The sequence below is a fragment of the Castanea sativa genome, chromosome 9 (assembly GCF_040712315.1).
Source record: "Castanea sativa cultivar Marrone di Chiusa Pesio chromosome 9, ASM4071231v1".
In the NCBI taxonomy this organism is placed as follows: domain Eukaryota; kingdom Viridiplantae; phylum Streptophyta; class Magnoliopsida; order Fagales; family Fagaceae; genus Castanea; species Castanea sativa.
Window position 1 is genome coordinate 30883926 of NC_134021.1, and position 104365 is coordinate 30988290.

Below are 104365 nucleotides of genomic sequence, written 5' to 3' on the forward strand. Positions count from 1 at the left end.
GGGTCTAATACTATTACCCATAAGTGGGGGTTTAGTTGGGAGTGGGAGGAAAATAGGAATGGCATTGGAACTGGCTCCACCGCTAGATTTGATGCTCAGCAGGGGCGTTCCCTAGGCAATGGAAAGGAGGTCCAATACCGTTTCACCTAAGTGGATGTTTGGTGACAGGAAGGAGAAAATGATAGTGGCGTTGGGACCAGCCCCGCATGCAAGTTCTGTGCTCGGCAGGGGCACGTCACAGGCTACTTTGAGCACTCCGAGCTCAAACCCTTTGGACGACACGTGCGTTACCATGTGTGATCAGTGCGGGGCTCTTATAAGAGTTAGTCTTTATGGGTCTTAGGGTGATTGGGCTTGACGGGGGGTGAGGCCCGTACAGTCACCTTCTTTGAATGATAATTGATTTTTAATAAAGTATTGGTAAGCTATCCCTCTAAGCGAAAAATAAATTATAGATTACATAGCCTACTATCACATAATTTGTAGAAACTATAATTACAAGTTATAAATTATTGTTTGTTTAGCTAATCGTATTCCCTTTTAATCCCTTGCTAGAAAATAGTGTAACTAAATGCCATACTATTTTTTTTTTTGGAAAGTAACTACAATCATATTTACAAAGGTTACAATCTAGAGCATCTCAATAACCAATATTAGTGTGTGTGGGGGTGGGGGGGGGGGGGGGGCACCAATGTTGGGCCATAACCAAGGAATATTTGGGGCCATTAGGGAGATATCTAAGTACGGAGCACCAATGGGTCGTAACCGAGGAGAATATGGGACCAACAAGGATGTAGAATGTTGGGAAAAAGGAACCAAACCAAGGTCCTCCCTAGTCTAAGGAACATGAGAGGATTTTAGCCCTTACCAAGAGGTTCGGGCTGTAGTAAATTGCCTAGGTGAGGGATGAAGAAAGGGGAGAGGGAGGTGTGATGAAGAAGCTACCCATCACCTTTGTATTAAATACATTGCACCAACTAAGATAGTCACATTTATGAAGGAGGTGATGCCTGGACAAATTCTGGACAGCCCGTAGTACACCCTACACTTCCTCAATAGAGGGATGAAACAAGTTTTTGGGGGAAATCACTACCCTACAGCTGGAGGGTCAGGATCAAGGGCAGATAGCTATAAAAGGAAAGGAATACCCCATTAATAGGGATCTTGAAGAATGATAAAGGAGGCTAAGGAAAAAATTGCTAGGACTTGCGTTGTAAAGCTGTATAACATCTTCCTCGGTTTTCTCAAAAAAAAAAAAAAAAAAAATCTTCCTCGGTCAACCGAGGAAACATCAATACAAAACTAATTTTTCCCATCCAAATCCATTCATTGCTTTTTGTCCGATTCATGTTTCCTAGCGTTAGATTATAGGACGAGAAATCCATGCGTTGGTCTGCCTTTCCCATCTCTAAAAATAAATTAGTTGTAGTGGGCTCATATCCAAAGCCCAATTCTCGTTCATTGGGCTCTCGGGTGCCACATTTACGCCCCACACAATTAGAATATGACATTTTTCATACTTTCCGACTTTCATTTGTGTGGGTGTAACTGGAATAACCAATATTTAATGTTGTTTGGATAAGCTATGCCACCGGGCGAAAAAGATATGAGTATTATCCTATCATATAATTTGTAGAGACTATACTTACAGCTTATAAATCATTGTTTGTTTCGTTAATCGAATTCCCTTTTAATCCCCTACTAGAAAATATGGTAGCAAAACGCCATACCAGGTTTCTTTTTATTTTTATTGTTTGGTAAAAATAGCTACAATCATTTATACAAAGGTTACGATCTAGAACATCTCATCACTAATATTAGAATGTCATTTTCTTACTTTCCAACTTTCATTCATGTGGGTGTAATTGGAATAACCAAATTTTAATGTTTCATTATAATAATTGCTAATATTTGTGAAACATATGCAAATTTAAATTTGATAATTGATATCTTGCAAATCTATGTGCTCAAATCTAATTCTTTATGTAGCCCTTACTCTTTGGCTTTAATTTTATAATTATTGAATTTGTGCATATTATGTAAATTTATAAAATGTTGTGTATTATGATGATTTGAAAGTTTTATAGGGGTACTCTTTTTTATTTATTTATTTATATATATTAAATATTGACGTGGACAGTGGTTCTTTTTTTCTTTGATGCTGAGGTCTATGCATTCTTAAAACATTGAAAATGTATTTTTCTCCTTTCCCTCCCTTCTTACAATTCATGACAAAGCACTACATGACAGATGATACCAAGCTTTGGAATAAAAAAAAAGGCTGAAACTAGGGTTTAGTTGAATTTAGTTTTACTAGCAAACTTCGTAATGTAATCATGACTAACAAGAAGATTATTGATGAACTCTATACGATTATTTCTTAACAAAATTTTTGAAAATGCACCACGCAAGATATCAAGTTATCGACTAGTATATTAAAATGTTGCGAAGTGCATTAACTGTACATTGACATGGCCATGGCCACAACTTTGGAACTACAGGAACGAAGAATGTGTAGACATCCATCACAACCAATTATCCACTGGTTTTAACTCGTATGTGAAGCAAGGTATAGAAGCTTTCATTAATGCAGACTTTCTAATATTTGTATGGAGCTTGTCACATCCGTAGCTGCCAAACGCTTAAATGATGAAGAGGGTGTTAATCTTCAATCTTGAACAGCTAGAAACTAGAGTTTGAACAAGCAATGAGATATATCCAGTGACAATGCTGCCAAGAGGATTCAGGCTCAAAAGACATAATTCAGTCACTAATGAAGCCTATTCTGTGACTAGAACACTTGATTTGAGAAGAGCTAGCCGGTTTTTGGTGAGAATTATTTTCTCTTCTGCTTCTGCTGCTTTTTCTTGGACCCCATGGACAACATCCTCCGGTGCTTTCTCCACAAACTGTAGAGAGCAAGATAGAAATTGTAAGAGACACACCACAATAATTATGACGGGGAAAACACCATGACAACTGAGTCGACGTGATATAAATTGGTTCATTCCCCATATTCCACCTTGCTATAGCATAGCAACATTCTCCATAATACATATTGAAGATGGGTGATAGCGTCCTAGTGGAAAATGATCAATTCCTAGCTCATTAAAAGCAAAATAAAAAATATTAGCCGTTTAGAGTTCTGGGGAACGTAAGGAAAGGGTCCATCATTTGGAGAACAGGCAGAAAAGCATCAATAAATCAATTGGCTATTAGAGATATAACATTCAATCTAGAAAGAATTTGGCTAAGTGGACCCACCGGCTAATAGCTGATGCCAAGAAAATATGCAGAATGCATTAAGTAATTTAACTAGGTGGCAGCCACTTTGTTTCCTCCCTTTTTATAGTGAAAGAGATAAACCAGGTGGAAAACCAATTATAGAGCAGTGCATCCCACTATGCCAATTGTTTCAAACTAGGATTTTTTAGCTTGCTCACAAAAAATTAAAATAACCAACAATGTTTTAGGTGTATATGGATTAACCTTAAAATAGTTAAACCCAGCCAAAACTCAAAAGTAGCCCAAAGTGGAATTAGTCTCCTCCATTGTGTATACTTTCGTAGTACAGTATTATTAGTTTAGCACTGTGTTTAATTTTCTCAGTCATTGTAGATAACCTGAAGGCTTATCAAATCCTTCTAGATCCAAGGTAATACCCAAAAATTATCTACAGAACCAAATTCCTATTTCAAAATTCAGCAACATGTTTCAAGTTTTCAGAGTGTATAGCACATACCACCCCATATGGTGTGACCTACACCTTTAAAAGGTCACCAAAACAGAAGAGATTATACAGAATGGTCAGTTAGCCAAGGTAGTGCTCATAATCGTGAGGCGGTTGTCTTACACCCTTGAATGCCTTTGCAGTCAACAGAAGAAACAGACAAGTCCCTTGTGTCTGTCACTTCCCAGGAACAGCTGAGCAGTTAACAGTAGTGGGAGATGATGAAGCCATGAAAGATTAATTTTGTATTACTTTGCAAATTCGCCTATTCAAAAAATTATTTTATGGGGTCCATGTGTGAAGTCCAGTTAAAGTGAAGGTCATGGGATTTTGATGGTCTAGGTATGAGTCTTCTAGGGTTAAAACAGTTTTTAATTTGGGTTTTATTTTATGAGTTATGGTCAATTTTATAATCAGGGGAAAATCTGTAACTTCCGTAATACCTACAAATTAAGGGTATTTTGGTAAGTTGCTTTAGTCTAGAATTTTCTAGGGCATTCTAAGTTTCTTAGGTTTATTTTCTTTGGGTACAAGTTAAGTATTTATTAGGCTTTATTAGTAGTCCTATAATAATAGAAATCCTTTTAATGCTAGTATAAGAGTCTTTATATATATTGTGCTCAATGTATTCAAGGAGGTGGAATGAGTTGATTAATAAAACGGAGTGTTTTGAGCAATATGCACGTTGGCCTTTGTTGGTTCTTTCTCCTTGTCTTTCTTTCTTTCTAAAGTTAATGTTCATGGGAACCATTCACAGAGCCCCTAAACAGCCCTATTTTCTCTCTTGAATACACAGACAAATTCCTTAATTTGTCCTACATCAGGAGAAGGCAAGCCAAAGAATATCCTAAGAACCCAATGCCACTTGAGAGGTTAATCGAATTCCATACTATGTGTGGTTAGTTCAATTCTTATGGTTCTTCTCTTCATGGTAAACTGATGGGCAGATGCACAGCACTAGGTCTGATTATGATGTTAAACTATAAGACTTCTTGTTAAAGTTGGAAGCTTTTGACTTTTCTCATTTCTTCTCTTCAATAATGATAGGAATTTGAAATGATGATAAGAAAGAAAAAGCATGATGTGTGTCGTGCATGCAGTAGCATACTGCAATGGTAATTTAATTCTAGTGCATTTATTAGTTTAGCACTTTGAGCTGATGCATATAAAAGTGAAGGGCATTAACAATAAGTAAAAAAGTTCATACTTTAGGAGAACTTAGGCGTGCTTTAAGTCTATCATACTCAGTCTGCATCTTTGAAAGGCGCCTAGAAAGACGTTCAACTTCAGCAGAGATATCAATCATATCAGCAAGAGGGAGATACGCCTCTAGTCCTTCACCAGCTACTAAGTGGACTGATTGTTCTGCATCCCCTGAGGTATTACATTCCATCCATTGGGAAAAATGGTTTAGCACTTTGTCTTAGAAAAAGGACCAAAAAACTTAAAACTTATAAAGTACATATCCAGCTCTTGGCCAAGGGGAAAACAATATTTGGAAGATAACATGCCTGGAGGAGAATTTGTAAAATGGACATTTTGTGCATCTAGCCGGGAGAGAAGTGCTAAAACCTCCTTTTCTTCCTGCATAACACAAATACATACGTAAATGAACATCTGTGGAAGACTATCACGCTACCAACTGCCTTGTTATCCAAATAACCTCTAATGACTACCAGGTTATCAAACAGGGTCATCCGGCTCACATGGCTAACTGACAGAAGCATAATACCAGGATTTCTATTTCAACAAGAGACCAGCATACACCAGATCCAAGACAACAATACGGAGATGGATCAAATTCAAAAATTACATAAATCAGAAAGAACATGGTAAAAAGATTGTCAGGCTACAAAGAGAAAAGTAAATAGAACTTCTTTTGCAATAATCCAAATCCCCCAATGTCCAAAGATTGATTCCCAGGTTATCAACCTAACTCAATCATGGGTATCTCGAGAACTTTAGGATGACTGGAGGTTTATATATAACAAATCAAATAGCAACTTCTTCATGAAGTAAATTGTTTCCTTTCCTCATTCACAAAAAAGCACAAAAGGATCAGACAAGCATGTGTAACTAAAAACCACGTTGATTACCAAAAAAAAAAAAAAAAAAAACTAAAAACCACGTCCTGGTGATCCAAGTAACCTCTAATGACTACCAGTTTATCAAGCAGGGTCATTTGGATGGCCCACATGGCTAACTGACAGAAGCATAATACCAGGATTTCTATTTCAACAAGAGACCAGCACACACCAGATCCAAGACAACAATAATGAGATGGATCAAATTCAAAAAGTACGTAAATCAGAAAGAACATGGTAAAATGATTTGTCAGGCTACAAAGAGAAAGGTAAATAGAACTTCTTTTGCAATAATCCAAATCTCCCAGTGTCCAAAGATTGATTACCAGGTTATCAACCTAACTCAATCACGGATATCTCGAGAACATTAGGATGACTGGAGGTTTATATATGACAAATCAAATAGCAACTTCTTCGTGCAGTAAATTGTTTCCTTTCCTCATTCAAAAAAAGCACACAAGGATCAGACAAGCATTTGTAACTAAAAACCATTTCTAGATGTTCTGCTCTTTGACTCCAAGATCCCACAAAAATCATTTATAATCATCATACCCATGCACAAGGGTTCCATGGAATTTGGGAGAGATGGTTGGTGCCTCACCCCCCATTTTTGGAGAGGCTCATTCCAAAAACTTGAACCCACCACATTGCTTGAATGGACACTTTCCATTGCATCAAGGTCTGGCCTCTTTTATGATAAATAAAATAGTTGTAAGAATTACAATTTTACATTTAGAGTGTCTATGAATTTTAAAACTAAACAAGAATGAATTTTAACACTATCATCTAATTACAAAAATATCATAAAATAGATTGCTTGATCTTATAGATTGGCCATTCAATTCTAATAGAATTTCTACTATTTTGCTCATGCCCAATTGTCGACAAGATGCACAAAAGAACTGCATTCCAAGCTTTAGAATCTTTATGGCTCTAAGAATCTGGAAAGCACGGATATGGCTAAATGGTTGCCGTACCCGTGTTGGACGTGAACGCAACACGGCGTGCAGCTGGGACACGGCTGCATGCGTGTTCCAGGCGTTTTTTTTTTTTTTTGGCTTGCGACAAATTAAATAAAAAAAAGACTTAATTTAAAATACAAGCATGAAACGGTGCGTTTGCGGGGCAGAACTCAAAACAAAAGTCCAAAACCTAAAATGCTAAACCTAAATCTCAAATCTCTCTCCCGATCCCTCTCCTTCTCTCACTTCACTCTTGGTCTCTGTCCTATGGTGAAAGCAGCAAAGACCATCGACGAATGCAGTGAAGTACATCGGTGAAAGCAAAGGCCAACGGCCGAAGGTATGTTTTCTGTCGCTTTCTCTTTCTCTCTTTCTATTGTTCAATCAATCTCTCTCTTTGGCTCACTCTCACTTTCGCTCAATCTCCCTCTATTTTCCTTGCTTGAGTTCATGAGTTGCTTTCCTAGGTTATTTCCTTGCTTGAAGGTTGAATTGTTGAGTTGATTACTTGATTGAAAAAAATTATGTTGATCGCTTATTTAGTTATTATAAAATTTTCAAAATATTTGTAGGTTAAACTTAATTTTTAATGGAGGCTACTAGCTCATTATGTTCGAATGAAGCTCGTCTTTGGAAATATGTTACTAAATTGGAAAAAGCTAGCGATTCTGGAACAAGTGGAAACACATCTTTTAAGTGCAACTATTGTGGTATGGTGTTCACAGGATCCTATTCTATGGCCAAGGCTCATTTATTTAAATTATTGATCATGGTATTAGAGTGTGTTCAAAAGTGACACTAGAGCATAAATTTAATGCAAAAATTGCAAGATGAGGTTGAGAAAATTAGGATAGAGAATGATAAAAATGTCAAATTCCCTTACCGCTGCCTCCATGGGCCTCTTCCCTCATATGGGGAAAGGGAAGGGAGTGGTAGTAGTTTTCAGATGCAATGTAGGATGGTAAGAAGAAGAAGGTGAATGCAAAATCTCCTTTGGAGAAAGTATTCCAGAATGCTGCTAGAGCTGAATTGGACAATTGCTAGGACATTCTTAACCAGTGGGCTTCCATTTCACTTTCCAAGGAACCCAAATTATCGTAATCCCTACACATATGCAGCTACCCATAACATACCAGGTTATGTTCCTCCTGGGTACAATGCATTAAGAACAACACTTGCAATAAGAAAGAGCAAATGGTGAAAGACTTTTGAAACCAATTAGGGACACTTGGATTGCGAATGGTGTAAGTTTATTTTTTGATGGGTGGACAGACCCACAAAGGAGGCCTCTTATTAATTTTATGGCTACATCAAATGGGGGTCCAATTTTTATAAAGGCAATTGATGGGTCAAGTGAGTACAAAGACAAGCATTATATTATTAGGTTATTGAAGGATGTTATAAAAGAGATTGGACATGAAAAAGTTGTCCAAGTCATCACTGACTGATGAAAGCTGCTGGATCTCTTATTGACGGTGAGCTCACCTAAATATTTTGGACATCATGTGTTGTCTACATTCTTAATCTAGCTTTGAAAAATATTTGTGTAGCAAAAAACACTGAAATAAATGAAGTTACATATGAGGAATGAGTTGGATTACACGTATTGCTGATGATGTGTCCTTCATACGTTTTTTTATCATGAACCATTCAATGAGATTGGCAATGTTTAATGAGTTTTGTCCTTTAAAACTACTTTCTGTTGTTGAGACTAGATTTGCTTCAGATATTGTTGTGCTTGAAAGGTTGAAGTTGATAAAAAGATGCCTTCAAACCATGGTTATTAGTGACCAATGGTCTTTCTTATAAGGAGGATGATGTTGGAAAAGCTCAAAAAGTAAAAGAATTGATTTTAAGTGATCCTTGGTGTGATGCAAGGCATTTCAAGTTGTTGCATTCTAATCCTCTTGTAAATAGTTAGTTAGTTAGTTAGTTAGACGCTTGCTTAAGCATTAGCCATTAGGATTTAGACACTTGTCAAGTATCTAGAAGGCTCCAATGCCAAACAACTAGTATAAGTACCGCATTGTAGTTACTTTGTGATTAGTTTTGAATGCAATTACATAGATTAGCCTAGTGCTATTTTCAAGAGATGGATTTCTCTTAAGAAGGTTTTGTCACACCTTGTTCACTGTTCTAAGCAACTCTCATTTCCCTTAATCGATTCTAAGCCTAAATAGCAGCCCCCTTAGAATACCTGCATTAAATTGGTATCAGAGCCAATTGGTAGTGAATGATGGTGTTTGAGAAGGAAAGGAAGGACAAAGGGATGAAAGTAGTGGTTCAAGAGGCAGCCTTGGAGACTCATGCAGCCAATGATCCAGAAGTTTTGGAGCAGCACTTTGCCTTAGAATATGAAGTGGAAGCGTTGAGGAGGCAAATCCATGCCTTGACTGAGTAGGTTTGAAGAGACAAAATACAGCAGCCAAACAACCGTGATATCATGGAAGTGAGGCATCAAATGAAGAAAGTTATGAGGATCCTTTTGCTCACAGCCCAAGGATATGACATGGAAGGCAAATTCCTGTTCTGCAACCAGGGGATTATGAGCAAAAGTGGGAATCCAACTTCAAGATTGAGTTATCTGAGTTCTATGGTAGCTTTAATCACGAAGATTTTGTGGACTGGATTAACCAAGTGAAACAATCTTTGATTTCCATGAGGTACCATACTACAAGAAGGTGAAATTGGTAGCAAATAAACTCAAGGGCAGGGCATTTGTTTGGTGGAGGCAATTGCAGGTCCAAAGAGTGAGAATGAGAAAAGGAAAGGTGCAAGAATGGTTCAAAATGAAGAGACAATTACAAAAGAAATTCCTGCCTTTCAACTATATGCATACCATCTTCAAAAATTTGCATTGGAAGCCTTAAGAAACCAAGTACCAGCAAGTGCAAGTCCATGGCAGCAATCTTGGCCAACCAAGAATGATTATTGGCAGACCAAGAAGGACAAGGAAAATGCAGCATAGTGTTTTATTGTTAATGCAGTACCTGGTCTATCAAAGGCAGCTATTGCATGCAAGCATGGCACAAGCAATGGAATTTCGAGTGTTACAATTGAGGAGGACAAGTCTATGAAGCCCCTAACAAGTGGAAGTCAGCCATGCAGTTGGAAGGAAAATCCTTGATGGTGGAAGGAATTGCATATTGCCGATTGAAAGCAATAAAGTGAAGGAATGCATTCAAGAACTAGTGTATGATCCATTTTTGGAAGAAGAAGTAGATGCTAATATAGAGGAAGAAGGAGGTGAAGTTAGAGTTACAAGAGGGTTCTTATCAATCAATAGCTTTCAAGATTGTGTTCTTTATTATAAGAAGACCATGAATGCTTGTCATCTCTTACTTGCAAGTGGAAGGCCATGTCAACATGATAGGAAAACTACCCATGGTAGAAGGTGTAGCACACACATTATGAACAAGATGGTACACCCCTACTATTTGCAACCAAAGAAGAGGAAAGTAAACCCCAAGCCAATGGTCAAGATGAAGGTTGGTTCAGTTGTGAGGGACATTGCTGTGCAGAAGCAGCAGCCTTTGGTGTGCTGCAAACAGTAGAAAACTCATTACACAATGCAACTGCATCATCCTAGAAGGCTAAAAATTCATACAAATCTTGTGGCAACCAAGAGCACTTGAGGTCAAGTGCTTCTTAACTGGAAGAGTCCTGATGCAGGGCATTTCAAGTTGTTGCATCCTAATCCTCTTGTAAATAGTTAGTTAGTTAGTTAGATGATTGCTTAAGCATTAGCCGTTAGGATTTAGACACTTGTCAAGCATCTAGAAGGCTCCAATACCAAACAACTAGTATAAGTACCACATTGTAGTTACTTTGTGATTAGTTTTGAATGCAATTACATAGATTAGCCTAGTGCTATTTTCAAGATATGGATTTCTCTTAAGAAGGTTTCGTCACATCTTGTTTATTGTTCTAAGCAACTCTCATTCCTTTTAATCAATTCTAAGCCTAAACAGCAGCCCCCTTCGAATCCCTACATTATGGTGGGATGTTGTTCATTAAATCATTGAATTCACGACACCTATTTACTATTTATGATATGCTTTGATCAGCTGACACAAATAAACCCTGTCTTCATCTTGTGTATGAAATGTGAGATTCAATGATAGAAAAGGTGTCGGCGTGAAGGCTTGCAAGAAGATTAGTATTGCTCATTTCTTTAATGTGGCATATGATATACTCATTGATCGATATTGTACACCACTACATTGCCTGATTTGTTCCTTAATTCCTAAGTACATTCATTTTTTTAATTTCCTTAATTCCCTCTTCTAGTAAAAGGATTGCTTCATCTTCCATTTTTGTTTTTTGTTTTTTTTTTTAACTGGGTATTGCTTTGTTGAATGGCTTTCGGAGAATCCAAAGAATCTCCCTCCACATTAAGATCATGAATTTTTTTTTCGAAAGGAGCAAGTGTTTGAAGTGATACTTTGAAGATGAGTATGAATTAACAGTGGTGAAAGTTGAGTTTGGTACATTTTTAGTGGGGAGGTTTCCTTCACCAGATGCCTTGAAGAATAGGTGGCTCTTAGATCCCTTGGTTTGGTGGTAATACCATGGGTCTTCATTACCAAGGCTTCAAACCCTTGCCTTTAAACTTCTTGGACAACCTTGTTCATCCTCATGTGCTGAGAGGAAGTGGAGCACATACAAATTCATTCATTCTTTAACAAGAAAAAAAAAATGGCTCTTACACATGCTGAGGATTTGGTATTTGTGCAGTCTAATCTTTGAATTCTGTCAAGGCACCATGAGGAGTATGCCCTTGTAGCAACAAAGATGTGAAATATTGCAAGAGATACTCGGAATTAGAATGACATACATGGAGCGGTTGGAATTCTTGAGATTGCTACGCTTACACTTGATGAGCTAGAGTTGGAGGCCAATCTTATTGGTTATACTACTAGTAGTGTTGCTATTAGTGAAAGTGAAGTTTGTAGTGAAGCTATTCATGTTGAAGATAATGAAGTTTGATTGTCTTGAACACTTATCTTTTATTTATTTCTAGTTTCAAACTTTTAATCTTGTATTCTAATTTTAGAATATCATGTAATGGTTACATATTCACTTTATCTACTATAGCTCTTAAGTTGATATGTGTTTACCATTATATGAAAAAAAAAATGCTTAGTAATATATAGAAAATAAAAATAAAAATATATTTAATAATTAATTACTATAAATATCCCCACTGTACCCGTGTCCTATTTTTTCAAAAATTGCCGCATCACCATACCGTATCCACACCCATACCCATGCAAGTGATTACTAGCTAAGAACTTCCTCTCCAAGAGCTTAGCATTTGAACCATCATCCTCAACAAAACTCCAAATTGCATCCACAGGAAACACCAAATATATATAGCCACCAAGCAATGGAGTAAATTCCATTGATTCCCCACTTTTCTTGCACATACAACACTAATCAACAATAAACATATTACATTCCCAAAGACCACCCACTGTCAAAATTGAGTCTAAATCTGTCCATGCGAAGAAAGCAACATTTCTAGGCACCTTAGCACCCAAGACACTTCTCCAAGGAAAGCTGACCCCTATGGCACCCCTCAAAGCTTCATAATAAGAGTGAACTGTGAACTTCAAACTTTATGGCCTTTACAGGTTTCTACACTATATGATCTTCTCCTCATCTACGAGGGAAATTAGAATAAAACATTTATCCAGACTCCAACTCTCAATCCCATTCCCTTCCCCATAGGGCCAAAACTTATGTGCGCATGTGTGTCTATATATATATATATATATATATATATAAGGTCCAATCTCTTCCCAACAATCATCTATGATAACAATTATTATGCAGATCTAGGACTGCAACATTTTATTATGCAAGACCATGGCTAGACAAATGGACAGCACTTACAGATATATATTGGATGACTTCTTCACTTGCAACAATGGATGCAGATATACGCTTCCCTGGCTCAACAGAATATTCAGCACGAGCATTCCGGATTGCTCTAGTCTAAACACCATAATGAACAAAAATTGAATGAAAGCACTTAACATTTTAAAAAAGCAGGTTGCTTGTTAGGTTTTGAGGGAGAAACAAGAATGGATCTACTCACTAAAGCCTGAAAATTTTCGAACTTTTTAATTGAGTTTGCATGTCTTGGAAGTGATGTCTGTGGCCAATGAGACACCATAAGAGCTTCTTTCCTTTGAGGGAGTGCCTGTTTATAGAAGAGATAAAAAAATCCACAAAACTATCATCATATATTTGTTGCTACATAGTTTTAGTTCATTTCTTCTTCTTCGTACTTTTCATGTATGTTACCCATTTGTTTCTTTTTTCTTATTCATTTCTAGAATGCTTTAAAGACCATCTTGATAATACAATTGGTACTACATAGCACTATTTGCCTTGGTACACTTTCAAATAACTCTACCTTTTGTGCTTCTGCTTCTTCATGTCAACCCCCCCCCCCCCCCTCAGGTTTTTTTTTTTTTTCTCCCCTCCTGGGTCTCCATATGGACTTTAGTCACTAATCACAATATTTGGGCCTGTCATATGCACTAGAATTATTAATTTGGATATTTGGGTTTACAAAACAGCCCGAGAAAAAGAAGAAAAAAAAAAGGCACTAGAGTTGCAATTTGGATATTGGAAAAGTCAAAATAAATGGGCTGTAGTATTTTTTTTTTCCTTATTTTTCTCCAAACCCAAACGAAAATTTTCAATCCTGTTTTCAGCAGTCCCTGCATCCTAAATTGTAGGCACCACACGGGCCAGACACATCTACACACACCCATTCCAATGCTGAAATCATACCCAACACCATACCTGAATTCATACAAACCTCAACAGATATCTATCCAAACATAACATTTAAATGGAAGAAAACATTAAAGAGCCACTAAAACACTCATAGCCTGCTAAGTTAAATTCAACACAAGTGTTGAAATATTAGAGAAAACATTTACCTGCCATAATTCCTCAGTTACGAAAGGCATGAACGGATGCAGCAATTTTAGTATGTTCTCAAATACATACAACAGGACTGCCTGTGCTACTGATGAAACTGAATGACCCCTGGAATTATAAATGCGAGCTTTACTTGCCTCAATATACCTGACAAAATGCAGAAGTGAACTGTGGCTAAAAAGAAAGTTCAAAAAGCCAGTCATGCAATACAACACACAACAGGCTTTTATCAGATATATTATGATCACTTCACGATACTAGGCTTATACCAACCTACAAAAACATAATGGACCCTTAGCAACCATCATCCTGACCAGCAGAAATGCTTTTATATTTCTTGTCATAAAATCTAGTTCAAAAAACTGAGATGAAAATACAATTTTGGTCCTACATTTTGGGGTCAGTCAATTTGATCTCTACATTTTGGTAGCGATCAATTTGGCCCCTACCATTAACTCACTAATGGAAAATGTCCATGTGGCAAACAGATTACACAATTGGCACATCTTATATTAAAAGATTAAATATGATGTGTCTAAATTGGCCACATCAGTGCTTAGGTGGCAAAAAAATACACATCAGAAAAATAAAATAAAAGGCTGAATTTAATAAATTAAATTAAATAAATAAAATTTCAAGCTTTTAATGCACTTTCTTCGGAACCAAAGTGCAACCCAGATACACAGTACCAATTCAAAGAATCAAAAGACCTTACACAATTACACACAAAACAAAGCTTCACTTCTCACTCCCATGCTTCCCAACTCCACCACCTTTATATTGTTTTAATTGAAGTGAATGAGTTTCATTGCTGAAACTAGGCTTTCATTTCCGGATCGGTAATGTAAACAGAAGAAAAATGATATTTATTGATTGGGAACTTGTTTTTAATTTTGAATTTTACCAAAAATATATGAAAAAATTGTTAATTAAGTATTGTTTTTTGGGTGGATTTGTGTGAATCAGGGATTCAAGTCTGGTTCGTGTAAAATTGTAACTACAAGACCAGTATTAGCACTGAAGTCAGATCCTCTCAAGCCTCAATTGGATCAGATCTGAAAGCAGGAAGAGGATTGTCAATCTCTGGCTCTGACATATGCGAACTACACATGCGAAAGCTCAAGCTTGAAAACACGAAGCTCATTAGGAATAACACAGATCTGTAAAGGAACTATAGCGATCTTCTGGCAAAACAATTGTATCACACTTTGGATCTGATGCACCATCCACTGATGAATTAGATCTGCTTTGGATTTGTTCTTTTTTAGGAGGGTTTGGAATTTTTTTTTTGTGTGCAATGTCTTTTGATTCTTTGAATTGGATGGAAAATTGTGTATCTTCCCTCTCAAATAGTCTATCTAGGGTGGTGTTTGGATGCCAAGAAAGTGCAAGAAAAGCTTGGAATTTTATTTAATTAAAATTATTCCTTAAATTCAACCTTTTAATTTTTATTTTATTTTATTTGTCTGATGTGAAATTTTTTCCACCTAAGCACTGATAAGGCCAATAAAATTTACATACATCAGCATCGTAATTATTTTTTTAAATCAAATGTCCAATTGTGGAATTTTTTTGCCATGTAGGCATTTTGGACCAAATTGATTGCAAGTTGAAAAATAATAGGGACTAAATTGACTACTACCAAAATGTAGGGACCAAATTGATGCTACCAATGTGGGCTAGTCTCGGCAATTTGGTGGTCGTTGTCTTTTCAACCTTTGTCGCAATCTGTTAGACACTTCTCTGATATTTTTCTGGGTTTGTTGAGTACTGGGTCTGTGGCCTTGGGCGATAAGGGTGGGGATGAGACTGTGGCGTTTAGGGTGGAGTCTTTTTGCTCCGAGATGGCTTTGATTGGATGTGCGAGGGGGGCAAGACTGTGTGAGGTGGTGGATGTTGTACGGCTAGGGTCAAGTCCTATTTGTGAGTTGGATCGGCCTTGCATCATGGTGATACCTTCTTAGGATGACTGGTTTTGTTGGGAGAGTGTTTTGGTGGAGGGAGAGGTTGATTTTCTGGGCTCTCGTGTGGGTGACAACCCTTTTGATTGTAATCCTTTAATGACGATTATCCCTACTGTTTGGGCCACGGGCTTGGATTTGTCGATGGAACTGGATAACGTCAGTCAGGTATTGTGTTTTGATGATAGTGACATTTCAGGCTGGTGAAATATAGAATTCATCCATTCAGTAAATTGGTTGGTCTTCCTTTAAATTGATACGAGAAGAAGTGTATTGCTTTGTTACAAAGGTTGAACAAGAAATGGAGGCTGCCAATTTGTTGAATAGGGAAGCTACTCCAGGTAACAAAACAGCCAAATCTAAGTACAAGGGCATGAGCAAATTAAGGAATTTAATTTCCTTGGTTAATTACAATAGGAGATAAGGAGTTGGCTGTGTAGACCTTAGGCTAAGGGATTTTTGTGCTTAGATGAAGCTAAAAATGATCTCATTGAATGTTATAGGTTTGAATGACTCTTGGAAACGCATCATAGTAAGAAATTTGTTACGAGGGTGGAGGAGTGATGTTGTTTGTTTACAATAAACTAAAATTGCTGGCATGGATAGACAAATGGTTTGTAGTTTGTGAAGTTGCCCTTATTTGGATTGGGTTGCTTTGGATGCTGATCAAATAGTGGGTGGAGTCCTGATTATGTGGGATAGAAGGGTTTTGGAAAAATTGGAGGATATGGTGGGAACTTTTTCTGTGTTAGTTCGGTGGCAAGGAGTGGAGGATGGTTTTCTGTGGGCTTGCTTAGGGTATATGGCCCAAATGACGATAATGAGAAGGTCACATGTGGGATGAGTTTGTTGGTATTCAACAATATTAAAGTGTACCGTGGTGCTACATTGGGGACTTCAACATTGTATGTTTTCTAAGTGAGCGGATGGGAGGTTCAAGACTGACTCCAGCTATGGAAAAATTTTAAGAGTTTATTGAGGATCTTAATTTGATTGATTTGCCTTTGGAAGGAGGGAGGTGTACTTGGTCTAGTGGCACAGACCAGCCTTTGACGTTTAGTATAAATAGAGCTTTGGTTTCTCATGATTGGGAGGAGCACTTGCAAACCTTACCTCATCCTATTTCAGGCCATTATCCAATCCTTTTGGAGGCAGGATAATGGCGAGGGAAAAAAAGCCCTTTCCAGTTTGAAAACATGTGGTTAAAGTTGGATGGGTTCGTGGATAGTATTCAATCTTGGTGGAATCAACATTCCTTTTTTGGTACTCCTAGCTTTGTGCTTGCCAAAAAGTTGAAGGCTTTGAAAGAAGAAAAAATTATTGGATGATTTGAAGAAATTAGATGCTACGGAAGGGGAGCTTGGACTCACAAATGTGGAGAAGCGTGAAAGGGTTGAAGTACGGTCCTTGGTTGAACATTTTCTTACCTTGGAAGCAATATCATCGAGATAGAAATCGAGAATGTTATGTATCAAGGAAGGAGATAATAATACTAAGTTTTTTCACAAGATGGAAAACTCATAGAAGGTATAATCATTTGGGTATTTTAGAGTGGATGCGGTGATATATGAGGAGGAATCTGAGGTGGCTGCCTAGGTAGTATAGTTTTTGTTATGGGTATACGATAGGGGTAAAATAGTAATATCATTGTACTCATTATTTTATATATATAATATTTAATGTGTTAGGGTTAAGTTAACAAACCCAACACACGTTTCCCTCACAACAGTTTAAAAAAAGATTTATATCAAGAGACAGAGGAGTAGAGACCTTTTGAGGACAGTTTGGAGTTTGATCAAATTGGGTGGGGGTGGGGAGGAGGGTGGCTCGAAAGGAAGTTTGAGAAGGAGGAGATCCTTCATGTTGTTAGAGATATGGAAGTTTGGATGGCTTCTCTATGGCTCTTTTCCACCATTGTTGGATAGTTGTGGAGAAATAGGTATTAACTATTTTCAAAGAATTCTATCAATATAGTAAGTTTGAAAAATCTCTCAATGCTACTTTCATTGCCCTTATCCCTAAAAAGAATAATACCTCAAATATTAGAGATTTTTGGCCTATTAGTTTGGTGGGGAGTGTGTATAAAATCTTGGTTAAGGTTTTGGAAAATCATTTGGGAGGGGTACTAGTTCAACAAATTTCTTAGTCCCAAAATGGCTTTGTGGGTGGAAGACAAATACTTGACTCAGTTCTTATCGCGAATGAATATGTGAATAGCCAAGTGAAGAGAAATATTCCAAGGGTTTATCTGTAAGCTAGATATTGGGAAAGCTTATGATCATATGAATTGGGAGGCACTCCAAAATTTGTTGAAGAGAATGGGTTTTGGGGAGAAGCGGTGTAAATAGATTCGTACTTGTATTTTCACAGTTCAATTCTCTACTTTGGTAGATGGGTCTCCAACTGATTTTTTGGAAGCTCAAGGGGATTAAGAAGGAATCCACTATCTCCTATGTTTTTTAATAAAAAAAAAATCATGATGGAGGTTTTTAGTAGGATGTTGAAGAGAATGGAGGGGGCAAGTTTAATACGAGGTTTCAAGGCCGAGGATAGGCAGGGTGATGAGGTATATGTTTCACATCTCTTGTTTGCAGATGATACGATTATTTTTTGTGATGAAGATGTGGAACAGATTCTTCATATACAAATGTTGCAACTCTATTTTCAAATTGTGACGGGCTAGAAGGTAAATGTGCATATGAGTGAAATGGTTTCCAATAGGAAAGGTTGATAATGTGCATGCTTATCTTGGGTTCTAGGGTTGGGTCTTTGCCTATGTCTTACATTGGCATGCCTTTGGGGGCTCCTCATAAGTCCCCTTCAATTTGGAATCCTATTTTGGAGAAAAGTGAGAGGAAATTAACAAGGTGGAAGAAGCTTTATTTGTTAAAAGGTGGTAGATTGACATTGCTCAAAAGTATGTTATTGAGTCATCCTACCTATTATTTGTCACTCTTCACAATTCCTACTTATGTGGCTAATAAGATCGAGAAGATGCAAAGTGTGTGCGCCAAGGGCTATTGGGCCTTGGGGATAAGGAAACTCATAACCTTTATTAAAGCCTTATTAGGGACTCTGGCAAGATTGGGTAGGGGTGTTCATGGTTGTGGCTTATGGAGAGCCATCTGAATGGGTTGGGAGGCATTCAGCCAACATACTCGTTTTGAGATTGGAGTGGAAAATAGAGTAAAACTCTGGCAAGATTGTTGGTGTGGGGAGAAACCTCTTCAATTGACTTTCCTAATTTTGTATGAGATTGCAATTAATAGAGAGGTTTCTGAAGAGTTTTCCTTAGTAGAGGTAGGGGGTGGGGGAGGGGAGCTAGGATGTAAGTTTTACTTAGGATCTGAATGATTGGGAGTTGGACTTAGTGTTGGATTTCCTTAGTATTTTGGAATCCAACACCCATTCAACTAAAAATGAGGATCGCATGAAACGGAAGTTGAAGAAGAATGGGAATTTGACATTCGTTCGTTTTATAATGAATTCCAAGGTCTTATTCCCATCGTCTTTCCTAGGAGGGTATTTGGAAAGTTAAGAAACCTCGACGAGTTTCTTTTTTTGTTTAGGCTGCAACTTGGGATAAGATATTTACGGGTTATAATTTGAGACTTGGGAGTTTCGATTTTGTTTATTGGCGTGTAATGTGTCGTTGTTGTGGGGAGACAATAGAACATTTATTGCTTCTTTGTGAAAAGGCTTATTGGTTGTGGTGTTTTATTTTCTTATCCTTTGGCATTATATGGGTCTTACCAAAATCGGTACTAGGTCTTCTTTTTGTTTGGTAGAATTGGTTGGGAAAGCACTCTTCACATATTTGGAATTTAGTTCCGTTGTGTTTGATGTGGTGTATATGGAAGGAGAGTAATAGGCGGACATTTGAGGATATGGATAGTTCGGATGGTCAGTTGCTTGCTTCTTTCAATGGTTCTTTGTTTGATTGGTCAAGGGCTTGGGAAATTACATCTAGTGAATCCCTCCCTTTGTTTATTAGTTCTCTTCTCTCTTGTATTTAAGTTTTTGTTTTTGCTCTTTCCTTTCTTTCTTTGCACTCCTAGATTATTTTGTGCCCCTTTGCATAAAATAGCTTTATTTATACATATCTTTCTTACTTATCAAAAAAAAAAAAAAAATGTAGGGACCAAAATGGTATTTTCATAAAAAAAACTAAAAAAGAAACTGAAAGCATATAATTGATAATTTTTTTCATACTTCGTATATGGTTTTTTCAACTAATTGGACTTGGCCAGTATGTCAAGGAAATGTACATCATTCTTTTATGTTACTTAGGATAGCTACTCAGTTTCAACTAATTGGACTTGGCCAGCACATCAAGGAAATGTACATCATTCTTTTATGTAGCTACTCACTTTCCAACCGTACCAGACATCTATGGAGAAACCTTAGGTTTGTGTCTAACCAGTAACAGGGTGTTTGGATAAGCAAAAACTGAGTTATATAACTCAGTTTTCATCACCCAAAACTCAATAAATGTGGGGCCTACTGAGAAAATGCATGTTTGGACAGATTCTTGAGTTTTGTTCTCATCACTCAAAACTCAAAAATTTGAGTTTGAGTGATGAAAACTGGAAACAAGATTTTGCTGTTTTCATGTTATTGGATTTGAGTTTCAATGGCAAGATTGTTGCATTGGTGGGTCCCACAACAATGTGTTGTCATGTCATATTAATTGAGACCGTTGGGGCTGGGTTCATTTTTCCTTGTTTCATTTCTTTTTCTTTTCCGTGGCACACTCTCATCTGTTCTTCTCTCACTCTCACAGCACCACATACCCACACTCTTTCACCTTCTCTCTTCCGCCTCTCACATTTCTTCCCTTGAAGAATCTGGTGCATCTGAAGTTAAGAAGCTGTCCAGCCGAAGAGGACCTGTCCAGCTGAAGACACGAGCTGATCGAAGGACACGATCTGTCACTGGCGGTCTGTTCTGCCAATTTTGGGTCTGACCAAAGGACACGGCCCCTCTCTCTTTTACACACCATTGATGCTGTAATGGTGTGGCTAGCTATCTTCAGCTTATGTTGTGCTTTAATAGAAATAAATTTTGTAGCCATCAAGTCTAGAGTCAATGGGAATATGGAATACATTGTTAATTTGATCACCATGCATGTTGTTTGGTACAAATCTATCGCAAAAGCTTTTATCTTTTCAAATTTTTATCTCCAGTTCCAGGCCACAGAAGCAATGGTGGGTTGGTTGATTGCTGAATTATTATCTTAGGCTCTTAGCATAATGCAAGAAAAGTTATGCCATGCCACCCGTCTCTATCTGAAAGCCATAAACAATGGTGAGTGATAGCTCGAAGTGAAACATGTCAAAGTCGGGAAGAGAGGCGTGAAATGAAAAAAATGAAAGAGAAGGAAGATAGAGAAGGGACTGTTCTGACCCAGCACAGTAAATGGGTCCCACCACTTTGTCTAATATTTTAAGTTATAGGGACCAAGAATGAAACCAAAAAAGTTTTAATTTGAGTGAGTGCAAAAATAGAGATAGTGATATGAGTTATGGGAATTGAGTTTGAATTATGAGTTATAATAGATGATGCTCAATCCAAACAGGCCCTAAGTGACTATTCTCTAAAATATAACTGAATATGGATAAAATATAAAGATTTATATTCTGATAAAAACTTCATTATTATTATTATTATTATCAGACTTACCAATCAGCAAAATCACCCCAAAAGAAATCATATATTTCTCTTCCAACATCTCCAAAGAAAAATTTATCATAACTTGCGGTGGTCATGTCAATAAGCAAATGAAGTTTCGAGACCTGGAATTAGGAGAAAGAAAAATGGTAACTAAAGGAGATACATTGAATTGGCAATATAGAAAACAAATTTTCACAGTTGTCTTACCACCCAACGTTCTGGTAAAGGTATCCCAATTAGAGACTCCTCACTGTCAAACTGACAAAAAAAAAATCTTTTAAATATACAAAAAAATATTTTATATATATATATATATATATATATATATATATATCCTTGATGACATGATGGCTATGAGTAATTGCAAATATTTATCTTCACATTTATGGTTTTTTTGGTCAAAGAACTAATCTGGTCATCCAACAACAGAGTTAATGTTCAATTTGGTCCTTGAACTATTAATTATGTCAATTTAGTTCATCAACTATTAATTGTGCCAATTTAGTCCCTCAACTTTCAAAATTAAGTAAATTTCATCCTCAAATGCTTTTTTTTTTTTGGATAAGTATCCTCAAATGCATTACATGATGTTTCCTTAACAAGTTGGATTTTCTAAATAAGCCAAACAAAATAGGAAGGAGGGAGTAATAAGTACAATCAATTGTATTAAGACTCAAGAATACAAAAAGCATAATGGAAACAAAATGGAGTATACTGGCTGTATCACCCTTATTGTCCCGTCCATTTAAGGGTACAAAGAGCCTATAGAATTACATTTCCCAAGGTTGACTCCATCCAAAGACATACAATAGAAACGAGTGCCTGCATATTGGGACTTAAACCTCTCAATATTTAACTCTAGCCCTTCAAATATTAATTGTGCCAATTTAGTCCCTCAACTTTCAAAATTAAGTAAATTTCATCCTCAAATGCTTTTTTTTTTTTGGATGAGTATCCTCAAACGCATTACATGATGTTTCCTTAACAAGTTGGATTTTCTAAATAAGCCAAACAAAATAGGAAGGAGGGAGTAATAAGTACAATCAATTGTATTAAGACTCAAGAATACAAAAAGCATAATGGAAACAAAATGGAGTATAGTGGCTGTATCACCCTTATTGTCCCGTCCATTTAAGGGTACAAAGAGCCTATAGAATTACATTTCCCAAGGTTGACTCCATCCAAAGACATACAATAGAAACGAGTGCCTGCATATTGGGACTTAAACCTCTCAATATTTAACTCTAGCCCTTCAAAAGTTCTCTGATTTCTCTCCTTCCAAATCTGCCACATCTGAAACCCTCTTTATGAGTGAAATAGGTTTCAACCCCAGCTTTGTAGTTCTCCCATCAATGCTTCAAGCATTACGAACTTTACTCCAAAAACCACACATGAAATTCCATGACCCTCACTATTGGGGAATGCAAAAGCAAATGATCAACATGCTCCGCATGCCATTTCACATTGCACATCAATTAACAACCACCACACCTCATTTCTAGAGATTTTCCATGGTGAGTACTGAGTAGCCACACATAGAAAGCCACAGTCAAAGGAGCCTTACCCTCCATATTGCCTGCCAAGGGAATTTGGAAACAGAATTCCCTCTTAAAGCCTAATAATACAAGGCAAACACTGAAACACCCATTTTTCTTAATTTCCAAATCACCTTGTCTTTCATACACAAACTAATTTGGATGGAAAATAACATCTCAGAGAAATTATCTAATCACTGCAACTCCTAGTCCTCATGTCATCTTTCAAGATTCCCGTGAACCTAATAGATTTTAAACCTTCCCTTGTTTGGTTGTAGCTCAAGGGGATTCAGATGTCCACAAGCGTATGAATTGCCACCAAACCTCAATTCTATGGTAAAGTTGATTCCCTCAAAAAAAGGTGGGTGTCTACATTCTAAAGGCTATGAAAATTTATAATAAAAGTGACAATCATACCCTCAATTTAGTACCATTTGACTAACAAAAATATAGTTTTTCTTATCTTATACAATCCCCAATTTATTACCCTTTGTCTTAATTTAATTTTTTTCATTTGAGTTTATGTGAGCTATTGTTATCTATTTTTTATCCCAATTTTATTTAATTTTTGACATAACATTATTGAATGTCTAAAAGTAGAATATATGAGATAATTCAAGTTTATCATGTACAAGGGTTTTCTGGATAGAATAACCAGTCTTAAAGGATCCTCACATCAGAGGTATTCTTATCAAATTCCTAATCAAATTAAACATGGTATAATTACAGTCTTCGACATTAAGGCATCATGCCAATGACCTCTACCTCAAGAGGCACCTCCTTCCTTTGTAGATTTGAGGTGGATAAGGGCACTAGCTCTCAAATTTTGGCATGACTTATGGTGTGGAGATCAGGTTCTATTAGAGGCTTTTTTGGAACTGTATCATATTGAGCATTTCAAGTAGTGTTTAGCGGCTCACATGCAATGTTCTATTGCTAATCTTGATCAGACCTGTTGAGTTATTGTTGTTACTTTCTCTATCCACTTTTTTTTTTTTTTTTTTATATTGCTTGAAGTATAATTTTGTAATCTTGCTATATTGCTTTAACATAAATATATTAGTCTCATCACACGCGCTTTGTGCGTGCAATGAGGTTCTCTTTTTTTGTTGGGGTTTAGTATCATAATTTTTCCTTCATCACAATTTGAAAAAATAGATAGGTTTTTTTTTTTTTTTTTGAAGAGAATAGGATTTCTATTTTAATTAGAAGCTTTGCCGTGTTTATCCAAATCCAAATTGATAATGTAATACATCCAAAAAAAAAAAAAAATTAATAAGGTAATAGTTTAAAAAAGAAACATGGGATAGTTTTTCCTTTTTTTTTTTGGAAGGGGTAGTTATTTTCTTTTTTTTTTAAACGTCGGTAGTGGGAAGTTAATAACCAGTAGTTTTTTTTCTTTTAACTTTTGTCTATTTATGGTTTTAACCTCATTTCTTATTTTCAGGAATAAGGATAGATTAAATAAATTAGGGGTATTTTTGGAAGTGAAAAAGGCAATAACTAATTTTCTGAATTCTCTTAATATATAGAGATGCTAGGTGTGGGCTTGACTAACTATGCCCTAAACCTTACTTTTCTGTCTCTCCCTAATCTCCTCTTCCCTTTTTTCTTTGTTAACCCTAATTTTCATATTCTACAACTCAACTTGGCATCAGAGCGCCCCGATCCAGCCCTAGGACCCATCAAATTGATCCTGGGATAATAGAGGGTGCTGGCATCAGCATCTGTACACTGACCTCAGCATGACACCATGTTGACATTGGGACTGGTACAGATAGCTTGGACTGGCGATCATATGGTTTACTTGCCTCTCTCTCAAAGTAAATAAGGTAATTTTTGTGAAATTTTTAGGAGCCATTTAGAGTGAATGGTCTTTTTTTTATATAAGTACTAAATTATGTAAATAAGGAAACGAGTCACCCAAGAATACTGGAAGTATATTGGGGTAAACAATCTTCTAATACCCAAACCACCCGAAGAAAGAGGAGTACAAACATCTGCCCATATAACTAGATGAGGTTTAGTCTCTTTCAATACGATTAGCCACATCTGCGGGAATAGGAAAAAAAGAGAGAAGTTAGGTAGGCAAGCTCGAAAGAGCACTCTTAATATAAGTGACTCTTCCTCCCTAGATAAATATAAACATTTCCATCCTGCAAATATCCTTTCCTCCTCTAAAATTGGATTCCATATGTCCTGTCTTTGAAATTAGCACCCAATGGAAGACCCACCCTACTTGCATCCTAGCACATCCACCAAAAGCATAATGTTCTGAACCACCGCCATAGGAACCAACTCAGACTTGCCCTGATTAATTTTTAAACTTGAAACTGCCTTTAACCAGATGAGCACCATACGTAGTAGCAAAAGTTGATCAACATCAGAGTCACAGAAAATCAGAGTATCGTCAGCAAAGAGATGAGACTTTACTAAAGAACTTCCTTCTAGATTGCCCACCCTGAAGCCTGATACACGACCCTCATTGACAGCCTTATCCAACATTTTACCCATTGTATCCATGACAATGACGAAGAGCAAAGGAGACAAAGGATCACCTTGTCTATATTTTCCAATGGCTTTTGGGTTTATTGGCATTCTTTTTTATGTGTGATTTTGGAGCTTTTTTTCTTGTTTTATTGGTTGGGCCTAGCCCCATAAGGGCTAAATCAAACCAAGGAAGATTAGTTTGATGGTTATTTGCAGATTTGTGAAATTTTTTTTGCTTTGTGAATTTGAGAGGCTTGTCCTCCTTGGATTAGTGTTATGGAGTGTTGTTTCTTTGTTCAAGTTTCACTTGTTTTTCAGCCCTTTTACCCTGATGGCTTCATCATGGCTTTCTTTCAGAAATGTTGGAGTGTCGTGAAAAAGGACGTAATGGATTTTTTTGACAATTTTCATTGCCACTCTATGTTTGAACGGTCTTTGAATGCTTCGTTCCTCACTTTAATTCCTAAGAATTGTAATGCCGTTAACATTAAAGACTTTCGCCCCATCAGTTTGGTGGGTAGTGTGTATAAGCTACTGTCCAAGGTGTTGGTTAATAGGTTGAGGGTGGTTTTGGATAATCTCATATCTGAGACTCAAAATTCGTTTGTTGGTGGAAGGCAGATTCTGGATTCAGTGCTTATTGCAAATGAATGCCTGGATAGCAGGTTGAAGAGCAGAATTCAGGGTGTGGCTTGCAAGCTGGATATTGAAAAAGCTTATGACCATGTAAACTGGGAGACCTTGTTTTATTTGTTGGGCCGGATGGGTTTTGGGTCGAAATGGAGGGGGTGGATTAAGGCATGCATTTCGTCTGTCTGTTTTTCAGTCCTGGTAAATGGATCTCCTGAAGGTTTTTTTGGAAGTTCTCGTGGGTTGAGACAAGGGGACCCTCTATCCCCGCTGTTGTTTCTTTTGATAATGAAAGTTTTAAGTAGACTCTTGAAGAAGACAGAGGAGTGTAATTTTATTCGGGTTTTCATGTGGGAGCTGTGAATTCTACTAGGGTGAGTATTTCCCATCTGTTATTTGCTGATGACACTATCTTATTTTGTGATGCCTCTAGGGAACAGCTGCTATCCATAAGGTTGGTGTTGTCTTGTTTTCAGGCGTTTACGGGTTTGAAGGTCAATGTAGGGAAAAGTGAGATTGTCCCTGTTGGGGAGGTGAATAATCTAGATGCTTTGGCTAATGTTCTTCATTGTAGAGTGGACAATTTGCCTATGAAATATTTAGGGATGTCGTTGGGAACTATTAAGACAACCTCGATTTGGAATCCTATTTTGGAGAAGAAGCTTTCTGGGTGGAAGTGTCTCTATTTATCTAAGGGTGGTAGGCTCATGTTATTAAAGAGTACCCTCTCAAGTCTCCCGACGTACTTTTTATCTCTTTTTCCTATTCCTAAAGTTGTGGCGGCTAGATTGGAAAGTATTCAGAGGAATTTCCTTTAGGGGTCTTCTGAGGGGTGCTTCAAATATCCTTTGGTGGCATGGGATAAGGTGTGTTTACCCGTTGAGATGGGTGGTTTGGGGATAAGAAATGTGGTGTCATTTAATCAAGCTCTATTAGGGAAATGGCTGTGGAGATATGGCTATGAAGTTACTCATCGATGGCGGCGTGTTATCTCCTTAAAATATGGCAAGGGTCAAGGGGGTGTGGAGCACTAATGTTTGCAGGAGGTCCCATGGGTGTGGCCTATGGAGTAGCATTAATGAAGGATGGGAGAGTTTTTCTAAGCATCTGTCTTTTGTAGTGAGGGAAGGCACTCGTATCTGCTTTTGGCTTGATAGGTGGATTGGTGATGCTACTCTAAAAGATCTCTATCCTGAGCTCTATGTATGTTTAGCGGTCAAGGATGCTTGTATCTCTGAGGTTTTGTGGATTCCAGAAGGGGGTACTATTAGAGTGTGAAATTTAACGTTTTATAGAGCTTTTGAAGATTGGGAGTTGGCTGCATCGTATTCTCTACTTTTTTTGATAAGTTTCTCTACTTCAGCTTATCCAAACTCGTATTCCTCAGGGTAATAGGAGAGATACCCTTTACTGGCAGCTTAAAGGGGATGGTAAGTTTAACACTCGGTCTTACTACCTTGCAATCCAGGGTGCTTTGAATTCTTTGTTTCCTTGGAAGGGGATTTGGAAACCAAAGATTCCTAAGCGCGTGGCGTTCTTTCTGTGGTCTGTTGCTCATGGTCGAATCCTCACTTTGGATAACCTAATGCTTAAGGGTCACCCTTTGGCTAATAGGTGTTGTATGTGTTGCTGTGATAGGGAGTCGGTTAACCATCTTCTTCTTCATTGTCCTGTTACCCATTCCCTATGGACTTTTATTCTTCAGGCCTTTGGTATTCTTTGGGTTATGCCAGGATCGGTGGAGGGTTTGTTATCTTGCTGGCATCAGTGGCATGGGAAGCATAACTCGAACATTTAGAACTTAGTTCCAGGGTGCTTAATGTGGATTGTGTGGTTGGAACGAAATCGTCGATCCTTTAAGGACAAAGAGAAGACGCTGGTTGAGTTAAAATTTTTATGCCATTGTAGTATTTTGGAGTGGTCTCGTTGTTGGGGTTTTACAGATTGTTCTTCTCTCTCTAAGTTTTTGTCCTCCCTTAGCTTAGTTTTCTGAATACCCTTGGTTTAGTGTGCTGTTTTTTCCTTTTATTTCTTGTTGTTCATCATCATGAACTTCCTGTATTTCTTTTTTCTATCATTTATAAAAGTTTTCTGATTACCTATTAAAAAAAAAAAAAAAGAGTGGCTGGTTGTAATCTTATTTGTTGTGATATCGCTAGAGAGTTGGGGACTATTGTTTTAAGTCTTTTCCGAAATCAGTGGGTCACATGTCAAAGCGTGATTGATCTGTTATCTAGTTGGCAAGGTCAGTTGGTAGATCTCAATGGATAGGCATTTCAAATTCACCCTTGTTGTCTCATGTGATGCATTTGGAGAAAAAGAAATAGTTGGATCTTAAAAGTGTGTGAAAGATCAATTGTATACCTGAAACTCTTATTCCTAACTCCTAAGATGCGTATATGACTGGATGACAACCACAAAATATTATTCTTTTTCGAAATTATTTGTGTAGCTTGATCTTTGTAATTTTTGATAAATTACTAATTGTCCAAAAAACTTAAGCTGTAAGGAAATGATAAATTTGATCATTTAACCATAATTCTAACACTCTCTCTCTCACGTGTGAACCTGAACTCCCCCTTAAAAAGTGGGGCCTAATACATGGGATTTTTAACATTTTAAATAGGAAGTAGAGTGGAGACTAGAATTGAACTCAAGACCTCCTACTTTGATACCATGATAAATTCCAATTTTCCCAAAAACTTAAATTGCTAGGAAACGGTGAATTTAATCACTTAACCATAATCCTAGCAATTTCCTATCATAATTGATGGTGTATCTGTTGTATACTTTCTCTGTACGTAATTAATCTTTCCTCTCTGGTTAAACAAAGAATGTTCTATAAAATATAGGTTTTTTCCTAGCATCATGGTATTATTTCATTGACCTCATCAAAAGAGAATAAAAATGAACAAACCTTATAAGCCAATATATTTTTCCAAGCAGATGCATCATTCCGAGTAGGTAAATTCTGCAACAAAAAGTTACCGGCATTCCACAATTTGTTGGTGAAGGCCTTGTTGGCGGTCAACCTCTCAGTGGATAAATTAAGGTCCTGCAAGAAATGGATATAAGTCAGTTGATAAGGTAAATTTTCATAAGCCCATAGAGTCTGTTAAAATGTTGAAACAATGCAGCGTTTAAAGGAATTATAACAAACAAACCTGGCCAGGAGTTCCTAGGGCAAGTGTGAAACGTAAAGCATCAGTGCCAAAATCCTTGATAGTATCAATTGGATCTATAACATTACCCAGTGTTTTTGACATTTTATGCCCCTGAAAAGATTTATTAGAAGTACAAAGACAGATCAATATATAGGGCAATGGTAAACTATATAGCCACACTAGAAAGATTTTTTTTTTTTTTTTTGATAAGCCAAGGAAAAAAAAAGATGTCCTAAACACCTAATGAGAATAAAATTGATCTTGTCAAAAGAGAGCATACGATTCCATTTCACAGTTTATTTTGAACTTCATTGCAAACATATTGCTGCAAAAGCTTTCAAACTTACAAAAAAGTATTGTGAACTTTTCAATTTTTGGCATTTCCTTTTCTTTTGCGTTTTTTTTTTTTTTTTTTAATTTTTTGGGTGGGGGGAGTCAGGAAGAAAATATTGAAAGAAGATTGGTACAAGAGGGAGGTAGTCTAAACCCAATACAAAAGAAAAAGCACTAGCTACATATGCACTATGCCCCTAAGGACTAGTCTATCACAATTGAGGGACTAATCAAACACCCACAAAACACACACTTAATCAATATCCAATCAATCATGGGGCATCACAATATCTTTCTAGAATGATACAACTCTCACTAACACTCCCACTTGAAGCTGATATAGGTCATGTAAACCTAGCTTGGAACAAATACTCTTCTCGACTCTACATAAAGACTTTGTAAAGACATCAACAAGTTGGTCCTCAAATCTCACAAATGGTGTAGCTATTTCTCCACTCAGTATGAGAAACGAAATGGTAGTCTACTTCAATGTACTTGTTCCTTTCATGGAACATGGGGTTGGAAGCAATATGCATATCTATCATAGGATAGTGGAATAGGAGTAGGTACTGAGAAGCCTAACTCTCAAATGAAGTGTTGTAACCAAGGTAGCTCACTAGTAACATGCGACATTGCTTTGTATTTTTCTTTTGCACTCGACCACGAAAACTCTATTATGCTTCCTACTTTTCCATGTTATAAGGTTTCCTCCTAAGGTGTAATACCCCGTGGTGAACCTTCTATTTGAAAGTGATCTTGTCTAGTCAGCATCAACAAAGCCATCTACCTTAAGATGAATGCTTTTTCAACAATTTGCCTTGTCCTAGAGCTCTATTTAGGTATCGCGCGTCCCAATTTGAGATTCTTGGAGTTCCTAAGAATTGACTCACCACACTAACTATGTATGAGATAAGCTTCCCAACTAATTAACGGAAGGACAAAGTTCAGTTACAAAATTAGTTGTAGTTTAAGGCTATAAACTCACTCAGTAAAATAAATATTACAACATATTTTGAAAATCTAAACGTTGAATTGCATGTTTTTTATGCTCTTAATACACATTAAATTTTGTGTCAATCGGATATTATTTACTATATGATCTATATATTTTTATTTTGAGCATAATTTTAAATTACAAAAACTTACAATTTAAAAAATTTATAGATGACATGGCTATTGATCTTTAATTTTATTGAAATTTTGCAAGTATAGAGGATATAAGAAGATGTAATCCAATGGTGAATTTATCAAAATTCACCTCCAATAAAAAGATATTAAGTTTGTAGCCTAAGGTTACAAGTAATTTTATAGCTAAACTTTATCCTTAACAGAATTGGTTAAGATTTGAAAGAGTTGTTGTAAGAATTGTCTTAATTTGGTAATGCCTTCAAAATCATCCCCAATAATTACTGTCATTCATATAGACAACAAGTAGTATGCGTTCAGTATTAATATGTAAATTGAAAACCCAATGATTTGCAGAGACCTAATTCCATGACAACTTTAGAAAATTTTCCAAAAAATGCTCTTGGTGACTATTTGAGACCATATAATGTTTTCTTTAGCTTGTAGACACTACCCTAATACTCCTTAAGCAACCAATCCATGTGGTTGCCCATATATACTTCCCAAGGTGGGTCACCATGGAGAAATGCGTTCTTGGCATCCAACTGATAGAGAAGACAATCAAGATTGGCCACAAGGGACATCAAGAATTGTCAATGAATAACCAAGAAATACATAGTGAAGACCAAGTTTGTCAAATCCTTGAACAAAATTGTGATTGTAACAAACATATCCAAAAACTCTAGGAGGCGAATGGAAGTATGAAGAAGAAGGAAACAGGATTAGAGTGAGGGGATGCTCCATCAAGAACAGTGGAAGGCATCTTGTTGATAAGGTAACATGTAGTCAATACGGCATCACTCTAGAACCATTTAGGCATGTTCGTATAAAACAAGAGGGCTTGAGCCACATTAAGAAGCTGTTTCTTTTTGCGCTCAGTAACACCAATCTGTTGTGGTGTGAGGACAAGTAGTCTGGTGTACAATTCATTTGTCAAACATATAAGAGGGAAATGATGACTTTGAGACATTTTCCCATTGTCAAATCATAAGATATGAGTTTCTGGCCAAACTGAATTTTTTTTTTTGAAAAGTAAGAATGATATATATATATATATATATGAAAGGCTACTCTATGCATGAAAAGCACAGAGCAAACCAGAAAGTTACAAGAATAAAAAAGCAGAGAAAATACATAGAAGAAAACCAAGCAACAGATTAATTACAAAAGAGAAAGAGAGCTAAGACAAGAAGGGAAAGAATCACTAGTCGTGAGTCTCCAAGCCCGAGACCAATCAAAGAGAGTAAAAGAAGCAAGAATTTGATTGTCAGAACTATCCAAATTCTTAAAAGTTCACCGATTCCGTTCCTTCCAAAGACACCATAGTATGCACAACAGAACTGAATTCCAGATCTGAGATGAATGTTTCCCTAACCAATTCCACCAGCCATAAAACAAATTTGGAATCGATCTAGGTATGACCCACGACATTCCAAAAGTTATAAAAATAAAGCTCCACAACCGATAAGCCATCTTGCAATGAAGAAGTAAGTGGTCCACCGTCTCCTCACAGTGTCGACACATAATGCACCTGTCCACAAAATCCAAGCCCCTCAATCTCAAGTTATCACCTGTTAGGATCTTATTCCAAACTACACACCAAACGAAGAAAGAAACACGCCTCAGGGCCTTTACTCTCCATATACCTTTCCAAGGAAAGACAACTGAAGGAGAATCTTACAACTTGTTATAATACGACCGAATGTCAAAATCTCCATTAGGCTTCAACTTCCATCTCAACCAGTCTCCAACATCCATTGAAGGAGTATTGGCTCCCAAGATACAAAGAAAATGCAGCCCTTCATGCATCTCCCAATCATTAAATTCCCGAATAAAACGAACATCCTAAGTTCTTCTACCCTCTGCCCCCTGCCTTGACAAAGAAGCTTCTACAAAGGTCTCCTTGTCAATAGCAATACCATACAGCCTCGGGAAATCCAATTGGAAAGGTTGATCCCCATATCACCCATCTTGCCAAAATCTCACTCTATTCCCCAACCCAACAACAAAATGTGCATTTTTGCTAAAATCCTCTCAGCCCATGTGAATACCTCTCCACAACCACACCCATGAAGTCCCCTACCTAACTTAGAAGTCCATCCCCCCCCACTCTTCCCTAAACTTTGAAGCTACCACCCTCCTCCATAGCCGATTCTCCTTTTTCCCAAACTGCCATAGCCATTTCTCCAATAAGGCCTTATTGAAAGTAGTAAGTTTCCTTATACCTAAACCACCATTGGCTATAGGCGCATAGACTTTATCTCTCTGATGTCAAACTGAATTTTGAGTTCAGAGAGAGTTTTTATTAAGAATAACCAAGTCATTCAGCAATAGTCATCAACAAAGTAAGCAAAGTGACAAGTGGTCTGGTGTACAATGCGTTTGTCAAACATATAAGAGGGAAAGGATGACTTTGAGACATATTTTCACATTGTCAGATCATAAGATATGAATTTCTGACCAAACAGAATTTGATTTCAAAGTGAGTTTTTATTAAGAATAACCAAGTCATTCGTCAGTAATCATCAACAAAGGTAACAAAGTAATGAACATAATTTGACATAACATAACATAAAATAACATCGAAGAATACTAATCCAAAGGGGTTAGCTTGTCTAGATGTAACTATTAGCTAGTTTATTTCCTAGTAGTTAAAGATTATATATAGGCTTCGTATGTAAAAGTAGAATTAGTTTTTTTTTTTTTTTTTAATGTAAATTTAACTTAGTTTCAGACCTGGACAAAAAGTCTGTTTCTCCAGTTTTTCTTTGTAATTCCAACTTTGATTGTTAATTCTAAGGCAATTCTAGCAAGTTCTCAGTTATTTGATCTTGACTTCCATCATTTCATATTAGAGCACAGATCTGGTTTCCTTTTTCCCTACTGATTTGATCATTTGATCCATAGATTTCCTTGTGTTTCTTTTTTTTTTTTTTTGCTCTCTCCATTCAAGTCGTTGAATCAGATCTAGGTTCCTTGTACCAATCAAATCTGTATTGTGCTGCTGTTGCAGCTGCAAAATATCACAAATTTGATCACTTGTGCTGTTGCTGCCATTTGCAATTTTTTAAAAATTTTGAAGCTTCTAATGGCCCAAAGGAGAGGAAAGAGAGGTGGAAAAAGGGGAAATCAAATGGAAGTTGGGGAAGGAGTTAAAGCCAACCCTCTAGTGAACAGGAATGGTGGATGGAATCAAAATATAGAGAGAGGATATGAGATTGCAGAATCAAGGAGACAAGTTGACTCACTTACAGAGGTGGTGCAGCGTTTGCAGCCTCCTCATGAGGCTATTGATGAGTCTAATGACTCTCATTCTCATTTTGGAGTTCCTCCAAGGGAAAGCCCTTGTGTGGAAAGAAATGAGCCAAGGCTAGACTACAACTTCAAGGTTGAAATTCCAGAATTTCAAGGGAGTCTCAAACCGGAAGACTTTGTGTATTGGCTTAACACCGTTGAGATGTTTCATTATTATGAGGTTATGGATGAAAAGAAAGTGAAGGTAGTCGCTATTCGCCTTAAGGGAGATCTTCCGCTTGGTGGGAACAATTACAAATTTCTTGCCAACGAATTGGTAGAGTCAAGATCAAGATTTTTTTTTTGATAAGTAACAAAGAAATTTTTATTAAAAACCAAAGCCCAGAACATAGGAAATGTACAAAAAGGCAAAAACATCAGGAAACCAAATTACAAAGATCTAGCAATACAGGAAAGGAAATACAGGAAAAAGATGGTAAAACAAGACACCATTCGAGAAGAGTAAAAAAGAAGGAACACTTAAGCTCAATCACAGACTGTTCACAACCCTCAAAGCTTCTAGAATTCCGTTCCCGCCAAATACACCACATCAAACAGAGCGGCACAAGCCTCCAAATAACTATATTACGATGACGCCTGAATTTGCATGTCCAACAATCTAACAAATCCACTACCCTCTAAGGCATCACCCAACAAAGACCAAACAAGCTAAAGATCATACCCCACATCTCAAAGGCTATAGGGAGAAGATGAAGAAAAAGCTCTGTGAGCAATTTCTTCCTTTCAACTACACCCAAGCACTCTACAAAGACCTACACAAACCTTAGGCAAGAAGGTAGTGTTGAGAAGTATATGGAGGCATTTCACCAGCTTGTAGTAGGGGTAGATTTAAATGAAAGTGGAGAACAAATGGTTGCAAGGTACTTGAGTGGATTGAAGCCATCCATCCAAGATGTCCTTATCCTTCAATCATTGTGGAACATGCCAGAAGCCTACAACCGGGCTTTATTGGTGGAGAAACAACAAACTAGGCCTGCTTTGAGATCTGGACAGTGTGGTTCCAGGTATGGTCAGGGGATTTTTAACCAATCTAAGGTTGGGAATTCAAGTACAAATGGGAGAGGAGAAACTTCTGGTGTTGGACAGCAACCAACAGGTCCTGTATCTGCTATTACAGCCCCAAAACAGCCCCCAAACAGCCACTGTTTAGGGCAGCCAGCCAGCCCCTTATTTTTACTTCTCAAATCTGTCATATATTCTCATTAATTTCAGCTTTGACTTATGCTGTGATAGCCTGCCTAGATGTGACTATTAGCTAGTTTATTTCCTTGTAATTAAAGATTATAAATAGGCTTGTTATATAAGAGTAGAATCAATTTTTTTTATATGTAGATTTAACTTTGTTTCAGACTTGGACAGAAACTGTGTTTCTCCAGTTTTCCTCTGTAATTCCAGCTTTGATTCTTAATTCTAAGGCAATTCTAGTTCAAGTTCTCAATTATTTGATCTAGATTTCCATCAACTTGACACTTCAAAATGGATATAGATGGATGACCAAGTTGACAACGCCACTAGAAAGAAGATAGTGAATAGTGAATATTGAAGTGCTTGTTGAGGAGAGAAAGGTGCAAAATCCAGCTAATAGAGATCTCCAATTTCATGCCCCTTACCATACCAATCATCCACTTTGTCTTAAGATCCTGAAAATTACAGATAGAAGGATAAAAACTAACAAAACACTTGAGTTATTTGGTGAATTTACTAATTGCCAACAAATTAAAGGAAAACCAATAATGTGAAAAACTCAATATCAGGAACTGAGATGAGTGACTCTAAAGCCCTAAACAGTGGCTAACGAACCGTTGGCTAAAGTAACACTCTGAGGTGATGAGACAGGATGATAATCAGAGAAATGAGTGAACACACCAATCAAATGTTCAGGAGATGTAGTTAATTGGGCTAGAGTGGTTATTCAGGAGGAAGTGAGGAAGCTACTTGCTAATGATGGCTGGAAATTGACCATACCCATCCTTGGGTATAGAGTTCATCCTTGTTTACTGGGTGGCAGATGTCCTGATGCTACAGTGTAGTCATCCTAGGAGAAGGCCTGATTGTCCAACTCAGAGGGTTTGCCATTATATCTCAATAATAGCCCACTGGTTGATTGTTGCTGCCGCAATGCATGCACTTTTAAGGTTCCTAGTTTCCAAAGTGTTTGCCTCCCTTTGAACATGCGTAGTAACAGTCATAACAGTCATAAAGTGTTTTCCATCATCATCAAACAACAACAACAACAGCAACAATAATAATAACAACTAAATAATAATAATAATTATTATCATTATTATTATTAACTAAATAAACATTGGCCATTAATTAAACTAATTGGGTTCAAAGTTGAAAATACAAAGAACTTTTATTATGTCTCATTTAGTCATTTCTCACATACAAAAACACTTCATCACTAGACCACTTTTATTCTAAAACTCTTTTATCACAAAAGTTCTACGGCTAAATCTCTACTTCCTACAGCAAATCAGACAGACCCCTCCAAAATAAAGTTGGCACAACCTTTTTTTTTTTCTTTTTCTTTTTTTGATACGAAAAGTTGGCTCAACTTTGCTTCCTAGATTTAAAAATTTCAGTTCTATATTTGGAAGTTTAATTTAGAGCAATGTAGTCCTTTTGTCCAATAGACTTACAATGCCTAAATTGATGGCTTGGTTTGTCTCAACATCTATCACAACATCAAATTCCATGACACCATTATCAAATTGGACAAGACTTCATTGCTCAAGTCGCATAGGACTTCACTGCTTAAAAAGTGAAATTTATAGAGGCAAATACCAGAAATACCTAAAACAAATAAAGAAATAGTATGCTGAACTTTGAGAGAGATCTAGAAAGACAACACATTGAGCGCTGCAATTAGTAAATATAATATCAATGTCAAAGCAAAAGGTTCACCTATGCACTAAACTCACTTGTGAGTCTCGGATGAGTCCATGTAGATAAACATATGAAAATGGAATGGTCCCCGTGAACTCAATTCCCATCATGACCATCCTTGCCACCCAAAAAAACAGTATGTCATGCCTGTCCATATATGAAAGCACTATCAACTTCTGCAATCTTTCAAATAAGATAGTAAACCTTTATTCATGGACTCAAAAACACAAAATAAAGTTAGCAATTTGTAGTTCATCGGAAACAAAAAGAAATTTGTAGTTCATTAGCAGCATAAATGGCACCTAGCAGATGACAGGCACCTACTAATCAGATTAAGTTACCATCACTAAAAATTCCTCAGACAGCAGCCACAGGTTTCACATCTGGCATTACTGCATCAGATAATATATATATATATATATATATATAGAGAGAGAGAGAGAGAGAGAGAGAGAGAGATCAATAGGGCAGGAGAAGCTAGCTAGGGAAACACATTACCCAGTTTCAAGCATTGTTGTTGGATAAAACCGTCTAAAATCCTCTTCTGAAACATCTGGCCATCCAAGAGTACTAAAAGGCCATAGTGCACTGAACATAGGAGTAAGAAAAAGCTTATTCAAAAGAATGTCTACGTATGTATGTATGTATGCGTGTATGCATGTAAGTATGTATCATTTACAGATAACAAGAGAGCTAATATGTGAACAACCAGGGACTAAGTGTTCATGTGTGGAACCACAAAGTAGAACATCAAGAGCTGAGATTTGATAAAACTATAAGACAAATTAAAAGGATGCTTCATTTTCAAAATTCTATATTCATGAACTAAGAAATCAAGTAATACAATCAAATATCAAATCATCTAAGCAGCTACTGAATCTGGTTTATTTCTAAAAATAACAATTAATACAATCATTCAAAAAAAAAACATAAAATGACCTATAAATGCAAACTTTCAATGCAAAATCCTGTTAAACCACTGAATGAAACTTATAATTTGAATATTTTGTCAAAAAGATCACTTTTAAGCCATATAAAATTTGAATAAGATATTTGGCCGCAATTACACATGCACTTAATGGGGATCAAACCCACCATCTTACCCTCCACCATGCTCTTACAAGAGGAGGAGATGTCATTTGAGCTAGAAGCCTAGAACTCAATGGCAAGACATATTAACCATCTGGTATTCGGACAAACTATCAATGGCATATCATAATTAACTCATTGATTACACATTTGCAGCTACACAATCATTGAAAGCACATTGATAATCAATATTACCTAGCAGATCAAAAATAAAATTTTGCTGCAGTCATGGAAGTCCTATTTTAAGACATGAAAAGTAAATAAGTACATGAATAAATAAAGATCCAATGTTCATTTGTTTTATAATCTTTTATAATAAAAAAAAATTGATCAAAAATTAATTTTCAGCAATACTTTTTATCCAAAAGTTTGATTGGAAGATGAAATCCGTAATCTGAGACATAATATATAAAACAAATACATGCTTTCTCTAACATTTTTTTATTTTAAGAAAATTGGTCAAATTTCACTCTCTTTTCTTATTGTTAAAAAAAATTTAATACATAAGCTTGGTTTTCATAATAACATTTAGAGTTCTTCAAAGAAGACAGACCATGCAATAATTTTCCTTGCAGCATAAATTTGATAACAAGTGAGCGTGAGGCAGCAGAAACTAGTGTTGGAGACAAATAAAATCAAGGTTTCCATTAACAGGAAGGACATAATAGAATCTTTTTAAATAAGTGATGGAATTATTGAAAAATAAATATGAGAAAAAAAATACAAGCATGGCAGATTGATAGTATACAGGGAAAGAAATAAAAATAAAAGAATGTCAAGAATGAAAATTCAGCTGATCTAAAAAATCTGCAAGGTCAGGTGTTGAAGTCAAATCTTTGGCCTAACGGATCTTCATTTTTCGTGTCAAGAGTGCCCAATCACCAAATACATGTGCATTCCTTTCCCACCAAATGATCCACATCAAACATAATGTTAATTACTTCCAAACCTTTTCCCAGTCACGCTTACCAAACTTCCCAATCCAACAGGCCAATAGATCCTACACCGAACTAGGCATGACCCATGTCACACTGAACAGACAAAGAATAAAAGACCATAAGTCACCTGCAACGTCACAATGTAAGAAAAGGTGACCCAAAGTTTAAAGTTGCTGTCCATCCAAAAAAAGCAACTCAAGGAAGAACTTTAATGCTTCAAATACTGCACAAAGGAAATCATCAGTCTCCCCTCTCCCTAAAAGCCATATAAAAATCCTTCACACAATAACCACAACTCTTGGATAGAGACCATACCACTTTATCGCCAGACCCCTGGAAGATGTCAGCCAAATACAACTCATTTAAAAATAATGTCATAGATTCAAGCTCCCAATCTTGGCACATCACAGATAGCTCCAGAAATTTTCAACCAGAAACTGAAGTCATCACTCCATCGATAATGCCAAAATCTTACTCTTAAGGCCATCCCCAACTTCATAATGTATAAAATTCTCGTAGTGCTTCCAAGTACTCACCCCATACAACCCCCTACTAACATTTGAGCACCAACCTCCCAAAGAATTCCCATATTTGTTGTTAGGGTAAATTGCAAAGTACGCCCCTAAAGTGTGGGGTTGATTGGTTTTACACCCTAAAATTTGAAAATTTAGATTTTACTCCCTGAATTTTCTTCCGTTAGCAAAAGCAGTCTGATGCAGGGCATTTCAAGCAACTATATGCCTATATCCTAATTCACTTGTAACTAATTAGTTAGTTAGTTAGTTAGTTAGAAGATTTCTTAAGCCTTAGCCTATAAGATTTAGACACTTGTCAACCATCTAGAGGCTGCCAATACCAAACAACTAGCATAAGTAGGAGAATGTAAACTCTTTGTAAATCAGTTTTGGTAATTGAATGAATTGTTAGCCTTTGTGTGCTATTTGGAACTAAGTGTTCTTGCAGAGAAACTTATCCACCTATCAATTTGTTCTAAGTAACTTAGCCCTTCCATTGTTTCTAAACCATACACAAACAGCCCATCACATTCCCTGCATCACAGTCTCTCCATTAGTGATTCACCTACATGACTGTTAAGTGACACATTGGTGTCTGACTTGTAATATTTTTTGCCAAGTCAATCCGCCAAGTGTTAGTTGTCCCAATTGAATTCTGACACATGTATTTACCCATTACTTGTAATAAAATAACTTTAAAATCTTTAAAAAGCTTAAAATAAATATCTAAAATCGAAAAAATCATTTAAAAAAACTATCTAAATAAATTCTCTAGAAATTTAAAATTGCATAAACTAAAAATAAATAAATAAACACAAAAACAGTTGAACAAACCCAGAAAAATCCAACACCATGAACAAGATGAACAAACCCAAAAAAATCAACACATTAAATTCAATCAGCAACAAACTGATTTCCCCAGCAAATTCAAAACCAAAAAATCAAAACCATAAACTTCGAACCCAAAAATAATCAAACCCAGGCAAATTGAACAATCAAAGCAATTCAGTTTGAACCGAACTCAACCAAACCATGAAACACAGCACACCATCAAACCCAAAAACCCTTCGAATCCACCAGCCCATCAAAGCAAATCCAGTGAAACAAACCCAACTGCCAGAGCACCCACCTAACAAGAGCACCTCCCACTCACCAAACAGCAAACCCATTCGAGGGATAACCCAAGCCAACCACCAAACCAAACCAACAGAATCCCAGCAAACCCATCCTCTCCCTCGCCATTGTAACCCATCAAACCACAAAAAAACCCATACCCACTGACTGTTGTGACCCATCAGAACACAAAAACCAAATACCCATCAACCACCATGACCCATTAGAGCACAACAGCCCAACGTACAGAGAAAGTGGGTTTGAGTTCAAAGCCACCACCACAATGTCAATGGCAGTTAGTTGCGAGCAGCAGTGAAAGGCAGAGCTCAAAGCTCTCTGCCATGGAGGTTTAAGTTTGAGAGAGAGAGGGATTGGATGTTTTAGAATTGGAGAAGGTTCTGTGGGATTTTTGTATAAGTTTGATGATTTGGTGCTTAATTCATCTGATACACGGTCAGATTTGTGTAATTCTTATTTCTTAGTGCTTTGTAGTTTGTACCAATGAATTAATATGATTTAATTTTCTAGATTTTAAAGATTTATTTTAATTATTTTAATGATTTTTTAGATTTTAGATATTTATTTTAAGTTTTTTTAAAGATTTATTTTTAAGTTATTTTATTACAAGTAATGGGTAAATACATGTGTCACAATTCAATTGGGCCAATTAACATGTGGCGGCCTGACTTGGCAAAAAATTACACGTCAAACAATAGAGTGTCACTTAACGGCCACATAAGTGAGACACTAACGGAGGGGCAACTTTTGCTAATGTAGGGAAACTTAAAGGTGTAAAATCCAAACAACGCCGAAGTTTAAAGGTGCACTTTGCAATTTACCCTTATTTTTAATAAGGACTCCTTTTCCACCCCATAACGTCATAACCACCTTCCCAATGAAGCCTGATTAAACACCACCAACTTCTTAATCCCCAACCCACCCATCTAGATAGGGGTGGGTACTCTATGCCAACTTACTAAATAAACGAAACTCAAACCCTATAGACAAGGGAAAAAGAGAGAAAAAATATATGTAGGTAAACTAGAGGACATAATGGAACATAACTTATTGCAACTATTATTTTGTCTAACATTCACCATTTCCTCTGGTCAAATTATCCAAGGCCAAGAAAGGAAAAAGATGAACCAAAACTCGAAAAAAATAAAATAAAATAAAACACAAACACATAATAGCTAAAACCATAAAAATTGAAGTCTCTTAGTGCAGAACAGTTTGAGTAACAACTTCTTCCAATTTTTTTGAATCATAAGCCACTCATGAAGTATGCCAAATTCATGCAAACACAATTAAATTGAGAACTTGTTTGCTAGAAACTTCTTCTTTTAGCTTTTTAGCTTATTTGTTTTGTTTATGTACAGCTCTTTAGATCTCATCTTTTCTAGTTATAACTATACTTTAACCAACTTCCAACAAATCGGAAAAGTGCACATTTAATCACACATTGAGAAAAAAAATTATGGATTATTTAGTTAAGTGGTACCATTTGTACTCTAAAGTGTATAATGTGTGCACAAGAAAAAGATATGAATTCTTATTAGTCTTTCAGAAATAGACCTGGAAAACCAAGTGTCAAGAACATCTGGATCTTGATAGATTTCTACATCATTTCCAAACTTCGCACGAGCTTTCTCAAGAGCTTCCTCAGCACTCCTAGCAACTATATATTCTTCTTCACAGTCTTTTCCCACAATGTACCAAACTGGTATGCGGTGTCCCCACCAGAGTTGTCTGCTTATACACCAGTCCTTAATGTTTGATAACCAGTGATTGTAAATCTGCAATACAAAGTAGATCAGGTTGAGGATAATTAATGATATTATAACCATAAGTCTTGAGTCAACAATTTTCATAAAATTCATAATTGTTGAGGTGGCAAGTTGTGAATGGCAAATGATAAAGTGATAGTAAAATGAGAACCAAAAAAAACCTGCCATCTCCACTATTGTGAAAATTGTTGTGTATGTACTATGTAGCATTACTCATTAAAATACTTATGGTAAATAAAAATATATATATATAGATATTTTCATATAATGAGTTGAAAAATCCATCCGTAAGGTGGGGGTGAAGAATGACTAAGAGAGACCATAATCAAATGGAAAAGCATTAGACAGCAAGGCAAAAGCTCCACAAGTTGGAAGTTACAGCAAGGCAAAAGCTAAAAGGCACCAAGAAGAAAATCAAGATTAATAAAAGAAGTTTTTATTGCAAGTGAATCAAATCAATATGAAGCCACACACACACAAAAAACCATATACCTTCTCAAACCTTTCAGGAATGATGGTTAACTCTCCTCTTTCAACTGCACGAAGGGCTTTCTCAGCCAGGGGCTCCATTGTAACAAACCACTGCTTGCTTACAAGTGGCTCTATAATCTAGGAGAAAAGAAGGGGGGGGGGGGGAGAGAGAGAGAGCAAATCCCCAAAGAAATAGTTAACTGTTACCTGTATCAAATTTTCAAAAACAAAAAAGTGAAATACAGTATTATCTCACTTCTCCACCACGTTGAGATCTGGGAACTCGCAGGGTGTGCGCTTCCTGTTTTACAGCTAAGCCTGTCTCCTCCAGTTCTGCCCATAGTTTCTTCCGGGCCTCAAACCGATCAAGGCCACTATTATCATAGGTGTCAATGCCATATATTAGGTGCAATATAGAAAGGTTTCTCCAAAATACTGTTCAATAACAAAATAAAGCAAAGTTTACCAGTACAATCCCGCAACCTTGTTAAGTGTCCCGTCCTTGTTCATTATGTTAAGTATTGGGAGACCAAGCTTTCTAGCAAGAAGATAATCATTATGATCATGTCCAGGGCTTATCTTCAACACACCAGTTCCAAAATCTTTGTCAACATGCTGTCAGATTTAGAAATAAACCCAGAAGATGGATTACAATCCAGGAATTATAAGAAATAAGCTTTAAAATGACAAATCAAAAAATTAAGAAAATACATCAACTCAACTAATCTGATCCTAACTAAATTGGAGTTGGCCACTGATCCTCATCAATTAATCAGGAGCCAATTATTAAAAAAAAAAAGTTCAGAAAATATATTTTTTTTGTAAAATTTGATAAACATACAACATATTCATTTTCTAGGAACCAAAAAAGATCCCAAAAGGCAATTATGACTTGTTTTTCATAATGCAGTAATTAGGGGTGAAGGGATTTGAACCCTAGACGTCCCCATTGGAAACATCAGGAGGTGCTAGTTGAACTACAAGGCTCATGGCCCAAAAGGCAATTATGACTTGTGAGACCAGGTAGGCATCAATAGTCAAGGTCTTGAGCTATTTTATGCATTAAAAATTGAATAACAAGTAGAAAAGCTATTTTTATGAATTAAAATTTTAATAACTAGCCAATCATGGACAGGTTCAAAATCCAGTTTGATAAACATGTCACAATTTTTTTGAGGAAAATAATATTTTCAAACACCTAGCACAGGCCAGTCAGCCCAGTGTCAATCAAGCTTGCTCCATGAAAGGATGAGCATCGAGTACGCCTTACATGATAAGAATTAAAGATTCACCATCAATTTGTTTTCTTTAAAAGTTTAAGCACTCTTACACATTGTGAACATCAGCAAACAGTCATCAACTGTACACCAAATTAAAGAAAAGCACTACCAAACTATTGTGGACAAATGTATTAACAACAATAAGAAGGTGAAAAGCCTTAAAAGCAGACTAAACCTAGGTCAGGGACCATTGGTAGACAAAAAAACTCCCACAAAAGCTGAAATTTATTGTCAAAAGGAACAAAGGCCCAAGCACCATGCCGTGAAGCATCTAATTATTTATCAATTCCATTGTACTGCATCAAAATTTGTCCTCAAAACTACTATTGCAGTACAGTGCATAGACCAAATGAAATTTTAAGCACCAGGAGTACTTAACATCATACCCCCCATAAAACAAGCTAAAAATGGAATACTTAAATAAAATATCATCGAGATGCTTTTTACCCTGTCGGAGATGATAGGGATGTGACGGCCATATGTCATAGGCACAATTGCCATCATACCCACGTACTTAGAATACCGATCATCCTACAAAAGTAAACAAATATAGAAGTCTTGTGAAACTATCTATAGGATGGAAGAAGTACCAGAAAAAGAAGGGGGGGCAGGAAATATAGGGAGTGCATGACTTAGAGTCAATGTCAATTTTCCAAACATAGTTGCTGATGTCATTTGTAAAGACATTTTCATTTTCCCACTGCAGTGGAACTTACTCCTAAAGAATGGGTATAGCATTTTATTTCAGAATTATTGCTATTATGTCATATTCAAAGAAATTTAAGGATACACATTATACACATTCAAATATAACTTTTTGTTCATATAAAAAAGACGAAAAGGCATGAAAAATATTATTTCAAGTGAAAAAAAAATTACATTAAAAAAGGTGATTGACATGCAAAACAAATCAATGGTGATTTCACTGTCATTTTTAAGAACATATTTGCAGCATTCCATTGAAATAAGACCATAAGAGTCACACTTTTTCTGGTAATTTCAGTGCTACTTCCAAAAATTTATTTGTTTCTAATGCACTGTAAATTATTCCCATCTTTCTAGATAACCAGAATTTAACATACTGAACAATTGCAAAAATCTTTTAGGTTGTTGCATTTGGATTTGAGGATTTAAAATCAAAGTTTAAAGCACAATTGATAGTATAAATTGCTTTAAATGAATATATGTGATGGCTTTGAGTTTTGAGGATTTTTCTCTCACAAAAGCACTTATGATGTTATAGATTTAAAATAACATCTACACAAAATCATTTCAAATCCACAGATTAATAAAGGTTAAATTCAACTGTAAATTTCATAAATAGAAGAATTGTCAATTTATTTTAAACAAAAAAATGAAATCCCAGTCCTTCTCAACTACTTCCTTCTAAATGAACTATCAATGTAATTAACACATACATCCAATGGGTTTTGAACTCATGATATCACCATTCACCAAGTAGAGAAAGTGTCATTTGAATTAAACCTCGTTGTCATAACATTCAGAATAAGTATGAACGAGACTAATGGCATCTTACTTTCTTCACCTTAATGTAGACAATTTAAAACCATGATGACAATAATATAAACCAAGCATAAATTCCAAGCACCGGGCTCATTCCTTTAAACTTAAAGTGCGAGCTTGCACAGTTAGCAAATTACCCTACCTTTGGATGCACAGCAATAGCTACATCACCAAATAAAGTTTCAGGACGTGTTGTTGCTATTGTCAAATAGTCACTCCTAAAAGACAAATAAAAGTTAACATATGAATACACAGCATAGCTTCTACTAAACAGTCTGTGCAAACATATAAGACACAGCTTGTTTAGGATGTGTAACAATTTTTTTTTTTGATAAGTGATGAAAGATATATTAAATATGAGAAAAAAAGTGTCACCTAAGTATACAAGAAGTATACATCAGAGACAAAGAACTGTTTAGGATGTATAACAAATATAGCATACATGAAGTAATATTGCACAATAATCCATACAAGGTAATGTTTATCTGAGCATATTGAAAGATATCCAAAGGATTCATGTGCTAAATATAAATGACATTAATTATACCTTCTAATAATAATCTATTCTAAGGGATTGATTGAATTATCAAAAAGACAAAGGAAACAGGAAGAAGTTTCAAAATCTCAAGATTATCACCATCAAGAAATTTTTTTTTTTTGATAAGTAAGAATGTTATAGATACGAACGGCTACTCTATGCATGAAAAACATAGAGCAAACCCAGAAAATACAAGAAGAAAACAGAGAAAAAACATAAAAGAAAACCAATCAACAGATTAATTACAAAAGAGAAAGAGAGCTAAGAAAAGAAGGGAGAGAATCACTAGTCGTGACTCCCCCTGCCCGAGACCAATCAAAAAGAGTCTCACTAAAAGAAGCAAGCATCTGATCACCGGAACTATCCAAATCCACAAAAGTCCGCAAATTCTGTTCCTTCCAAATACACCATAGGATGCTAAGTTCCAAATCTGAGACGAATGCTTCCCCAACCATTCCACCAGCCAAAAAGTAAATCTGGGATCGATCTAGGTACAACCCAAGACAAGCCAAAAAGTTATAAAGACAAAACTCCATAACCGATAAGTCATCTCACAATGAAGAAGTAAGTGGTCTACCGTCTCTCCACAATGTCGGCACATAATGCACCAGTCCACAAAATCTAATCCCCTCAATCTCAAGTTATCACCCATTAGGATCTTATTCCAAGCTAAACACCAAACAAAAAAAGAAACTTGCCTAGGGGCTTTTGCTTTCCATATACCTTTCCAAGGAAAGACAATTGAGGGAGAATCCCGCAATTTGTTATAATACAACCGGATGTCAAAATCCCCAAGCTTCAACTTCCATCGCATCTCATCCGGTCTCCAACATCCATTGGAGGAGTATTAGCACCCAATATACGAAGAAAATGCAGCCCTTCATCCATCTCCCAATCATTAAATTCTCGAATAAATCAAACATCTTAAATTCTTCTATCCTCCGCCCCCTATCTTCACAAAGAAGTTTCTATAGATACCTCCTTATCAATGGCAATACCATACAGCCTTGGGAAAGCAAATTGGAAAGGTTGATCCCTATACCACCCGTCCTGCCAAAATCTCTTTATTCCCCAACCCAACAACAAACTGACAATTTTTGCTAAAACCCTCCCATTCCATGCAAATACCTCTCCACAAACCACACCCATGAACTCCCCTACCCAACTTTGAGGTCCATCCCCCCCATTCTTCCCTATATTTTGAAGCTACCACCCTCCTCCTCCATAACCGATCCTCTACCTTCCCAAACCGCCACAACCATTTCCCCAATAAGGCCTTATTGAAAGTAGTAAGTTTCCTTATCCCCAAGCCACCATTGGCTATAGGCGCACAAACTTATTCCCATCCTACCAGATGAGTCTTGCTATCACCCCATAGAAAGTCCCTTTGCAACTTTTCAATTTTATTAGCCACATAAGTAGGAATGGTGAATAGCGATAAAAAATAGATAGGAATACTAGATAACATACTCTTGAGTAACATCAATCAACCCCCCTTAGACAAATACAACTTCTTCCACTCGGCTAATTTCCGCTCAATTTTTTCCAAAATAGGATCCCAAATTAAAGGGGAGTTATGCGAAGCCCCCAATGGCATAACAAGATAAGATATAGGCAAAGTTCCAACTCTGCAGCCCAAAATTTTAGCCAGGGCATGCACATCATCAACCTCCCTCTATTGGAACCATTTTACTCTTGTGCACATTGACCTTCAAACCTGTTTCCGCCTGAAAACTAAGTAATAACAACCGAATATGAAGAATTTGCTTCATATCTGCATCACAAAATAGAACAGTATTGTCTACAAACAATAGATGTGAAACACATTCCCCACCACCCCTCCTAGCCTCAACTTTAAAACAACGGATCAAGCTAGCTCCCTCCACTCTTCTCAACGTCCTACTGAACACCTCCATCATAATCAAAAACAGCATAAGAGATAACAGATCCCCTTGTCTTAAACCCCTTGAACTACCAAAAAAATCAGCTGGACACCCATTAATCAAAACAGAGAACTGAACTATGGATATACAAGTACAAATCCACTTAAAAGCCCATTCTATTCAACAAATTCAGCAAAGTCTCCCAATGCACATGATCATAGGCTTTCTCAATATCAAGTATACATATAACTCCAGGAACCTTACTCTTCCCTCGGCTATCCACACACTCATTCGCAATAAGAACCAAGTCAAGAATTTGTCTCCCACCCACAAAGCTACTCTGAGTCTCAAATATCAACTGATCTAAAACCACTCTCACTCAATTTGCCAAAACCTTAGCCAAGATTTTATACACACTCCCCACCAAGCTAATAGGCCGGAACTCTCTAATATTAGAGGCGTCATTCTTTTTAGGAATTAATGCAATGTAGGTAGCATTAAGGGTTTTTTCAAAACTTACAATGTTGAAAAAACTCTACAAAGACCGCTAAGACGTCTTTCTCCACTACTCTCCAACAATGATGATAAAATGCCATAGTAAACTCATTCGGACCTAGAGCTTTGTCCCCTACCAAGTCACTTACAACTTGAAGTATCTCCTCTCTCTCAAACTTCCTTTCAAGCCAAACCCTCTCCATATTACCAATACAATCAGATTCCAAACCCTCCACAAAAGGCCTCCACTCCTCAGACTCTATGTACAAACTTTTATAAAACTGTACTACCGGATTAGTTACCTCAAATTCCTCCTCAAAAACCAACCCCATCCACCTCCAAGGTCCTCAAATGCTTAAACCTTCTATGAGAGTTAGCCATTTTGTGGAAGAACTTGGTGTTATTATCCCCTTCCTTGATACATAACATCCTAGATTTTTGTCTCCAGGAAATTTCTTACAAGAAAAGAAGATGCTCCACCTGGGACCTCAAATCTACCCTATGACATTTCCCCCCATCAGTGAGACCAAAATCCCCTTCCTTAGCATCTAATTTTTTCAACTCCTCCAGTAATTGTTTCTTTTAATGCTCTACATTACCAAACTCTCAGCGATTCCATTACACAATGTCCTCTTTCAGAGCCTTTAATTTTTTGGCAAGCACGAAACTAGGTGTACCTACAAAAGAATGTTGATTCCACCAAGATTGAACTTTATCCACAAATCCCTCCATCTTCAACCACATATTTTCAATTCTGAACGGACTTTTCCCCCTTGCCATTCCCTTTGCCTCCAAGAAAATTGGACTATGATCTAAGATAGGACGGGATAAAATCCCTTGAATAACATCTGGGAAATTGTCCTCCCAATCTGGAGTGACCAAAGCTCTATCAACCCTAGACATCGCTAGTTGATCAGTACCACTTGACCATGTATAGCTACCTCCTTCCAAAGGCAAATCAATCAAGTTAAGATCCTCAATAAATTCAGAGAATTTTTCCATAGCCAGGGTCAAACGTGTCTCACTCCTACGCCCACTAGGAAAGCGAACAATATTAAAATCCCCAAAGCAGCACCACAGTATCCTCCAATATGGTCATCCCACATGTGACCCCTCTCGTTATTCTCATTTGGGCCCCTAAGCATGCCCATATAAAACCGTCCCCCACCCCTTGCCACTTTACCGAAACTGAGAAAGTACCAACCATAACCTCCACCTTATCCAAAACCCTTTTATCCCACATAATCAAAATACCACCAACAGTCTGATCAGTCTCCAAAAAAGCCCAATCCACATATGGAAAGCTCCACAAACTACAAACCAGATGTCTATTCATGCTAGCAATTTTCATCCCTTGTAAACAAACAACATCACACTTCCACTCCCACAACAAATTCTTCACCACAAGTCGTTTCCGAGGATCATTTAAACCTCTAACATTCCACGAAATCATTTTTATCTTCATAAACACAAAAATATCCCCATCTACTGAGACCAGCACAAGACCAACCCTCTATCTCCCATCATAATTCACCGAAGAGATCAAGTTTCGCAACTCTCTACGTCCCTTGTTTTTGGACTTAGCCACTTTCACCATCAAGAATTTTCTTTTATTTCCTATTTTCTTTTTCTTTTTTTTGGGGGCGCGGGGAGGGGGGGGGTAAGAGGGAGGGGGTTGTGAAAAGAGAGATTATTATTGAGAATATAATCATAAAATATTGAGATTTTATCACTTAGTACATGAAATGTACAAAAGAAATACACCAATCAGCCATCAACCTAACAAACTGCAGATTCATGAGTCCACAAAAGGAAGACCATTTCCTACATGTCATCAACTTTCCAACACTATTTCCTAGTTCAAAGGTTTTCAAAATGTTGGTGTTTACAATTCAAGCAGGTGTAATCTTTTCATACATAAGCAATCCTACTTATCATGATTTTTACATACACAAAGTTCTCATGCCAGTAAATTTAACCCAAATAATTGATAGTTGAACCTCTCCAAAAATAATTGATATATTTTTTTTGATAGGTATGAAAATTATATTAAAAAAACTACAGTATGCATGAATGAAAAATTGCTTACTTAACAGCAAGTACATGCTTCATATATAATAGGAACACATCTTCAACAAAAGATTAGAAAAGATTGTCTGGTAACTACCTTGAACCTCCAGCAACACGATACTTGATATAATAAAGAGTACCAGATTCTTCAGAATATTCTACTTCCTATGAACAAAAGGAAAAGGTTCAATGCTCATTTTGAAAAGTGAGATATGAATAAAATAAGTAAACAACATGAAACCAAAAACTTACCAAATCTGAAACTGCAGTCTGCAAGCTTGGAGACCAGTTTACCATATAAGACCCTGAATAATATAAACATAACATGAGTCCACTTGACTTCTAATAATAATTGTGTATCAGTATCAACAATTGGTTATCATCCTACAATTGTGAGATAAGTAATAGTTCCAAAAATAGAATCGAAACCCCTAAAGACCAAAAAAAAAGTAAGGGAGTTACCTCTCCCATCTTGAATTACTCCCCATAACATTGGTTCCACTTGAAAATGCACAAATTTTAAAGATCTTTTCAAAGGCTTCTAACCACCTCAATTTTTTAACTTCCAACATTACCGCTTAGTTTTACATTGAAAAGTGAAAAAAAAACAATTATTTTGAGTAATAAATATAGTTGACGAAGGCTTATATGGGAAGTGTAAAAAACTATTACTACTTTTTTTGGCAATCAATTATTATTTTAAGGGAAAAGTTAACAGATACCCTAAGTGCATTAGTTTAGAAAATACGTATAGAAACTTTTTATGGGAAAAGAAAAAAGTAACTAACTTTTTTAACAGTTTTTTTATATTTCCAATAAAAGTGGTATTAAAAATTTCTTAAAATAGTCCATTAACAAATGTCAAGGGCACCCGTTAACCAGACCCTTAATTTTAAAATAACCAAAAAGGAAATGATGACCATTATGTAAAGACTAGGAAAAATTTGTTCTCTATGGCAATGAAGAGATGGTATTGATGGAACCACTAAAGTTATCACGTCCACAAATAAGAAAACTACAACTTATTTAGGTTTTTTTTCATAGGTAAACCCATCATTAGCTATTTCTCATTATAGGACAATTAGGTGAATCAGAGAGAACAAGTGATACCTTATATAGTATCATTAAAGCTACATATTAATATAATACCAATTGTCCAAAAAGTTTAAGTTGTAAAGGAAATAGAAAATTTATTTACTTAACCATTGTTTATTGCTTTTTTTCCTTATAGGTAATAGATATTTTATTGAATAAAAAATTACATCGTGTTCCCAATGATGAACATACTGTACTTGAAACAATCACAAAAAAAATCAAGAAGTTCTAACAGATTGTAGGAAACTAAAAATTGAAATACATTGTGTAAAATCCCAAATCTGAGACCACTCAAACAAAGTCCCAACAAGCAGAGACTTCAAGAGATCTAAAGGTGTCTTAGTATCTTTAAAAGTATGCATATTGCTTTCCTGCCATATTAACCACATTATACATGCTGGTACCATATTCCAATTACTTAATAATTGTTTCCCCAACCAACTCCTCCGTGCAAAGAGGAGAATCAACTGTTTTTGGTATCACCCACTAGATCCCAAAGGAAACATTAGAAGAACTTCACTCCACAAAGCATAAGCAAACTTATAATGGAGCAAAAGATGATCCACAGTTTTCCCATCACAACGACACAAGCAACACCAATTAACTAGAGGTAGTCCCCTCATAACAAGATTATCAATGATAAGAATCCCACCCCAAGTTGTTGTCCATAAAAAGAAAGACATCATTTTAGGTATCTTTACACATCAAATGCTTTTTCAAGGGAAAGAATCAATAAATAGACCAAATAAAAAATTATAGTAAGAGCACACATCAAAAACACCATTCCAAGTCAACTACCAAAAAACTCCTAGCCATGAAAAGCTTGGTAGAATTGAAGATTCCAGCTTCTACTTCCCCCTTCTAATGTTGGCATAAGCAACTCAAAAATCCAAACTTCTTTAGATACAAAGCAAGGCAAGCAAATAGATCAGGGTTAAGCTCCTTAAGAGGAATATTCCCACTCCACAAATCATGCAAGAACCAAATACAATGACCCTATCCCGTAGCATACACCACCTGACCAAAGAAACTCTTTGTGCCCGCCCTAATATATTTCAACAAACCATAGACCAGAGTCCCTCTAACACCTCTTGTACACCAACCCCCTCTAACCACACCGTATTTGGTTGCTATAACCTAACGCCATAAACAGTTAACTTCCTTCCCAAACCGCCATAACCACTTTCCAAGCAACGCTTCATTAAGCAACCCAATCCTCCAAATTCCTAAACGCTCTGCCTCCACCGACACACAAACCTTATCCCAAGCTATTTAAAAACTTCCTCAAAAGCTCCCAAAGGAAATTCCTCTGAATCCTTTCTAATCTAGCAGCTACTGCTTGAGGGATAATGTATAAGGATAAGTGATAGGTAGGAAGACTCGATAAACTGCTCTTTAACAAAGTAAGTCAGCCACCTTTTGACAAATATAAACATTTCCAACCCAAAAGCTTCCTCTCCATTTTTTCTAAAATAGGATTCTATATTGAGGACATCTTAAAATGAGCCCCAAGAGGCATACCCAAGTAATTCAAATAGGCAAGCTCCCCACTTTGCAACATAAGACACTAGCCAAAGCATACAAATTCCATACCTCAACTACTGGAACAACTCACTCTTGCCAACATTGACTTTCAAGTCTGTGAACGAATGTATAGTAATTATTCCCTAGAAGCATCACAAAATAAGATAGTAACATTGGCAAAAGAAGATGAGAGATATTTAAACCTCCTTGCACATAGGAACCCTCTTGGAATCCTCATAGAAAACCGCTCTCCTCCATTTTCTTCAATAACCTACTCAACACCTCCATCACCAACAGGAATAAGAGTGGAGACAGGGGGGCCCTTGACAAAGGCCACTAGAGCTACCGAAAAAACCCGACTAGAGACCCATTAATAAGAATTGAGAACCTAACTATAGAAATACTGGCCTTCATCCACCTCCCCCACTTCTCCCCAAAACTCATCCTCTCCATAAGGTAAAACAAAGCATTCCAAGTCACATGATCATCTACCACTCTTCACTCTACTATTCAAACATTCATTTGCAATGAGAACAAAATCAAGAATCAGTCTCCCTCTAACAAATGAATTATGGGAATCATATATGAGCTTATCCAAAACACTACGAAGTCTTTGTGCCAACACCTCAACCAAGAGCTTATATAGACTACCCACAAGACTAATAGGACGGAAATCCTTAATATTGATTGCATTAGTCTTCTTAGGGATCAAACATAGAAAAGTGGCTATAAGAGACTTTTCAAAGACTCAACGTTTAAGAAAAATTGCAACAAAAAAAAGTCATAACATACCCTTCAAGTACACCCTAACATTTTTAGAAGAAAGCCATAGTAAAACCATCAGGCCTAAGGGCTTTGTCACCCTCAACCTCCTTAAGTGCGGTAAGAATCTCCTCCTCAAACTCCCTCTCTAGCGATAGCCTCACGGCTTCATCTAAATAGGCAAACTCTAAGCCATCAATAGTAGGCCTCCAATATTCAAGCTCTCGATATAATTTCTTATAAAATTCCAACACCTAATCCTGAATATCTGAGTCACCCTCAAAAAAAATACTCTCTACCTCCACACCTTCCATATGATTGGTCCATCTATGAGAGTTAGCAAATCTATGAAAAAACCATGTGTTGTTATCTCCCTCTTTTATAAATAATGCCTTAGATTTCTGTTATGAGTTAGCATTAAATCAAAGGAAAAAAAATATATCATTGTACTCACCCGCACATATATAAATATTATTTATTTGTGTTAAGGTAATTAATCAAACAAAACCTAAACACACTTTCCAAAGACAACCAATATTTTAACCCACCCCCCCCCCCCTCCCCCAAACATGTGGGCTTAGACTCCATCTTAATAAGTTGAGGTTAAACAAGTAGGATTTTTTAACTTTTCAAATGAGAAGGAGAGTAGAGGTAGGGGTTCAAACTCAAGACCACATGCTCTTTGTAGCACTTGGTTCTAATGGGCATTTGATGAAATGTGACTTTTCACGACTGAAGCAAAGGTGCTCACAGAGGAGAGAGGGCTATGCTACTGTTGCCACAATGGTGTGGGTGCTTCATCTATGGGCCACAATGGTGGGTGATGATGTGCAGGGACGGAGCTATTCATGGACCATGGGGGGCCATCCCCAGAATTTTTTTTTTTTTTTTTTACATACCATATATGTTTGCATGAGATTCTAGTATCTTGCCCAAGAAAATTCTTTTTGGCCCCCCTAGTATGATCCTTAGCCCAAACAATAACAAAAATTAGTCCAACCAACAACAAAATTAAACCCAAACAATAACAAAAATATAGATCTCTGGCCCATTTTTAGCCCTTCAAAAACAAGAAGAAAAAAAATCACATTGACAGATCCTATTTCTATTAATTTTTTTTTTTATAAAAAATCCCTAAATCCATACTAATACCTCATACCAGTCGAATAAAGAGACTCTTGTCTCCTTCACTTCCACTGCATAGTGGTACAAGCCACACCCACATCCACACTGCCACACATCCATTCCATGCAAGTGAGATTCACCTTCAATGTTGCAATTTGCATCACACTGGCAGCGGCCCAATCTGCTGCTCATTGGTATTTTCTCTCAAAGTCCTTGTTCTCTCTCTCTCTCTCTCTCTCTCTCTCAATTACTTTATCTGAGATCACTCTTACTTTACTGTAATGATATGGCTTCAAAAGTTTTAGGAGGTGTTTGGTAGCTAAGTTCTAACACATTTTAAACAACCTTACACACATTTCAACACACTTTTTCATCCACACGTATATCAAAAACACTCAAACAACATTACTCAAACTAACCAACCAAATAGGCCCTTAGACTTTTTAGAAAAGTTGGTGTTTTGTCTTTTAATAGTTGTTTGTTTAATGAGTTAAGGGGTTGTGGGCCAGTGGCTGTGCGGTTGCTTGCTTTTATTTTATTTTATTTTTTGCAGAACATAGTGGGGTCACCTTACAATTTATAAGGTTAAGTGTTTCTGGGCTAATGCTAACTAGATCTAAAATTGTTCAAAATTGATCAACTTGGTTTCTAAACCAAACTTAGTCCCTAAACTTAGGAGTGATAACTGTATTCTACCTATGGCATTCATAGGCTTACTAAATAGCCTTCCTCAAATGGTTTTTTTTTTTTTTTTTTTTTTTTTGGATTTTTTTTCTTATCTTCCTATTTACTTGGCAAAAAATCATTAGTCTTTTTGTTAGAAGACTATTCTACATATAATGAGATAATAAACATAAATTGTATGGGTATATCAACTATGATATATGATCTTATACATTACGAGAGTAATTATTGCAATATTTAGTATGGAATCAAACTCAGATAAAAAGAATGTTGAAATTCCAATTTCATGGATAATTGTATTGCAACGTAATAAGAAATAGTTATCTTGTTTCTTTTCATTTTGTTGATATTTTGTTAATACTAAATGAATGCTAATTTGGATTCACCCAAAAAAAATTGTTTTATACTTCAGCCCCCCTCAATTGGAACCCTGGCTCCGTCCTTGATGATGTGGGTGCTTTAGCTATGGAATCTCAACTGATGAAGAGTAAGGATTTTTACGGATTGTTGTGCTTCTAGTCTAGTGGGTTTGGTGAGAAAAAGCCTCAAAGTTTTTGGGTGGTGATCATGGCATGGAGTTAGAATCTGGGCTAGTGTTTAAGCTATGGAAGAGAGCTTGATCATTGAGGTAGCTGTGTCATTTGGTAGAAAAGAATCCTTAAAGTCCGTTTGGTTAGAGTGAAAACAGGGGGGATGGAAATGGGGGGAGAGAAAATAAAAGAGAAAATGGTGAGAGAATGTATTTGGTTGGAAGGAGTGATTTTGCGGGGGAGAATTGGCCCACTTTTTGTGAAGGGCTAGTTTTCTCCCCAAATTTGGGAGAAAGTAGGCTTAAGATGAGAAATTATCCATTTGCCCTCTCCTCCCTTCACGTTGGTCTCTTTTCTTTCTTTCTTTTTTCCCTTTCAAGCTTTAAACATTCAGTTTTTTTTTTTTTTTCTTTTTTGTAAACATTTTTTTTCTTATAAACTAGTTTTTTTTTTAATGTAATAAAGGCATGAGAGTAAAACATTTATACAATGTTAGGAACCCCTATAGGTATATATAGATAATAATTGGTGCAATGTTGCATTTAGTTAGTTAGGCATTTAATTAGTTAATTGGTTAGTAACAATTCCAAGCATGCTTAACACATGTTGGAGTTACTAATGCACATGCCGAATAATAGAACCATTAGGATAAGGCCATGTGGACCAATAGAATAGTCTCATGGTTCTATAAATACCTACTTGAAATCACATTTCCATTCATTGAAGAATAAACCAATCGATTGCTTAGTGCATTTCCTCTCTCTCTAAATATTTCTCTTTGGAAGGTGACTACCTCGAATTTAGTCAATTTCCTTCCAATTCTCATACATTGCCCTATAATTCTCATCCATCCCCATTATGAACCACTAAGTTCCTAACAAGTGGTATCAAAGTCATCAATCTTGCAATGACCAAATCCATTGCAACTCATCAAGCTTTCATGGAGTTGTATTTCAAAGGTGGAGAACTTTTTCAGTGGGAGAACCTTTTCAATGGCTTGTCAATCTCTATGAATTCTTTGCTCTAGACAACACACCACCACATCGCATGGTTTCTATTGCCTCTTATTACATGGAAGAATAAGCACGGGAATGGTTCCAAGAGGTGGAGGCATTGGGTTTATGCACAAATTGGGCGCATTTCATATGCACCCTACAAGATCAATTTCGAGCACCAATCCTTGATGCATCAATGGAAACTACCACCCAAGAATCTAAGATGCAAGAGCCAGAAAATTTCATGTCGGTGGACCAAGAACCAATTCTTGATGCACCAAGGGAGACTCCCACTCAAAAGTCCATAATTCAAAAATCAGCAATCCAAGTGTCGGTGATCCAAGTATCAAAGATGCAAGTGCCACCAATTCTAATGGTTCTAAAATCAAATGAGGTCTTGAGGATCCAAGAACATTCCAAGGTCTAAAGAACCAATGAGACCTTAAAGATTGAAGAACCATTAAAGACTCAAGAATTTAAGCGAAGTTTGAAGATCTACGAAGAAGTAACCTTCATGTGCATGCGTCTGCTTGTCAAAGAGAAGTGCATGATTATGGTGATCAAAATGTCAGTAAAGTATTGGTCCATTGGAAGATCTCCTTTGATGAAAATGCCAACTGGAACAACACCTGGTGGCCACAAGGTGTTTTGAGAGGAAGGGAAATGTTTGGAACCCTATAGATATATAGATAATAATTGGTGTAATGTTGCATTTAGTTAGTTAGGCATTTAGTTAGCTAGTTGGTTAGTTACAATTCCAAGCATGTTTAACACATGTTGGGATTATTAATGCACATGGGGAATAATAGAACCACTAGGATAAGGTAATGTGGCCCAATAGAATAGTTTTATGGTTCTACAAATACTTACTTGTAATCACATTTCCATTCATTGAAGAATAAGTCAATTGATTGCTTAGTGCATTTCCTCTCTCTCTTAATATATCTCTATGGAGGGTGATTACATTGAATTAAGTCAATTTCCCTATAATTCTCATACATTCCCCTACAATTCTCATCCATCCCCATTAGGAACCACTAGGTTCCTAACATACAAACACCATTTTATATCTTCATTTTTCCTTTCAACCAAACAAAAGAGTTTTCCACTCCACTTTTCCACCCCTAGCCAAACACATATGAAAGAAAACTAACATATTTTCTATCACCCCACTTTTCCATCCCTACCATTTTCTATGCTCCCAATTTTCCATCCCCGCCATTTTCTATCCTCCTAACCAAACAGACCCTTAGTTTTCCTTTTCTTTTTTCCCTGCATTCTATTCTTTTATTACATTATTTAATATAACAGTGCAAAAAAGGAAACTTTATAACTTGTGACAATGTGGCATATTAATTGTAATGGCAAATGGATGGAGTGAGTTGACTACTTCATTGAAGGAGCATAGAGGAGGTAATTGAAGAAAAAAAAAAATCATGGACACTCAAATATGGAGAGGGTATTAGTGATTCTACCAAAACAAAGGTTCAGGGCCATAGTTTGCATTCCTGCGCAATATTTTGGACCAACTTCTCTCTTACACAAAAAAAAGTCACAATTATCATGGTACTAGCTAACTAAATATACAGCATGATTTGTGATGACTAATATCCAAAACCATTAATTTTTTTCAGATTTCACAATGTCGTTAGCTTACTAAAAGCCCCCCACACCCCCAAGGAAAGTTCATGGCAATCTAGGGCTACAAGTGTAATACCTTGATAAATTAAGCCTTTCTCGTGAAGCCTGACAAAGGCCTCAATTACAGCTCCTACAAAAGGTAAAAAGTCCGCGTCTCAGTACATATAACACTGCAAAGAATATTTAGGCTACTTTGCATCTCTGAGCAATAAATGCAATCATTAATGAAAGACACATTCAGAGGCATCTAATGTACACTAGACAAATACGAAAAATTATGCATCACAGAGAAAAAATCAAACACCATGCAATATCACTTAATAACTTACATATAAAATATCTTCCATAACAACATATCAATAACATCATCATAAACATTCTTAGACACTTTCTATATTGGCTAGAGTTCTACTCAATAGAAAACTGCCTTACGACTTAGCTGTTCATCAAGGGTGAAGTGTTCTCTAGTCCAATCACAAGAAGCACCAAGTCTCCTAATCTGATTTGTGATGGTTCCACCATACCTGACATACAATAAATCTAATGAATTTAAAATTAAAAACAATAGTAGAAGAAAAAATTGAATCACAACTCAAATTATCACAAACCAAATGGTAACACGTAATCAAGCCAGCAAACATAGTGTACTCAAAATGTACATACTCCCATGAAAGGCTAAATAATTTGGAAGCCCAAGTCCCAAAAACCAAATTTCCATTGGTATAGAATTATTGAACCTTTTCCATTCTTCACTATCCCTACCCCTTGGGACCAATTTAATAGCTGTTCTCCCCCCCCCCCCCCCCCCAACACCACCACGGCCTCATCATATTTACATTTTTTAACAAAGAAGAAAAACAACAAAGAAAAAATAAATTTTACATTATTTAAAGAAAATTGGTTTCAATTTTGCAAGCAATACCACTCCAGCAGTATTAAAATGCCAAATGTATAAATATATTGGCAACACACTACAGAGAATCTTAAAAATTAAAATAGTTTGTTGATTCACTTAACATATATCAAAAAATTTCTGCCATCCTTAGCTAAATATTGGTGAAGGAAAGGGTTTCTGTTTGAGGAGTTATTCATCCTCTCAACAAATATGTAATTCCTGGGAGGTTACTGAACTTTGTTAGACTAGTTTATCTGCATGAAGCCTGGCTACCTCAGATTAGTCACAAATGAGGCCTGGCTACCTTGAATTAGCCATAGATTTTGTGCTTACTTCTTAGTTTTTCCTCTTTTCTGTTTGTTTGGTGCTGCTTTGTTTCTATTCGCAATGAGTGTTTCCATGTTTTTCTTCATAGAATCCAAAACGTTTGAGTTTCCCATTGAGGAAGGGGGTTCTCTTTTCTTATTACGGATCTTTGAGAGAGGTCAGACCTTGCTGCATTCTGTTTTTATGGGGAAAGAGAGTGCAAACAGATTTCTGTTCCACCTGGAGGAATTGATTTCTAAGCAATCACCTGGTCATTATGCAAGAACGATTAGAAAGGGTGATATAGTTTTCATCCTTCAATTGGGGTCCAATGCCCATGGCACGTTTTTAATGGTTTCTGAACTTCTTCATGGTCGACAGAAGGGCAACATGGTGATACCTGAGGGAAGGATGGGTAGTGGCTGGCAATGCTTAGGCCTCAATCTGAGGAAAACCTTAAAACCAGCTTCTCTTACCAGTCAGGAACCATTACATAGAATACAGAGTGCACCAAAGGCTGCAGTGGTGGTGGCTGACAAACATCAAAATCATGGTGGTGCAAGAAATAATGGAAAGGAGAAAGTTACGATCTTTCAAAATTTGAAATCTTCAATTCCCACTGTGATCAAGGCAAGAATTATTTTGGGAAGGATGCGGCACAGTTTGGGGCGGATATCTTGTCTAATATTAATGTCATTGCCAAAAGAGAGTTTGCTGACTCTAGACATCTTTTACGCGTGGAGCATGGACATGAGGAGCAGTGGGCTGTTGTTTCTTCTAATATTTAAGATGTGGGCTCCAATTCAAATAACAATGGGATGAGGCCCAACACAAAACCTTTATTTTTTTTTTGATAAGTAAAAGTTGATGATAATATTACAAAACCTTATTTCTTCAAGGGCCAAAATGGGAATGACCAAAACTGGACCTCCAAACCTAAGCCCAAAGCCCAACCCATCTTTCAACAGCCTGGCACTTCTCATCCACCGAGGACCACAACCAGTAATGGCACCGCTACACCTCCAACTTCCACCATCATTAACGGCACCACTTCTCCACCAATGACCGAAATCAATATCTCCCCACCAACAATGACCATCCCCACTCCTCCACAATTGACCACCAATGACGGGAGCACTCCTCCATTTCATTTGAGCTCTTCTCCGATGACCGATTCTACAACCTCAGATCTCATGAGGCCATGGTTCAATTCTTTGGAGATTGGGTCTGTGTCGGGCACCAATCTTCCACCGTTGACCAACAATGGCATCACTCTCCCTTCTTAGTCGAGTACTTATGCACTGACCAGTGCTATGGTCTCGGATTACATGAGTTCACAACCCGATTCTTTAGAGATGGGATTTGTGTCGACCGATTTGCCTATGGCTCAAGTGCTAGTTACCTCTGAAGATGGTCATGTTGAGCCTTGCTCGTCAATTAAGAATTTCATTAAGGATCTGGAGCACACCTGGGATAATTCAGAAAAATGGGTTTTAGAGCTTCATGATGGGAAGCAAATAGCTATCCCTCAATCACTACCACTCACCTGGGAGCATGTCGGATTTTTCTAATCTTGAGGGAGCTGAGGGACAGGGTAACAACACTTTCAAGGAAGAAGGGCATATTGTTAGTTGGGTAGATGAATGTGATGGTGCTCTGGACAATGTTTTTGTAGTATCAAGGTCAAATTGTGAGCTGTGGGACTCTAATGGGGGTCTTGTAAACTAGGAAAAGATTAAAGAACCTCTGGTTGTGCGACCTTTGGCCATGGCCAACCCAGATGCTCCACTTGTAGAGGCGGTGGGTGCTTCCACGCAATTATCACCAAGGGTTGAAAAACGAATTAAAGCTTTTAGAAAATTTGTGGGAATCTCCTTAGAAGGCTTTGAAGCGGAAATTACTGGGATTTTTTTAGCTTTGAAGGCTAGGAAGAAAACTAAAATGCAAGGAGAACGCTCTCAAAAGAAAGAGGCTAAGACATGTTCTAAAGGGTATCAGGGATTGAAAAGCCTGCTAAATTCTTGGAATCTTGAGAAGATATATGCTTTGTCAAGAAGTTCTAGTGGGTAACGGGATTTAGTGGTGCATCAATGAATCTAAAAATTATCTATTGGAATGTTAAGGGGCTAAATGATCGTGACAAAAGACTTTGGATTCGGAATATGATCAGGAGTTGGGGTGTTGACAATATTTGAATTTAGGAAACAAAAATGGAATTGATAACAAGGAGGGAGATATAGAGCTTGTGGGGTTGTCAACATTTAAATTGCCTATATTTGGGCTCCATTGGTGCTTCAGGGGGTGTTTTGGTGATGTGGGATAGAAGGACGGTGGAAAAAATTGGTGAAGCAGTGGAAAGATTTTCTGTTTCATACAAATTTAAGAATGTGGTAGATAAATTTGTATGGCCTTTTACTAGTGTTTATGGACCAAATTCTGATCGTGACCAACGATTGCTTTGGGAAAAGTTAGCTGGTATTCATAATTGGTGGAATGTGCCTTGGTGCATTGGCAGTAAATTTAATGTAGTGTGATTTCCTTCAGAGGGGCTTGGTGTAGATTCCTTCTCATTTGCCATGCTTGAATTTTCAAATTTCATTTCTATACACATTCTTATAGATTTACCATTGGAAGGGGGTACTTTCACTTGGTCTAATTTAGAGAGGTGGCTTCACAGTCTAGGCTTGAAAGTTTTCTTCTCCCTTCAGATTTGGAAGAGCACTTTCCTAACAATCGTCAAAAAAGACTGCATAGGCTACTCAAACCACTTTCCAGTCCTTTTAGAAGGGGGAAATTTTCACTAGGGTAACCACCCTTTTCACTTTAAGAATATTTGGTTGAAGGCCAAGGGTTTTGTGGAGAAAGTGAGAACCTGGGGGAATCCTATCATTTTCAAGGTTCCCCTACCTTTTGGATTGCTAGCAAATTGAAAATTTTGAAGCTAGATTTGAAAAATGGAATGACGAAGAATTTGGCAATGTGGAGGATAAGATGAACAAGTTATGGAAGGATCTTGAAGAACTAGATTTGATGGAAGATAGCAATCCTCTAACCAATGATGAGAATTTGGAAAAATAACAACTTTGCATTGAGCTTAAAAAGGTAACTCTTATGGTTGAGATTGGAGACAAAAATCTAGGGCCCTCTGGATCCAAGAGGGGGACAGAAACACTAAGTTCTTTTATAGAACAGCAAACTCCCACAGAAGGTTTAATACCATAAACAATCTTCTAGTGGATGGTGAGTTGTCATGAGATCCAAATTCCATATCAACATGCATCACTCATTTCTACAAACAATTATAATCTGGGAATGAGGGCCAAATGCTTGTGCTAGATGAAGTGGAATTCTCTACGATTTCTAAGAAAGAGGCTATTTGGTTAGATAGACCTTTTGAGGAAAATGAGGTATATGGTGTCATCCAAGGTTGTAAAGGCATTAAATCTCCAGGATAGGCAAATCCTAGATTCTGTTTTAATTGCTAATGAGTGTTTGGATAGTAGGCTCAAGCCAGGGATACAAGGTGTTTTATGTAAGTTAGATGTGGAGAAAGCTTTTGATCATGTAAGTTGGGACTTTCTTATGTATATGTTGCAGCACTATGGATTCTCTGAGAAATGGAGAAAGTCAATTATGCTTTGTATATCCACGGTGAGATTTTCAATTATGATAAATGGAACTCCTAAGGATTTCTTTAGGAGCTCTAGGGAGCTACACCAAGGTGATCCTCTCTCCCCGCTCTTATTTGCTATTGTTATGAAGGCTTTAAGCCACATGTTGGATGGTGCGGTTCTGGCTAGACGCATCTCCAATTTCACTACTAGTACCGAGACTAATACTCCCCTGATGGTGTCCCGTATTCTCTTTGTGAATGACACTTTAATTTTTTGTGATGCTTCTACTAGTTAGATTGATAATTTTCGGGAGATTTTATCCTCATTTGAAGCGGTGTCAAGGCTGCACATTAACCTGGCTAAGTCAAAGTTAGTTCCAATTATAGAGGTGTCTAATGACATACTTGGGACATCCTTTGGGTGCTAAATTCAAGGATAGGGTGATTTGGAACTCTATTCTAGAAAAAATGTAGTGAAGATTAGCAAGTTGGAAGTGATTAAAGGGAGGTAAGATTACTTTAATTAAAAGCACTCTTTTAAGTTTGCCAACTTATTTCCTATCACTCTTCCCTATTCTTGTGGATATTGCTAACTATATTGAGAGGCCTTGGAGGAATACTTTATGGAGTGGGATAGATGAGTCCCCTAAATTTCGTCTAGTTAAGTGGGCCCAAGTTTGTACAACCTTGCAGTCTGGCAATTTGGGCATTAGAAATTTGAGAATTTTCAATCAAGCTTTGTTGGGGATATGGTCGTGGAGATATGGAACAAAGACAACCCACCTATACAAGCGGGTCATTGAGACTAACTATGGGAATGATCAGGCTAGTTGGGTACAAAAGGAGTCTCTAATCCTTACGGTGGTTTTTTTTTTTTTTTTGATAAGTAACGAAAATTTTATTAAAAAATGAAGAACAGCCAACCCGAGTACATTGGGAATATACTATGGGGGCACAAATCAATAACCAAGATTACAACGATCAAGTAAAACAGGAAGGGAAGAACAAGAAAAATGACAAAAAACCACACTCCAATCGAGGAGAGTGTGTAGGAATAAAGACTTAATCTCTAGTATAGAGCGTTCACAGCCCTCGAAGCATCTCTCATTCATTTCGCGCCAAATACACCATAACAAGCAATGAGACACAATTCTCCACAACTCTATATTTCTATGTCTTCCAAACTTACCCTGCCAAGACTCAAACAACTCAATAACCTTCTGAGGCATAACCCAATGAATTCCAAATAGGCAAAACACCAACGACCACAACTCACAAGCAATGGGGCAATGAAGAAGAAGATGATCCACTGACTCCCCACAATTCTTACACATATAGCACCAATCCAGAACTAGCACACGTCGTTTGCGAAGATTATCTGTTGTTAAAATCTTACCTAAAGAAGCAGACCATGAAAAGAAAGCTACCCTTGGAGGAACCTTCGATTTCCAAACCAACTTCCAAGGGAAGGGTAAGGTGGTAGGAGTGTAGAAAGAAAGATAGAAACCTCTAACCTCAAAACCTCTACTCCTTTCTGGCTTCCAACACAACCGATCCGGACCCAAACCCCGAACCGTCGAAGAGTAGACCATATCCATAAACCGATCAAAGTATTCTTGTTCCCAATCCTGTGGAGGACGACGAAATTTAGCATCCCAATGAATCCTCCCACCAGACCAACACATAACCTCCGCTACTGAAGAATCCTTTGTTCTACTAATACAATAGAGCTCCGGAAAAGCCTCTTGGAAAGTACGATCACCACACCATACATGCTTCCAAAACTTCACTCGAGTACCATCGCCCACATCATACATAAGAAGTTTAGAAAAACGTGTCCAACCACTCCTAATATGTCTCCACAAACTAACACCATAAGCACTGGTCACCTTTTTCGTGCACCAACCACCCCAATCATTCCCGTATTTCACTGCAATAACCCTCCTCCATAGAGCATCGGTCTCCATGCCATACCTCCATAACCATTTTCCTAACAAGGCAGCATTAAAACTCCTCAAACGTCTAATACCTAACCCTCCAACCTGCAACGGCTTACAAACCTGAGCCCAATTGACCAAGTGTAATTTAGAGTCACCATTAAGACCACTCCACAAAAAATCTCGCTGTAACTTCTCCATACGATTCGCCACCTTCCCAGGAAGAGGCAGAAGGGAAAGGAAGTAAGTAGGAAAGGAGGAAAGAGTACTTTTAATAAGAGTTACCTTACCCCCCTTAGATAGATACAACCTCTTCCACCCTGCTAATCTCCTTTCCATCTTCTCCAAAATAGGATTCCAAATTGACAACTCCTTAAATTTAGCTCCTAACGGTAGCCCCAAATATCTCAATGGAAGAGAGGATAGCCTACAACCCAGCATCCCCACCAACACATCCATATTGTAGACCTCCCCTATAGGAACCAACTCAGATTTCCCCAAATTAATCCTTAAGCCTGAGACCTCCTCAAATCTAGCTAGGATCGCTCTTAAACAAGCTATATGTGAAGAATCAGCGTCACAAAAAATAAGAGTGTCATCAGCAAACAAAAGATGAGACACCATCACCGAGTTGCCAGCTGAATTACCTACAGAGAAGCCTGAGAACTGACCAGAAGTAACAGCCACATCCAACAAACGACTCAACCCCTCCATAACAATGTCAAATAGCAACGGAGACAAGGGGTCCCCTTGCCGAATCCCCCTAGAACTACCAAAAAAATCAGAAGGACTACCATTGATCAGAATGGAGAATTTAACAGTAGAGATGCAACACATTATCCACTTTCTCCATTTCTCTGAAAACCCACAATGCTGAAGCATATACATTAAAAAACCCCAACTCACATGGTCATAAGCCTTCTCCACATCCAACTTACACAATACTCCCGGAACACCTGACTTCAATCTACTATCAATACATTCTGAAGCAATCAAAAAAGAGTCCAATATTTGTCTACCTTTCACAAATGCATTCTGAGAATTCGAAATAAGCCCATGTGCCACCTTTCTGAGACGATTAGCCAACACTTTAGAAATGATCTTATAAATCCCACCAACTAAACTAATAGGCCAAAAATCCTTGATCTCCACAGCATCCACCTTTTTGGGAATAAGAGCAAGGAAAGAAGCATTAAGGCTCTTTTCAAACACAGCCTGAGTATGAAAATTTTGGAACACTGCCATAATTTCAGCCTTCAACAAACACCAGCAAGACTAAAAGAACGCCATAGAAAAGCCATCCAGGCCAGGAGCCTTATCACCCTTAAAATCACTAATCACCCCAAACACCTCTTCCTCATCAAAAGGCCTATCTAGCCACAATGCATCATCCTCCGAGATACAAGAGAACTCCACATCATCTAGTAAAGGTCGATGAGCCACAGTTTCAGTATATAGCTGCCTATAAAAATGAGAGATACAACCAGCTATAGCCTCCGGATCTGAAGACAATTCTCCATCAACCATAAGCCTATCAATGGAATTAAATCTTCTGTGAGAGTTAGCTATACGATGAAAGAATTTGGTATTCCTGTCTCCTTCTCTAATACAAAGGACTCTAGACTTCTGCCTCCAACAGATTTCCTCCATCAAAGTAACTTTTTCTAATTCACCTCGAACTCTCTCCAACTCCAGCCTTTCCTCCACAACTAAAGATCAACTATCCTCAATCATCTCTAAATCACGAAGCTCTTGCCACAATTTTCTCACCCGATCTTCAACATTTCCAAAAACCTCCACATTCCATTTCTTCAAATCATTTTTCAAAAGCTTCAATTTATAGGCCAACACGAAACTCGGAGCTCCTTGGACATTATAAGATGCCCACCAGGATCGCACCCTCTCCACGAAACCCTCATCTTTCAGCCACATTCTCAAATCTAAATGACCTCCTACCGCTCTGAAAGGAACCACCCTCAAGAACAATCGAGAAGTGATCAGATAACAACCTAGGCAAGCGTTGTTGAGAAACAGATGGAAACTTATCATCCCAATCTGCAGAAAACAAAAACCTGTCCAGCCTAGCCTTCAAAGCAACTTCACGAGTATTAGACCAAGTGATAGATCCCCCTTGAAGTGGAATATCAATGAGACCTTGCTCAAAAATAAAATTGGAGAACTCTCGCATGGCAGTAGTAAAAGTGGTTGAACCAGAACGCTCAGAAGGAAACCTAACCACGTTAAAGTCACCACCCACACACCATGGAACATTCCACCAACTGTTCAAACCGGATAATTCTTCCCATAAGAACCTTCTGTCTCTCACAGAATTAGGACCATAGATACCAGTAAACGCCCAAACAAACTGATCTGACACACTAGTAAATCTACAAGAAACTGAAAATCGCCCCACAGCTTCCTCCTCTTTATTCACAACCCGTGTATCCCACATCAATAACACCCCTCCAGAAGCTCCGCAAGAGCCTAGATAAGACCAATCGACATGTTGACCCCTCCACAAACTGTGAATCACATCTCTAGTTATCAACTCCATTTTAGTTTCTTGAATACAAATAACATCTGGCTTCCATCTCCTTACCAAATTACGAACCCGAAGCCTTTTATCCCTATCATTCAACCCTCTAACATTCCAAGAAATAATCTTCAAATTCATCGATGAACCACCACAGCCCTCTCCTTACTTATATTCCTCGGTTTCGTTGAACCAACCTCGACATTCAGAGATGTCAATAAATTTTTCAACTCCCGCTGACCTTTCTGCCCCGACTTACCATGCTTCATTTGATCATCTACTGCCTTAAGCTTTTTATCCTTTTTCTTGGCCTCTATAGCCAACAACAATCCCGTAATTTGCTCTTCAAAACCTTCCAACGAGGTGCCCACTGATTTTCTAAAAGCCTTAATCCGATTTGTTACCCATAGAGATAAATTATTACCATCACCCGACTCCATACACCCAACCCCCCGCTCAGCACTACACTCCAACTCCAAAGGAACTTCTGTGGCCAAAGGTACCACCTCTAACGGCTTGCCACTACACTCCCAAGACATCAACCTCTCATCAAAATCCCCCATCTCCTCCTCTGCCTCCTTAACAATAGACCAAGAATCAACTAACCCATCACAGTCCTCTGCCCAACTAACCATCTGACCGTCAATGATAAAAGTGTCATTACCTGTTACAGCCTCTACATCAATGACTGAGCAATCCGACACACTTTCTGGAGATCGATATAGAGCTAACGGAATCACTACTTGTCGACCATCTCGCAATTGTAGCATCCATTCTTTGGAATTACCCCATGATTTATCCAAGTCACTGACCAATTCCCTAATAGTGGGAGAATGATTAAATACCACCTTACCATCAGAGGCCTCGTGCTCCGTCGCCCTTACCTCTGGACCCAACAACTCATCATCCTCCTCCTTCGTCTTCGTCGGAGATGACATCTCCACCAACTGTTCTATCAATTCCCCTGAAGACATCACCTTCATCTCTGCCGGCTCAACCGAAGTACTTATCGGAGCTACCGTTGATGAACCCACCTCGCAACCAACTTGCACCACTTCCGATGTCAATATCGGCACGGTAAGGGGCTGGGTAAGGCAGCTCGGGCTCACCGGAACACAAGACCCACTCCCGCCAGGTACTTCCAGCGCCGATATGGGAGAAGTCGAGCCTAGGTTGGCTATCAGAGCCTTCGTCGTCCTCCTTGGTGGTAGAGAACCAAGCACCGAGCTCGCTGAGACAGTCGCACCATTCGAGATTGCACTCAGGCCCGATGTGCTTGACTCTACCTTACCATCCTCAACAAATGGGCCTGTAAGACCTGGGCTGGGTATAAGTTCTGACTGTTTGGAGCAAGCCCCTGCCTCAAAAACAAAAGTGCTAGTCAACATTGGGCCTGGGCAACACTTAACTGCATGGGCTTCAAAAGGCCCATTGTCCATTCCCTTATTCACAACCTGGGCAGAAATTTCCTCACGTGCCACCCACTTAACAGCTTGCTTATCTCCCTTATAACGTTGCCAAGACACCCGCCTCTTACCAAATTCATTTACTTCCACAGTCAAACCTTTCCTTAACCAGCCAGACCTCCTAATTTGACGCTCCCTGCCAGAATCAACAGCTTTCAAATTCAAATTATTCAATCTGAATTTATTCTGTTCCGGGATTTTCTCCTTAAGCCTAGCATCTCCATTAATACTACGATGGCTCCCCTCCTCTCCACCCACGGCAATCGGTAAAGCATTATCAGCCGGAGCTTCAAACGCCACCACCTGAATCCCCACTTCGTCTCTCAGAGGCTGCGTTGTGTTCTCCACTACTTGAAACTTCTCTGTCTCCCTAATGGAGGGCTGGTGCAAAGGCTTCCTTACTTGCACAAGCGCTTTTACCGTTTCAGCAAAGGACCGGGAAGGATGAATCACTGAACCCAACTTAGCCTTATACGGTAGAGCTTTTGAACCCAACGCATAGTGAGAAGGTTCCAACATTCTCCGCAATTCAATTCCAAAAGCCCTCCAACCTTGTTGTGCCTTGCCTGCAGGAATAATGATCGATCTTCTCATCCCGCCAACTTTTAACTCTGTTACTAAAATAAATTGCCCAAACGGGTTAGAACCCCGCTGCACTGTGTAGGCAGAGTCTCCATCCCTGAGCGTGAAGAAATGTTTGGGGTTGACCCCAATCACCATTTGTTCCAAGCTCTGCATTAACCAGCTTGCTGCATTCCTACCCATAAACACTGAGTGCATGAAATACTTCCCTCGTTCAAAAATCTTAAGGGAGAAAAAACTCCCCCCTTCCTCAACCACCAATTGAAACAACTTCGATTCAATAAAAAAACTGCGAAATCCACCCATATCGATCCAAAACATAAATAAAACAAACAAACCGGAAACAAAATTTCTGACTAATTTGAGGTAGTCGGGCCTCTCAAGGGGAGCAGAACAGCATTTTCAAGCCTCTTGTCATTTCTTTACATCCCCCCCCCCCTATGGGAAATACTGCATATAATGATTATTCCCCGTCTAATCCTTACGGTGTTAGTCTTTGGAGTACCATAAGACAAGGTTGGCCAGCCTTTTCGAAATCCATTCAATTCGAGGTTGGTGTTGGTAATAGAATTAAATTTTGGCATCAAGTGTGGTGTGGGGGTTGTACTCTCCAAACGGCATTTCCGAAACTTTATAGCATTAGTTGTAATAAGGGGTCTTCTATAGATGTTATGCACTTTCCTAACCAGAGGCTTCACTAGGATCTTCAATTTTCTAGGGATGCCCAAGATTGGGAATTGGAACATTTTTACACTTTTCTGGATCTTACGAATTCTATGCTTCTTAACGGTGAAGGTCAAGACAAACTTAGTTGGGAACCGGCAAGGAATAAGAGTTTTAAAGTGAGTGAGTACTATTTCTCCCTTTCCTCTACTCCTAACACTCTTTTCCTTTGAAAACCTGTGTGGCGTTCAAAGATCCCACCTAGGATTGCTTTTTTCTCATGAGATGCCGCATTAGGTAAGATTCTGACTATTGAGAACTTATGGTGAAAAGAGTAGGGAATCAGTGAATCATCTTCTTCTTTATTATCCTATTGCTTAAGAGTTATGGTCTATGGTGTGGACTCTATTTGGCCTTCTATGGGCTATGCTGCAAAGTGTTACTAATTTACTTTCGAGTAGGCAAGGTTCCTTAGGTGGACATCAAAGCATTGATTTATGGAGGGCTGTACCACTTTGTGTCTTATGGTGTATTTGGCTAGAACGGAACTCAAGACGTTTCGAGGGGAAGGAACAGTCTATTTCAGAACTTAAATCTTTTTCCTTGTTCTAATTTTTTAGAAATGCTTGATCATTGTAATTTAGGAATTTGATGTATTGTTATCAATGTACACACCCGATGTAATTCTCTTTTTTATCTAGACAAAGACACATATCTAGTTGTGAAAAAAATTTAATTAATCAAAATCTCTAAACTATGAGTTCCTAAGAATTGAAAATTCTTAATAAAAATAAATATAGAAAAGGGTCGCATGAGAAGCACACGCACACGTAGAGCTATGTCAAAATATTAATTAAAATTAACAATTATACTTTTGAATGCAGGGCTAGTAAGTTGGCTTTTCTTCCCCCCCCCCCCCCCCCTAAAGCTCTCCATTTTCTACCTTGAAAGAAGATATTAATCATAGTGAGAATGCGCTCAAAATGTTTGGCTTAACTGGGCATACTAGCAGTACATCAATGCAAGCATAAAAGCCTTGCCACACATAATTGAATAACATAGACAGCAGAAAAACTAACAACAGAAGTTATAAGAGAATTAATACTTCTCTTTCCACTCCCAAACATGTTTTGTGAACTCATCTCTACTCAATTCAGCCCTTTTGATTCCTTCAGATGCAAGCATTCTTTCCACAACCAACTGGGAGGAAATGAAGTAAAAATCACAAAAACCAATATAATAGCTTCAGAAAGAAATTTTCTAATAAAGAAGAGAAATTATAAATTTAAAAAAAAAATGATTAATATAATCCACCGTAAGTGCAAATAGAGGCCAGTCAAAGACTGCGAATTGGCATTTAAAAGATAAATAAAATAAACTCTTATCCTAATCATGAATATGTAACTAAAAAAGTTTATTAAGTCTATAAATCATCATAAATTTTAAACAAATTTGGAAGAATAAAATATTTTGTACAAGATTGGGGGAACAAATGAATATAGACGAAAATACTATTTTGGTCCCTACATTTTGAGGTCACAGTTAATTTGGTCTTTATATTTTGGTAGCAGTCAATCTAGTCCCTGTTATTTTCAACTTAACTCAATAACGGAAAATGCTTATGTGGCAAACAATGTGTACGGTTGGATTTCAATCATACAGATTCGATTTCTACCCATGAACAAATTTCTAACCACAAGTGCAAAGCAACGCTAATTCTTTGTTGAGGAATCCCAATTTTTAAAACACTTACAATCCTATTAAATAATTAAGGGGTTGTTTGCATTTAGAGTTTTCTATAACTCATATCTCTGTTTTCATCACTCTTAACTCAAAATATGTGGGTCCCACATACCTAATAGTTGTTTGGCTGTGTTTTCATGTTTTGTTTCCATCACTCATATTTCACATTATTGAGTTATGGTTAGTGAATTCAAAAACAAAACAAAAAAAAAATTGTTTTCAAGTTATCAAAACTGAGTTAAGATGGCACAATTGTAATTTTCCTCACGAGTTGGGCCCCACAATAGAGGCTTGTCTCATCCGTCTCAGCCTTTACTCCCCCCAACAGTCAAAACTCACTTTTCCTTACAACCAACTATTTTCCTTTTGTTCACACTTCACTCTCTTCTGAAGAAGCTCCCAAACCCAAAGCGAAAGCTCCAGTCTGCAACACCCATCTGAAGGAGATTCATACCATAGCTGAAGGAGATCTCCATCTGACGTGCTCCCCGCCAGCTAACGTGCTCCCCGCCACCTGTGATGGCGAAGACCAAGGATGAAGTTGCAACAAACTCACTGATTTCGACCTCCACAGATTAGATCCACAATCTTTCTTCCTTGCTCCGTCGGTTTGGGTGTTGGGTTTCTTCTTTCTTTTTCTTTTTTTTTTTCTTTTTTCTCAATTGTGGGTTGTGAAAGTTTGGCAAGATCCCACAAGTTTAAACAAATCTTATACATAGTTATGTGGGGATGGGTTTTACAACTGAACAAAAGAGAAAAAAAAAATGATATTTGAGTGAACATAGATAATTACATTATCCATGATACAAACAAAAAAAAAATGTGGTTAAAAAAAAACCATGACATAACCCAAGGAAATAATGAAAATAAAAGAGTAGTAAGGAATCCGCAGGTAGCCGTTCTATGTGCTCTGCACAATAATCAGTGAGTGGGTCCCACAAAAAGGTGAGTTTTTTGAGTTTTTGGATTGGAAACTAAACCGGGTTTAGGTGCCAAACAATGTTGGGGTGTGTTTTGGGTATTTTTAAGTTTTAAGAAATGAGTTATAGGGTGATGAGTGATGATATTTGAATGATGAGTGATAGATAACTCAGTACCCAAACAAGGCCTAAGGTTCCAATCTTGCACATGACATGATTTTTGCATTTTACAACATAAAACCCAGGTCAATGATTTGATGATATGACCATTTTCAACAAGAATTTGCTTTGTTTCAGCTTAAGGGATTTGAAATGGTGTTTCTGTGTATATGCTTCGGTCGTTTGGGATTAATTGGGTCATGCCAGGTTCAGTTGCAAACTTTTTTTTTTTTTGGTATCATCTATGAAGCACGGGTGCGGGTACGGGTACGGGTGCGGGTGCGGGTGCGGGTGCGGGACTTGGCAATTTTTGAAAAAGGTGGGTGCGGGTGCGGCGGGACTCGGCAATTAAAAAATTATTAAAAATATTTTTATTTATATTTTCTATATATTTTTACTATTAAAATATTCTTAAAAAACATATTACTAATTTATTATGCCTTGATTCACAAAACAAAGAAAGAAAAAAAGCAAGAAACACAAAACACAACACAAAACCAAAAAGAAAACACAAAAGAAGCAACAAATATTCAAAATAAAATTAAGGAATGATAGATTTAGGGTTTTTGGGTCTCATTTAGAGCCAATTTCGGCTGTTGAAGCATGATTTTCGGCCTGTTTCGGCCTGTTTCGGCCATTTCGGGCATGTTTCGGCCGTTTCGGCCGTTTCGGTCGCCGGCCGATACGGCCCGATACGGCCGAAACAGCCGAAACACACCGATTCTGGCCGAATCGGCCCGAATCTGCTCGAATCGGCGCCGCGTCGGCGCGATTCAAGCCGCGTCGGCGCGAGTCGGCTGGAAAAAAAACGAAAACACGCGGCCGACGCGGCACCGACGCGCGAGCAGCGGCGTCCCTCGCGCGTCGCCGCGTCGCGCCGCGTCGGACGCGGGTGCGGCACCTCCGGTGCCGCGTCCATGCTTCCTAGGGTATCATTGACTTGGGAAACATAATTCTGACATTTGGAATTTGGTTCCAGGTTGTTTAATGTGGACTATTTAGACTGAACGGAATCGGCGTTATTTTGAGGATACTAGGAAATTTCTAGCTCAGTTGTTAGATTTATGCCATCGGACCCTTTTTGATTGGTTTCAGTGTTGGAGTCTCTCGGATTGTTTTACACTTATGGATTTTCTTTTGTCTCTTAGAATAGTTTAGTGTCAATTTGTTTGTTTTTACTTCTTTTTTCTCTTTGTTCACTATCATGAACCTTGTGTATTTGTCATGCTTTTACATCTTCAATAATATTTTTTCTTACCTATCAAAAAAAATGACTGGTATGTGCATTATTGTTTTTTTTGGTTAATTTTTCTTTTCCTGACATGGACTTTCTAATCCGTCAAATACTTAGCTGGCCTGTTTTAAAGTGAATTAAAAATTTTAAAATATTATTTTATTGGCCACATAAGCTTCAAGTGTGCCACATATCGGTAAGTCAATTAATGGTAAGAACCAAATTGACTACAAGTTAAAAATAATAGGAACCAAATTGACTACTACCAAATTATAAAAGACCAAATTGACTATGACCCCAAAATGTTGAGAGCAAAATGGTGTTTTGCCATGAATATCAAACCCAATTAGCACATGGATACAGATACAAAAGCTCATAATTCAGACACAAACCTGAGTTGCAATGCCAGCATGATCAGTCCCAGGAAGCCAAAGTGTTGGTCTTCCCTTCATTCGATGGTATCTAACCATAATATCCTAGTAGAGCAAAACATAAAAACTAATTAAATTGACATCAAGAGGAAAGAACTAAGAACAGATAATCTTTTTGTTAATCAATAACATGATGCATATACATTACAACCAAAAATGATTAAACTTCTTTTATATATAAGCCAGCCTATTTCTTATGTACAACTTTTTAACTTCTTTCTAGGTGCAGATGTACCATGCCAAAGTCTATTGTTGAGCTTCTTGCTTGCTAGCAAGGTCGATTTGGTCACCATCGTAATAGATATATATGGATCGTTGTTCCTCATTGTTTGAGGTGGTGTATTTGGAAGGAAAGAAATAGTAGGTTCTTCGAAGACAGTGAGCATTCTAGGCCTAATCTCAAGTTATTATTATTTTGAACCTTATTGCATTGGTTCTCAGTGTGGAGAAACCAACATTTTTCTTCAATTTTGGATTTACTTGATGCATGTAATTTTTGTATTTAATCTGCACACCCATGTATACACCCTGTATACTTGGATGTCTCTTTTTTTATATTATTAAATCCTAATTACTTATCAAAACCAAAAAAAAAAGCCTTACCAAAGGCACAAATAAAAAAGAGGGAGAGGTACAGAATGCCTAAATTTAATCAATGTCAATATATATAGACACACACAAGGAGAAAAGAAAAAAAAAATCGTCATTACTTGTCTTAGTCCACAAAGTAATGACCATGAACTATAAACTCAGTTGATCTTGAACCCTTGCAAGAAAACTTTCAAATAATAACAACAGAGGAGAAAAACAGAGGATTGATTATGTGTGATATCGACATGAACAGATTGATCACTACATCTAACACACTAATGGAATGTTGATTTATAGCAACTGATAGAAGAAAGTAAAAATCCACCATGCATTTTTAAAGAAAACAACAATAAGGGAAAAGATAAAACATAGCTAAGCAGGAGATTTCAATGAATGAGGGAAAAGTGACATTTATGGCATCCACATATTCATGAAAGCATAATAGCTAGAGCTAGTTTAAGCTTTAAGGATAATAATTCAAGGTTTTTGTGGAGCATATAATGGTAAGTAGAATATAGTGGTACATGCAAACAAAGTCCTAGAGCATTTTAAGTGTAGCAATCCCTATGACAATGCAGGAGATCAGGTGTTGAATAATCACTTCTTCTTCTTCTTCTTTTTTTATGTTATAAATTTTATTAGAAAAGCACAAAGGAACACCACACTAGTATATAGGCAGTATACAATGAGTAAACAAAAACAATTCCAATTACCATACAAAATTAACAACTCCAAAAGCAGTATAAGTATAGCTTGGGTATACAATCAGCATTTTCAGGATTTCAAGCCAAATGGCATGTATTTCGACAAAATCATAATAACAGAACAAGAATTTAAAAGCAATTTCACAACCTCAAGAGTCACAAACATTGCATGCCCCATGTGCAGTGAACCAGTAACATTAGGAGGCGGCATTGATATCACAAATGGAACACTTCCTCTGTCGAAGTTTGGCCTAAAATACCCTTGAGACTCCCACCTAATTCCAACAATAACTAACACCAGATTACAATGCTGAAAATACAATCAACACCATGCTTGAGAAATTATGCAAGCAGCAGTATTATAACCAACACCAAGACATGAGACAGTGAGAAAATAGGAAAGTTGAAAACCCCGAGACTACACTCATATCACACACACACAGAGGTTAAGGAAGGGTGAAAACTAGATTTAAGTTAGTACAATTAGGCCCAATATATGTTTAAATACATGAGTTGGCCTCTTGAAACTTGTAGTGTGTGCTTAGATGAGCTTATTTTGGTTATTGTGAAAGAGAACAGTTGTATCTTGAAAAAAGTGATGCTTTTAAAAGTTATACCTCATTTTGAGACCAAGACAAGGTTTTATAAAAACCACATTCTATACAGAATAAAGGTATTGCATTCTTTATTAAGTAGATAATAAATTATTTAAAATTTTAAACATAAAAAATAGGCAGAAAGAGAATATATATATATATATATATATATGAGAGGATATGCAATAAACAGGAGGCCTTTCCCATAAAAAGAAGCACCCATGCATTTATAAGGGGTGAGAGAGAAAAACACACAAATGCTATATACCCATCAACTGTAAAGCTATTAGACAGCACTAGATTAATAGCTGTAGTATCCATGTTATGTATACTACTGTTATGGAGTGTTACTGCCATGTTAGTTTCACAGGCTTCTAGATCAGTTTTGAGTTTCCTCCAGGAGCAAAATAGGTTGTGTTGTGCGAATGCATACATCCATATATAACAGGCTAATGAAAATTATATCACCATTATGGAATATGTCAGGCTCCACACACAGTATTACCAAACATGAAACCAAATGGAACTATGGTAATATAGAATGCGATTGGTTTCCAGCAGTAGCATAACTAATAATAATAATAAAACAAAGGTGTAGTCATTATGAAATATGTCATACTGACCATTGTAGTAAGATTTTAACTTAACATAAACAAAATGTCTATTCATCAACCAAAGTGAAGAAACAAATATAACAATTTAAAATATATACATCAGAGTAGAAATAAAGAGAATAAGCAAAATGCATCACTTATTCACTTGGAAGTTAATAGCTTACAGAATAAAATAAAATAAAAATCAATTCAAGCACATATATTAGCAAGAGCTCTATCACAAAATAAAATACCAATTGTATATTCGCTCCTCCGAAGTGAAATCAAATGACTTTGCCATCTCTGGAGAAGTAAACACACCATTCTCTGTTGCAGCAACTGGAATGTAAAAAAACAAGTGATGAATAAGGCTCTAAGTTCAATACAAAACTTTCAAAAACCAAGTCTTAGCAACAGTGTAAGACTTCAAATTTCACTTTCCATCACTTGTGTCCAATTTTCTCAGCAACCAGACAATATTTGAACAAATTACCTGATAGAAATCAACACCATTTGGTTGCCAAGAAATTGTAACCAAAAAAAAAAGACTGAAATTCTTGCATTTCTGATATTTCATTGTTTGACCACTCAACTAACATAAATTTCAAATTTTCAGTTTCTTCCACTTTCCTTGCAACCAAACAGCGGGTGGTATACATAATAAACACACGAAAGGACATTAGACAAACAACAAAAATCATTTTTATTTTATTTCCATGTATAGTATTTCCAACACTTTCTCGGAGAGCAAACAAAGAAAAGTACCCGCTGAAAAAGGTTTAGGTTTAGGTCTGGGTCTGGTACGAGTGAAATGCCAGCGAGGGAGGAGCGTGAGGGAGCGACGTCGTTTAGAGAAAAGAATGGGACTTAGTTTGTTACCGCGTGGAGCGAATAAGAGAGTTGTTGGAGCAGTGGACAATGCCGTTTGAAGCATCTTATCTTAGGAATTGAAAGAAAATCAGTGAAGTGAAGTGAAGAAGAGTGAGAGTGAGTGGGTTTATCGTTTTTTCTTTTTTTTTTGAGAAACAAGGTTTATCGTTTTTTCAAGTGGCAGAGAATTGATACGCTTGCCTATATATTTTTATTACACGGGCATTGTACTTCTTGTATTGCCTACCCAAAAATTTTATTTAAAAATAAAACATTTACCTCGCTAAAAAAATTATTTTCTCTATTTTAACTTACACTTAGTTTGGATTAGAATATTCACATCTCATTTCCATAAAAAAAATTACATTTTACCATCTCAAAATTACTTTATCATTTATATCTACTATTTTACAATACATTCAATATCTCAACTTTTATTTTTCTATACAACATATTAAAATAATATATCTATTCAATAAAATATATAACCTAAATGTGATTGAGAGAGAGAGAGAGAGAGAGAAAAGTGATCCAGGGAGAGAGTGAGAGAGGGAGAAGAAATTAATAAAATGAGTTTAAGACAGTACTATAGCACACTAGCACTATTGCAAATTTTTTTGCAATTAGCGGTGCAGATAAAGCATGTCTTTTGCGCTTTGATGGTAAAATATCTCAACATATGCTATATGCAAGTGTGGGTGTGAATGCTCTTAGATGGCATTTGGTTGGCTTGATGTTATATTCTTGTAACCTTAAATTCATGTAATCGCATTACAATAATATAAAATTAAGGTGTTTGATTCACTAATTATATTCCAAATTTCCAATCATAATTCAAGAATGTAACATTCATATACTTGATTCATAAACATTCTTAGAAACAATTAAAATTTTTATAATAACAAATTGATTAAAAAATAGGCTTAACACCTAAAAAAAAATTCCAAAATTACCTTTAAACCACAAAATACTATTGGAATACCCAAATGACCAAATTACCCTATGTTTGGGGGCCGTTTTTCGCTATGTAGCCACATGTTGTTTGTTTTGTCTATTGGAAGGGTGACGTTGCTAAACCTAAATTTATCTGGGGAGTTGAGTTTGGAACTCAATATTGGGTTGCATAGTCCAATAGCTTCCGGTGTATTTTTAGGCCTACAAGATGAGTAACACCTAAAATCTAAAAATCATTATAATGGTTAAAGTAAAGTAAATGATATATGTTTTGTATAATAACTTTGATTAATGGTAATAGTTGAATAAAGTAATATGTATTTAGTGAAATATTTTGATTAAATGATGAATTAAAGATCATAATGATGTATATCCAACATTGGGATGGGTCCAAAATAGTTTATGTCCAGTTGTGGTTTATGTTTAAATAATGTATGTCTAGTAGTGGAATATGTTTGGATAATGTATGTCAAGTAATTTATGTTTAGTTGTGGTATATGTTCAAATAATGTATCTCCAGCTGAGGTTTACGTTCAAATAATATATTTCCAGTAATAACAAATCAATTTATTAGTACATATGTTTATTAGTGAAACACTAGTGAAATCTTTTTTATTAGATAGTAATGTAATATTAAAGTAATTTTTATTTAAAGGTGAAGTAATTATGTACTCAGTTATGACTCTAGTGGTGGAGAGGTAATATGCCATGATGAGTCCCACCATAATGACTTCATGATTGAAGGGAAAAAATGGGTGCAATTGAAGAGAGAGAGAGAGAGAGAGAGAGAATATGTCCAACTATGTGTAGAGACTAGTTAAGTTTATCCCTCTTATCACGCACTTAAATGAACTTCCCCGTGATATTACTCTTTTAATCTCAATAAAATATGTGTGATATTGTCTTCCATAAGAAGAGCTTTTAGTATGAGGTCTTTGAGCCTTCTAGGAGAAGGTTTTTAGTATTAGAAGTTTATGCCTTCTATGAAAAGGGTTTTTAGTATGAATGTTTGATATGTTTTGAGAAGTACAAAGATGGTAAAATACATAAATGTTTTGTGGATTATAGTATTTGTAATATTTATAGATAATAAGTATGCGTACTTTGTGAGAGATGAGTTTGTAATATATATATATATATATATATATATATATATATATATATATATATATATATGAGAAATATGTATGGATAATTTGTGAGAGATGTAATTTGTAAAATGTATGAAAAATATGTATGGGTATTTTATGAGATATGTATGGGCATTTTTGGAGATATGTAATTTGTAAGATGTATGAGAGAAATCTATAGGTATTTTGCATGATATGTAATTTGTAAGATACATGGAAGATTGAGAGATATGAAGGTTAAAGGTAGTAAAAATATAAGATTATAGTTGCTAAAGAGGTTGTAGTGGATAATATGAGGTATGGTGATGGCTTATGTTGCTTTCTAAGAGGAGATTTTGTAAGAGAAGTGAAGAGAGATATGTTTGGGTATTTGGAGATATAGGCAGCAAGATAGATGAATTTCATAATATGGGAGAATGTGGAAGAGATGGGTAGTAGTGTATAGAAGAGTTGAGGTGTGTTAATGTGTGGAATTGTGTGTGGCTTAATCCTCTTTATATAGAGCCAAGTCTGAAACTAAATCAGATCAACTGGAGGAAAGACTAACAAAAAAGTAAAGGATTTTAGTAAGAAAAATATAATTTCTATTGTTGGTTTTGGTTTTTAGCCAAATAAGGAAATTCTGTAACGTCAAGGCTGCTAGGCCAGTTGTCACATTTGTTCTAAAATAGTTGTTAGTGTCTGAAAAAGCTGTCAGAGCTATCATAAGATAGTTGTTGCTTGGAATTGAAGTAGATGAAGTCAACTGGATGATATCCGGCTGCTGGAGTTAGCGGGGGAGAATATTCAGTATTTATTTCATGGATTTGATTGAAAATAGTAATATCTCTTTAAAGGGTATCTTGCTGTTTTAGGTATAGCAACTACCTTCTAGGATTATGCATTAAATGGTTGACATAACTCTTAACTCATATTTATTACCCAATCTTCTTCTAACTCAAATATTATTGTGTTTGGCACCCCATATCAAGGTTTTTTTTTTTTTTTTTTCTCTCTGACACCGATTGAGAAAAGCAATTTTCTCCTAACCCACAACCACCGTCTCTCTCTCTCTCTCTCTCTCTCTCTCTCTCTCTCTCCTTGCTTTACACTCATACATGAATTCACAAACACGTTGAACACAAAATCACCTCTTCAATCGCATTCTTCTCTTGAATCAAATCCCCAATCTTAGATCAGTGAAAGAGAGAACTGACAATTCCATCATGGATCAAAGAGAGAGATTAGATTAGATCCATTGACCCACCCCACACCCACTGATCATTTCTCTCTTTGACCATTTCATTTTCCTTTTTTTTTTTTAATTCTATAGTTTTTTCTTCTCAATGATACAGAGAAGTGAAGAAAGAAAAAAATAAAGAAAGAAAGAAAGAAAGAGAAAAGAAGAAAGAGAAGTCGTTGTGTCCGTGTATGGAAGAAAGAAAGAAAGAGAAAAGAAAAGAAAAGAAAAAGATCTGTTGGCCTTAAAGTGTTCTAATTTGTTGATGAGACAATTCATGAATGGGTCCCACTCATTTGCTTATTTTTACACAAATTGCCACTAAAACTCAATTCTTGTAACTTGAAAACAAATAAAAGTTGTTCTCATTTTCCACAATCCTAACTAATTTTTTTGAGTTATGAGTTATAGAAATTGAAAATGAAAACTTAACCAAACAACGTCACTTGGGTCCCACAAAAAAAGTGAGTGATGAGTGATAAAAACCCCCTAAACCAAACATCCCCTAAGCCTCTTAACTCTTAGTTCATAAATATCTCTCATACACTTACCCATAAATACTCATCTCTCCTCGAGCAGAAGAATCCCTGCGACATAAATGACTATAAACCAAAAATAGCTTTCTCCATTTCCCATTTTACTTACCACATTACTAGAATAGCCTTCACTACTCACTATATGTACAATTACCATCATGACAATGGCATGGCATAAAAGTGATCTTTCTACACTAGTTAGAATCTCTTCCTCTCCCTTAATTCCATATTAAGTTTTCCTTATTTATTTGTTATAATTACTAAAATGGAACCTATTGTTATTGTTTATTACTTTACAATTGAAGGCTATAATGTATTTGTTACTATAAAATTTTTCCCTTATGTTAGTATGATTGTAAACACTACATTTTGTACTCTTTATGACTTAAGCCGCCGTTCCCCAATGATAGTAAAATTCTAAGGCCCAAAGTTGGTTTAGAGCCCAATCAGATTGAAAATTGATTTGAGGAAAATATTTCATGGACTGAATAAAGCTATTTTTGGAAAATAAACGCCACAGAAACCCTAGGGCATGCATTCGCAAACACGCATATGTGTACACTTGCTCCAAACATGCGTACGCATGCTTTATGCATGCACATGCATGCTAGGGTTCCAGAAACTATGAAAGACAAGTTTTTCTGCATTAAAGCTAAGGTTTGGAACAACTCTCACATTATCTAGGTGCTGTTCCAAACCCTCATTTTCTCAATATAAAAAGCCATACATGGTACATTTTCAAAACACATAAAAAAATCCTAATGAAAAACATAAGATTCACTAGAAATAGTGAATTATAGAGGGAGTTTTTCACAAAACATCCCCAAGTCAATATTTTCTGATTGGGGTCTTTTCGGGCCTTAATCTTCGAGTTTTAAGATTACTAATCACTTTTATATTTGATTGTGAACAGATTTAATTGAGGGAAATGGTCAAAATCAAGCCAAAGAGCTTTGTGTTTAAGGTATATGTTCTCAGTCTTTTTTCCTTTCTTTCCTTGTTTTAATTCTTATTTTTCTTTGTTTTCCTTGTTTATTTGTGATATAGCATGCCTGTTCAAGTCTAGGTTTTCTCTGTTTTATGTCTTAAAGCATATTAGGTTGTTAGATTTATTTTTGCTATATTTATGTTCTTGCTTTTCTGGGTTAGGGTTTAGGGTGAGTATGTGTACGCATGCCTTCTACATGCACACTCATACTTGAAGTATGCATAATGGGCTGCGTTTGCAACCCTTATGTATGTGCACACATACTCGTGTTCAGAAACCCTAATTCAACCTTTTTGCTTTTGTTTCTTTATCCTGTTTATATCATATACTTCTGTTTTGCCCTGTTTTATGCTTATTAGTCTCTGTTTGTTTGTTTGTTTGTTTGTTCTTCACATGTTAGATTAAGGTTTCTTTTCAATTCTTTCTTTGTTTTGTCATGGACATGCATACGATATGAACATGCATTGATACATAGGTGTTATGATGCAATAAGGTGAGTCATGCATCCATATGAACATGCATTTATTTGACTATGCTCTTAATTTGATGAACATGAATGTATATTTGCAATGCTTTTTCTTGAATATGAAAATATGTTTGTTTGATCTTAAAATGTCTATGTTTCTGTCATGATTTATTTGCTACCTTGGATGAGATATGATATGAAATGTCAATAAGAGCATGCTAGGGTTTATGATGTGATGAGAGACCATGATAGATGTATGTTAGGGTTTTGGGATAAAAATGTCATGTTGATTGCTAGGTGAATGTTATTGTATGCGTGAGTATAGAATACAATATTGAACATGCCTTTAATAGAATTAAGATGTAAGACACAATGAGTGAAAGTCGACCCTCAGGTCGGGCGGTCTTGGGTGCCCAACACCTTCCTAAGCCATATCTAAACTCTGAACCCATACTTTGCTAGTAAGATCAGTCTTTCCACGTAAGGGTGCTATGTATATGGTTCCTAGACCTAATTTAGGTGACGACTCTGTTCTTTTCTTCGCCTTGGTCCACTCAGCCGAGACGTACTCCCTAAAACCTGCGTTGCACCCACAATGATGGAAGAGGAATTTTCACAAGATCCTTCCAATGATACACAAGAGTTTGGTGATATAGATACTTTCCTTAATATGTATAACCACTGACAGCTGGAGGCTTATCCAGTTCTGTTTTACTTTACCGTTGGAGTGTTTTCATTGCTGGACTATTTCTTTGTTGTGGTGGGCTTTTCCCTTTGTGCAAACCCATTTTGCTATAGGAAACATGTTGGACCTTCTTATGATCCTTGTTGAAACCTAGGTGTAAAATATAAAAAAGTGATCTTTCAAAACCTCACTGATAGCTTTTAGGCTGTGTTTTAAGCACAACGTTGAGTCTCGGTTTTAGCCTCTCCAATTACTATACTTGTCAAATGGAAAGTTTCGCCCTCAACAACTCCTTAATTATCTCTCTCTCTCTCTGAGGGTTTGGTATTGATCTATCACAACGTAAATTGTCAAGGATTATCGAACTAAAACCTAGAAATCAATAAAAAATTTAGCAAAAGAAAAAGTTTAACCTTGATTTCTCAATTGTGGCAAACGAGGAGTGCTAAAGAAAGCGAGAGAATGAATTAGCTGAAACTGTCGCAGGAGAAGTAGAAGCCCGGCTATTACGTTGTCTTATGTTTAGGGTTGTCTCATGTTTAGGGTTTGTGGACTCGGATTTTATGGAGGTGGGAGCATTAAACAACGTAAAGGCAATCTGCTTTCCATTTTTCATGGTTGTTTTTTGAAATCTGCTTTCCATGCAATAAAGAACAAAGAAAGACTCCATGCGAGATACTGACTACAAAAGGAATCCATTTGCAATTTTTTTTTCCTTTTTTGATAAATATAGTTCATTTGCAGAAAATTTACATTATTTGAACATGGCCCTATCCACCCGCCTATGATAGCTATAATACAAATGAGAGACTGGTATCTCAGTCCGTTTTACAATAATATTTAACGTAACGAACAATGAGAAGTAAAAGAATAAACTGTCTAAGATTTCAAGCATACAACAAAGAGATTCTTCTATAATACATGGTCACTGAGGACCCTTCATATACAGGGTTGAAACAGCATTCCACAGTTGAAGTTAGGCCACACTGCTCACAGAAATGCTGTAGATTTCATCAGCATGAGCTGCAGGCACGTAAACTGCATGACGCAAGGAGCTGTGTGTTCGGCCATAAAATACATAAACCAGTACTCCTATTATCAGCCATATAGAAACACGGGCCCAGGTGGCAGTTCTGACAAAACACAAAACACATCATAATAAACATAAGAATAGGAATTAGAAAATTACAGATTTGGCAGCTTTGTGAAAGAAAATAAAATAAATTTCTGTAAACTCCTTTCAAAAGAAACAACATGAATATACTGGCTCTCTCACTTAGGTTACCCACTACATGAGCAAAAGCATTCCTGTTACTTATTCTCACCCTCATTATACTGATAATCTGTCTTTATTTATTTACTTAATATCTATTTTGGTTGATCCAAGTGCAAGACAGCATTTATAAACCAGCATTTTCATCACAAAAACTAACTTAATCTAATGCTTTATTTGTTCACAAAAGAAGGCAAGAGGATGAGATCTATGATTACATAATAGGAATTCCTGTCAACACAGATGGCACACTGTTTTCACTTGTTTTAATTCAACCAATAAAAAAAGAACAAACGGTTTCAGGATGAAATTCACCTCTCTCCAGACAAAGTCAAAATAATTCCATGATAGAGCAAACCAAAAAAAGAACTTGATGGTCTAAATTAATTATGAACAGCAAACAAGTTGGCTACTCACCCAAGATTAACCAGTAAGTACATGTTGATGAGAATGCAAGCAATAGGTAGTAGTGGCACAAACGGGCAAATGAAACCTGAAAAGAGATCAATTGACATGTAATAGAGAAAAAATAGTCAATACATCAAGTTATTTTCCACCATATAGCCAACTTCTATGAGTTTGAAATAATAAAAAACATTAAATTAAAATTTACATTTGGTGCTAATTTTTTATTAACTTTATAAAGCGTAGCATATAGGTCCCCCATGTATGCTTAATAAGCCAAATATTAGACCAAATCAAGAATTAAATTTCTAAAAACACTTGTTTTGGCAAACAAATAGTGATATGGATTCCAATGTGTATTCATGTCTCTGTATTACATCTTTGCTCCTATTAGGATAAATGTCTAATAGACACAGATAATTAACACAAACCACATACGTTAACTATAGATAGATCAAGAGAATATCCTAGGGGAGGGGGGGGGGGGGAACTTGATACTGTTTTTAACATCGTGAACATATTCAATCCATAGGCTATACGCATCGCTAATTTGTGTACAAACATTGATATCCAATATGTTCTTAAGTATAAGTTAACTTTGTCACGTTCTCAACTGCATAGGTTAAAATGTCAAGCATACCTCCTGTATGCCCAAAGCTATGCCTCGCATCATCCTGATCTATACAGGTCAGCACAATCAGACCAGATAGAAGAAGAGTACCACCAACACCGCACAATGAGAAACGAAGAGAACTGCAATTCAATTAAACAAATGTTAAGAAAATTTAACACAATAAAACTAAAGCTAAAAATGCAGAAAAATTCTTGTGTGTGTGGTCTGTGACATAAACTTTTCATTCACCTCTCTCTCTAACACACGCTTTTACACACTCAGAATCCTTAACAAATCCTGTATTATAATTGGTAAAAATTACCATTTTCTAATGTAATCTTTTAGGAAACCCAGAAACTGCCCATGATATCAAAGTAGGACAACCTGTCTTCAAATCATAACCCTCCCTATGACTAAAAAATACAATGTCTTTGGTCTATATATTCTTCTATGGTCCCTTTGTAGTATTGGTACCCACTTAGATCAGAATTGTATATTTCTTAGGCATTTTAATCTCATCATTTTCTTAACATTTATAAAGGAATTATGAAGATTAAAACACCTAAAATTACATGGTTATTACTATAGTGAGTACCATATCCTCAGAAAACAAAGAAGTACCATAGATTTTCCATATATATAATAGCCAAAACTAAACCTGTGATTGCTTGAGTTTCTTCCATGTGTCATGCTCCTTTGAAAGGGAATTACATTGCTTTTCACTTAGCGTTCTACCCTAGTAGGGTTTAATATCACGTTCGAATATCATTTATTATTATTGATGCAAGCTGAGACCTGTTGAGATGGTTAATCCAAAAAGATCAACCTAACCAAAAAGATCAACCAAGGTAAGGAGGATGGTCACAGGATGCCACTCATTGTCATCAATGGCTGAAATCATTTTACGCAACCAAGCCACAAGCTTATTTTATAGGAGGAATAACTCTATTTCCAAAGCATGAACTGCTTGCAAACAATTTTGAATCAAAACACTCCATTGGCATCAATTATGCTCTAGCTTTTTGTCATTAACAATTAATATCTCCAACTATTATTTTACAATTTTGGTAACCTAAGTCATACCATCATTGAAGCAACAAAGCCTAAGAAACCATCAAACATTCAAACTACCCTTTTGCTATGCATCAAAGCATTCTTCCAATCATATTCCTCTCTTTTCATATATATATATATATATATATATATATATATATATATATATATTTTATAATCTTAGTTAAATTGCATCAATCATCCCCCATTTGTACTTTTTAAAATTAAATATTAACAAAGTAATTCTAATATGATTGTTATATACACAAATTATTAATTAATGACAATAAAATTAACAGAGATTAAAAATTTGTAAGAAAAACAAATTCTCTCCATAAATTCATTCAATTCCTCATTTCAAATTAGATTTTTTTTTTAATCTTTTCAGGACAGGAGAACTTTACTCATATTAATTGCACGACGCAGAGTATATTGTACAACAATTCTCATGGTTAATCAAACTCCTATGGGCAACTAACCCCACCTGCCAGAACTAGTTATCGGGTAATCCAGGAGCTTTTAATCTATGACCTTATAGATTTGCTATAGTGCATCAGGGGGGGGGGGGGGGGTTGAATCTTGATTTTTTAAAACTATATCTATACAAATACAAAATTGATATGAATAATAACCTGTGTATTTTTTTTTCTTTTTTGATAAGTAATAAAATAGTTCAGATAAAAATAATCTATGTATTGCATGGGAATACAAGCTAGTGCAGGAGAAGTGTTAAGCCTAATAGCTTACACTTCTAGAACAAATGGCATTATCATCTTGTGAGAAACTAAACTGTTTTCTCTGGATTCTATATCAGGAGAAAGCTTCAATAAATTCGATTGTGTAATCACAAAGTTTCACTTCCATGAAAATAATGTTCTAAGATAATCTGCAGCTAAACCCACCTGGGAAGGGCCACATTTGAAGCTGCGTATGTAAGGAGAAAAGCCCCAACACATGTAAGCATTATGGTCCAACCAGCAATTTTCCGCCTGTTTTCCTCATTTAATATGTCTGGCAATCAACGCAAAAGAAAAAGAAAAAAAGAAAACCATTAAAGCAGGTTCTAGATGACAGAAAGTAAGGCATAAAATTGTGTGGATTCTAGTCCAGATATGCATCTAGTAGCCACCCAACAAATCCCCAAAATATGGAAATCTTGGAAAATCTCTAGTTCATTTAATTTGGACCAAGTCCATGGAGGACATACATTACAGACTCTATAAAATGGCTTCTTCTTCTTCTTTAGAGGCAAGAATAATTTTATTGAAAAGAGACTAAATCATGAAAACAGGTGTGTAAGCTCTCATTAAGCCAACAAAACTTAGCGTTCTAATTGTTTAGAATCAAAATCGATGCAGGAATATTTATACTTGGATATTTTTTAAATGTATTTGCTGGACTAATGTATCTCAGGTTGGCTCCATCATAAAAATGCCAGAGATTGATATAGTGGACAGGGTGTAACTTACAGAAAGGATGCCCAGCATGCATAAGACAGAAAAGTGGGTGCAGGTGAGTAACTTACAGTTACCTAGAAATAGATGTTTTGCAGTAAGAGGATAATCACCTGATGCATCCTCTTTGACAAGTAAAGGTTTATCATCAACCATAGAAGTGCCAACCTTAACTTTAGATTGTTCTCCATTTCTGCCCTGGCCACTCTTTCCATATTCTAATGATACTGAATCAATTGACCCCTGAAGAGATGAAGGCAATGGCACCTCGTCTGGCGGGACATATCTGAGTATCAATACAGATATTGCTACCATGGTAAATGCAAGAAGTGTGCCCACACTGACCTGCATATAAAAAGCAGAAACCAACAACTCAGTATACAATAACGAATCACTCTTATCATGCTTTAGACAGCATTTTCAAATTTCCATTCTTCAACTAATCTCAGAGGCTATTCAGGAGCCCAACAAATCCATTCAGCAGAGTAATCTACATTATGCCTTGTTAACATTGACACACATTTAAGGGATTTTTTTTTTCCCAACAAAACAAAGGCTTTCTGGAATTGAAACATATTGGTATAGTTGAAAACAAGGGCCTCTCCAATTGGATTTCTGTCCACTCCCAAGTATTAAAACAACAAATTTCCTAAACAGCCATTGATAAATGTAATCAGGGAAGAAGCAACATACATGGTTAAGAGAGCTATTGTCTCCACCTCACAACTGTTACAATATTTTTAATTCCCCCCCCCCCCCCCCTCCAACCCTCCTCCCAAAAAAAAAAACCCCACATATTTTTGCATCATCACAATTGCTTTTTCCCTTCCAACCTTGAAATCCTGGCTGCAACATTGGATTTGAACAATATTAAGGATCAGAATTACCATGCCCCATTTTCCACCCTGATGCAGAGGCCCTGTCTAGTAACCCACAACTATGAAGCACATAAGTTAATTACACTACCATCACTACTTTGAGAAAGGTGATCACAGAAGTTAACTCACCATCCCTGCCAGCTGTGAAACATCCATAATGAATGCTAAGATTGCAGCACCAATCCCAGTCACTATTGTGCCCTTCATAGGAACTTGAGTCTTTATATTAACCTCTGAGAAAAATGGCGGCAGCAATCCATCTCTAGCCATAGCCATCAGAATCCGTGGCTGAGAAACACAGAAAGATGGAAGAAATTTATATCTCATCAGGCAGGAAGAGAGGGAGGGAAAAAAAAAAAAAAAACCTCATTTGTAATAAAAGCAATGAAACATTTGAGAAGATAAACAAGCAGAAAGGAACTCAGCCCATACTAGGTGGGGGTCTTAAGAGAAATATACAAGAAATTTAAAAAATAATAAAATAAAATTTAAAAAAGCATGTGAGAAAAGTCAATGTAACACATGAAATGAAAATTTTCCCTCTACTCAAGCCATCAATTAATCCATTAACTATTCTTGAAATTTTTGCCTCCAAAACCCCACCATATTCTAAATTAAACTAACATAAAACCCTTTCCTCTAGAATCCCAATTCCTAACATCATAATTTTCCTAACACTAACCATTTCTGAATAAGGCAATCTAGACAGGTTTCTAGATCTGTTCTATACCAATTCCTCATCTGCATGGCTTTTAAATCAAAGCAACAATGCACCTTGGAAATACTAAATGGAAACAAGGCTCTTTTATTGAGATACAGGGAAAACTACTGTTGGGTGTCATTAGGTGTATACTGTGAAGTACTTACCTGATGGTTTTATTGAGCATTTGAAGGGTCACTTGGTTGCTAAAGGGTATACCTATACATATGGCATCGACTGTGCAGAGACATTCTTGTCTATTGCTAAATTTCTTCTGTCAGGATTTTGATCTACTTGGCTGCTAATTTGGGTTGGCCACAGTTTCGGTTAAACATTAAAAATGCCTTATTGAATGCTGCTTTGAAGGAAGATGTATATATGGAGTAACCACCTGGGTTTTGTTGCTCGAGGGGAGTCTGGAAAAGTGTGTAGGTTGCATAAGGCCATCTATGATCTTAATCAATATCCTATGGCTTGGTTTGGTAAATTCAGTGAAGTAGTGTAAAAGTTTGAATTTTGACATTGCCACTCTGATCACTTTGTGTTTTCTCATACCTCTGCAAGAAAAAAGATTTTGTTGATAGTATATGTTAATATTATAATCACTGGTGATGACAAAAAGGGTATTGATGATTTGAAAAGATACCTTCAGAACTCCTTTTGAACTAAGGATCTAGGTAAACTTCGTTATACCATAGGTATTGAGGTAGCACAATCTAAAGAAGGCATTAGTTTATCACAAAGAAAGTACGTGTTGGATATTTTGGAAGAAACTAGCTTGTTAGGATCTAAACCAGTGCAGACCCTTATGGAAACTAATGTCAATTGTACGAACATGAAGGGGAGCTGATATCTAATCTTGAGAGATATCGTCGTCTGGTTGGTAAACTAAATTATCTCACAATCACTCGCCTAGATATATCATTTGCAATCAGTGTTTTGAGCCAGTATATGAAAGATCCTCACCTTCCACATCTGGAGGCAATTATTCGAATTGTGTGATAACTTAAAGCACATCCAAGCCATGGACTTTTGTATAAAGCTAACGGTCATCTATAGCTACAAGCCAGCCTATACTGATGCCGATTGGATAGGATCACTGTTAGATAGAAAATCCACTACTGGGTATTGCACTTTTCTGGGAGGAAACCTAATTACTTGGAAAAGTAAGAAACAAATTGTTGTTGCTAGATCTAGTGCAAAGGTTGAGTATAAAGCCAAGGCACACACATCATGTGAGCTTATGTGGATTAAGCATATACTTAAGGAATTAAAATTTGTTGTGAAGGTGCCTATGACTATGCATTGTGATAACAAGCAGCAATTCACATTGCCTCCAATCTTGTGCTCCATGAGCGAACCAAGCATATAGAAGTAGATTGTCATATCGCTCAAGAGAAAGTAGAAGATGGCGTAATTGCTACTCCATATATTTCTACAAGAGTCCAAGTTGCTGATATGTTTACCAAAGCTTTATGCAAGACTCATTTGGGTTTATTATGTCATAAGCTGGGATTGTATGATATATACTCTCCAGCTTGAGAGGGAGTGTTATGGGTATAAACGAGGGGCAAAACAATAATATCACTGTACTTCTTTATATATAAATAATATTTTGTGTGTTAAAGTCAACTTATCAAACCCAGAACACTCTTATTTTAACAACACAAAGAACCCAGACCATGAACAAAACTTATATCAAAGACTTCATTTTTTATCCCTAACAAGTTCTAGATGCTAGAACCAACTAACATGAACAATTTTAGCAAGTCCGCTTAAATTCATCAAAGTAATCAGATATGTGAACCATAAATATGGTCGCTTAACACTCTGTAAACTAAATGAAGACAAAGGGAGGATTTCACTTATATACCTGAGGAAGAATGGAACCCAATAACGTTGAGCAGAGAGCAGTAATAGTTCCAACAGTTATTATGTAACTGTAATCACAAGCAAAGACGCCTTTTCAGGCTACAACATCCTACTTGCCAAAAAATTATAAAGAATTCAACATACCAAGGAATTTAAACTAAAATATACACTCACGCTGCCCATTGCATCCCATGGCTAGCAAATGCGGAGGAGATGGGGGTGTCGGGATCCATTGCATAATAAGGTACTAAACCAACAACTACGACAGAGACCATCATATATAATGCACAACAAAGAAACAAAGAAGCTCCAATCCCAAGAGGCAAATCTCGTTGAGGATTCTTCACCTGTTGGGTCAATCAAAGACATGATTGTAAACATTGAAATCCCCTGAAGTAATTAAACCCCTTTACCAATGACAAAACATATGTGCAAACAAAAACACATCCATACCTCCTCAGCAGTGCTGGCAACTGAATCAAAACCAATGTATGCAAAGAAGACTGTTGCAGAACCAGCAAGCATCCCATCAACCCCAAAGGGAAAATACCTATCAAATTAATGAATTTTTTTATTTTGGGGTGAGGGGGAGAGAACTTAATTTAAGAAATCGCATCACATCCGAGTAAATATACAAGCAGGGACAGGAAGTACCCTGTTGGAAGTTCATAACCAGCCCATCCAGTTTTGAATCCCAAGTAACCACCTGCTATTATGACAAAACTCATAGCACATACATTTGCTGTAGTGACAATGACTTGTGCCTGTGTGCTCTGCAAAATTTTAAGCATTCAAGATGAAGAAAATAATTTCTTAAAATGGGAGAAAGCTATTTGGAAAAAAAGGAAAATACGGAAATTTAAAAAAAGAAAAGAAAAGAAAAGATACACATGTATATACCTCCTTGATTCCAACGCATAATAGCCCAGTAACAATAAATACTAGAATTGCTGCACATGGGTCAACGACGATATCAAGCCCAGGAATTTGATGACGGGCTATAATAGCAGGCAAACTATTGCCGCCTCCAAAAAGCAAAGCCTAGAAAAAGAAAGGAAACAACAAAATACATATTGTAATAATAAAGCAGACCATTCATCTATAATCTTTAACTAGAATTCAGATAAGAAACAAAGGTACATCCTCCAATTCTAGCCATAACAATTGTCAAAAAAGCCAGAGAAATTCTGAAATTTAAAAGAGAAACAAAAGAGAGAAAAGAAATGAAGGAAAAGAAAAGACCAAAGCTTCATTCTATCTATGTGTTGTAATGGTAGTGTACTTGATTGACACCTTATTCCTTGTGAGATATTGACTTTGATTAGACCAGACCATTAAAATCAAAGGAGAACCTGCCAACCATCCTTCTACCATGCATTTAAAATGAGAATCAATGCAACATTATACAAATTGAATCTTGTACAGGCTTATTTATTTCATAATTGTTTCATTTCTAGCAGATGGCAAATGGTTAAGCGTTTGGATTTTCAAGACTTCGGAAATCTCAAGGACAAAGCTAATGATGCTAGAATCACTTTACCAAATTTTTTTTTTTTTTATCCATAATAAATACAAAGATGTACATTGAGTGTCCATCTTACTTTATTAATTTAGTCATATGGATGGGAATCAATATACAAAAAAAAAAAATCACTATTTTCAAGCCCAATAATCTACAGTTTCTTCCCTTCAATGATGAATAATACATAGAAAAAAGATGAAGATAAAAATGGCATCACTTTCCACGTTTTGTCTCACCATGATTTGAGCAGTTTCATGTAAATATTGCCCACATCTGTTCATTTCCTAGTATCTAAGAAGAACTTCCTACATATCTATTTGTATCTATAATGAAGTTGGTGGCAAATAACAACATGACTTAGAGCAAATAAATCTAAATCAAGAAATTGTGTTGGAGAATCTTAAAAAAAACAAGCATGACTAACCAATTTTAGCTTAGTAGAAACATTAACAATTGATTTAAGTTCAATGAAGACATCCCAATGTCAAAATTAAACATTTTAAAGACACGGAAATTTACTGCACCAGATTTGGAGATATGCCACGAGCAACAGCAGCACCACCTATTGTGTATTCCAGTATCAAGGCCCAACCAATCAACCAAGCAACGCTGCACAAAACAACAGTCCACAGTCCCAAATCACCAACAGAAGGTATGTCAAAAGTCTTTTTTTTTTCTTTGATAAGTAGATTAAGTGGTGAAGAATGTTCATTTTACAATAATCATATCATCGAAATTCTTGAAGTCAACAACTCCAGGCGTCCATTGCCAGAAATTAATTAATCTAAAAATAATAGCTTTTGATTGAAAAGGTTTACTGGCTCCATTTGTATTGCGCATCTTTGACTCACGTCTGCGTCTGTGTGTTTTGCACGTCTTAAACGAGTGAACAGTGTTGCAGAAAATTTTTTTTATTTTTTTTTATTTTCAACAAAATAAGTGATATTCAAGCGCACTTACTATCAAGTAAAATATCCTTTGATAAGTTTTTTTAAGAAAAAAAAGGAACCTTTGAAATGATAACCAAAGAGCAGTCAAATGATTAAAAAAGCTGTATCAAAGTACCCTTCGCCAACACATATGTATGAATAATGATAGGCACTCCCAGCAGATGGACAACGGCTTGCAAGCTCTGCATAGCAAAAAGCCGAAAGAGCAGCTGCTATTCCAGCTATTAGAAAGGAAATGGTGAGAGCCGGTCCAGCATGCTCTCTAGCAACCGTTCCCACAAGAATATACACTCCAGCTCCAATGGTTGAGCCAACTCCTAATCATATTGTATAAGAATTCAACAGTAAGCTGTGAACTCAAAATTCAATAGACTCCTAACCAAAAGACCAAATGTTAAAAGTAGATAAATTACAATCTAAAAAAAGGATTGAAATGGTTATCAATTTTTTTTTTGGATTTCCTTATTTTTCTAATAAAGCTTTATTACTTATCAAAAAAAATCAGCATACAAGCTTATAAAAATAAAAATTATATTAAAAAAAAAAAGAATTAGAATAATCAAGGCAACATGTGAGGCTGAGTTTTGAGTTGAAGACTGTATTTATAAAAAAAATGAAATAAAAAGGGGGAATTCTCATAGTAACAAGAATCTTTTTTTGTTTTTTGTTTTTTAGGCAACTATAGAAAAGGTATCATGTATTTACAGATTTTGCTGATTGTGATGTATGTGTTGAATTTCCCATTTGATTGAATAAATGTTTATTCATTGACCCAAGGACAAAAACCTAAGATGAAACCCATAAAGAGAAAGGCCCCCAAAATTGAAATAAAACATATAATAATAATAAAAAAAAAATAGATTAGAAAGAAAAGGAATTACCAATTGCAATTAAATGAGGAACAGACAAGGCCTTGGCCAATTGGTGACCTGAAGAGCTTGCATGAACAGAATCCACCTGCTTCCTTCTAATCAAACTATTAATAACACCACCTCCAACCCATGAACTTCCTTTTCCTCCACCCTCTTGTGAATCAGCCAACAGACCCATCTCAGAAACTAAACACAACAAACAACAACTTGTGCTGTTGATTTGTTTTCTTTAAAAATATATATATACACACAACAACAACAAAAAATATGTATATATGAATATGAACGATTCTTCTATCAGACTATAGATTTTTTTTACTTATTATTTACATACAAACCTGCCCGCATCCCCAGCAGTAGATAAAATAAAAATCCGAAGAATTGTATTTTGTTACCAAAGGGAATCGGGCAGATTCTGCTGTTATAATAATTAAGAAAGAATGAAAGGAAGGGAAGAAAGAATTTCTGTATTCCCCTTAACCTCCTTTGGTTTTGTTTTCTGACAAAATCAGAAGGGGGTTGCTTGCTTTTGTAGAATTCTCTGATCAGTGATAATTATTGATTACACGTACTTTTTTTACTAAAACTTTAAAAATTAAAAGATACTTGTTGAGCTGCCCGCGGGCAAGTGACCGAACTGCCCAATATTTAAGGTGGCTGAGGCAAGCCCAACTTCCAATCCCAACTGGCAACTTCGAATCGAGAATCTTTTTATTTTAATTTCTTGGATTATCTCTACCGACTCCCTAACTCTTTGGAAGTTAACGAGAGACCAAGAATGAATAAAATGAACTGTAATGTTTTTAAATAAAGAAAATAAATGGAATGTAATTAAATTAAATAATTTTGTTTAAATACTTTAAAATAAAAGAATGAAATGGAAGCAATTTTATTTGTGAGTAACAGAAAAGAAAAAGAATAGAATCATTTTATGACAATATATTTTAAAATAAAAAGGTGTATATATAAGGGTATTATGGAAGTTTAAGTAAAAAAAATTATTAAATCTAATTTTATTTCCTCTAATTTCTTCTAATTTCGAGGGATTCCTCCCAATTTCGAGATAATGATTTTTAAGGGAATAAAAAGGAATTAATATTCCTTCCTATCCATTTCATTCCCTCCTGCTTAAAATCTTAAATAAAGGAATAGAGATTCTGTTAAAACAATGGACTTTCTATTATCTCCGTTAAACCTCCTACACAAGAGAATATAAGAATATTATAAAATTATTATTTTCATTCCATTTCATTCCATTATCCCAAATGAGGGCTTAGACTTCTACTCCACAATCCACATCACCCATATAAAAAAAAAAAAAAAACAAAAAATATGTTTGTCTTAATTTTATTTTTCTTTTTAAACTTTTTTTAAAAATTTATTTTTTCAAATAAATATAGTAGAGAATGGTGTCCTCAAACTAAGTACTAATTTCATATAAATATCTTTTTTAAATAATTGAACCTCTAAGGTGAGGGGCCAAATTTTGTTTTATGCCTAAAAGGTATAAATAAGTCCGAGTCTAACAATATACAATTTTTCATAGCCTCTTTTTATAATTAAAGCATATACAATTTATTGGTCAATTTGAATCTTGCCTAAACCAAAACTAATCTAATAATACTTGGTTTGATAGTTGTGGGGGGTCAAAAACACAGGTTAAGATGAACAAACCAAAAGTTTTTTATCAACACAACTAATTTAATTTCTAAGAAAGGATGAAAAATCCACAATGGAAAGATTGGATAGGTAATTAAAGGACAAAGATGGATGAACAAAACGAATTAGATTAAGAAAATCTTTCTCCTACTGCGCACCCTTGGTGAGGTAGTCGGTCCACAAGTATAAATGTTAGTAGGGTGTGGGGGGGGGGGGCAAGGGCCGAGGTTCAAGTCTCCAGAATGAAGATTCACACACATATACACATAGATTAAGTTAGAGTAGAAGTTCTATCTTGTATAAAAAAAAAAAAAAAAAATCTCTCGAGATAAAAAGTATGAAGCAAAAAGGAATACAAACTCTATCTCTTTCTCCTCAATTTTTCTAGATACCCGCCTCCGTAAGCTAACCACTCCTCTTATCTCTCCTTCCTTCCTCCTTTCCAACTATATGTTTTATGGTTGGATGGCAGGAGATACTTGTCCCATCAAACACTCTTCCTACCATTTCTTAATCATAAAGAGAGACTTTTATTGTGTCTCTACTATTTAGGCCAATCATTCATCATTTGATGTGGCTGACATTAGTTATGAACGCCTAATTAATGCGAAGGTGACTATTACTTTGGGTTTTGTGTCATCCTCTTTGTGTTCCTCAAGAAAAAGGGGCCGAGAAAATGTCTTCAGCAACTCAGTTGAATCTCTCCTTGGTTAGGTATTCCTCGGATTACCTTGGTGGATTGTCTGGGCCGTCCTACTACTCCACGGGCTTGGGCTCTCAATGTTGAGATCTTAGGCCGTTTTCTCATTTTGGAAATGTCTTTGCGGCATTTTTTCTTCTGCCCATAATCCACATGGTGGTAATATTCACCCCCCCCCCTCAATAGTAAATCACAATCACCATAAAGAAAGCACAATATATTTCAAATCCAATTATATCTATAAAATAAATAAATAAACTTATTTCCTTGATGATTTGTAAATATATATATATATATATATATATTAAAAAGTGCATAAATTAGTTTCAAAAAAAAAAAAAAAAAGAGCATAAAATTAGTCATGTTGTTTAGGCTTTGGATGGTACACACGCCCCTTGTTGTTTCAAAGAGAGGATGACATATTATTAAGTATGGAAATTTAGGAAAGAGGGATAGGACCAACAAGTTATTGAAAATTATAATTATTTAATATTTTTATTAGGTCAAGTCATCCATAACTCTTTAGTTCAGTGGCGGCTCTAGGAATTTTTCTCAGGGTGTTCCTTAAGAAGCATAAATTATAGAATCTAATATGAAGAGAAATTCATATATTGACAATAACAATAAAAAAAACACGCAAATACATAAAATTTACAATTGCCTTCTATGAGTTTTCATATTTTGAAATTGTTACATGATAGTCTCATTATCAATGTTATAAGTTACATCTCTTTCAATGTACACAACCAAGAAATCATTCATCTACTAAAAGAACAAATTATGGAGCAAAATTCAATTTTATTGGCATAAAAAAAATTAAGGGTGTTCCCAAATTTTTTTTGAAGGGTAGACAATTTTTTTTTTTAAATTGTTATACATAAATTTTTTTTTCAGGTCAAGGTTGTCCTAGGACCACCCTAGCCTTAAGGTGGCGCCGCCCTTGCTTTAGTCAAAACAACAATTCATTTTAATCAATTTGCTTAAAAACAGTTTTAGCATAACTCAATAAAAATATTTTTTTATATTTGTTTATTTAGCAAATGAGCTAGGCTCAAAAATTAATTTAGGCTCAACTATTAAACAACCTAAACTCGAGTATAATGATATGCTCATAAACAAATGGTAAGTAAGATGCTTGATTTAAGTGTAAATATATATATATATATATATAAATGTATATGTATGTATAAAAATATACATATTAATTTGTAGGCGGAAATAGATTTTGGCCTCATTTTCATTTTGTCCCTACTTTTTTATTTAACCACTTTTAGTCCCCAAAATGAAAAACTCATTCTATTTTGGACCATACCGTCATTTCACTGTTGGAAAATTAGCTACGTGGCAGACGGAGTGCATTGTTAGCACACTAAATGCTAACATGGCTATTAAAAAAATATATATATTTGGCATTTGAAAAATGCCACGTCAACATCTTAAATTTAAAATTTTAATTTATTAATTTTAACTAAATAAAAAACAAAAATAAAAACCAAAAATCACAAACCCATAAAATATGAACACAGAATTAAACATTAGAACCACATCAGATTAAATATGCAGAAGAAATTAAACATAATACCAAATTTAAAACCTAGAAAATTTGAACAAGATATTAAAACCCAGATTAAACATCAAATCCACATCAGATTAAACATGAACAATATTTTACTTGAAATTACACTGAAAGTTTTTTTTTTTTTTGTTAAAATACAATTTAAATATTAAAATCGTGTTTCAAAGTAAGATTTTATTTCTCTCTCTCTTTCTTTCTCTTTCTTCCTTCTCTCTCTCTTAGATTCTCTCTCTCTCTCTCTCTCTCTCTCTCTCTCTCTCTCTCTCTCTCTCTTTGTGGCTTCGATTCAATCTGATTGAGTTCCGGAAAAATCATAACAATTCCACTACTGCATGCTCTTCTCCTCCACACACAGATCACAAACCCTAGCTTTTTAGTTTCTCCAAGCATCTCTTCCATTCAATTTCTAGGTCTAACTCTTCAATTTCTCATTTTACTTGCTTTTCATTTCCAATTTCATTTTCTCTACCTCGTTCTCTCAAACCCACACTCCAGGAAAACACGAGCAAAGAAGAAAGTGGCGGTGGCGGCAATGGCAACTAAGTGAAGAGGTGGTTTTGTTGTCAGATTTGAGGTTGATTTCCTTTAGGCTTAATAGTTTTAAATCTGAGGTTGGAGGTGGTTTGGTTGTTGGCTCTCAGGTTTGGATTTGAGATTTGTGTTTGGTTTCTCAAAAAGCACAAGAAAATTTAGGTTTTGAGTTTTGTGTTTGGTTGTGTTTGGGGGCTAAAAATCTGGGTTTAAGTTTAGTGTTTTTGTGTTTGGTTTCTCAAAAAGTATAAGAAAATGGAAGAAAAGTTTAGTGCTCTTTTGAAAAATAATGTAAAAAAAAGAAAAGAAAAAGTGTGTGGCTGTGTGGTTTGAAAGTGGAATTTATACTCAATTTTGATGTTTTAGTGGGGTGGGGGTTTGATTTTTTGGATTTGTTCATGTTTAACTTGTTGTTGATGTGGATCTGAAGTTAATTTCTTGGGGTTTAAATTTTATGGGTTTGTGTTTTTGTTCCAATGTTTAATGTATTCATGTTTAATCTGGGTTTTAATATGGGTTTTAATTTCTTGTTCAAATTTTGTGTTCTTGTGAAATAATGTTATTATTTTTTGGGTTTGTAATTTTTGGTTTTTACATCTGGTTTTTATTTAGTTAAAATTGATAAATTAAAATTTTAAATTTAAGAGGCTGACGTGGCATTTTTTAAATGCCAAATAAAATTTTTTATCATTATTTTAATAGCCAAGTCACATTTAATGTGTCAATAGAGCACTCCATCTGCCATGTAAACAATTTATGTTAGTGAGATGACAGTAGGGACCAAAATAGAATACATTTTTCATTTTGGGGCCAGAACTGGTAAAATAGAAAAATAGGGTCCAAAATGGAAATGAAGCCAAAATGTAGGGATGAAAAATGTATTTTTGCCTAATTTGTAATAAGTTCATAATACATAAAATTATTACTTGTAATTCATTAATAATATAGTCGATTTTATAGTAATATATGCAGGTGTAAGCGCTCACGAATGAGTGGCTTCTTCGTGGGAAGTACGCATCGGCCTAGGATTGACTAGGTGGAAGGTGTAAATGGAGTCGCCACCTAGATTAAGTCTAGGAGCCATATATATATAGCACTCTTGTGGAAAGACTAATCTTTACTAGAGCATATGTCTAAAGTTTAGGCATAGGGATGGGAAGGTGTTAGACACCCAACCCCACTCGACCCATGGGTTAGCGTCTATTCATTGTGTTCCAAATCCTAATCTCATCAAAAGATCCTCTAACATGTTATACTATATTCACACACACCTTAACATGCATCTAGCATACAACATGACATATTATCCCAATTCTACACATAGCTAGGATCCTACCATTCATCTAATCAATTTATACATTATATCCAAGGGCATTAAGTAACAACTCACAAAAATATCCACAAGGCAGCAGCATATGAGATCATAGCATAGAAATTTAAATATCAAGACAAAGAGACGTCAAACAAATTCATCATGTTCACCAACCATATCATATTCAAACAACCAAATGCATGTTCATATGACTTATGTATGACTTATTTCACTTACCTCATTGCATCACAGCGCCCATGGATCAATGCATGTTAATGTTCTTATGCATGTTCATATTATTATCAAAGATGTAAACCCTAATAGTTCATCTAACAATTAAACAAAGCAAAACATGTTATTCTACCAACCCTATACCTAAAAATGTGAAAACTGAACTAAGCAAATGCTAAATATGTGATAAAAACTAACCAAGACAAGCAAAATATGAAGGATCTTGAATCTAGATTTCTAGGCACAAGCATGCGTGTGCATGCACAGGGTATGCGTGTGAAACATCCCAAACCCATACCAAGGATTTAGATGCACAAACTTGTCTTATAAGTAATCAACAATAATGGGATAAAGCGTAAAGTAAATATCCACAAACAAATTTCAAACCATCAAAATCTTTCCTATGAAATCCACAAAAACAAAAGTTTAACAATATTGTCTCCTAATACAATCTCAAAGAGTTCCACAAATGTCAAACTCACTATAGCTCCAATGATCTACCTCCAAAAGATATTGCATTGCTCTAATCTAAAAGGGTGGAGAAAGGGGGGGTGAGCTAGAAGCCTAATAAGTGACTACATAACACGAGGATGTCTTTCAAAACAAAATATTAGTATCATTGACGAAATATAGCTTTTACAAAACATTTACAAATAGTTTTAACAGTAATATAATATATTCTATAAAATTGTCAAGAATAAAACATTTAACTATAATGTTGTAACCATTAAATAAAATAATAACCACTTTAGTTAGCCAAAATACACTAAATAGGTAGAAACAATATATTATAGAATAAACAATTTTTCCACTTATAAAGGTCGATACCAATAAAATAATAGTTTAATATGGAAAACATTAAACATTAGTCAGACAAAGACATAAGCTGCTAAACACTCAGTGGGTGATTCCCATAGGGAACAATAACACTAACCTCAAAGAGGCAACACTGGCTCCAAAGAGCAAATGATAACACTGGCTCCGAAGAGCAAATGATAACACTGCACCACACCACACCACAATAACACTACATTGGCCGAAAACTTACATTTAACCCTATGTTGGCAAAGGTTGCAGACTATCTAGTTGACCATTTGAAAACAATCTTACTTTATTTCAATATTGTCAATGCCATCATACATCATATAACAAAGACTTTCTCAAAAATATAGTTTTGAGTCATTCTTAACATATACAGTTTCAAGGTAACACTTAAGAAATAATAAAATTCAAGTATGTGTAATAAGCATTGATAATGGTATAAGTTTTTGAAACTTCACTTTTGCAATTATATATATATATATATATAAATATATTTTTACCAAAAATATATATAAATATACATATCTTGAAAGACGTCATGTTCTGAAATCTACTTACCTTTAGTTACTAGACCAAGCTTCAACTCGACTATCTGAATCAATGTCAACTAAAACCTAAATAAGGATGAGACAACTCAATAAGAATGGATACACTAAGGCAGTAATGAAAATATAAATTTCACTCTTAAAATTCGTATCTCACATTTTATTCTGAAATTACAGCTAACTTCGTACTCAATTACTTTATCAAGTACTCCAAAAATCAATACCTAGTAAACAATTCTAATGAGCCGAATATGTAAATCTCTATATTATTTAATTCTCCCAGTACGAGTTGGCTTCCAAATAATTTTATGCTTATAGATCATATTATCCCAAATTACATATATATGGCATCCAATAAGATTCCTACCCGTAAGACATAGAAAGGATGCTATAAGTTTACAAAGTTATTTATACCCGTAGGACCTAGTAACTTGTATCATGCATTGAGAATAATTTAGAAACTTGAAACAATAATATAGATTACAAAAGTTATGAAGCTAGCACCACTATTAATTTGCGTAAATCCCAGCAACAAATCATCTAAAAGCTTAAGTCATGAGTTTGTATGGAAAAGTTCATGCAAGACTAATATACTACACTAGCTTTACAGATTATCCCATAGATCTTTGTGAGAGAGGCATACCTGAACACACGAATGCATTAATTTTTTTTT

General features: G+C 36.2%; 2 protein-coding genes across 3 annotated transcripts; both read right to left on the reverse strand.

Moving 5' to 3' along the window:
* Positions 1-2308: 2308 nt before the first annotated feature.
* LOC142610591 (valine--tRNA ligase, chloroplastic/mitochondrial 2) lies at positions 2309-78921 on the reverse strand. Of its 2 annotated transcripts, XM_075782438.1 has the most exons (27): positions 78642-78921; positions 78131-78215; positions 76836-76962; positions 75354-75437; positions 72011-72105; positions 59343-59434; positions 58987-59040; positions 50807-50859; positions 50652-50719; positions 45711-45786; positions 44492-44575; positions 43231-43379; positions 43021-43138; positions 42786-42902; positions 42082-42302; positions 37350-37439; positions 36887-36998; positions 29190-29300; positions 28943-29080; positions 21578-21628; positions 21380-21492; positions 13736-13883; positions 12880-12984; positions 12675-12776; positions 5242-5314; positions 4938-5104; positions 2309-2909 (listed from the first exon to the last, which is right to left on the reverse strand). In XM_075782438.1, the coding sequence occupies exons 1-27, from the start codon at positions 78808-78810 to the stop codon at positions 2781-2783; spliced, it is 2931 nt and encodes a 976-aa protein (XP_075638553.1). In that variant the 5' UTR covers positions 78811-78921; the 3' UTR covers positions 2309-2780. The 2 variants fall into 2 exon arrangements, with proteins under 2 accessions (XP_075638553.1, XP_075638554.1); XM_075782439.1 differs by lacking the exon at positions 72011-72105 and having other exon boundaries at positions 78642-78844.
* Positions 78922-85403: 6482 nt separating this feature from the next.
* On the reverse strand, positions 85404-96888 carry LOC142609605 (cationic amino acid transporter 2, vacuolar-like). Its single transcript, XM_075781234.1, has 14 exons — positions 96326-96888; positions 95560-95761; positions 95019-95103; positions 93873-94013; positions 93627-93745; positions 93426-93522; positions 93147-93319; positions 92974-93040; positions 90530-90688; positions 89636-89867; positions 88971-89079; positions 87043-87155; positions 86415-86490; positions 85404-85857 (listed from the first exon to the last, which is right to left on the reverse strand). The coding sequence occupies exons 1-14, from the start codon at positions 96492-96494 to the stop codon at positions 85701-85703; spliced, it is 1899 nt and encodes a 632-aa protein (XP_075637349.1). The 5' UTR covers positions 96495-96888; the 3' UTR covers positions 85404-85700.
* Between the last annotated feature and the right edge of the window lie 7477 nt (positions 96889-104365).

What these genes read in the sequence shown, in the direction of transcription:
- LOC142609605 (XM_075781234.1), bottom strand. Translation starts at nt 96,494, where the DNA reads ATGGGTCTGTTGGCTGATTCACAAGAGGGTGGAGGAAAAGGAAGTTCA. An exon ending in TCCTCATTTAATTGCAATTG is followed by an intron (nt 95,762 to 96,325) that starts GTAATTCCTTTT and finishes CAATATGATTAG; the next exon opens with GAGTTGGCTCAACCATTGGA. An exon ending in TTGCCAGCACTGCTGAGGAG is followed by an intron (nt 93,320 to 93,425) that starts GTATGGATGTGT and finishes TTGACCCAACAG; the next exon opens with GTGAAGAATCCTCAACGAGA.
- LOC142610591 (XM_075782438.1), bottom strand. Translation starts at nt 78,810, where the DNA reads ATGCTTCAAACGGCATTGTCCACTGCTCCAACAACTCTCTTATTCGCT. An exon ending in CCCTAGGAACTCCTGGCCAG is followed by an intron (nt 29,081 to 29,189) that starts GTTTGTTTGTTA and finishes CATTTCTTGCAG; the next exon opens with GACCTTAATTTATCCACTGA. An exon ending in TAACTGAGGAATTATGGCAG is followed by an intron (nt 12,985 to 13,735) that starts GTAAATGTTTTC and finishes TTCTATAAACAG; the next exon opens with GCACTCCCTCAAAGGAAAGA.